At 38.9% G+C, this 144,179-nt stretch overlaps 1 protein-coding gene across 1 annotated transcript; it reads left to right on the top strand.

Annotated features, from left to right (window-relative positions):
- Positions 1-54,199: 54,199 nt before the first annotated feature.
- Positions 54,200-117,047, top strand: LOC122746120 (40S ribosomal protein S17-like). The gene is made up of 2 exons (XM_043991600.1): positions 54,200-54,492; positions 116,927-117,047. Exons 1-2 carry the CDS (start codon positions 54,200-54,202, stop codon positions 117,045-117,047), a joined length of 414 nt encoding a protein of 137 aa, XP_043847535.1.
- The last annotated feature ends 27,132 nt before the right edge of the window (positions 117,048-144,179 follow it).

Here is a 144,179-nt window from a genome sequence, read left to right as displayed (position 1 = left end):
CTATGGATGAGCATTTCATAAGGAATTTGCCCAAGATCACATTAGAGCAAACTTTAGAGGTGATATAGTTTAACCCCTGTGCTTTCTTCATGTAAGGCAGGAAGGGAAAGCACTTTGCCCAATGTCACACTAATAGTTAATTAGCCAAATCAAGATTTGATCACAGGATTCAATGTGGCTCCCTACTTTGCCTTTATCACAGTATGTTTCTTATCATTGTTGTATGCATACAGGTTGAATCCCTAGTTGTTTTTTTTTAAGATTTAGATAAGAATTCACTATATGTTAGGCAGGGGCAGCCAGATGGTGCAGTGTATAGACTTCCAGCCCTGAAGGCTGGAAGACCTGAGTTCAAATCCAGCCTCAGATGCTTACTAGATGTGTGAACCTGGGCAAGTCACTTAACCCTCTTTGCCCCAGTTTCCTCATCTGTAAAGTGAGCTGGAAAAGGAAATGACCAATTACTCCAGTATCTTTGCCAATAAAACCACAAATGGTGTCATTAAGAGTTGGACATGACCAATTGACAAAACATACATAAAAATAAATAAATACACATACACATACACACAATATATACACAATTGTATGTACATACATACACATACACACATATAAATGTATGTGTTAGGCACTGTGCTAAGCCCTGGGGTCACATAAAAAGGTAAAACAACCCCTGCCCTCAAGGATTTGACATTCTGATGCAGTCTTCCTAAGCAAGTTGTATCCATCCTTCAAGGTCTAGTTCAAACCCTACCTCATTTACAACACAATACACAAGCCCTTGCTTATATCATATATCCGGTTCTTGTTATCTGGGGCATGACATGATTCCTTAGTTACATAACATCAAAGCCAGCACATAAAACTTGAGGGCAGTGAAGGGATGGAACAAGTATTTGTTAAGTACATGCTATGTGTCAGGTGCCATGCTAAATCCCCTACAAATATTATTTCATTTCCTCCCAACAACAATATCATTGAATCAGACCTGGCTCTCCTAGGCAAGCCTATTACATCTTACCCCTTAGGCTTCTGTGATACCCTGAAAGGTTTATGAGTTTGTGGTCATCTTTTTACTATAAGCTAGAGCCCCCATCAGCTACATCCCTCCTCCCATTTTAAGAGGCAAGTAATTAGCACCTCAGTTCTATGTGTTTTTTGTTTGTTTGTTTTACAAAGGGATGTTTGCTTCAGAAACATAGGAAGAAAGAAACAGCACTCACCTACCCCCTATAATTAAGGGTCAAACTTTTCCCCATGTCATTTTGTTTTCTGGGGACTTAGCTCAGTTCCTACACAGCATTGGTTCCACCAATGTCCAGATAGAACAAGACTACCAGATGAGCTTCATCTCAGCTACTTCTTGACTAGGTTCCCAAAAATCAATTCCAAGGGTCATGGCTTGCTTCTCATCATATTGATTCTGAGCTAGCTGCAAAACCTAATATCTAGAACAAGGGGATGCCAAGGAACCCTCTAGACCTTTATGACCCCTAAGATCATTGCTTCCATTTCCTTCACAGTTCATTGAACTCCAAGAATGCTGAAGCAAAGACAGGCCAAGGCTGAAACTGATTGGTCTTTTTGAATGACTTCTGTCAATCAAAGAGCCTCATCTTCATCATGATGCTAGATAACCAGAACTAGTAATAGAATGTCTACATGTGCTCCAGTCACTCCAAGGCATATCAGCATAACATCTCAGGTAGTCTGGACACATACCATACCTCTTCCCACTTACTATTATATATATAAATATATATATATATACACACACACACATATACATATACACACATGCATATATATGTATGTATGTATACACATATACATATGTATGTATGTGTGTATGTGTATATATATATATATATATATATATATATATACACATTGTTTTCCCCAAAAGAATGTAAGCTCCTTTGGGGCAGGGACTATTTTAAAAATTTGTATATCCAGGACATAGCACAACACATGGCATAGAACAGGTGCTTAATAAGTGTTTGATTGATTAATAGATAATACTGTAAACTTCCAACCCCAGATGCAGTGCTCTTTGAAGCAGCTAGGTGGTACAATGCTGGTAGATAGGTGACAGAATGTTGAGCTAAGACCTGAGTTCAAGTCCTGCCTTAGAAACTTCTTATCTGTGTGACCCTGGGCATATCACTTAACCTCCCTTTGCCTCAGTTTCCTCATCTATAAAATGGGGGTGAAAATAGTATCTGCATCCAAGGGTTATTGTGAGGATCAAATGAGATTTTAATAATTGTAAAAAGCTTAGTACAGTGCCTGACACATAGTAAGCACAATATAAATGTTTGTTGTTGTTGTTAGACTGCAACCATACTGCAAAGACTAGAACCTTGGTCTCCTGAGTTCTGACTTAGCTCTATGTCCTTATCTTTGTCAGGGGAAGGAATCTGAGTTAGATGGGAAGGAAGGGATGATAAATACTATGGAGCACTGTTTTTTTGTTTTTAAACTCTGACTTGATATATAGACTTTCTGTTCCTTTCACAGTTGAAACAGTCATCTAGGGATTGAGCCATATCAGGCTGGCACTGTGTCATGGAGAGAGCTTGGTGTTTCTAACCCTTCCCATGGGGGATCTTGTTTTATGAACAAAATGTTTCATTTAAAAAAGTGAGATGTTTTCAGAGCAGTGGGGGAAGGACGTTAAGGAAGATGATGACATCGAAATCTAGAATGTCAGACTCAGTAGCATTGGAATCCATTAAAGCCCTCCAGGCAAGCTCTGCTCAGCCTTGAAGGAAGTTTGACACAGGCAGCCTAGTTATTTCTGTGTGAGTCACCTCAGTCCCACATAACCCACAGTCTCCCCCCCGCCCTCGCCCCCAACCTGAGTGCTCTGAATCTAGCTTCAGCCCCATTTAGGGCCAGAGTTATGAGTCCGTCTCTGGGGAAGAAGAGACTAAAAACGGGCCTGTCCTGGAATTGAGTTGAATTTTAATTTTTTTTTGGGAGGGGAATGGGAAATCATCCCTAAACTCCTATCCACTCATAGAATGAGAAGGGAATACACATGTGAATGAGGAGGAAAACCAAGAAATCAGATAAGGAAAGAAAGTGGGAGTAAAAGAGAGAGGAAGTAAATTTAAGAAGAAAGAAGAAAAGCAGGAAGTTTTATCAGCAAAAATGTTTAGGTGTTTTTTTTTTTTTTTTAGTTTTAGGGTATTTTTGATTTTTTAAAGGGAGTGCGGTAAAGCAAAACTGGACCTGCTACTTCCCTATAAGCAAAGTCTTTTCACTGGCATAGGTTGGCTATTAAATGGAAGGGAAATTAGATGAATTCTGTTTGGCTCCAGAACACAAATTAAGAATCAATGGGTAGAAGGGTTTGCCTTCTCCAAACTACCTTGTATGTAATTACTTTGTATATATGTGTATCTCTTCATTCTATTTTATCTTGTATATACTTAAATACATACTTGTGTCTTCTATTGGAATATTGTTGTTGTCGTCCATCCTTCATTTTCAAAGAGGACCAATGACGCATGGGATGATGTCTTGATTCGTGACTAAACTGGATTTAAGTGAGGCAGAATTGCACAAAGTCCTCACCTTTACTTTCTCTTCCAGTGTCACTGAACAAAAGTTAAGAGGATTGGTGATGGCCCTGGATATAGCAGATGCCCTTGATGTCTTCCATAGCTGACCAAGGTCTAAGCACTTCACAATACCTGTGGCCTTCATGGCCATTGGAACAAATTGTTCTCATGTGTCCATTCCATGCTGGGGAGGTTGAGGGGGGGTACTCTTCACATGATTGGTGTAAAAACAAAACAAAACAAAAAACAACAATAAAACTGTTGTGATGTAAGCTCCATGTGAAAGGGTTGTTTCATTCTTTGTATTTGTATCTGGCATAAAGTAGGTTCTTTACAAATACTTGTTTGATTGAAGTTGTTGAGAGTCAGATTCTGTTTCAGTGTGAGGAAAGTCTTAGCAGAGTTTGTACCAATGGAATGGAATTTCTTAATAGATAATGGATTTTCTCTTTCCTAAAGGACTTCGAGAAGAATCTGCATAAAGAATTGTCAGAGGGTATTGTGGTGGACTTTTTCTTTCTCGTCAAAAATGTATTGAACCAAATGGCTCCTGAGACTGTAATTCTGTGTAGTGGAAAGAAGACTAGATTGGGAGTAAGGAGCTTTAAAAAAAAAGTAGTTTTTTTTTTCTAATTACATGTAAAGATAGTTTTCAACATTCATTTCTGTAAGATTTTGAATTCCAAATTTTTCTCCCTCCCTTTCTTCCCTTCCTCCTCCTGAAGCCAGCAAGCAATCTGACATAGGTTATACATTACTATCATGTTAAACAGATTTCTGATTTAGTCATGTTGTGAGAGAAGAATCAGAAGAAAAGGAAAAAAAAACAAGAAGAAACAAAACAACAACAACAACAAAAGTGAAAATAGCATACTTCAACCTGCATTCAGACTCCATAGTTCTTTTTCTGGATGTGGAGAGCATTTTCCATCATGAATCTTTTGGCATTGTCCTGGATCACTGTATTGCTGAGAAGAGGTAAGACTATCATAGTTCATCATCACACAATATTGTTAATACTGTCTACAATATTCTCCTGGCTCTGCTCATTTGACTCAGTATCAATTCATGTAACTCTTTCCAGGTTTTTCTGAAATGCATATGCTTATCATTTCTTATAGCACAATAGTGTTCCATTACATTCACATACCATAACTTGTTCAGCTATTCTCCAATTGATAGACATCCCCTCAGTTTCCAATTCTTTGTCACCACAAAAAGAGCAGCTATAAATATTTTTGGACATGTGGGGCCTTTCCCCTTATTTATGATCTCTTTGGGATATGGACCTAGTAGTGGTATTACTGGGTCAAAGGGTTTCCTAGTACATAGCTCAGATTACATCACTCTTTTACCCTATCACCCACTACTACTCCAAAAGCCTTCAGTGGTTCCCAATGCTTCTTTTAAAATAAGTCCAAATAAAATAAAAATAAACACATAAGTACATAAAAGAATACAAATGTATGTATATAGTATACAAATACACAACACATACACATATATCTCTATCTATCTCTCTATCATCTATATGTCTATGGAATTCTCAAATGAGGTGAAACTTTTGTTTCTAATTAAAAATTTTTTAAAAACATTTTTTCATGGCAATGAGGGTTAAATGACTTGTTCAGGGTCACACAGCTAGTAAGTGTCAAGTGTCTGAGGTTGGATTTGAACTCAAGTCCTCCTAAATCCAGGGCCGGTGCTTTACCCACTGCACCACCTGCTGCCCAGAACTTTTGTTTCTAGATTCTTATTTACTCTCTACTCCAACTGAACGAACCACTTAATAACAACCTCATAACACTTATTGTACTATATACATCTTGTCTCTGTCTTTCCCTGCCCAGATCCTTCCAACCTGAAGAAAGCCATCTTGGATATTCTCTTTTCCACAAACCTTTCTTCATCCTCACAGACTGAAGTGATCCCTTTTATGAAAACACGAGTGTAACATAAGACTGTTTATATATCTTAGATGCATTTGTCATAATCTGATTTCTATTAAACTTTAATAATTAAAGTCATCTGTACATGACTCCTTTACCTATTAGGCTGAAAGCTCCTGAAGGCCGAGGAAGTGTGTTTTTTTTTTCCTTAAAGTTCCCCCACCAAAAATTTTATTACCAAATTAGATTGCATATAGCTTAATAAATGTTTGTGGAATGGATGAATGTTAAATGAATGAATGAATTGACATAATAAAAGCAGCACATCTTCAATTGCTAAATTCAATGAAAGGAAATGATCACTTATTAAACATGATATATGCTAAGGGCATAACAAGAAAAAGTTTTTTCTCCTTTATAAAGCTTGTTTATGGATAACAAATTTTCAATTACACAAATTATGATAAAGTAATTTTGAGAAGTACTGAATACTATGGACATTGATGAGATCACTAAATGAGTCTGTTTCAAGAGAAGAGAAAGGGTCCCAGGAAAGAAGCTTCAAAGATACCCACACCAAACTGACTTGACCAAGCAACCCCCTCCCCTCAAATCCTCTGTTCCTTTTTTTCTTGTCTGTGGACAAGAAAACATCCATCTTTCATGGATGCTAGAGATCTAGATGGGATCCTTTGCTATTGTGCAGGGTTTTCAAACTTCTTTGGAGAAAAGCTCTGTCTAAATTCCAGTAGCTCCACAAAATACTTTCTGATTCGAAACACTTAATTTCAAAAAGATCATGATGTAAGTTTGAAATGGTGGAGTATGTAGGTAGCTAAGTCTTGGTTCCATTCCCAGAAATTTCTCGGATAGGTAGGTACAACACAATTTTGATGAATGTACAGTAGAGTGGCAGGGCTTTTTTCTTTCCTTCCTTGATTCTGCAGACCTCATTAATGCAAACAGCATATTAATTGATTCTATTTTCAGCCACTGAGCAAGAACCTGAAGGTTGGACTTGTTTTTCCCCCAAAGTGACTTTCTTTACCAATTCATTCTCAGATCCTTCTTGCCAGCCCTCTGTTTATTCTTCATGGCAGAATGAAAGCAGCTGATGATAAATGACTGAAGACAAAGAAGGAGGGTCCCCAGAGCTTTGTGGTAGTAGTAGGGAGGGGGTGGAAAGGGAGTGAGGAAAAGAGGGAGGAGCAAACAAAGGACTTGCAAGTTGGGATGACTTAAATTAGGGGTTGGTGACAAAGGAGAAGTTGAATAGCCCCACAAATGATCAAAATACAGCTTTCAAAAATATAAGGAGAGAGAGGAAGTCCTCTGTTAATTCACAATTGCCACAGGAATTGATGTAGCTCTTCTCCTTGGGTTTAATTTATGTTCCATGAGCCCTATTACAGGAGATTTTTCAAATTCATAATAGTACAGGGCTCATTATGTTTTTTTTTTAAAAAGCAACTAGAGAATTATGGAAAATGGGAGTCTGAATAATTCCCATTGCCCTAATGAAGATTAAAAAAAATAATAACAGCCTCAGCCTCCCCTCCGCCAGTACTTGGCCTGAAACCTCAATTCAAGTCAACAAACATGTATCAAGTGCCTACAATGTTCAAGGCATTGGAAAGGACTGACATAGTACATTGGAAAGATCACTAGGACCTAGGTTCATATCCTACTTCTGAAATCTACTGCTTTTAAACCTGTGTGGGCTCCAGCGCCTTCATGGGCTAAATGAGTGGATTGTGTACTCTGAGGTACATGCCTACTTATTCTAGATAGCTAAACTTAGATATCATCTGGTCTTATTTCATCTTCTTTCAGATGAAGACATTGGAGCCTGCAGGTATTAAGTAACTTCCCCAAGGTCAAGAAGTAGCAACTAGTATAGTTTTAGAGATGGAAAGGAAATTGGAGATAATTGTATGACACTCCTAGCTGAATCTTGAATTGCATCTACAATATCCTTAACAAACACATTCATCTTTTATTTGAAGACTTCTGGCTATAGGAAATTTGCTATTTCTAGAGGCAGAATATGCCATTTTTTCGTGAGAATGTAGTATTCTAATATGTTACATTACCACTTCTTTTTCATTCATTCAAGGCCACAGTGATGCACACAAAGTGTCTAATCTACAACCTAGATTTGGAGAGAGAGGTTTTCAAAGGGTTCAGAGGAGAGATAGATAGGATCCCTGCCCACAGACTAAACTTCTTTATGTGAAGCTAATCCAGTATGGATTAGAAACTATCAAGAATGGAATTCTGAAGATACAAATGTAAAAACAAAACCAAACAAAGCCAAAAACACTAATGAGAAGGCAAAAATAGAGTTGTCCAAAAAGACTGATGTAGATGCAAAGAAAGATCACTAACCAACTTAGATTTTTTTTAAGCTATGTATAGTAGACAGAACCATAGGGAGATAAAAGAGAATGAAGACAACCATGTGTCCTGGTCTTATGGGAACAGTGTCAGGAAAACTAAACCTCAGAATGCTCTGAGGCTGGCAAGGAATCTAAGGGCATCAAAAAGGCATGTTTTAAAGATCAGTATTAGGGAAAAGAGAAGACCAAAAAGTGATGGCAATTATGCTCCATGCAGATGGAACTGTGGTACCTGACAACAAAGAAGACAGAATTGCTCACATTGTTATTTTCCTCTTGTTTTTTCTTCCAACCTTTTCACATGGACAAAAAGGGTAATGCCAGTTGATTTTGGTGTGATTGAGTGATATTAAATAAAGAGAAATTAAGAAAGAGCTCAGGGAAGCTTAGGTGGCGTACTGGATGGATCATTGGGCTTGGAAATAGGAAGAGTCATCCTCCTGAGCTTAAATCTGACCTCAGGCACTTACTAGCTATGTCACCTTGGGCAAATTGCTTAACACTGTTTGCTTGTATTCCTCATTTTTAAAATGACCTGGAGAAGGAAATGACAAAGCACTCCAGTATTGTGGCCAAGAAAACCCCAAAATGGGGTCATGAGGATTCAACAATAAGAAGGAGCTCAGCTATCTTTGATAAATTTATGTCTCATGGTCCAGATGAATTATATCTTTGAATATTGAAAGATTTGGCAGATATGATTGCTGAGCCATGGTCAATAATATCTGAATGATTAATTCAATTCAATAAACATGTCTTAAGTGCCTTCTATGTGCCAGACATTATGCTAAGTGCTGGGGATACAAATAAGACAAATAGTACCTGTTCTCAAGAAGTTTATAGTCTAATGGAAAAGGACAACACACAAGGGGAAACTGGACAGCTGTGTGTGTGTGTGTGTGTGTGTGTGTGTGTATGAGTGAAATGGGTATATGTTGTTCTGTGGAGTTGGAGCCAAAGGAAGCAGCTAATGGAAAAATGGGGTAACTAAGAAGAATGTGCAATCTATAAAGTAAGGCTTTGGGTGGAGTTTAGTGCTCCTCCCTTCAGCCCTCCAATTGAAGGGGAAAAGATTGTGGAGAATGGAAGACAAACTGAAAGACCTCAGAAGGGTAATGTTTATTTATCTATCTCTATATCTATACATATGCACATGTATCTATACATATGCATATCTTTCTATCTATAATATATCTCTATCTATCTATCTATCTATCTATCATCTATCACCTATCAACTAGAGGCTATTTATCTTGTCTTTAATTCCTGGCAGAATTATAGAATGTATTCTTAAAGAAATGATTAATGAATATCCAGCAAAAGAAGCAGTGACCATAAAGAATCAATGTGATCTCATAAAGGACATATCATATTAGGCTAGTCCCTTTCCCCTTTCTTTTCTGATGGAGTTACTCAATGAGTAGATTTTAGCAGAGCATTGGATAAACAGTCATGCTATTTTTGTGGAAAAGATGGCGGGGTGGCCTCTAAAATGGAAGAATTAAGTGGATTTGACCCTGGCCGAATGACTTAGACTCAGAAGTATCATTAATAGTTGAATGTTTGTTTGGTAGGATCCTTCTAGTAGAATTATCCAGGGCTCTATGTTCTGCCCTATGTGGTTTAACATTTTTATCAGGAAATTGGATAAATGCCTAGATAGCATATTCATCAAATTTTTCAAAGATACAAAGCTGAGAGGGTTAGTTAAAATACTAGATGATAGAATCAGAATCCAAAAATCTTGTGACATGTTAGAGAATTGAGCTGGATTTAATAAGTTGATATTGAATAATTATAAATGTAAAATCTTATACTTGGGTTCAAAATGTTGGCTTTGCAAATTCTAGATGGGAAGGCGTGATAGTAGTTGTGTGTTTTTTTTTAATCTTGTATTTTGGTGGATTGCAAACATGAGTAACTGGTGTGATGTAATACACAACAGAGCTAATATGATCTTGGGCTGCATTAAAAGAGACATTAATTCCAGGAATAAAGAGGTGGTCACCCTACTGTATTTTTCTCTAGTCAGATCATATGTAAAGTATTATATTCAGCTGCAAGTGACAAGGTTTGGGAAGGACATTAATTATATGGAAAGAAATGAAAGCAATTGTGATTATTAAGGGCCTTGAGTTCATGCATTATTAGGAACTATTGGAGGAACAGGTGATATTTAGTTAGAGAAGAGAAAAGTTGGGGGTACATGATAGCTATATGTAAGTATTTGAAGACTAACATTTGGCAGGAGTAGACATGTTATTTTTAGTTCAGGAAGGAAATCCTAGAAGAAATGTATTGAATTTATTTTTTAGTTTTTGTTATTTTTTGGTAAGGCAATTGGGGTTAAGTGACTTGCCCAGGGTCACACAGCTAGCAAGTCCCAAGTGTTTGAGGCTAGATTTGAACTCAGGTCTTCCTGAATCCAAGGCTGGTTCTTTATCCACTGTGCCACCTAGCTACCCCCAAAATGTATTGAATTTAGAAAGTGATTTAGCTTTAATTGCAGGAAAAAAATTCCCAACAATTAAAGCTATTCATTAGTGAAACAGACTGTCTCAAGTGATAGATATTAAGTTCTCCCTCTTTGGATGTTTTGTTATTAGTCCTTCATTTTCAAAGAGGACCAGTGACATCATGGGGCAATGTTTTGACTTGTGCAAATTGGATTTAAGTAATGTAGAGTTGTACAAGCTTCTTTCCCTCCCCCCTCCCCAAGACAGCAAGCAATCTGATATAGGTTATATATGTACAATCACATTAAACATATTTCTGCATTAGTGATGTTGTGAAAGAAGAATCAGAACACAAAGGGAAAACCTCAAAAAAGAAAAAAAAACAAACAAGTAGAAATAGTATGGTTCAATCTTCATTCAGATCCTACAGTTCTTTTTTTCTGGATATGGAGAACATTGTCTATCATGAGTTCTTTGGAATTGTCTTAGATCATTGCACTGCTGAGAAGAGGCAAGCCTATCACAGTTGATCATCATACAATGTTGCTGTTACTGTGTACAAGGTTCTCCTGGTTCTGCTCACTTCACTAAGCATCAGTCCACTTAAGTCTTTCCAGGTTTTTTCTGAAATCTGCTTGCTCATCATTTCTTATAGCACAATAGTATTCCATTATATTCATATACCACAACTTGTTCAGCCATTCTCCTATTGATGGGTATTCCCTCAATTTTCAATTCTTTCCCACCACAAAGATTTTTGTATATGTGAATCCTTTTCCCTTTTCTATGATCTCTTTGGGATACAAACCTAGTAGTGGTATTACTAGGTCAAAGGGTATGCACAGTCCCATAGCCCTTTGGGGATAGTTCCAAATTGCTCTCCAGAATGGTTGGATCAGTTCACAGAGAGGTAGATGCTTTAAACGGAGGTTGAACAACCACTTCATGTGTGTGTTGTAGTAGGGATGCTTTTGGAGAGAATGGATTAGCCTAGATGGCCCTAGAGGTCCCTTTGTGAGGAAACATGGTATAGTGAGAAGAGTAATGGGCACAGTCAGAAAACATTAGCTCTACTCCCATCTCTGTCACTAACAGTTTGTGTGCCTTAAACATGTTTCTTGATCCTTCAGATCTTCAATTACCCAGCCTGTGAAATCAAATAATTTTATTATATGCTAAGATTCCTTCTTGTTTATGGTCTAACATTATATCTTCTAATGTTCATTCCATTGCTAACTTTCCATATTATGGATATTCACATTCTATTTTCCAAGGTTTCTTCTATATAATATTTCATATCGTACACTCTAGCACTCTATTTTCTAAGGATCATTCCAACTCTTACCTTCCATGTTGTAAGATCTAATCCACTTCTAATAATCTGTATAGATGCTGCCAAAGTGGGCACTTGTTCTGTGATTGTGAAATGTAAGCCTATACAGTTTAAGTGCTGGAAGGAAGGGTGATAAGCCCTAGGTAAGTGAGACATCTTGATGGTGCCAGGTCAGAGAAGGAAGGAGTTTTTCTATCCTCACAATTATGCTGAAAGTTTGTCCTAGTGCTCATACACACTTATTCATAGACAAAGTGTGCACCTGCCTCATACTATTTGAAGAGCCATATGAAGGGCCCAGAATATAGTCCTCCTGTCAATAAATATATTTCTCACCTTCAACAATGATGGACATGTCTATTTTAAAGCCACTTTCTTGGCTAGCATTGCTAAAGGCCTCACATACAATGTTCTTGGGAAGAAACTACCATACTAATCTTTATTAGTCATTAATACTAGTAGGCTAGAGTGTTCTACTAAGGTATATTACCTAAGTAAATTTCTACCAGGTCAGAGTATAATAGAGAATAGGATAACATAATAAGTCTGGAACAACTTTAGTCCAGCCCCTTAATTTTATAGAAACTGAGGCTCTAGTAGGCAAAGTGAGATTTTGACTCCTTACACACAACTCAACAATTCCAATCAAAGGCCAACTGTAATCTATTATTTCTTTAAAATGCCTCTCCAATTATTTCTTTAAAATACCTCTCATTCTTATGTCTTCCTTTTCACCCCCATGGTTGCTACCCTAGTTCAAATTCACTAACTCTTCCTTAGACTGTTATGTTAGTCTACATGCTAGTTGCCAGTTTCCATGCTCTTGTCTTATCTAGTCTATCTCAATGTTGCCAGAGAAGTTTTCTTACTCTGATTATGCCACTTTCCTGCTAGAAAATCTTCCATGTCTCACTATTTCTTATCAATAAAGCCTCACCTCCTTAGTTTGGCAAGGGAAGACCTTTCCCATCTAAGTTCTAACCCGCTGCTACTTCCCCAGACTCTACTTCATGTTCAAGATTCTTACAAACAACTACTTGTCATTTATCAAACATGCCTTAAAATCTCCTTTCTAGCCATGCTTCAAGGTCAAGCTCAAGTAACACCTATTTTATCATTTAAGGACCTCCAACTGACTCCAACCTTCCTTTCTAGCCTTGTTTCATACTCCTTCCACATATATGTATATATAATATATTGGAATATGTGTTCGTATCTACATCTGTCCCTCTATCATCTATCTATCATCCATCCATCCATCTATCTATCTATTTATCCATCCATCTATCTATCTATCTATCTATCTATCTATCTATCTATCTATCTATCTATCATCTATCTATCTATCTATCTATCTATCTATCTATCTATCTATCTATCATCATTATCATCTATCTTCCAGCCAAACTGGTGCCTTTCTTCTTCCATCATTGCCTGTTCTCTTCCATCATTAGTCCTTTGCTCATATCATCCTCCATAACTGATGGATACCTCTCCCTGCTCTTCCTCCCTTAACATCTCTGTCTATTGAAATCCTTCTTTTATTTCCAGGCTCAACTCAAGTGTCATCTCTTCCATGAAGTCTCTCCTGACCTCCAAGATGAATGTGATTTCTACTTTTTAAAAGTCTTGCTAGCAGTTTGTTCCCATCTCTGCTTTACACTTATTCTGTACTCCATTGTATCATAGCTATTTGTGAACATTCTCTTCTCCTTATTAGATTGCTAGCTCTTCAATAGCAGGCCTGTATTGGATTTATATTTGTTTCCTCGGCTTAGTGCACTTATTAAATATTTGCCCAGTGAAGGAATGAATGACACCTTAAGGCAGAAGTGATTGCTCCCTCCATTGAATTCATATAGCATTGTGTTTCATAACATATAAGGCACTTAACTCAGGCTGCCTTGAACTATATTTGTGTGCATGCCCTCTCCCTTGTGCTATTCCATAAAGTCTTTGGATTCAGGGGAAAAAGACTTATATATACATCTTTATATATACTACAGCACCTAGAGTGGGTTACAAATAACAGAAACTCAATATATCACAGACTAATAGGATTTAGGTCCAGACCACAGAAGTCATCTAATCTAACCCCCCCTCATTTTGCAAATGAGAAAACTGAATCTCAGAGAAGTTGTGTTTCCTAAAATCACATCATTGACAAAGATCTCTCCTTTCTCTAATTTCAATAAATAATGGAAGCAAAACTCAATTTCATTTTTTGGACACCAGATCCAATATTTTTTTTTCCCTCCACTGGAACAACATATATTTACTGAATGAATGATTTTGTTGAGCGGTTCATCTAAAGTGGGTCATAGCAAGTTAGTGGCAGAGCTGTGGCTACAATTTGGGTCTCCCGACTCCCAGTCCAGTCCAGTACTTTTTGCTTTTTCTTTTCTCAAACACAAAATGGCTTATCTGTACAAAGAAAGCACCTGAGAATTTTGCCCTTTAAAGGGCCAGAGAGATTATGCCCTGGTCAGGGGTGTCCTTTGACCAATTTGAGTCCACATTCCTGAATTTAGCTGTGATTCAGAATTTAGGATACAAAGGACCTTATCCCCACAGTGGTACTCACAGCAGCATGTCTTTGGGAAGCTTAGTTTTGGGCTGCTGAGTGGCCAATGAGCTGTGATCTCTCACCAGCTATTAAGCCTGCAATTACCGGTTATTTAGAAATTGACTAAATCTAGAAGTGGTTATTCAGAAAGAATTGTTCAGCCGGGTTCCAGGTTTAGTCAGCAGGAACGACAAAAAGGGGTAAGGTTTTAAGGGAGTGGGGTGGAACAGGAAGACAGATCTGAAAGGAAAATGAAAAGGATTCATTGGAAGAGACTGTGAATCTGAGAGTCTGCTAACTCCTGGGGTGTGAACAGTGCTAACGCTCAGGAAGAGAAGGAGAAAGTTGTAGAGACAGATTCGGGTTTGGTATAAGTTTAAAAAAAAAAAAAAACTTTCTAAGAATTTGAGACATCTAAAAGTAGAATGGACTGCCTCTGGAGAAGAGATGCTGACAATAGTATTCAGGATCTGGTGGTCTCTGAAGTCTTTCCAAGCTCTGGGGATCCTGTGTGTACTGGTAACTATAAAAGACCCACCCCCTGGGGACCTACCCTTTCCTTGGCTGGCAATGCTTGTTTGGAGAGGAACTGGCTCTGTTCATTCCACTTCTGTGGCTAGGAGGAGGGTTTTTTGGTTGTTGTTGGGAAGTTAGAGATAAGGAAAAGATAGAGACCAGTAGCCCCAGGTGAAAACAAAACAAAACAAAACAAAAAAATGAGCTGGCTCATTAAAGAGATCATCCTAAGAAAGAGCTAGTACCTGGAGGGGAAACATTTAGCAATGGTCAATTGTGGCAAAGGAGAAAGGAAGGAGTTGAACAAACTAAACTAGTACTGTGAATTTGGGGTTAGGAAGAGAGAAAAAGCATCTATTAAGTATATACTATGTGCCAGGTGAATTTCCAAATATGTACACATACACATACATGCACACACATATGTATACACACGCACACATGCACATATGTGTATGTGTATATATATATACATACACATTGTATATAATCTCAGTTGGTCTTCATAGCAACCATGAAAGACAGCTACAATGAATAATAATTCATTTTATAAATAATGACTTTATAGTTGAGGAAACTGAGGCAAACAGAGGTCAGGGGACTTGCCTAGGGTCACAACAATGGTGAAGTGTGTGATACCAGATTTAACGGCAGGTCTTCCTGACTCCAGGCCCAGTACTCTATCCACAAAGCCACCTAGCTAGGGTTGAGAGGGGGTGGGATGGGGGTGGGGTGCTGGAGGGGAGCAACAGAAGGGGAAGGGGGGGATATTAAGTTTTTATGGATTTAGATACGAGTCTTTTCTATTTCCCTTCTGTATTAATTAAATTATGCCATGGGTTGAAGACTTTTGAACCTGAATGCTTATAGGAGGAGCTGGGGGCTCCTTTTGAGGGAGGGCAAAATTCTGAAATTCTCACTTTTCACCTGAGTGGAGGGACATGAGCTGGGTGCTGTTGGGATATTTATTCGCGCCAGAAGGTTTTTTGTCAAAAAGATAAAGTGTGATTCTGTGAAAGAACCTGTCAGAGAAGGAGATTGTCCTGGTCTCTGTTCCCTCTGCTCACCTGCTGTACTGCTATGAAAGGAGAGTTAGTTACAAACTCTTGTGATCTTTGGGGAGGAGTAGGGAGAAATCTGGCTTATTTCTATTTCTGAACTACAGCTAGTTCACCTTGACTCAGTTTACAGGTATTTTTCTTCATAGCTGGAGTGGAGCTCTCAGGAAAATGCAGAATCATGGCTCATCTGTCTAGGGCTAGAAGGGACCTCAGAGGCATCTAGTCCAACCTCCTAATTTTACACATAAGGAAACTGAGGCCCTGGGAGTTTAAATGATTTGCCCAAGACCATACGTGTAGTAAATATCAGAGGGAGAATTTGAACCCAGGTTCTCTGACCCCAAAGCCAGTATGTTTGCCACTGTACCAGGGGGAATTATAGAACCTTAGAGCTAAAAGATCCCCTGAGGATACTAAGTCATTATTCTATAGAACCTTGTGACTTATAAGGTAATTTCCTTGCAACCTTAGAAGAGATTGTTTGTGTTTACGAATTTGCATTTTATCCCCATTTTACAGATAAGGAAACTGACTTTCAGAGAAATTAAGGGATTTGACTATCATAGCCTAGATCTCAGGCAGTTAATGCTCTTTAATATGCTGTTTTTTTCTAGACCTTTACTACAAAGAACAATCAATCAATCAATTGACAAGAACTATGGACTATGCTAGAGGCTAGGGATACTAAGATAAAAAACAGTCCCTTTAGGGGCACCTAGGTGGCACAGTAGATAAAGCACTGGCCCTGGATTCAGGAGTACCTGAGTTCAAATCCGGTCTCAGACACTTGACACTTACTAGCTGTGTGACCCTGGGCAAGTCACTTAACCCCCATTGCCCGGCAAAAAATAACAACAAAAAAAGTCCCTTTAGGGGCAGCTAGGTGGCGCAGTGGATACAGCACCAGCCCTGGATTCAAGAGGACCTGAGTTCAAATCCAGGCTCAGACACTTAACACTTAATAGCTGTGTGACCCTGGGCAAGTCACTTAACCCCAATTGCCTCACCAAGGAAAAAAAAAAACCCAAAAAACAAAACAGTTCCTTCCCTCAGTGAACTTAGATTCATTTAGGAGAGAGACATGCACATATATGGGAGGCACATGTCTTAGTGAGACAGTGTGGTACAATGGAAAAAAGACTTAATTCTCAGACACAGTTTCAAATCCTACCTCTGATAACTTAAAATTTACATGACCTTGGGAAGTTACCTAGCTTCTCTGGGCCTCATTTTTCTCATCTGTAAAATGAGAGGGTTGGACTAGATGGCCTCTCTGATGAAAATAATATCCTTTCATCCCCTCCCCTAATCCCCAACATGTTAGGGTCCATGTTTCCCCCTTCCACCCATGAAAGTTATTCGTTTTCCCTATTAAACAATGAACCTGTCTCAGGGACATGATTGGCTCCTGCCATCTTGAACACTCCTTCCTACTCATCTAAAGGCACAAGAAGTCCCACCCACATGGATTTTTGGCCTCTCAGACTAGGTGGGAGTTTAGGGACCATAGTAGTAGCCAGAACCTGCCCTATTGACTAGACATGTTTCTATAAGGAGCCATGGATGGCCATTGTTATCAAGGCTAGTAAAGGCTATGATATCCTTTGCTGATACCCTTTCTATGCTATAGTTAAGTAAACTCCTTTTGTTAACAGTTCAATGACCTCCTAGTGTCTCATTTGATCCCAACATTGATCCTGAACCAACAGGAAGCAGGATTCAGGCCTTCCTCTGACAAGCTTTGAGGTCCCTTTCAATTCCAGAGCAGTGATTCAATCTATAATCCTGAATTGGCAACTACAAAACAGATACAAGGTGACCTGGAAGAGAAGGCATTAGCAGCTAGAGTGACAAAGAAAGGGCTCATGTAGAAGGTGGTACTTGAGCTAAATCTGGAAGGAAACCAGGGATTCTGAGAAGTAGGGGTTGAGAGAATATATTTCAACCACAGGGGACAGATGTTGCAGACATACAGAGATAAGAAGATGGAGCGACTTGTGTAAGCAATAGCAAGGACAATTTGATTGTATTGTAGAGTGAGTCAATAGTAAATAAATATTTATTAGGCACCCACTATATGTGTATGTTTGTATATATGTATGTATGCATGCAGGAGCAGGGGACAGCTAGAGAAGATACCTGATGGTCAGTGGCACATGATGGAAAAGTCAGAGAAGTCCCAAAATGGTACAGCCTGTTGAGAAATGAGATGTTCAGAGCTGAGTTCCTTCCTTAAATAGAGACACTGGAGCTCATGGTTCCACCCTTCAATCAGAGAGACTGAAGGTGGAGATAAGATGGAGTACCAATGCCAAAGGGATATTGCAGAGTGATGTGATTTTCCTGACAATGAGCTTTCTGGGCCATGGTGGACAAGTCAGAGTAAATGGAAGGATATAATGTATTAGAGGGTTTGAAATGAAGACAGGATGTGAAGAACCTTGAATGCCAAAGAGATGAACCTATATTTAATTCTGGAGGTAATAGGGAGCCATTGGAGTTTATTGAGGTGGAGGTTGACATGATTACAACTTTGCTTTAGAAAAATCACTTTGATGACAATATGGAGGATGGATGGGGTTGGGAATGGACCACACATTGAAAAGCAATAATGATAGCTCATGTTGACATATCAATTTAAGGTTTACAAAACTTTTCCTTACAATAACCCTTTGGAACACTCCTAAACTAGCTCAGCCCCCAGCTTTCAAGACTACCTTTCCACCGCCATCCCAGAGATCCTCTCACCCTCACAGTGACAATTCTTCTACTCTTGTGGCTCCCTGTTCTAAATGGCAAGTTCCTCCATGGACCTCCATTTGAAGAAGTATTAACATCATGTGGTACTTCATATTTTCATTACATTTATTATCTACTTCCCCCCAACCTTTCTGGTTCCCAGCAATCTGTTGTCTTCTCCAATTAGAATGTCAACTTCCTAACACTCTTTTTGCTCATTATTTGTATTCCTAGTCCTTAGCAAAGTGCCTGCCTAGTACACAGTAAGCACTTAATAAATGCTTTGTCCAATCTAATTTCAATTAGTACAGATTTTGTGATCTCCAGATAACAGAGGAAAACATTGAGATTTATCTCTCTGATTTATAAATAATGATGTATAAATAATAAATAATAAAGTTAGGTAACTTCCTCGTTGTCCCACATTTAGCAAATATTAAACTTAAGTCTTCTGACACTGAATCTATTTTTTTTTCAACAACTCTTTTAAGGTAGTTTTACAAAGGATTCTTACTCTGTAGCTCTCTAGTCTCTTTCTTCTTTCATTCCCAGGATTTGAGCTGGAGAACTTGTCTTCAAACAGGAAAGCTCAGAGATGATTAGTATAGATTGTTTGAAGCCCCATGGTCTCAGGACCCAATCCCACGAAGGCAATCCAATGACTGGATTCACAGGAAGGAGTAAAGACAGAACTTAATCTGAGAGAGTCACGGACTCAGCTTTTGTTTTTCTATCTGGACTAGAGAGAGACTTGGTGCCTCTGACAGTACATCCTGTTCTCTTTGTTCTCTCAGGCTGCTCTCAGGCAATGCATGCTTCCAGCAGCCATCTGCTCTGTCCCACCAGGCAGCAGGGTAGCAAGCTCCCTTGTGACAAGAAAGAAAGAGTTGAAGTCACAAAATTACTTATGGATGTAGATTCCTCTGGTAACACCCTCTGGACCTTGACTTAAGGCTTCAGTTCTAGAAAGGAAACTGATGGGAAAGGACTGCCTTCTCTCTCCATCAGGAATTGGGGCCCACTGCTTCACTGGAGATCATAAACTTTCCTTTTCCTATTCCTTTTACATATGGAAGTAATCCACAATGTGATAATTTAAGGAAATATTTTATTCTTTCCATATTGTCTGAAGTTTCACTAATCACAAATTCATTTGGGCTACTGCCCTTGCTCAATCAATAATCATTTGTTCATTTATTCATTCATCCATTCATTCATTCATTCATCCATTCATTCACTCATTCATTCATTCGTCTGTCTATTTATTCTCTGGATTAGCCAATGAAAATAGAGATAGACTATCTTATATGAAGAACAGCAGGACAGCCAGTATCACTGAGACATAGACTAAGTGGGGTGGAGGAAGGTCTAAGAAGACTAGAAAGGTAAGAAGGAAGGAGGTTATAAAGGACTTTGAATTCCAAATAGATAATTTCATATTTGATCTTAGAGGTGATAGGGAGCCACTGGAGTTTACTGAATAAGGGCTTGGACAACATGGTCAGACTTTCAATTTAGAAAGATCAGTTTGGCAACTAAATGGGGAATAGACTGGAGTAGGGGAGAGATTTGAGGAAGAAAGACCAGCCAGAAGACTATTGCATCCATTCCAAACACATCTAAAAGTGGGATTCTTGATTTTCTTCTGTCAGAAGTCTAAGGGAATCTTTGAGTCTCTCCCTCTCTCTCTCCCTCCCCCCCCTCACACACACACACACACACACACACACACACACACACACACACAATTTTTTTTTTTTCATTTTCTCAAACACTTTGGCTTTAACACTTAAGTTCTGGAGCTGACAGTATCATTGTCAACAGCTGCTGTTCAGTTAAAAGACCTTCAGTGAAGTGCTAGAATATCCTAGGAAATTACTCCCCATGCCCTCTCAAACTTTTCCTGAAACTCATAGGGAGACAGTACATTACAAGTGATTGGGTTATTTAAGGGAGACTTTTAGCATTGCTTTTCTTCTGAGTTCTTAGCAGGAAATCTGGGCCTGAGAATTTCCTGTTGCTCTCAGCTCCTCTTTTAAAAGTGTAAAGTTATAATTAAAAGAAGGATGGACTTGGAAACAAGTAACAGAATCTCATAGTTTGAAGAGACCTCAGAGAAAATCTAGTCAAAGATGTGTTGAACAGAATTTGGTCCATAACACTCACTCAGGCTCTGCATGAAGAGCTCTCATCATGGGGAATCCATAGCTGGGGCAGTCTATTCCATTTGTAGATACTTCTAAATGTTGGACAGTGGTTCCTGCCATTGAATTCACATTTGCCAACCAATGATCATAGTTTTGCTTTCTTTTTCCAAACAAAACAAGTTAAACCCTTTGCCACATAGTGCTTCAGATACTTGAAGACAACTATCATGAGCTCCCAGTTCCCATTTTTCTCCAAGTTATACATTATATTTTCTAGTCATCCAGCTTTGAATCTTGCTACAGTTTCTCAATATCCTTCTTGAAATTTTGAACCCCAAATTAAACAGGCCTCAGTTTGAAGCCTGGCTTAGATACTTATTAATTGTATGTTGATGGGCAAGGCGTCGATTATAGAATATTAATCATGAAATGTTAGACTTGGAAGAGACATTAGAGGTCATCTAATCCAACTGCTTCATTTTATTTTTTTTAATCTTTTATGTATTTATTTATTTTGGGTGAGGCAATCGGGGTTAAGTGACTTGCCCAGGGTCACACAGCTAGTGTTAAGTGTCTGAGGCTGGATTTGAACTCAGGTCCTTCTGAATCCCAGGCCGGTGCTCTATCTACTGTGCCACCTAGCTTTCTCTAACTGTCTCATTTTATAGGGACACCCCATAAACTGAAGCCATCAGAAGGGATTTGATTTGACTTAGTTCACTAAGATAGTAAGTAGTAGAGCAGATAGTCTATCATAAATCTTCTTACTTCAGAATCAATGTTCTTTTCATTATAACATGTTGCTTCTCTTTGAGTCTGTTTCCTCATATAAAAAATTGAGATTATATAATGCTTACTTTGACTACCTCTCTATCTTCTCACTGTTGTTGGGAAGAATTTTCTTTTGAAGATCCTATGTAGAGTTGTTAGCATTGTTAAATTTCAAACTTTGTAGTCAGGATGTACCTGCAGTGAAAAGATTGAGTAGCTTGTCAGATGATTCTTATTATAATTTCGGAGATTCTGCAGAAACAAAGGTATGGTGAAGGGTACAACAAATATAGAGTTGGCCTGTAATGGCAGGCAGTTAGGTGCAATGTGATGTTAGGTGGTGCAGTAGATAAAACACCAGGCCTAAATTTAGGAAGACATGAGTTCGAATCTGACATTAAACACTTATCAGCTGTGTTACCCTGGGCAAGTCACTTAACCCTGTTTTCCTCAGTTTCCTCATCTGTAAAATGAGCTGGAGAAGGAAATAGCAAACCAGTAACTTTGCCAAGAAAACCTAAATGGGGTCACAGAGATTCAGACATGACTGAAAAATTACTGAACAACAAGTGATAGCAGGTCCGAGTGCCCATTTGTTGATTGATACTATGAGATCATGATAGAGTTGTAAAGGACAGAGTCCATAAATGCCATCTAGTCCAAGGTCTTCATTTTGTAGGTAAGGGAATTGAAGTATAGAAGAGTTAAGCAATTTGTGCAAGGTGGTAAATAGCATTGCTGGGATTTGAACCCAGACTGATATGACTCCAAACCCAATACTCTTTTCACCACACCATTGTGCCTTTCATGGATACAGACCAGTTAAGGCAAGATTAAAATGGTGCCAATGGAGTTGTTAGAGGGAAAGTCTAAGGCCAAACAAGGCAGGATGATAATAATAAAGGTAATAATAGAATTGCCTACATGTAAATTGTACCTTGTAGTGCTTTGTCTGCTTATGAGGGGCATGTGGATGGGAATCATTTTAAAGTTCTTTTGTTACAACACAGATATTCCAATTATATTCACTTTCCTGACTGGCCTCCCCAAATGGGTAGCACCTGGACAGAAGAGTCCATCAAACATCAAACAGTAGACTATCCTCTGCTTTTTCCTTTGACTTCTAGCTTCCTTGACTTTCTTCAAGTCCCAGCTAAAATCTTTCTTTCTCCAGGAAAACTTCCCCTCTCCCTCTTAATTCTAGGGCCTTTCCATTGTTGATTTATCCAGTTTTTCCTGTAAAGTGTGTTTATACATAGCTTTCATGTTGTTTCCCTTATTAGACTCTGAGCTCCTTGAATGCATGTACTATCTTTTTATCTTTCTTTATATCCTCAGTGACTTTATAGGCACAGTAGCCTACCACATATTAGGCATCTAAAAGAAATGCTTATTGACTAACTGACCTACAAATTTTGAAGGTGAAACAATGAAATGTTCTGCCTTTTTTTTTTTTTTTTGCGGGGCAATGAGGGTTAAGTGACTTGCCCAGGGTCACATAGCTAGTAAGTGTCAAGTATCTGAGACCAGATTTGAACTCTGGTCTTCCTGAATCCCGGGCCAGTGCTTTATCCACTGTGCCACTTAGCTGCCCCTGAAACAGTGAAATGTTCTAAAAGAAAATGGTGTGACAATCATTGCTACCATATAGACATTACTTTGTGAGACATTCTACATTACCCTATTTAATTACTGGAGATTATAGAGACACAGAGGGCCAAGAGTGCACCCAGGTATAGAGATTCAGGCCTAAGGAAATGTTGCTGTGTTTCTGTTTATCCATGCAGGTTCAATAATGATAATTACTGAATGCTTACTCAATAAATATTCTGCAATTTTGTTATAGATACATGACTACAACTGTCTATGTTCAGCATTAATTTTATTAGAGGCAGGAAGACCATTGTAGAATATTGTTGTCCATTGGTGTGGCAGCAAGACTGAAAAGAATAGAGTTTCTTCCTCAAGATGGGCTGGGTCAAGGAGTAAATGTAATGTGTAGTCTATGTTACATGGCATTGATGCTTCTGCTTTTACTATGTATTTATCTAATTGAATCAGGCTGATAGATTTATATAGCATGCTGCTTGAAGGGAAGAGGTAGAGTAAGTACATGGGGGCCAATTCAGAAAGTGAATCACACTCGAATAAAACATACATAGCATATCATAGCATAACCTGTTGTTATTATTGTTCAGTCATTTCAGTCATGTCTGACTTTTTGTGACTCTGTGAACCCCTGTCCATGTTATTTGTGTGTTTTTTGGGTGTGTGTGGGGGGAGATACTGGAGTGATTTGCCATTTTTCTAACTGCAAACACAGGTTGTGACTTGCCAAAGTTCACATAGCTAAGAAGTTTCTAAGACTGGATTTGAACTCACATCTTCCTGACTCTAAGCCCAGTGCTCTACTACACCACCTAACTGCCCCAGCATAACATGATGTGGCATGGATATATGATGTGACATGACAATATGATATGGAATGGTATGACATATCACATCACATGGTATAACATAGAATAAGGGAAGAAAGGGAAGGCATGATGGTATGTATAGTAGATAGAGCCTTGAAACAGCCTTGAAACCAAGAAGACCTTGGTTCAAGTCCCAACTCAGGTTGTGTGACTCTGGATAAATCACTTGACTTCTCAGTGCTCCAGGCAAATGAAGGACAAATAACAACCCCAATATCTCTCAGGGATTTTTATGTCACTGAGATGTGACTCCTTTATTCCAATATCAAGCTATTTATTGTCTGATTACCCCTTCCCCATCTTCCGTGGAGCCCTAAGAAGGACAAGTACTAGTTGGTACTTTGAGAACCCCAGCATATAATGATTTCTCTCACCTCTGAACTATGATAGCATTTATTTCTAGACCTCAGTAGAAGAAAATCCAGCACTGTTATCTTATCTGGTTGATTTAAGACTAAGAAGCCTAGGGTTCAAAGCCTCACTTTCAAGTCGTATTTTGGAGCTGGAAGTGATATCATCTGGTCCAACCTCCTTATTTCATGTAGTAGGAAATGGAGGTGCAAAAAACTGACTAGTTCAAGAATGCAGTTAGTGATTGGCAGAGTTGGCTCTTTCCACTACATTCCTTCTTCTAGGAAAAATGGGAGAGAGTAATCGGGCTGTGAAAGGGGCTGTGAAAGAGCTTAATTTTTTCAAATGGAATCACTTCTATGGCTGGCCTTGATGGATCAGTACCTAAACCACAACCAGGGGACATTGCTGAGTCAGTGGTGTTGGGGGGTCTCTGCCAGTTCAAACCTTTGATAATTATTAATTGCTTTACATGAAATCTGGGGAGAGGTAGGTTTTCCTTGTCAGGAACCAGTCTTACAGGGAGCTTTTCCTCCACCCCCTTGGGGCCCACAAGTTATAGACAGGTTTGAGGAAGCAGCAGCTGTCTGCCTGTCAGGTAGGTGACAATAAATGGGGGATATATCTTGAAGGCAAGACAGGCCAGTCTGGCTAGTACTGCTGCTTCTCAGCAATCTTTGGGAGCTCAGGGTAGCAGCTTCTCTCTATTCTATACCCACTGCTGCTGCCCTATCTGCCCATTATGTTTTAGGCCAATTCTACCAAGTATTTTGAGCAGGAGAGAATGGGTCTTTGAAATGGAACAGGATCCCTAAGCTGAAGTCTGAGTCACAATCTCTCTTTGATCTTGGGTGTAGTTAATAAAAGGTAGGGCATATTTTCCCCTTGAAAGTTATAAATGATTACTGGGGATTGGGGGAAGGAGAAAAAAGAGGATTAATGAGCCTATCTAGTTCCATAGAATCATATATTAAAATTGGAAGAGTCATAAGAAGCCACTGACTTTACCGCCCCTCCCCCCATTTTACAGTTGAGGAAACTGAGCAAGGTTGTGACTTATCCAGAGTCACACAGCTATAAATGTTTGAGGCAGGACTCCAGCTCAGGTTTTCTTGATTCCAGGTGCAGTTTTCTACCCACTGGGCTACCAAGTTACCTCTAAGTCTATATCCTAAGTATATATAACTTGGTAGGACTGAGTTTGGAAAATATCATGCAACACAGAGCTGGACTGCACTTAGAAGTGATTTAATAATAATATTCAGAGTTTCCAAAGAACTCTCATCAAATCTTGTGAGTGAAGGAGGAAATACTTCCTTCAATGCTTTAGTCATCCGTGCCATCCATGGCTTTTCAATCCATTCCTTTCATGGATTCAGAATACAACCCCTTTGAGCTGCTGGACCCCCTCCCCCAATTCATCAGGTGATGAGTCTTTGTGTAAGGATGATGATGATGATGACAACAATGACGACGACTCATTCTATGTAGTACTTTAAGATATCTAAAGGGACTGACTTCCTCTTAGCAGTCCCAGATGAGAAATGCAGTGCAAGAATGATTATTCCCACTGCACAGATGAGGAAACCGAGATTCCGAGAGGGGGATTCCCCAAGGTTGTGCATCTCCCAGTTCAGTGCTCCTTCCTTTGAATGATGCTGCCTCTTTTAGGCTAGAACTATAAAGGCCTTTGTATAATTAGAATCTGAGCTGAAATTTTCTCCACCAAGTGATCTCTCAGCGATTACTGCCAATGCCCCTCCTCCTTCTGCCCCTGAAACAGCAGGGATTCTTTAACTCCACTGGGAAATGTTCAGCCTTCAAAGAGCTTGCAAAATTTAAAAAAATTACAAAAAATCCAGCTTGGAGTGACTGCCAGTCAGCTCCTTCAAAGGCAGGTAAAAATTGTTCTTAGGAGGAGAATATCTCTTAGGCAGGTGACAACTAATTGTTTATTGCCATGCAGTGATACCTTACATATTTATATTTATGTCTACATGTATACATGGGTGAATACATAATATATGTTTGTATTATATTAGATATACCTACATATATATACAAGAACATAAGTTTTTACATATGTATATGTGTACATATATGTATATATGTGTGGTGGTATAGTTAATAGAAAGTCTGCTTCAGAATTAGGAAGACATTATGCTCTTCTAAGTGCTGTGTCTGACACATACTGGCTATGTGACCTTGGACAAGTCATATTACCTCTTAGTGCCCCCAGACAACTCTACAGCTATAATTTATAGAGTACTTGTAAATTTTGATTGCTAAGAAGTAATTTTGTCATTGAGAATTCCCTCTTTGGAAGGAGCACTCCAAAGAACTCTTTGAAGGCTATACCTTCAAAAATATATGTATATAGGATATACACACATATATAAACATACATATACATACAACGCATATACAAACACACAAGATTATGTAAACATTAACACATACCATGCATGCATGTCTATTCAAACATGCATATACACACCAGTAATTAAACATGTAAAATATATGCAAACAGGTGGGGAAGTAGATAGAGTGCTGGACCAGGAGTGTAAGAGACCAGAATTCAAATCCTGCCTCAGCAATTTACTAGATGTGTGACCCTATACAAGACATTTAACCTATCTCAGCCTTAGTCTCCCCATCTGTAAAAGGGGATAATAATAGCCCCTATATCACAGGGCTATTGTGATGATCAAACAAGGCATTGAATACATAAAGCACTTTGCAAAATTTAAAATGTTATATAAATTTAGATATAGATATGATTATGCTACATATATTTATAGATATTTACAATATAAAACATGGATGTACAATACACATGTAAAACATGCATATATGTGAATACGGATATATGCAAATTCATATAATGCACACATACATATTCATGCTGTGTATTAGGGGAAAGAAATAGAGATATGGAGCTAAAGAAGCACACCTAATAGGTGCTGAAGGAGATTTTACCCCAAGACATACGGTTAGGAACACAGCATTGCTGCTTTGGAGTTTGCAGCTCTAAAGTAAGGTAAAGAATCCTAGTGTTGGATTCAGGTTTGAGGGAAGGAAGGAAACATCCATGTATGTATGTATTTGTTTGTTCATCTACTTATTTATCTATTTTTATTCATCCATCCATCAATTCATTCATTTATTTATCATCTATTTATTCATCCATCCATTTATTAATTAATTCAATTATTTGTTTATTTGTTGTTGTGGTGGTGGTTGGTTTTTTGTGGGGCAATGAGGGTTAAGTGACTTGCCCAGGGTCACACAGCTAGTAAGTGTCAAGTGCCTGAGGCTGGATTTGAACTCAGGTCCTCCTGAATCCAGGGTCGGTGCTTTATCCACTGCACCATCTAACTGACCCTGGGAAACATACATTTATTAACCTTTAATGTGGTCCAGGCACACCTCTGTCCTCAAGGAGCTTATATTCTAATGTGTGGGTGGAGGGGGGGCAGAAATGACACACAATAGGAAGCTGAAAAAGGGGTGGACAGGAAGGCATCTGTTACTAGGTAAAGATTTTGAAATCCAGATGCCAGGACTAGGTCTGGAAGGGGAATGAAAGCCAGCTTAGGCTCCTCCTCAAAATGGAGCCTCCAGGATGAACCCACCTGTTGGGAATTCAGAGATAAAAAACCAAAACAAAGTCTCTTTTCCCAATCTAAAAGGCATTTAGGAAGAACCTACTATTACTAGGCATTGGTGATATGAAAATAAAAATGAAATAAGCCCTGTTCTCATTGTGTTTCTATTCTATTTGGGAAAGAAAATGATAAATTAATAAACATACATATATTTATATGTTTCACACATGTATAAATATGACTAATTATACACCCATACATACATATGCACATATAAACATATATACATACATACAGCAGAAAAAAATGAGCAGGGGGATATTAACAAGTGGAGAAGGTCAGGTTTGGATTCCTACAGGTGTTTTGGTTTTTTGTTTTTTGGGGTTTTTTGCTGAGGCAATTGGGGTTAAGTGACTTGCCCAAGGTCACACAGCTAGTAAGTGTCAAGTGTCTGAGGCCAGATCTGAACTCAGGTCCTCCTGACTACAGGGCCGGTGCTCTATCCACTGCGCCATCTAGCTGTCCCCTTCCTACAGTTGTTTTTTGAGTTGATCCTTGAAGAATGCCAGCAATTCTGTGAGGTGGAGGTAAAGGGAGAATACACTCCAGGCATGGGGACCATCATTATCTAAGAAAGCATCTGTTTTGAGATGGGGTTATCACTTCATTTTAATTCAACTAACCTTTATTAATTACAAATAGTTGACATTATTTTTATTTATTAGGCAGCTACTATGTACAAGATATTATAGTAGGTGCTAGAGAAAGAAAGATAAAATGAAAGCAGTCTTTTGCCTCAAAGAGCCAGGACTCTACTAATAGGAAACAACGTGCATACAGTGATAAGCAAATACAAGATATAGACAAAGTAAATACAAAATGATTTTGGTGGGCAGAGAGAGTGTGCTAATGACTGTGATGGGGGTCAGGAAAGACCTCGTGTAAGAGCTGGCATTTAAATGAAAGCTCCCTTTGAAGGGAGTGAGGAATTACAAGGTTTGTGAGATCATTCCAGTTATGGAGTATAGCCTGGTGGGAGATGGAATGTCATATATTTACAGGAAAGAGCAATGAGGCCATATTGTGTATAGTGTGTGAGGGGGAATGATGTGAAATCTATCTGTAAAGATAGTTTGGAGCCAGATTTTCAAAGATATTACATTCTAAACACAGTCATCTGTATTTCATTTTAGAAACAATAAGGAGGCAGTAAAATATAGTGGACGGGAGAGAGACATGGTTAGATCTCTGCTTTAATAATATGAATTTTATAGTTTCAGAAAGAGCAACCAGGAGACCATTGCAATAATCCAAGTAAGAGGTAATGAGGACCTGAGCTAGGTTGGTGGTTCTGAGAGTGGAGACAAGAATATGAGGGATGGTGTAGAGGTAGAATTGTCAAGACTTGGAAACTTAATATGAAAAATGAGGAAGATGAATGACTTTAAGGATGTGAACTTGGGTTACTGGAAGGATGGTCTTGCCCTTAACAAAAATAAAGAAGGAAGGAAGGAAGAGGAATAGGTTTAGTCAAAAAGAGAATGAGCTCTGTTTGGGGCATACTGAATTTGAGATGATTCCAGGGCATCTAGCTGTTCAGCAGCTAGTTATTTGGTGATGTGAAGCTCTGGTGATGGACAGACTGGATATGTTTATTTGGGAGTCATGTACATAAAAACAATGAGTGAGTTCATAGGATGGAAGGAGAAAAGAGAGAGAGACAGAGACAGAAAGACAAAGAGAGAGTATTGAAAGAGGAGAGGGCACAGAATAAAGCCCTGGGGTACATCCATGTATGGGGGTAGGATGCAGATGATATTCAGCAAAAGAGCCTGAGAAAAAGAGTAGGATATTTAAGAGGAGACTCATTGTTCAATTAAGTGCCCAGATTCCTTCCTAGCGCAATGATAATGAGAACTGGCAGACAATGGAGGCAGAGTGTTCACCTCCTTGGGTCTCCTTTTTCTTCTCTTGTCAAATGTAGATAATAACTCCTACCCTATGCACCTCATAGGGCTGTTGTTTAGAGTAAATGAATCAAAGGAGATAATGGATGTTGAAAGTACCCAGTAAGCTATAAAGTAAATCTTAAGTCTTATTATGGTGTGTATGAGAAGGTCTGTGCGGTGCCAAAGCAACATGATTTGAGAGGCACCAAGATGGCCCACTGCCCAGAAATACCTCACTCATATGTCTGTCACCACTGCCTAGAATTACCACCATTATTGTCACAATGCTGGTACCAGGGAATGGCATTGCACTTTGGAGTATTTTCCCTACCTTCCTCTGCATCTGAATTGTTTGTCCTTCATCTTCTTCCTATTCCTTCAGACTGAGTCAGATAAATTCATCCCTGCTGATGCGTTAGTGCTTCCATGTTATCCTTCCTCATTTGTGAAGGGGTATGAATTAAGGCATAGATGAAGGTAGGATTGTGTGGCAGGAAGATCTGTGACATGGGACTAGAGAGAGCACATTTCTAATCCCAGGCTTTCTATCAACTAGTTGTGTGAACTTGGAGAGCGGGTTTACCTCTTAAAGTATCAGTTTCATCCCCTTTAAAATTAAGGTGTTAGTAGATTATTTCTAGATAGGTAGGTTGTACAGTGGATAGAGTGCCAGGCCTGGATGGAAGACCTGAGTTCAAATTCAGCCTCAGCCACTTACTAGCTTTGTGACTCTGAGCATGTCACTCAAACCTGTTTGCCTCAGTTTCCTCATCTATAAAATGACCTGGAGAAGGAAATAGAAAACTACTCTAGTATCTTTGCCAAGTTAATTCCAGATGGAGTCACAAAAAGTTGGATATGACTGAAACAACTGACCAACACAAAGATTATTTATAAAGCCTAACTTGGGCAAACTGAAGTTGACATGACCTCTGTGGTATCAAGGGAGCTAGGGATCCCAGGGAGAAAGTGGGGGGAGAGATAAAGTTTTGTGGACAAGAGAGAGAGAAATAATAAGATCTGTGCTTTAATTATATGAATTTGATAGTTGCAGAAAGATTAATAAGGAAGCCATTGTAGTTATCCAGGTGAGAGGTGATAAGGACCCCAGCTAGGCTGGTGATTCTGTGAGTGGAGAAAAGGATCTGAGGGATGATGTGGAGGCAGAATTAACAAGACTGAAATTCCCTGTTCTGAAATTCTTTCTAGTTCTCTAACTCTATGATCTTCCTCTCCTTTTGTACATTTACTACCAACACTGCCCCATCAATACAGTCATTGAGGCTCAGAGAATTTAAGTGAATTGTCCATGGTCACCCAGCTAGTAAGTGTCAGAAGCAGGATTCCAACCAGCCCTTCCTTATTTATTGTTTTATCTCTAGAGTGCTATAAACAATCTATTATCTGGGCTACCTGACTGACATTAGTCTTTCTCTTTTCCAATCCATCCTGCACAGTAAGTGTCTGATAAATGTTCTCTTTCTGTCTCTCTCTTTGTCTCTCTCTGTCTCTGTCTAACTCTGTCTAGGTGTCTCTCTGTGTGTCTTTCTCTGTCTCTGTCTCACAGTAGTAATACTACATGAAGGCCATGTAATTTGATAGGTATGAGTCTACTCCAAAGACAGAGATGATATCTCCTCAACAACTCAGGAGATATGTCTTATAAAGTTGTGTGAGGCTAGAGGGGCTGAGTGTCTTATCCATGGTAACATGGCCAGCCCGTTTCAGAGGGAGATGGGTTTTCTGACTCCAAGTCCAACACGATCTGCAGCATCCCATGCTGAAATAGTAATAATGGTGATGACGAGAGGGAGGAGGAGGAAGATGATCACAACTTATATTTCTATAGCACTTTAAGGCTTTCAGAGTGCTTTACATACATTTCCTCGTTTGTGCTCTTAATCTTTTGTAACTACCCTTGTAGCTGGTGGACTATTCATCTGCTGTGTCTGACTCTTGATACATGAGCAGCCCTCCTCCTTTTTTGGTCCTACATGCCCTTGAAGGTGCCTTTTCTACTCCTCTGTGCACATAGATCATCATTAGTAATAATGCTGCAGCCTGTTTATATCCACTGGGTAACTTTCCATTAGCCACCGGGTCACCTGCAATTGTGATTTTTCTGAGACTGTGGTGCTCCATATGGCAAGCCTTAAAGTGTTACCTATATGTGGGATGTGATTATTATTCCTACCTTAAATGCTCCCTCTGATACTATGCTGGGTTTTAGAAACCTTTCCCTATGGCTGACAGGGCAATTGCTCATAGCCAGAGAATGCTAGTCCTGACGAGGAAGCCAAGAGCACATATTGTATTTTTATAGAAACAAAGATTTGGAGCCGGAAGTGAACTTAGAAGTCACAGCGTCCAACTAGGAGGAAAAGGAGAACTGGAGAGGTCGATGATTTGCCCATGGGTCATCTGGGTAGCAAGTAGCAGAATGAAGATTTGAACCTAGAGCACATGACTCCGCATCCAACCGTACTGCTCTTGGGCATCGGGGCTGGTAGGGAAGGGAGAGGCAAGGGGATCAAGGTTATAGATGAATAGTTCCAGAGGGGCAGGAAGGAACACCAGCAGGTTATCTGCCTTGCTTCTGGGGAAGTTGGCCAAGAACCAGGATAATCAGAGCCAAGAAGAGTCAGCAAGAAAACAATCCAGCAAGTCAAGAGGTCTGAATCAGAAGAAAAACTGAGAGTGGGAGGAGCTCACAAAACTCATTCATAGAATCTTGGGATTTTGGAGGATCATAGATGGAAAGCTGGGAGGGACCCCAATAGCCATCTAGTTCAAGCCCTCTCATTTCATGGGAGAGGCCTTGGGACATTTGCCCATAAATACTCTACTAACCCCCCAATTTTATAGAGGAGGAAACTTTCCTAAGGTCACATGGTTAGGGTCATTGTTGGAGGTCAATTCATAAGGAAAATGTAAGCTCCTTGAAAGCAGGGATTATTTTATTTTTATCTTTTTTGCTCCAGTGCCTAGAACAATATCTTGCAACATTTGGAAAGGGACAGAGGCAGAAGGAGACAGTTTTAAAAATTTCTTCTGTGTAGAGAACTCCTGGCGAGAGAAATCTTGGGGACAGGACATATCTATATTTACATCTAGAGCATCTATACCTATGCCTATACCTATATCTTAATCTTTCTATACATATCTATGTCATCTATAGCTATATAATCTATACCTATCCTTATATCTGATTCTATTTTGATTGCTTTTTCTCTATCTCTGTCTCTATCTGTATCCATATCTATGCATGCATACATATAGACATATATGTGTATATAAACATATATACACATATATTTATAACTCTTTTGATAAAATTGGTTCCTTTGTAACCTTATGCACTTAAAAACAATATTCTGAGAACTCCACAGGCTTCACCAGACTGCTAAGGGGGTCAATAGTGAAAGAAATAAAAAAAATTGAGAACCCCTGTCTTAGAAAGTGCCTAGGGCACTGAGAACTTAAGTGATTTTCCCAAAGTTACATGGCCCTACATGTCAGGGGCAAGATTTGAATCCAGGTTTTCTTGCCAATGAGGTCAGCTCTCTAGCAATGAATTACTTTGTCCTGCACACAGTAGATACTTAATACATATTTGTGAAATTGAATTTATTCTAGTTTGACCCATGCTAGCAGAAGCAGCCTGGCTAAAACAAGCTGCTTCTTGCTTCTTGTTCTTCTCTAAGTCACTGTGAAGAGGCTGCAGGCCTCCATTACCGAGTGCCAAAGCAAGTGGATGAAACTAGGACAAATGGAGCCTCCATTGATCAATCCTCAGTTTGAAGAGGTTCCCACATCCCATCCCCCAAAAGGACAGGGAGGGAGCTCTAGCCTCATTCTAGAAGAAAGAACCTTTTTCATAATGGAGGCTTCCACTTGCTTCCGGTTTGCCCTAAATCAAAATCTGATGGACAGTTGTACTACACAAATCTTGTTTATTTAAACATTTGCTTTTGTGATTGCTCTGGGAGAATTTATTTCTCCTGATTGAGTTTGTCTTTGTTCTTATGCCAAGGCTGTCCTCAGTCTGCCACTTTCAGTCCCAGGCACCTGAATTCATGCTTTTTCTGCCTTGGGCAGACTTTTTCAAATTGAATCCAGAAATCACTGTGTTCAAAACTTTCTTCTGTCCCTCTGACTCTGCATATTTCTCTCTCACCAGATCACAGAATTACTACTTTGACATGTATTAACTCACTTGCTCTTCAAAATAACCCTGTATTATTGCCAACTTCTTTTACAGGTAAGGAGACTGAGGGTCAGTGAGGTAAAACAATTTTCCCATGGTCATGTAACTAATAAATGGCTGGGCTGTTACTTAGGATTACACATATGAAATGCCTTCCTATGTATAATAGATTCTTTTTTTGTTTTTTTTTGTTTGTTTGTTTGTTTTTTGCAGGGCAATGAGGGTTAAGTGACTTGCCCAGGGTCACACAGCTAGTAAGTGTCAAGTGTCTGAGGCCAGATTTGAACTCAGGTACTCCTGAATCCAGGGCCTGCACTTTACCACTGCGCCATCTAGCTGCCCCCTGTAATAGATTCTTAACAATTTTTATGTCATGAATATACTTGGCAGTCAGGTAAAGCCTCAGAATAATGTTTTTAAATGCTTAAAATACATAGGATTACGAAGGAATGTAATTATATTAAGATAAAATGTGTTTTTTCCCATTCAAGTTCTTGGACTCCCATAAATCTATCCAAATGCTATGCCAGGGTTTAGCAAACTACTTCCTGAGGGCCAAATCTGGCCTGTTTTTGTATGGCTCGTGAGCTAAAATGTTTTAAAAAAGTGATTTTTACATTTTTAAATTCAATAAAACTTTAAGTAAAAATGTAAAAAAAAAACCATTATCTAATGGGCAGTAAAAAAAAAAAAATCCAAGGGATGGAGTATAGTTTGCCTACCCCTGATCTTTACAGCTGTGGAATAATAGATTTTATGCCAATTTGGAGAGTATTTGGTAACTTGAAGGGAGATTTCGAATTATATACTAGGATATATCTTTATACTGTGCAAATCAAATCAACACCACTTTTCCTAGAAAGAACACCAATCAATTAACCTCTGGTTCCATTGATCATTCCTGTGACTTCTCAGACCCCCCTCTATGCAGTGGTAATGCTGATAAAAGGCTTAACAACTATATCCAGTAAAAGCAACACATAGTTTTTAGTTTAATTTGCATTATGAACATTTTCTCCCTTCACTCTTTTAAGTCTAGACAATTAACAAAACAATCAATCAAGCCTGGATTTGTAGCATTTATGAATTTCTGAAGTGTAAATGCTCACAGACCATGCAATGGATAGAATCCTGGGCCTTGAGTGAGGAAGACTCATCTTACTGAGTCCAGATTCTATCTGAGATTTAGCTGTGGGACCCTGGTCAAGTCACTTAAGTTTGTTTGCCTTGGTTTCCTCATCTGTCAAAAGAACTCAAGAAGGAAATGGTAAACTACTACAGGGTCTTTGCCAAGAATACCCCAAATGGGTTGATGAAAAGTTGATTGTGACTGAACAACAACAACAAATCTTTGGGCCCCTGCCTCCATGTGCTATCTTTCCTTATTAAAATATAAGCTATTTGAGGAACTATCTTGATTTTTGTATTTGTATCACCAACATTTTTAATTGTCTAGCCCATTGTAAATACTTGAAAAAAAAAAGCTTTGTTATTCATACATTAGTTTATTAATTTTTTAAAAATATTTTTATTATTTTTTTAACAGGGCAATGAGGGTTAAGTGACTTGACCAGGGTCACACAACTAGTAAGTATCGTGTCTAAGGCAGGATTTGACCTCAGGTCCTCCTGAATCCAGGGCCAGTGCTTTATCCACTGCGCCACCTATCTGTCCCCTCAATATTTTTTAATCCATTACTTAGACAAAGAGATATATATGTGTATAAAATTTTCAGATGGATGAAGTTAGGATGGATGGTTATTATAAAAGACAACAGAAACAAGATCCAGAATAGGCCAGAACAATGGAATCTTCATACAAACATATATACATATGCACACATATTATGTGTACATGATATACATGTGTGTGAAATATCTGTAGGGTGAAAAGAAACATGGTAAATCAATATTTCCTCTGAGCAAAATCTGGAGCTTTCGTGGATGAACTATAGATTGAAGATGCATCTACTTTGTGTACATACTATGACAGCCATGAAGATAATGACTTTTAAGGATGCATTAAAAGCCACATAACACATTTGGAATATTTTGTTCCGCAAGAAATACTGACAAGATGGTGAAAATCCATACGAGGGAAACTAAAATGGTGTGGTGAATGGAGGTCATACCATATGAGAATTAATTGAAGAAATTGGGGTTGCTTAGCTGGACAAGAAAAGACTAAAGGTGCATATGATAGCTCTCTTCAGATATTTGAAGATCTGCAATGTGAAAAAGGGATGAGACTTTTCTTCTTACCTCCAGACAGCATTCTTAGAAGATTAGGTGAGAAAAGTTAAGAAAATTCCAATTTAATGTAAGAAAAATAAATTTCTAAAAATTAATGTTATCTCATGGTGGGGTGATCTGCCTCCGAAGATAGATTCCGTAACACTGATGGTTTTCAAACCAAGGCTTATTGATGCTGATTTTAGTAATATTATTGAAGAGGTAACATTGTAGAAATGGGATTGGGTGACCCATATGGTGTCTGATGACCCTTTTAACTATAAGATTTGGTGTTTTTGTGATCCTCTGGCAACACTAGCTGTGTGGCCCCAAGCAAGTCACTTAACCTCTAATTTGCCTTGGTTTTTTCATTTGTACAATGGGCATATTAATAGCATCTACCTTGTAGAGTTGTTGTGAGTATCAAATGAGATAATAATGGTGAATTCCTTAGTACAGTGCCTGGCACATATTAAGTGCTATATAAATGTTGGCTATTATTATTATTATTATTGTTATTACAGTTGTTGTTATTGTTGTAACATACCCATCAGATAATGTCCCTCCTTTACACAGTGATCTCTGTGTAGCTACCATATCCCTCTTTGTATTTTGAAAAACCAAAACCCAACTAAAATGCCAGTGACTCAATGAAATGTTCCCTGATATTGCCTGTTCAATAACAACCTTCATAATTCACATAGCACCATATTTTGCATCTTTCTAATGCACTCGCCCTGTGCTATTGTGTATCGCAGCTATGCACATTTCATCCTAGTGTATTATAATAAGGCTTTCCCAATCTTCCTTAATGCCACTGCCTTCATTCTGTTGAGTATCTCCAATTCATCCCTTCTTTCTATAGACCTAATATGAACATAATGGTTTGTACGTCTCCACCATTAGGCTGTGAGCTCCTTGAGAATGGAAACTGTCTTTTGCCTTTCTTTGTATGTCTGGCGCTTAGTACTGTGATAAAATAATGGGACTTGGCAGACACCCAGGAGCCCCACCTGAAGACTGATTTGGAATTGATTGAATTGGGTGAAACTGAGAGACTGAGAACCTAGTGAAGGATGATTAAATTGGGACCAAACGTGGCCAACCCTGAGTAGAGTGTTCTCAGAGGCTGTGGACTGTGACATCAACAGGAGACCACTCTCTACCAATAAGCTTGAAGCACTGTGTAAGGACCGCCTCTGCTCCAGACTTATAAAATGCTTTCACATTCAGTTTGAGAAGAGAGTCCATGGTTGAAGCAGGCTTGTGGCAGAGGACTTGAGGAAGAACCTGACCAGGCTGGAACTCTAGGCTAGATAGGCCTTTTCTTAACTTTCTGAACTCCACGTGAATACCTGATATGCTTTAATAAATCCTTAAGGCTCGAAGACCGGTGCTAAAGCTTCGAATTTAAGGCAACCACACATTTAGATTTTAAACATCACAGTACAGTGCTTGGTACATGGTAGGTTTTTGATAAATGTTTGTGGACTGTCTGACTATAAATTCCATGGGAAATTGGACATTTTCTTACCTACAATGTCTATTTCCCCTGGGCTTTAGCACAGTGCTCTGTGCTATAGGAAGGGCTTGCTAAATTTCAAATGAATGAATGCATGACTTGCATGAATGAGAGGCCTTGGGAATCCTGTCCCTCCTTTTCCTTATTGTTATAATACATATTCTCTTCTGGCAGAAGATGACAATCTCCTCGCAGCTTCCATCTCCATGGCAGGCTCCTGTTTCTTAGTTTCACATTCTTTGGCAGGGCTGCCATTTGGGTAATAAGATGCTGGGAGATTATTGGGTCACTTGATAATTGTTCGCATCTCATGGCTGAAAGAAGTAAGTTTCTGTCTGTTCCTTGTCAGGTGGGTCATTTGGCAGGATAACATTTGTCTGAAGGATGGAGAGTGGGGAGGGCTCCTAATGGTGAGTGCGACTTCTATGGGATCTTGTCACATTGTTCCTAAATGCAATGGGGACTCACTGTGATTAAGTTCCCACTGTGACACATGCTTTTCTACGGAATGGTATGGGCTGGTTCTCCCCCTGGGACCAAAGTCAGATTGAAAATTTACTTCCCTTAAGAGCCATCAAACAAATCAGATGTATGTTTCTAAGCTATATTTGGGAACTAGTCATTCCCATAAGAATTATCAACAGAGGGGTAGCTGGGTGGCACAGTGGATAAAGCATTGGCCCTGGAGTCAGGAGGATCTGAGTTCAAATCTGGATTTGGACACTGGATTAGCTGTGTGACCTTAGGCAAGTCACTTAGCCCTGATTGCTCCACAAAAAAAAAAAAAAATACAATGATCCAAGACAATCTCAAAGGACTATTGTTGAAATATAGTATTTACCTCCAAAGAAAGAACTGATATTGGTGGAGCACAGACTGAAGCATGCTATTTTTCACTGTCTTTCTTTTTTCTTTTTATTCAAGTTTTCTTATACAGAATGACTGATATTTTAATGTTTTACATAATCATACATGTATAACCCATATCTGATTGCTTACCACCTCAGGGAGGGGGGAGAAGAGGGAGGAAGAGAGGGATAAAAATTGGAACTCAAAACTATAAATAAAAATGTTTATTATTTAAAAAAAGAATAATTAAGTTAGGAAGGTACCAGATGGCATTATTTCTGCACTACCACCACTACAACCACTACCATCACCACCACCTTGTAACATACCAGGCAAACTCCTCCTTGTCTTGCCTCCATTTCACCCCCTCAGACTCCCCATCCGTGTTCCATGGTAGTTACCTCTGGCATGGAGGCTAGTTTCTAGGGGCCTCTCACAACTGGCCTGATATCCCAGATTTTCCCTTCCAAAGTCAGCTCACTTTGTCTTAATTACTTATTGCCCAATTTTCACATCAAGAATTGCAAAACATCTGAAAAGCATTTGACAAAAAATTGTCAGAATTCCTAATTTTGGCTCAACAACTGGACTCTGCTACTAGCAAGATACTCAAAATACTTCTTAAATTTTGTCCACTCATGATGTCTTTTCACCCAATAAATTTTTATGTAACTCCAGGCATATAGGTATATAACCAAGCTTCTTTTTTTTTTTTGAGGGGCAATTGGGGTTAAGTGACTTGCTCAGGGTCACACAGCTAGTAAGTGTTAAGTGTCTGAGGCCGGATTTGAACTCAGGTACTCCTGACTCCAGGGCCGGTGCTCTATCCACTGCGCCATCTAGCTGCCCCTATAACAAAGCTTCTTAACCTTTTACTGTTGCCAAATGTTTTGTGAACCCCACATTCAGTTACGTAACCCCATATGGGGTTGTGACCCATAATTTAAAAAGCTAGGTTTTAGAACAAGTGACTTTTCTTTTGGAATGCTAGCTTCTTCATCTATAAAATAATAAGGTAGGTGTTGATGATCTTCAAGGTATTTTCCCATTCTGATATTCTATGCTACAGTTGGGGAAATGATGTTTCAAGTTGATATTGGATAAAGTGACCATTGAAGTTCTTTCCTTCTCTGGAATCCTGATATTCTGTGGTTTCATATTCTCTGTTTTATCACTAATTTGCCGTGTAATTTTTGAGGAATTCATAAAGTCACAGGATTTAGAGCTGGAAGGTTCCTTAGTGATCATCTAGTTTCTCACTTTATAGATAAGAAAAATGAGCCCTATGGAGGGTAACTGGTTTATCAAAGGTACAAAACTGATAAGTAGCAGAATCAGTATTTGAGTCCAGGTTTTCTGAACTGAACCCCAACCAGTAGACTTTGAAGTGTGCTGGGTTATCTGCCCTAGCCCCTCTGGACCTCTGCTTTTCCCTCCTTAAAATGGGAAAGAAGAAGGAGGAGGAGAAAAGGAAAAGGAGAAGGAGAAGGAGAAGGGAAAAAGGAGGAGAAGAAGGAGAAGGAGAAGGAGAAAAAGAAGGAGAAGATGACAAAGATGACAACAATGACAATGATGCCAACGATAATGAAGACTACTTCCCAGACTCACTGTGATCCTTATGTAGTATTCATTCTCATATAAGCTATTTACCACACATTCTCAGGGCTTGCATTTCTCCATGGTTACACTATGGTTTATATTTTTACAAGTCCTCATGAGATAGTTAAGTAAATAAGATGTTACAAAGCTCTTGATTTCAGTTAAAGCAGGAGAAGAAGGCCAATTCTCAGAAAATGACTGAGGCAGGTGTATATCTCCCTGATAGGTAGATAATATGGGGCAGGCAAGCCAACCCTGCTGAAGCAGAAAGGCGCCCTGAAAGAAAGACAGAAGGCAGCATGTGTCAGACAAGTCAATTGACCTCTATCATGACTACAACCCTCTGCTCAGATCCCATTAGAGATATCCCAGAACCCTGAAGATGCTTGAGGACGAGTAATGCTCTCCAGATCACTGACCCTACTTCCAGCTCATCGGTAAGTCCAATTCTGCAGCCATCAATGAGGAGAACAATTCCATTAGAGGAGTGCACTTTTCTCATCACCACCACTGGCTGAGAGGCAGCACTCCCTCACCCTGCTCTCATCCCTGCTTCCAACTCAGCTCTTGAAGACATCATCCCCAGAAGCAACTACCCCTGGAAATGTAGCATCACTACTTCTCCTACTCCTTGTGCTGCAATCACAGCTATTGAAGGCTCAGGAAAAAAAAAGAAATGGAAAAATGTTCTTGCCATCAGAGTCTCTGTTACTGTCAAATTTTTCAACATCAGAAACTAATATAATTTAATCAGTGGAAATGACATTAAAGGGATCATCTAGGTGGCACAGTGGATAAAGCAGTGGCCTTGGATTCAGGAGGACCCGAGTTCAAATCCAGATCCAGACACTAGACACTTACTAGCTGTGTGATCCTGGGCAAGTCACTTAACCCTCATTGCCCTGAAAAAAGAAAGAAACAACATCAAAGGAAATAAGTTGCCATCTGCTTTGCTGTTAGACACCAAGGACCATGAGATCCTTCTATTTGACTTACTGCTTTTTTTTTTTTTTGGTGAGGCAATTGGGGTTAAGTGACTTGCCCAGGGTTACACAGCTAATAAGTGTTAAGTGTCTGAGGCCCCATTTGAACTCAGGCCCTCCTGACTCCAGGGCCCATACTCTATCCACTGTGCCACCTAGCTACCCCCTGACTTACTGCTCAAACTGCTTTTATATGTCATCTCCTTGTATCAGAACATAACCTCATTGAGAGCAGGGTCTATCTTGCATTTTTATTTGAATCTTGACCCTTAGCACAGAGCTTTTTTGAATATAACAAGTATTTATTAAATGCTTTTGAAAATTCATTCATTCATAATAATACCTCACATTTATTTAATCACAAGATTTCCAAAATCTTTCCTCAAAATAAGCTGTGTGCAATTAGTGTAGGTATTTCTACTTCTATTGTACAGATGAGAAAACTGAAGTGTCCATGGACACATGGCTAGTTGATATTTAAGACAGGAGCCCAAATATCCTGGATGCAAGGTCAGGATTCTTTCCTCTAAACTGTACGGCCTCTTTCAGTGCTTCTGAGGACCCCAGGTATGTGAACATTGTTCTTTCCTATCCCTGATCACAAAAAAACCTGTTATCCTATTTATGCTCTTGTGGAGAAAGCTGAAACAGGCAGGGAGCCAGGATCTTATTACAAAGATCCTTGGGTCTTTAAAGGATTAGAATAGGTGGCTGCCTATATCTTATGATATGAAGGGGGCAATACAAGGTCTTGCATGCTTACAAATATGCTTCCTGTTGGTTTTCCTACCCCTACCCTCCCTTCCTGTTGTCGGAATCATTTCTTTGAATTACACAACAGAAGTTGGGCCATTGTTTCAAAAGAACCTGGGGAAAATATATAATTTCCCATTTTACACAGATTACTGAGTGACAGGTAAAGACAGAAAGAGACAGAGAGAAAGAGGGAGACACAGGGAGAGACAGAGAGGAGTGACAGAAAGACAGAGAAACAGAGACACACAGAGAAAGAGACACACACACAAACAAAGGGGGAGAGAGAGAACGAGGGAGAGAATTCTGAAAGATTGGGGTGGATCACTTAAAAGGGAGGACAAACCTGGGGTGATAAGTTGCCCTAGATGAGTAAGGATCCATCAAAAAGAGGTGTAGCTGAAAATGATGTATGAATGTTAGAAGGTGGGATGCATTGTGTATGTGTAAGTTGTCCTCTATGCGACCTTGTTTAAACTTGCTTTGCCTTTTGTTTTTAATATTCAGAAGAAAAGGGGGCCTGGCCTCTTTAAGAAGCCAGATTGAAAAAATGCAGGAACTGTTCACTCAAAGGGAGCAGCTCAGAGTGAATTAGGAGAGAGCTCTGAACTCAAGTTCTATTCTGTGTGTTCATTCTTTGTCAGGTATATTATGTCCCAACCTCTCAGTGTTGTTCTAAGTAACCTTAAGTTGCAAAGAGGATGCTGATTTCCTTTGATAGAGGAAGTTTGCACATATAAGTGTTCCCTATATAGATGAAGTCATAGTCCCTATAGAATAATATCTGCTGAGCATTTCTATGTCTCTTGGTAATCCTTGCCTGAAGAAAATCTACCCTTGGGGGCTCAGGGACCACTGTTCACCTGGTGGCAGTTGCCTGAAGTGCTAGCAGGAGTTAATTAGCTTTTCTAGTGCTTTTATCATGAGCACTAATGATACAGATTGCTTGGAAGTGACCTTAGACAATGATGATAATGAGAATAATAATAAGAGCTCACATACATATAGGGCCTCACCTGTTTAAAACCTCCCTTACACTCATTATTTCACTCAATCTTGGCAAAACCTTTCCAAAGGATGGTTTGAATATTATTGTCTCCATTTATGCAAAATGATGAAACTGAGACTCCAGGGCTTGCTGAAGTTCACATATATAGTTAGGAAAATCCGGATTTAATGCTCTTGCCACTGTATCATGCTGCTAAGATTTTAGAGATCATTTAGTCAGTCAGCTGGTTTAGTAGAAAGAGAGGGTATGGAGTCAAAAAGATCTGAATTAAAATATGACCTCAGATATTTACTAGCTGTGTGACCCTGGGTAAGTCACTTAACTTCTGCCTGACTTAGTTTCATTGGCTGGAAGATGGAGATAATAGCATCTATCTCCCAGTGTTGTCATTTAGGATCAGATAAGGGAATATTTGTAAGGCACTTTGCACAATGCCTGGCTTGTAGAAGATACTTAATAAATGTTTGTGTCCTTCCTTAGTCCAATAATTTCATTTTAACGGATGAGCATTAACTAAAGCCTCTAGAGGCAGACTGACGTCCCCACGGTCACATAACCTCTTTGGGGTTGGTGCTGTCTGGGCATTGAAGCCATATTGTATCTTAAGTACAGAGCCACTACCTGCCTCTTCAGTTTCTATTTCCTTCCACATTGGTATGGTCCAAGAAGCAGTGCCCTGATCTAACTTCCCTCAATTGTTATAAATTTCCTGAGTTTGACCTTCTTCTTACCACACATGAAGAGAGATTAATAAGAATGGGATTTTAATAGGAAGACTTGGCACTTCTTTTCTAATAATATAGTGAGATCTCATTAGCAGCTTCTTCATTAACAAGCCTTGCCACACATCACACCCTCATTTTACCAAGGATCTCGAGTTCCTCATTTGCAGCTGGCTCTGTCATTACTACTTTCTGGCACCCATGGTGGACTTGTCCTCTTTGGAAAAAGGGAGGGCCTGTAGAATGAAGGAGAGAGCAGGGGATGTGAAGAAGGACAACTTGTATTTACATGGTGTTATACTGCTGAATAATAATAATAAACACAATGATAACTAAAATTTACACAGAGCTTTTTGGTTTATAAAGTACTTTATATGCTATCTCTTTTGTTGTTTACAATAACCCTGTGAGGTAAGTGATGCTATTACTCCCATTTTACAGACGAGAGAACTGAAACTGAAAGACTTTAGATTCTTTGCCCACATTTGTACAACTAGTAAGTATCTGAAGTAGTATGTGAAATCAGTTCTTCCTGAATCCAAGTTCAGCAGGATTTCTGGGATACCATCTAGCTGTTTCATTCGTATATGGCACCTGCAGGGTTTACAAAGTGCTAGTCTCACAATAACTCTGTGATATAGATAGTCAGGTATTATTATCTCAGTTTATCCATGAGAGACCTGATACTCAGGTTAGAAGCCAAAGTCACACCAACAGTCTATGTTGGGACTAGGATTTGAACCCATTTCCTGATCTCACGTCTGTTGCCCTTTCCACCACATACAGTGATTCACTAACAGCAGCTGTGAAGTGGATACCTCAAGTATTATTGTTCTTATTATTTACAGATAAGGAAACTGAAGTTTAGAGACATGTGGTAATTTGCTCATTCATCATCATAGAGCTCCTAAGGATGGGAGCTAAACCTCCAACTTACATCTTGGAGTGTAGGGTGTGTTCAGGGAAGACTAGCACTTCTGGTGTTAGGCTGCCAAGCCCTTTTCAGGGTTGTTTTCCACCTTTGGTGTCTACCTGATCCACCTAACTCTCACCTGAGGTTCCAAGAAGCTGCAGCACGCACAGCAGCCACACTCCAATGAACCATTTCAGCAGACAGGCTAAACCAGGTTGATGGTAACTGAGGGTTCTCAAACCCATTGGTGAGTTAGAGGGATATCTACCGCAAGCATATAAAGACTTTCGCCCCCCAGTGGAATGGATAGATGAGAAGAATTTGTTCCAGTGGCCTTAAAGACAACTGAAGCAGACACTGTGGAGCACTTAGAGCCTGGTCAGACACCGAAGATGCCAGGGTCATCCGCTGCATCTCAAGCCATCGCCAGTCATCTTGACTCTGTCCTGCCACTGGACGGTGGTGATCCTGGAAGCTGACTACTTCATCCAACCCTGCCTTATTGAAATGCAATTTATGCCTAATTAAAAGATATTGCCCATACCATCTTACCATTTTTACCTATTTTAAAGTCCTGTGGCTTACCGGTGTGATGTTTAAAATCTAAATTGTGGTTGCCTTAAATTAGAAGCTTTAGCACCAGTCCTTGGGCATTAAACATTTATTAAAGCATACAGATATTCCCATGGAGTTCAGAAAGTTAAGAAAAAAGCCTATTTAGCCTAGAGTTCCAGCCTGGTCTGGTTCTTCCTCAAGCCCTCTGCCACAAGCCTGCTTCAATCATGAACTCTCTCCAGCAAACTGATTGTGGAAGCTTTTTATAGGTCTGGAACAGAGGGGTCCTTACACACTGCTTCAAGCTGATTGGTTGGCATCATCCAAATCCATTGGTTCTCAAGGTGTTCTCAAGGTGTGATTACAATCCAGTTAACTCGAAGTAGGCTAATCAGCAGTTAATCACTCTCACTTGATTCAATCAGTCTAGATTAATCTCCAGGTGGGTCTTTGAGTATCTGCTAAATCTCATTATCTCATCACATCCCCCCCTTTGTTTCTTCTAGGAACAGGTGTTCCTTGATGAAACAGTAAAAAAAAAAAAAAGCTTTGCCAGTAATCAAATCAAACAATGAAAGTTCTTAAAAATGTGAATTGAGAAGACAAGAATTTTTAAAAATCTTCATTTCATCACCAGTGGCACAGACAAAACTGATGCTAGAGAACTCCACATTTTCTACCATAAAGAACATTATGATAGCATTAGAAAAATTAATGACAATTCAGAAACCCCTGCCACTTTGACATGCACAGAATTGGAGAACCAGTTGAAACAATGTGTCATTGGCAAGTGATGAAACAGCAGGTGCAGATACATTGGGAGTTGTAGTCAAAACCCTGCACACAGGCAGCTCAGGGCATAGGGCCGTCTTCTCACTGGAAGTAGCAGTGGGATACAGCAGCCCCCTGCGGGTCTGAGCAGCCTCACATGGACTAATTGTGTCTGACTTGTAGTAGAGCCTTCTGAACTCAGATTGGTCTCATTAGCCACAATCGGATACAATGTAACTTGATTCTAACATCGTAATGTTATTTTGGTCCTCTTTTAGAATGGAGGACAACAGCCACCAACCTTGTCTTCTGACCTCAATGCCGGAGCTCTTCCTAGCCTCTTCTAATTGGAACAGGCTACCTAAAGCATTACAATTTTAATCTAAGATGGGGAGCAGAGTAGGAACGTGAATGTGGATTGGTCCCTGACAATGAGGAAATTAAGGATAGGATGTCAGTGTATATGTTCAGACATGGGGACACACATGTTGTGTTCAGGAGGCAGGATAAGCAGACAGGAGAGGAGAGTTCATGTTTGAAAGTAACAAGAGGCCAGTTCTAGGTTTTGGAATGGGATTATGAGAGTTTGCCCATATGAAGAAGGAAGAGGCATCTTAATGCAATGGAAGGAGATTAGGTTTGGAGGCAGAGACCCTGAACTTAAATTCCATCTCCCTGTGTCCCCGTAGACAGAACACTTATCTTCTCTGCACCTCACTTGTCTCATCTGTACAATGGGGAGATGGGACTAGATAAAGCTCTAAATCTATGCTAAATCACACTGAGTAGAGAAAACAGAGACAGAATAGTCAGCAAGGATGAATTCAAGAGAGAGAGCAAACAAAATCTGCTCTGGGCAGACCACAGGTGGACTATTAGTATCCATTCTTAACCTCCCATTTTAGGAAGGACAGTGAGAGAAGTGTCCACAGGAGTATCATTAGGATGTTGAAGGAGTTGGATACATCACAGAATACAAGATCCCATTAGCCCCATTGTTTGTGGGTCATATAAATTGTAGAACAAAAAGCCAGCTTAAAAATTACCCTCCGACAACTCATCTCCCATGCATACACACACACGCACACACACACACCCCAACACTGTACACAATTCCACAAAAGATATAACAGGCATAACCTTGTTTAATGGTTTTCTTATTATGAATGTTAAGGGAATAGGAATAGTCTTTAAATCTATGATTCATTGGCATACAGAGTTCCCAAGTGAAGAAACTCCCGTTATTCATTCAAGTCAGGACTTGTTTTTTCTAGGAAAAAAAGTCGAATCAAAACAAAAATATCTTAAAGAGATGCCTGGGTCATTTGCCCAAGGTCACAAAGCCAATATGTGTCAGAAGTGGGACTTGAACCCAGGTCTTCCTGACATCAAGATCAGATGTCTCTCTCCTAGATCACACTGTCTCTACTAATATTTAGTGAAACATAAAGGAGAACATGCTTACCAAATGTGTTTGCTGCCTTCTGCAGGAGATCCAATACTAAGTTCAAACTGAGCAAGAGAGATTCTCTATAGATGATGAAATCCTCAAATGCTTCTGTTGGCAAATGACCCACATGTTGTGCTGATTGTATCAAGACCCAGAACATTGCAGAGCCTCCTAAATGAGGCCCTAAGAGTTTGGCTTAAGTCTCCATACAGGAAAAAAAAAGTGGATAAAAGAATACCTATTACTCAGCTGTGTGAAATGCAGGTATTCGAATAACCTACAAAGGGCACCCAATAGTATCTTGGTCTGACACTGAAAAGCAAACACCCCCCCCCACCCTGCTGAAAAATAACTGAGTTTGATCCAGACAGGAGGGAGAGAGAATGGGCTTGGATTGCCTTTGGGAAGTTGTTGTTTTCTTTAAATAGCATCAATGTTCTCTCCAAAATAAGGTGCATCTTAAAAAAATCTTACAGTAATGTTATAGTACTGTAAACCATGAAACACTGGCATGGGGACAGCTAGGTGGTGCAGTGTATAAAGCCCCAGCCCTAGATTCAGGAGGACCTGAGTTCAAATCTGACCTCAGACTCCTGACACTTACCAGCTGTGTGACCTTGGGCAAGTCACTTAACCCTCATTGCCCTGCAAACAAACAAACAAACAAACAAACAAACAACAACAATAAAAACACTGACTTGTTTGAAGAATTGAAATTGAACATGAGTTGAGCATCACTCAAAGGATGGAAACTCAAACTGAAGCTCATCCAGAAGGCAGCACAGAGGCATATAAAGCATATTAGGAGGGTGTGATATATTATAAACAAGGAATTATGAAGGGGTGTTGGAATATTTGAACACGTGCACAAAGGTCTGTTTGCCCAACAGTAGGGAATTGAACCAGGTAACCCCCTTGAGAACCATTCAGATCAAAAGATCTATAATTCAATGAATCTTTCCATCCAATGAAACCAGTGAAATCTGCCAAAGATAGGCCTAAGAACTTAGTGCAGCTTCCACTGAACAGTGTACTCCAAGAGATGGGTGAGAATTATAGATCTGACAATTATTAACTTGGTCACCTCAGTCAGGTCCCTTTACCTCTTGGAGTCCCAGGTTACTTACTTATAAAATGAAAATAACATACTTTTACTATGTTGTAGGATTATTGTAATTAAAGAAATATATAAACCTTAAAATAATGAATGTGTTGGTAAATGTTTACCAACTGACTTGCCAAAAATAATTTCACACTTTTAAGTTTATCCTTTATCATTAACATTTTTTCCATCACTTCTTAAGTCTAGACAATAAGTAAAACAATAACTCAAACACTGATTTGTACTTTCTGAGGTGTAAGTGTTACCACTTTCTGAGGTGTAAGTGCTCATGCTGAAATTTTAACAAATTGGCTCTTGTAAGCTGGTTTGAGCTGGCTCCAGTACACTCCTGGCTAAAGTGCTGTAGAAATGTGTGATTGTTATTTTTTAAATTGAAATAAACAAGCACTTATTCAGTGCTTCCTATGTGCCATGGACAATGTTAAATGTTGGGGTTAGGAAGACAAAAATAAGACAATTGTTATCTTTGAGGAGCTCAGGAAAATAACATCTATGCAGATTAGTAAAAGTGAAATTAGATAAAGCAAAGATAAAATAAGTTCAGGGTAACCTGAGAAAACATAAAGGGCCTCATGTAGGAGGTGCCACTGGAGATGAAATTTAAGAGAGGTAGGGATTCCAAGAGGATGTAATGAGGAGGTAGAGCAATCTTGGCATGGGAGATAACTTGTGTAAAGGTGGGAGATGAAGTGTCATTTATAGAGAAGAGAAAGTAGGCCAAATTGGCTGTAATATAGAGTGTGAGAAGGAGGAAAATGTGAAACCATCTGGAAAGATAGGTTGGAACCAAGTTAGAAAGGACTTTAAATGTCATACAGGAGACTATATTTTATTCCAGAAACAATAGAGAATCACTAAAGCTTCTTGAGAAGGGGAGTGATATGATCACACCTGCCCCTTAGGAATATGAATTTGGCAGCTCTATGGTGTATGGATTGGGGAATGGAGAAATGTTAGGCAAGGAGAGCTATTATAAAACTATTTTGATTGTGCAGGTAAGAGGGAATGAAGGCCCAGACAAGGGTGTTGGCCATGTGAGTGGAGAGAAGGGAATGGATGGGAGAGATGATGATGAAGTGGCAGAATAAACACATGAATTGGCAACTGATTGGGCTAGGGGAGTGAGAGAGGGTGAAGAGTCAAGGATAACTTGGAGGTTGTGAAACTGTAAAGAATTAATTGTTATTTGAGGTTTTTATGCCTCGGCCGCACTGGCCTGGGGCTCCGCAAACCGCATGATGCTCCACCCAATGGTTGTAGCCATTGCCAGGGTTTTGACACCTCACGTCATCACCACTCGCCAATGCCTACATGGGCCTGGCAAAATTATAATGATTGGAAGCAGGGGCAGCTAGATGGCGCAGTGGATAGAGCACTGGGCCTGGATTTGGGAGTACCTGAGTTCAAATCTGGCCTCAGACACTTAACATGTACTAGCTGCATGACCCTGGGCAAGTCACTTAACCCCAATTGCCCCTCAAAAAAAACAAAACAAAAAACAAAACAAAACAAAATAATGATTGGAAGCCTAGTGAGGGCAGTCATGTGACTGTCAGAGCGGCCATCCCATTGGCTGGGGCTGTGTGGGTTGTTTCTAGGTTTGGGGGAGGAGAATTGGGCATTCTAGGTGGAAGCTGGAAAGCGACCAGGCATTCTGCTGTGTATTTTCAGCTGATTCCTGGGTGGTGGTATTTTTCAGGTATTATAATTTCCCTTCCCCCATTTTGTTTTCTTTCCCTTGATCATACTGATCCTGTTTGTGTTTTTTTTTTTAGTTCATTCTTGTTAAAATAAATCTTGTTCTGTTTTGAGGGAGACTGCCAGTCTCCTTCCTTTCCCCAGTATTGTGGCAAGACTGCACTCCCCAATTAAAAATTGGTACCCACAAAACTCAGTGAGTAGAAGAATCTTAGGAAGTTAGGAAGAGAAGAAGGCCTTAGGGGGAAGTTGGAAAAGTAATTTGGAACGTAAGGACTCAGAGTCAGAGGTAAGATATAAAATCATGGAATGGGGAGAGAGAGAGACAGAGACAGAGACAGACAGAGACAGAGGGAAACAAAGAGAGACAGAGACCAAGAGAAAACATTAAGTGCTTACAATGAGCCAGGTGCTATGCTAACCCCTATCTACCCAAGGTATCTAGAGGCAGAATCAATAAACTCAGCAAGAAGGAGCATTTATAACTAATAGTAACCTTATAAATCATGTACTCCAATGTCCTCACTTCTACCTTGAGTTGGAACCTTGGGAGACATTCAGAGAAAGAATACAGCATGTGTGTGTGTGTGTGTGTGTGTGTGTGTGTGTGTGTGTGTGTGTGTGTTGGGCAAGGCTGCCCCTAGGACTTTGAGAGTAATAGTTTACCACTACACACATCACTTTACAATTATAAAGGACTTTAACTCATTTAAAAGTGTCATGATCCCCCTTTATTGATGTGTAAACTAAATATCAGAGAGGATGTGACTGGCCCAAGGTCACATAGCTGGTTGATGACAAACCTGGAACTCAGACTTAGCTCTTGTGAAGCTGGTATTGTTTCAATTACACAAAGATGATTCCTATGGGATGTTATTGTAGAGTTTCCATCTGCTCTAAAATCCTTTCTTCCCACCTGATTTTATTTTACAGAAGAAGAAGCAAGTCAACAAAGATTAAATAACTTCCTCAGGGACACAGAGACAATTAGTAGCAGACCAGAAACTGGCTCATAGTCATAGAACCCTAACATCATGGAATGAAAGATCTAGAACTTAAAAAATTGAATGTTAAGAGTTAGAGGAACTAAGATGAATCCCGGAATAAAGAGAATTCCATTTTCTGAAGCATTTTCAGAGGTAGATTTTATTGTTATAATTTTTTACAAAGGAAGCTAAATATGTTTTAAAACCAGTCACATCAAAGGGAAAAAGGTGAATTTGAATCAAGCCCAATTCAGTTTAACTGATAGTTATTAAATACCTACTATGTACAAAAGCTCAGCAACTCTTCCTTACATGCCTTAAAACTTTTCCATTTATTCACATATGAAAACTGCTTCCCATCCTGTGAATATTTCTACATTAGTCTTCTCTAGTTGATGAAAACCCACTCTTAAGTGTCAGTTTATTGGAAAGAACTTGGAATTTGGCTTCAGGAAATTAGACAAGTTCCACAGACTCTGCCAATAACTTGCTTTGGCACCCCAAAGCAAGTCACTCCATCTTTCCAAGTCTCAGTATCCTTATCTGCAAAATGAGAGGGTTGGATTATATAATTTCTAAATTTTCTGATTCTCTGAACCAACAATCAGGAAACCAGGGTCCTGATACCTATTACCATGGCCTTGAAATGTCCCCTTTCTGCCCAGAATTTCCTCTTCTGTAAAATAAGTTAAACGACTGCTCAACTCTCCTACTTCTCAGGCCTGGTATGACCCCATATATGGTAAAGTCCTTTGTCACTGTGACCTACTATGTGAATGTCAGCTGTGACTTATTCCATCTGGCTTGTTTTCTGGAAGAAAATTTTTTTTCCCTTTGCCAAAGACTGTTTTTTACTTTGCTGGCGAAAACTCAGCCTCCCAGGAGAGAGCAGATCCCCATTTCAGTGTTTTCTGATGTCCATTGGAAAGCTTAAAAATACACATACATAGGTCTCCATTTTCCTAAGCAGGCTGTGCTCAAATTGGAAAGCAAAGCATTGAAGCAAACTCTTCTGAGAATTGTGAGTGACTATTATGTCCCACTGATGCAACAAATCTATATATAGAACTGCCTTCCAGGTAGCAGTCCTCTCTTTCACAACTTACAGCACTTACCTGATTCCAGATGGAGAGGGGGCAGGACTGAGAGTGAGGAATTCTCCTTCAATTGGATCCTGTTCATTTAAGTCCAATTCTCTCAAAGACTGCTGGATTTAGAGTTAGAAGGGCTTGTTTCAAAAATTATCTCTGCTACTTGTTGTCTATGTGATTTTGGGAAACCCACTTTACTATTCTGGACCCACAGTTTTCTCATCTGTAAAAGGTTGTAGTTGGGCATGATGATTCTTGAAGTCTCTTTGCCCTCAAAATCTATGCTCCTATGATTCATTCAATTCAATTCACTTCCTCTAAGTCAATCAACTTAAATGAGCAAACTTATTAAACATCTATTGTGGAAGGTGGTGGTAGAGATTCAAAGTTTAGGTAATATATAATAACTTCCCACCTGTAGTTTATAGCTTGGTTAGGAGAAATGATGGAAATACATCAATAAATTCACTTCAAGATCGAAAGAATATAACAGTTTAGTTCATGTCTTCACCAATGAAAATCAGTTTGCTCCTTGACAGTAATGAGACTAGAACAGAAAAGGAACAAAAAGTCCATCTAATTCAGTAACCCCCCTCCCCTCATTCTATGGGTGAGAAAATGGAGGCACAGGGAGAGAAATTAAGTGACTTTTCCAGGTCACACAGAAGGTAAGTGTCAAAGTGGTATTTGATCACAGGCCTTTATGAGTTTAGGTCTGGCATGACTCCACTATACCACACTGCCTCTTAGTGTACCTTAGTTGCTATGCAAAAAAAGGTTCACCATCTTTTTGTCCACCTTTTTTGGTGATAAGCTTATTCTCACTTAGCTAAGCTGATCCTCAGATGACAGTTATGTGGTCTGGGCATCAACTTGTCAATGAGGCCTTTCCATTTTTGTAGAAAATTGTACAGTTATCATTATATTGCCATAATCTTGCAGACTTCAGGCCACCTGAATGAGGCATAGGAGGACGATTTTGCTTCAATGAACAGATAAATAGAATATAACAGGCCACAAGTCAATGTATTAGAGTCATTAGATCAGAGTTCTGTGTTGGATATGATAGGTAGAAGGCATCGGGGGGAGCAGGGAAGACTCTTTAGGGGATGCAGCATTTCAGCATGGCTTTAAAGGATAGGTATGTAGGTTTTAAACAGGTGGACATAGGGAGGGCCTTCTTTGCATTGAAATGACATGAACACAGGCATAAAAGCAAAATGTATACGCAAAGGAGAGTGAATAATCCAGGTTGAGGTCTGGAATAAAGCTCCATTCTCACAGTTGGAAAAATTCCCTCTCTTTGGGCCAGATTCCTGTTTCACAAAATGAGGGTGTTTTATGACATAGTCTCTTTGGTCAACTCTACCATATTTGACTCTTCCAAGAAGGATTCTGGGAGGGAGAAAGCAAACTGATTACTGAGGAACTTCAGAGGACTTTAGGAATAAAGAGTAATGTTATTGAATTAGGGTTTGTATCAGTAGAAGAAGCAGCTTCCTGAGTTGGGTGATGAGATAGTTGCCAACAAAGAGCCCAATTATCACCTTTGTCGACCTGCTGTGGAGATAGGGCATTGCCCTATTCAGGATGCATTAATTTGGGGGTGAGGTTTTATACCAGATTAGAAGGCATAAAGACAGCTTAATATAGTGGATAGGACATAGGCTGGCAGCCCAAATACTTGGTTTGTATGCTTAACTCTATCACTTGTGTGATCTTGGACAAACATCACTTTACCTCTGAATCCATTTCCTTATAAAATAAATGTTGGGTTTGGGCTTAACTATTTCTAAGTCCTTTCCAGATCTAATATATTCTAGTTTTAAATCTTAAGAAACAGTGACACAATAATATAATGATAACAATAAACCATGTTGTCCCTTCACCCCCAGCAGCCAACATGGGTCGTGTTCGGACCAAGACCGTGAAGAAAGCAGAGCGGGTCATCATCGAAAAGTACTACACCCGCCTGGGCAACGACTTCCACACCAACAAGCGCATGTGCGAGAAGATTGCCATCATCCCCAGCAAGAAGCTCTGCAACAGGATTGCCGGATATGTTACTCATCTGATGAAGCGAATCCAGAGAGGCCCTGGGAAAGGGATCTCCATCAAGTTGCAGGAAGAAAAAAGAGAAAGGAGGGATAACTATGTCCCTGAGGTCTCTGCTTTGGATCAGGAGACTAATCTTACGCATTTTATCTTCACAACAACCCTAGAAGGTAGGTGTTGTTGTTGTTGCTATTATCATCTTCCACTTTACACATGAAGAAACTAAAGCAGACAGAGGTTTAGTGACTTTTCCAAGGATACACAGAACCATATCTGGTACTGGATTTGAACTCAGGTCTTCTTGTTTCCAGTTCCTCAACTCTATCCATTTTGCTACTTAGCTGATATAATGTTTTAGGATATTCACTACATAACTTTTTCTTTATAAAAATGCAGTGAGACAAACATTGCAAGGATTGTTGTTCCCATTTTGTAGCTGAAAATAATTGAAATACGAATTGATTTGCCCATTCATACAGCTAAGGAAAATTCAATCCAGAGCATAAGCCTGGGTACCCTAGCTTGAATTCACTGTTCTTTCCAATATAGGGTATTATTCCAGTATTCTGCTTTCAAAAATGAAAGATGACAGGAGGGCAGGTTGTGATAATAACAAGGAAGGAGAGTACCCAAGGACAGACCAGAGGAGGCATAATGAAAACCATGGTGGTCTTGGCATTAAGACAGATCTGAGTCCAAATCCTGCCTCAGGGACAGGATCTGATGCTGTTTGACCAGGGGCAAATCCATCCTCTATGCCTCAGTTTCTCATCTATAAAATGGGGTGGTAATACCTGTGATATTTATCCTTCAGTGATGTCAAGAGATAAGGTGAAATAAGATGTGTAAAGCTCATGAAAACCAGTTACTATTTTTGAAAGGTGATAATTGCCTTTTAGAAATAATGGTTGACTTGGCATCAGGCATCCCAGCCTCAAATCCTACCTCAGACACACACTGGTTACATGAAAAGGATGTAGTGCATAGATTATTGTGTTGAATTTGGCATTAGGAAATTCTGAGTTCAAATCTAGTCTCAGACACTAGCTGTGTGACCCTGGGCAAGTCACTTCTATGTCTGCCTCAGTTTCCTCATCTGTAAATAAGGATATTAATAGCACCTAACTACCAGAGTAGTTGTAAGAATCAAATGATATGGAATGAGCTTTTCAAGTGTTAAAGAACAGTATGAATGCTAGCTTATTCTTGTTATTAAAATAGGAATAATAATAATACCTTCTTACCTACTTTATAGGGATGTTGTAAGGAAAGGACTTTTCAGAATTTAAGATTCTATAAAATGTGATCTTTTATTTTAGAGCAGAAAAATGGCACAGAATAGAAGTGGGAGAATGTCAATGACAGATTGCTTTGACTTTCCAGGGTAACCCAGTTAGTAATAAATATGGCCCAAGCTCTGCATCACTATGCTGGGATTTGCTTTTCCCATGCTTTGACAGAAATTGACCAAGATGGTCTCTAAAAGTGTCTCTCACCAGGGAGTGAGGCTGATAACGTTGCACAACTCTGCCTCACTTAATTCCAGTTCATGCATGAGTCAAGACATTACTCCATGATATCATTGTTCCTCTCTTAAAATTAAGGAAAAACAAAAACAAATGCAGCATGATATAATGTATAGAAATATGACCTTGGGGCCAGGAAAACTTGGGCTAAAGTCCAGTCTCTGATACCTACTGGATATGTGACCTTAGAATAGTGGCTTAACCTCTGAGGACTAATGATGCTCTAAGATTATAGAAAGTATCTACTTTTTATAGTAGAGAAAGTAGTACTAAATAGTAGTAGTAAGTAGTGGTAATAGTAGTAGCAGGAAGAAGTAGTAGTGGTGGTAGTAGTAGTAGTATAACAGCAGCAGCAGTAGTAGTAGTAGTAGTAGTAGTAGTAGTAGTAGTAGTAAAGAGTAATATTAATAGTAGGGAGGGAACTCCCTCGGCAGGGATGTCTTTCCATCAATGAAATCACAAGTACAGTCCCCATCCTATTTTATTCATATGCATATATTTGTTTTCTCCCCTGATAGACTGCAAACTCCTTAAGGATACAACAGTTTCATTTCTGTCTTTTTTTGTGTGTGACTCTCTCCTTAAGGATACAACAGTTTCATTTCTGTCTTTTTTTGTGTGTGACTCTCCTGGACAAGTCACTTAACTTGTTTGCCTCAATTTCCTTATTTGTAAAATTAGCTTGAGAAAGAAATGGTAAACCACTCCAGTATCTTTGCCAAGAAAACTCCAAACAGGAACACAGATTCAGATATGACTGAAAAATGACAGAACAACAAGATATGTGATATAGATAAAAATTACTTGTAATGGACTATATAAATATCTATGATTACTTTATTAGTAAAGTTTGTCCATATTCCCACACCTAACAATGGCTCTTAACATTTTCATAATCTCTGTCCTCCTCTCAACATATTTCTGGGTTTTTGCAAAGCCTTTAATCAATCAGAATTCACAGTCTGATATTAAGTGCACTGATGTCTCCTGGGAGTATCGTCCAATGGTCACAAGTCTCATGTCAACATGAGCTTCTTACAAGGATCAATTCACCCGCCATATTCAAACTGAGGCAGGAATGTCACTTTTTCCTTCATGTCTTGAAGATCACCCTCTGATGTTTACCTTTCTTTTAAGAAAAAGCTAGCTGAAAAAGGCCCCTTTGATTTCAAAAGTCTTGCCTTGAAGTTACATAGAATCCCCTAGAAGACTGGGTGCAAAGTGAAGTTTTGAAATTCCTAGTATCTCATGAGACCAGCAGTCAAACAATTCAGGGATCCAAGCAGGTCAGTCATCAGCTAGAAGAGATTCTGAGGACAAGGGAATGAACACGAAATCAGCCTGATGAGAATCATTTGGTGGCTCATTAGAGGATTGGGTGTGGAGTAGGATTTGGTTCGGTGGTTCATTTTGTATCACAGAAGCTTAGAATTCATCTAATTCAACCACTACTTGAAAGTGAATCCCATTTATTTGAAAAAATATTGAAGTTCCTACTATACATTCAAGGTTCTGTGATAAGATCTAGGGATATAAAAATGAAAAAAAATTCTACCTTCAAGGAGTTTATAATTTATAGGGGCATGGGGATACAATATGTACACATATATGACTATTGCTTTGAGACCATTGCTTCTTGTTCTTCTAACTTAGAGATTCTGTGATTCTATGAACTCACTAGATCCTAAAATAGCCTTTATTACCTTTGATTATTGCACTGAAGAGTTCATTAAACAAATTCAATTCAATTCAATATACCTTTCTTAATGCAGCCTAAGATTGCAAGAGCTTTTGTTACTGTCATACCACGCAGATAATTCATATTGAACTTCTGCTTTGCTAAAATGCCCGTCTCTTTTAAAAAAATTCCAGTTAATCCACAATCCTGCAGCAGAGAGCAAAGCATTCAACATAGCTTAAGTAGGAAGATGCAAGTTTGGGTAGGCTTGGTGGAACAAGATAACATTATGTTCAATAAATTCCAGACACCAACTCAATAGTGTCTTGTGCAAAGCAAGGGCAAGTGTTTTCATTCATAAATTCCCATATGGTTCAGAGTTGGCGAAGGAAAATGATGTCTGTGTGTGTGTGTGTGTGTGTTTGTGAGAGAGAGAGAGAGAGAGAGAGAGAGTTCATGCTTCCTTTATTTCCACCTGACTCGGTTGGTACAGGGACCAACAAAGTTTCAAAACAATAATATTGGCCTTTTAGTTGGCATCTTGTGCTTAAGACTGAATACTCTTTATAACAGTGTACCATCCTGTATCACTGAAGTATTTGTCTTATATTTTTGTTAGGGGCATACTTTCACCATGAAACATCATTTTTCTCAGTCTATTGACTCAGAATCATGGGAGAAACACTTGACTTAGAGCCAGAAGACCTAGCATCAAGTCCTGTCTCTAACACTTCCTTCTTGTTTTTGTTTTTGTTTTTTTTTTTTGTTTGGTTTTGTGGGGCAATGAGGGTTAAGTGACTTGCCCAGGGTCACACAGCCAGTGTCAAGTGTCTGAGGCTGGATTTGAACTCAGGTCCTCCTGAATCCAAGGCCAGTGCTTTATCCACTGCGCCACCTAGCTGCCCCTCTAATGCTTCCTTCTTGTGATTGTAGACAACTGACTTCATCTCTCTAAACCTCAATTTCTTCATCTTTAAAGTGGGTATTTTTATACACATACACACACATTGTGTAATGTGAAAATTAGAGTGCTACCAACATGCTGAGAAAGATATTACAGGGAAGCTCCACCAAGAAAAGAACACATGTGACTTAGCATCTGGAAATGACCCTTTCTGGGGTTTCAAAGATCAGATCAGTGTCAGGAAGTCATGTCTGCCTACTGTTAGTCATGTCAGTCAGTGCTACTAACCAATTAGCTTGGAGCTGTGTGTGAGGACGGCCTTGTTTCCTGTTTCACAGGAGGCTTCTGGGAGAAGCTGCAGAGGAGCAAGGTCTTTTCAGGTCTAGACTTCAGCTTGGTGGCAGGGATAGGCAGAATAGGGAGAGTATACAAATCTCATACTTTATCCACGTGTTTCTCTTTACTAACCCCTAATATACTTAAATAAATACTTAATGCCCAAAGATTGGTGCAATACATTTTCTTTTTTTCTTTTCTGGGGGTGAGGCAATTGGGATTAAGTGACTTGTCCAGGGTCACACAGCTAGTAAGTGTCAAGTGTCTGAGGCCGGATTTAAACTCAGGTCCTCCTGAACCCAGGGCTGGTGCTTACATTTTCTAATTTAAGGTGACCACTCATTAGATTTTAGACATCACAGCTAGAATTTTAGACCTTAAAGTTGTTATATAATATAACTTAATAATGGTAAATATATTATTTGCATATAAATCATGTGTATAGTGAATGTATTAGAGCAGTTAGGTGGCACAATGGATAGAGTGCTTTGTCTGGAGTTAGGAATATTCACCTTCCTGAATTAAAATCTGGCCTCATATATTTACTAGCTGTGTGACTCTGGGCAAGTCACTTCATCCTGTTTACCTCAGTTCTTCATATGTAAAATGAACTGGTAAAGGAAATGGCAAACCACTCCAGTATCTTTGCCAAGAAAATCTCACATGGGATCATAAAGTATTGGACACAACTGAAAAATGACTCAACAACATATATGTATGTATATGTGTGTGTATATGTGTGTATGTGCCCACATGTGTGTTTAAACAGTTTCACAAAGTTTTGTGGAAGGAATTTTGTAAACCAACACATAAATGGAACTCACAACATATATTATAAACATGGCAGACTGAAATATTTCTAAAGCTATATCACACAGTCAGGAATTGCCACTAGATCTCTGGCCTTGGAGCTGAACATACCTGGAATAACTACCAGCATGGTATGGTGCAATAGCACTGTCTTTTATTCTGAACCAATTAATTTCCAGGGACTTTGGAACAGGCAATTGAAAATGGCCTATTTGCCAGAACTGTGGCTATTTTGGTTGGAGTCATTTGTGAGACAGCACATATGTATCTTGGCAGCAGTCAGTATAACCCTTAGAATCCCCAGAGAGATAATCCATTTCTGGTTGTGACTTTAACCCTCTCTTTACTGTGAAAGTTTCTTTAAAAAACTCTTTAGAATCAGAACAGGAATCATGCCATTCTCTACATTAATTCCTTCAGAACCTAGTATAGTACTAGGCACAAAATAGGAGTTTACTGAATATTATTGATTAATTGATTGATTGCTTTACACTGGTATGCCTAAGAGTATTTTCTATAGGGATATTTTTGCAGGAACTGACCCATCAGAAAATCCAGTTCACACAGTGTTCAGAGTCTGAACACATGCACAATGTTGAGCTATAAACACATGTATGTATATATCTATGTACATAATCTAGGTAGATATTCATCTATGTATGTATATATACATACATAGACACATATATATTTACATGTGTATGTATGTGTATCCTATTCTTTCTTCACGTTACTGGTACTTTTATAGGAGGAGGTATGTTTTGTGTTCCATGTTCTTAAGATAGTGACGTTCCCATGGAGGGGCCCCTAGACTATATATCTGCACTATGCTAAAGGAAATAATGACATGGTTCTGGATGCACTGACAGAGAATATCGATGAACATCTTCCCAAACATCTTTTGAGTATCTAGAGATCAAAGATACCTAAATAGTGTAATCCCTTCAAATGTCCCATGATTCTTATGGTCATAACCATAACCAAAGAGGTTTATATATTCTCAAAGACCTAAAAGATTTTGAAATCCAATGTAATTTAGGTTTGGTGGGAAAAGGATCAGAAGAAAACTTGAATTGCAAGAGAAAAAGACTTGTGAAGATGATTTGGAGAGCTTTGGAATTATGAATATGGTCAGAGATTGGATTTATATAAGGAGGATATGGAAAGACTTGAGGAGAGAGAGAAGAAAAAGGTCTTGAAATGAAGAAGAGAGGGAAATGTTAATGTTAAAGAATACATGGTTTAGCAGGATGTGTGAATTGACCCTAAAATATATTTTAAGTATATTTTAAGCTCACCCACAGTGATTTCATAGTATATTAGAAAGAATACTAGGCCTGAACAAAGCTTTCCAAATCACAGTATGTTCGGGTACTTAATGATACTCAGTTAAAATGAAAGGTAGACCCCATGCTGGATTCTTATAATAGCTTCCTATTGGTCTCAGAACCAACATGAATGGGTGAAGGATTTCATTTCATTAAAAAGGAAATCATTCACCCCACTAAAAATAATCTCTTCCTTCTTAGATTTTTTTTTTGTCTGATGCTGTCATTTGTTTCCAGCACACACAGCTTTTATTTCTTTTTATCTTTAGTATTTAACATAGTGACTGGTGCATAGTAAGCACTTAATGTTTTTTGACTGACTGACTATATTCAACTTACATGTTTACCTGTCTGATCATTTCTAATGGATTCCTTGAGCCATAGACTGTGTTGTTGGCTCTTTGTTCCATTTTTCTTCTTCATGTCCTCAGTGCCTATCGTATTCTCCTTCACATAGGAGGGCCTTGGGAAAAGTTCATTGAATTTAATTTGTTGAATTAACTTTTTTAGAGATAGGCAAAGGTAGAAAGGGTTGTCCTAGTACCGAGTGAATTCAGAGAATCTCGAAGTTATAAGGCACATCTGGTCCAATGTGCACCTGAACAGGAATTCTCACTACAACATCGATCATTGAACAAGTATTTGTGAAGTGTTCACTGTGTACTTAGCATTGTATTAAGATATAGGGATGCAAAAAAGGGGGGGATCACCCTTGCCTCCAGGACTGCTCACATTCTATAGAAAAGACAACATGTAGAATGGAAAGAATATGGATGGAATGATTAGGCATGTGCCCCAACTAGACATGTATAAAATCTCCATGGAATAAATAGAAGATAAGCTTGGGAGGGGTGGGGGTGGCACTAGCAGCTGGGGAGACAAAGAAAAGCCTCTTTCAGAAGGTGGTATTTAGTCAATTCTTGAAGGAAGCTAGAAAAACTGAAGATAAGAAGGGAGAACATCCCAGCCTTGGCAGGGGGGGTGGGGGGGCACTGATACAGCAAAAACACAAAGAAGTGAGGTGGAATATCATATCTAAGGAACAACAAGAAAGCTAGTTGACTGGATCATAGAAAGTGTGAAGGGGAATGACGTCTAAGAAGAGTAGGAACATATGATGAGGCAGGTTGAGAAAAATTTTAACTGCCAATGGAGGATTTTTTGTTTGATCTTAGAGGTAATAAGGAACCACTAGATTTTCTTGAGTAAGAGATTGGTATCAACAAGTTGTCCCCTTGAAAACCTTCAGTGAAACAGAATCCAGTACTACATAGCACAACACATTCCACTGGGATTATTTAAACTGTCAGGATGATTTTCTTTATTGACATCAAGCCAAATCTATAGAGCTACACTACAATCTACTACTCTGAATTCCATTTTTTGAACCAAGCAGAAATATCTAATCTCTTCAACATGAGGACTCATCAAATACTTGAAGAAAGTTATCTACATCTCTCATTATATCTTCACTTCTCTAAGCTAAATGTCCTCATATGGCATACTTCAGTACTCATATGGCATACTCATGTGGCATATGGTACACTCACTATCCTGGTTACCCTCTGAATTTTCCCAGTTTGTCAATGTCCTTTCTAAAATGAAACACTCAAAACTCAACAGAATACTCCAAGTTGGGTCTGACCAAAGCAGAGTGTAGCAGAATTAACACTTCCTGTGTTTGATCAGTTTGGGATAAATAGAGTTTGAAATTTACACTTTTAATTCATTTAGAAATTTCCAGTAAGAAGTTGATGATATGGAATTAAAGCTTAGCAGGGAGATCAAGGCTGGAAATATAAATCTAGACATAAGCCTAAAGATGATAATTAAACCTATGAAAACAGACAAGGTCAGGAGACATAGGATAGGGCTTTGGAGCACACCTGTAGTTAAGGGGCCCATTAGGAATGATCCAGCAGCGAAAGAAACTTGTCTCAAAGCTGTCTTCTATTCCAAAATAAAGTTGATTCATTTAACTGGAATTTACATTTATCTTTATTAAATCATTTTCTTACATTTTCCTATCCTCTTTGCTTGTCAATGTCTTTTTTAATTTCTTTGCTATTCAACGTGCTAGCTATCCCTCCCAACTTTTCTTCATTTGAAAATTTGATAAGCATGCCATCTGCAATTTCTTCTATGTCTTCTGAAACATGTTAAACAACACAAATAAGGACAGATTTTTGGCATTTTCTTCTAAGCATCTCTCTCCAAGTTGACCTCAAACTATTAATTTCTACACTTTTTTATCCAGCCACTAAATCATCTCTGAATCCACTTGCCATGGATCTCATCTGCAGTAATATCCCATCTTGCAGTTTGCCAATGCCTTCTGAATAGTAGGTATACTTAAATTTGCAGCATTCCTATGATCTTCCACTCTAAAAATCCTCTAAAAAAATAAAGGAATTTAGGTTAATCTGTCATAGTGTCTTCTTTATTAAGCTCCCAGTGACTAACTGCTTCCCTCTTTAAATTCTTACAAATTGTTTTTTAAGTAATACATTCGAAAATACTGTCAAAAAGTAAGTAAACTTACTGCTTTGTGTTTTGAAGACTTTACTCCCTTTCTAGGTTTAAAAATCAGGATGACTATGTGCCTGGCACTCTATATTCCTGAAACTCTCCTCCTATTCTGCAGAATAGTTCAAAAAACAACTTCCTCTTTACTTTTTCATCACAGTAATTTGGGTTTTTATCATCTGGAACTCATTCATTTTCCCATAACTCTTGGGTTGGCATCCCTCTAAAATTTTAGGCCATGGCAGTAGTGTACTGCTAAAAGTTGAACAATTGGCTCTGCCAAAAAGGTACACATGATACACTTTCTTCATTATTAGCATTTCCCCATCACTTTTTAAAATATAGACAATGAACAGAATCATAAATCAAGCTCTGATTGATAGCATTTGCCAATTTATTAATTATAAATGCTCACACTGAAAATTTAATGAGAAATTACCATTAGTTAGTAGGAGTTGGCCCCAATATAGCCCTAGGCCATGGGAACCTAATTATGCTTGTTTGAAATCATCTATCCCTAAAGTGACAATTCATGGCTTTCCTTTCTTCTGTGACAATTTTTTTTTGGGGGGGAGCAGGGCAATAAGAGTTAAGTGACTTGCCCAGGGTCACACAGCTAGTAAGTGTCTAGTGTCTGAAGCCAAATTTGAACTCAGGTCCTCCTGAATCCAAGGCCAGTGCTTTATCCACTGCGCCACCTAGCTGCCTCTGTTCTGTGACAAATTCTAAGCCAGAGTAGTTATTTCCTTCCAAGGCTCTTGATTTCTTCTTCAACAAGAACAATTGGAGATCAAATGTCCATTCACATTCACATTTGCACACGGTATCCTACATTACCCTTAAATCTCCATCCTACCCTTGGTACTCTCTTCTCAAAACTGGTGAGCTGGAGATTAGAACATTTGATTCAGATAAGTTGGACAATATGAAATCTGAATCATAACCTATCATTCCTACCTTTTCTGTGTTCATCTCTCTCTCTCTCTCTCTCTCTCTCTCTCTCTCTCTCTCTCTCTCTCTCTCTCTCTCTCTCTCTGTCCCTCTGTCTCTGTCTGTCTGTCTTCCTGTCTCTGCATGTGTGTATACTCTTAGAATTAGTCACCAGCATCCCAGTTTCCCTAAACCTCTCATAACCATGAATATACAAAAATGTCTAGTCATCTCTGTACTTCTCTTGATAGTAAATGATTCTCTCACTTCCTAGTGGATATTTCCTTTGCTGTCTTTCCACAAACTCCCTTTTCCTGCCCAAGGGTCCCAAATACAGTAATACTAGCAAAGCAGATGACTCAAGGTATCAAACTAGAAGCAGAGGACATCGCACTGGCCAACTCATGGTCCTTTTGACTTGGTTTTGGTTCTTAGATACCTCCTAATTCTCAGAGTCACATACTTCTCCTCTCCCTACTGCTGTAGTCTATTTGTCCAACTAAACAAGGATGTTGATGACCCGTCAGTTTATGGGAGATAGAATTCCTGGAGAGGTGGTCTTTGAACTCCCTGTTCAGCAATACACTTCAATATATCCCTCAGCAGGGTATCCCCAATCACCATTACAGAATCACAGACTCTAAAGCTAGAAGGGACTTCTAAGGTTTCTAAAATACAATACTCAGAACTGAACATAATACAAGGCTGAACACAACACAGGAAATTGGACTGAATTACATTTTGGAAATTGTGCAGCATTTCTGATGACCCAAAGCTGCTCCCTGTCCATGGTTTTAACATCAATATTTTTTTTCTAGTAATGTAATATGACTGTGAGTCATAAAAACCCATGATCTAAGAAATATTAAAAATATAGGTGATCCAAAGGGTAATTGAAAGATCCATGGTGGATGTAAGCAAACTGGATCATATTAGCAACGATGACTTGCATGCAAGGAGTAGCACAAAGACATTAATAAGGATATACAGTGTGTCCCCAAAATCTAAGTACAGTTTTAAGCTTTAATAACTTCAGAAATATAAATCTTACCATCTTGCAAGAAACAACACTTTAAACTTTAGTAATTTATATTTTGTCTAATAAATTGATCTTTTGAATTTTGATAATAATTTTTTGTTTTATAATATGAGCATTGAATGTGTGACATTTTCTGAATGACACCTTTTTGGACAAGTGGATTAGTTGAGGAAATCCTCTTGTTCAATCACCTCAGTAACCTGGCATATCTCCATTTAAAATTTTCTTCTTTTCTTTTCTTTCTTTTTTTTTTGTGTGGAGCAATGAGGGTTAAGTGACTTGCCCAGGGTCACACAGCTAGTAAGTGTCAAGTATCTGGAGCTGAATTTGAACTCAGGTTTTTCTGAATCCAAGGCCAGTGCTTTATCCACTGCATCACCTAACTGCCCTAAACTTTATTTTTCTCATGGGGTCACATAAAACCTAGAATATATATATATATATATATATATATATATATATATGTGTGTGTGTGTGTGTGTGTGTGTGTGTGTGTGTGTGTGTGTGTATTCAATTCTTTGGATAATCTTAGGACTGGAATCATAATAATTTCATTCACTGAGCAGCAGCTAATGAACAGTCAATGGCTAAAATGATATATAGGACCAAATAGTGGTTATATTGAATTTGAACAAGAAACACTGATGCTTTAAAATTTTCAATAATTATACTTTCAAATACTATTTTAGAAATTTTGTATCACTTATACATCTGAATTTATTAAAGCTTAAACCTTTGCTGAATACTTTTAGTATAGCCTCCATATGAGCTGAAAAGGTAGATCAATCATATAACCAGAATGAAAAAAAAAAAACAGGACAGCCAGGGTTCTGTCACTGCCTGACAGAAATTGGGCAACTAGTTGATGCAGTGGATATGGTGCTGGGCCTGCAATCAGGTAGACTCATCTTCCTGAGTTCAAATCTGGTCTCATATAGTTACTAGCTGTATGACCCTGAGAAAGTCACTTAACCTTTTTGCCTCAGTTTCCTCATCTGTAAAAAATTGGAGAAGACAAGGGCAAACCACTCCAGTATCTCTTCCAAGAAAACCCCAAATGGGGTTATGAAGAATCAGACAGGACTAAAAATGACTAAACAATAACATACAGAAAATATTAAAATACTTAGAAGTAGACTTCTAGTATGTTCAGTAGATGATCTATGAATAATTTACAGAAGGGCATGAATAAGAAGGTTATAAGTGTTGAAAGATTATACCTTGCATAGGTTCATTCCTATGCCACAAATGACCATATTGATTCCATTCCATTTACTTCAATAAGCTTTTAGTAACCACCTACTGTTTTCCAGGCTTAGTGACAGGTGTTAGAGATAAGGAGCAAAATTATAGTCTCTGCTCTTAAGAAGCTTACATCATATTGGTGGGAAACCATGTGCACATATGTAAGCAAATACAAAATTTATTCAGTTCCAGGACATAAATCTAATATGAAAGGTGGTTTATAATTAATAGGATGGAGGCTCCAGAGGCTATAATGGAAGTTCAGAGTTAGTGGACCAGTGATATCAAATGAACAAAGCTGGCATCAGTGGGTATGAGAGAATATGGAGTAGTAGCCAGGAATGAGAATTTTAGTCTAGGTAGCCTATAATTCAGAATCTTAGGCATTCTCAAAAGAGCCTTATGGTAGTAGTTCGTCCTGCCCTTAGGTATGGCAAAGGTGGTGTTGATCTGAATATTAGTCCCTAATGAAGAGGGAGACATAGGTGGGGATGCTGGTAGCAGAGGGAAGTTGTTTAGTTCCTAGTCTTGGATCCCTGGGTCCTGGTTGTTGATAGAAGAAGGTTTGAGATATTCACCCTCCACCAAGTTGTCCTATGGATTCCCTGAAGTATCATTTCAACAAAAGGTCCCGTTCACAGCTCATAGTCTTTATTCTATATTCTGTCTTTTGCGACCTTTCCATCTCAAAGATTTTATTCTATTGATGCTCTAGCTTCTAAGAGGTAATGTGGCAGAGGGCGTAATGAGTTGGCTTCAGAATCAGGTTGACTTGGATTCAAGTGTTCTGACACATACTGACTCTGAGGGTCTAAGAAAGTCATTTAACCTCTCCCTGTCCAAAGTTACTTGCTAATTCTCTGAGGTGCAGGACAGTTGCAGGTTTTAACTCATAGAGGGAGTTTGCTTGCTGGGAGTTCCTATATTAACATCCTTCCCTGGTTGCCACCCTCGTGTGTGTGTGTGTGTGTGTGTGTGTGTGTGTGTTTGTGTGTTTTGTATCCCCCATTGGATGTAAACTGCTTGAGGCCAGGGACTATTTCATTTTTCTATTTGTATCTCTAATACTTAGTACAGAGCTTGGTAAATAGAAAATACTTAATAAATGTTTGTTTCATCACATCCATCATTTTTTCAAGTCATAGCCCTGACTTAAAAAACAAAACAAAACAAAACAAAAACCCTCTAAGATTTGTAGGTTTAGGAAGTTGCTCCTGGGAGTCCTCAGTACAATGAGTTAGGTTAGCAAGGAGAAGGGGATTTCTGTTTGGTGTTTAGTAGCAAACAATCCATGGTTCAGGGAGGGCTGGGGTCCGCCATGCAAGCTCCTGCTTCTATATGTGATATTTGAAGGGTATTCTATGATAGGAAGTATTGGAGAGTACTTTCTAGAGTACTGAACTCTGGGGAAACCAGGTTTCAAATCACAGCTTGAATTCTTCCTGGTTATGTGATGTTGACCAGTTACTTATTTCTCTGAGCCTCAGTTTTCTATCTATAAAATGTCAGCACCACTCATGCTACCCATAACACAGGATTCTTGTTAGTGAAACACCTTGGAAACCTCCAAAAAAAGCACTTGATAAATGCAGGCAACTTCTTTCATCCTCAAGAAGGGCCCCTGCCATGTCCAATATATGGCTCTATTTCTTTTCTTTCTCCTTATTGCCTCTTCCTCCTCCTTTCCCTAGTATTCCAAAACCTTGGGCAGAGGAATTCCCAGCAGAGGCCCCTGGAGACGTATAGCAGGCTCAGATTCTTGGTAAACAAACCACAGGAGGCAGTGGTGTCAGGAAGAACTAAGCAGCCGGGCTGAGGGTGGGGGTTGGGGTGGGGAAGGATGAGTATACGGGGCTGTAGCCAAGAAGAAGCTGCTCTCAACAGTATGAACATGACTCAACACTGCAAGCAACATGCTGGAAACTTTACAATCTGTCCTTCACACACATTCACAGAAAATAGCTCTTCAGTTTTCCTTCCTCCTTTCCCTGCAAAACTAAACAGGGCACCAAGATTGTCTTTGGTTTCTGGTCCTGCCTTTCACAAGTCTCTTTCATCTGAAGATTTCTTCTACTCATTTTTTTTTGTACATCCAGTAGCCTGTGATAAATAGAAGTTTAGTTTCTAGATCCAGGGGAATGGGAGCCACTCTGTCCTCTCCTCTAATGAAACATCTTCAGGATTGTTAGGTTCAGTTCTTGGAACTGTAGTATAAGGACATAAATGAACTATTCAGCTTAAGTAGATTGGAGAACATGTCATTTTATACCAAGTTGAAGGATCTGGGGATGACAGAGATGAAAAGATTCAGGAACAACATGATACCTGCCTTTTGATCACTTTCCAGTCATCTCCAGACCATGTTGATTTCAGTCTGGTCATCCCATCTAATACCCCTTTGACCAAAACTCAAGCTTTGCCTCTAGGATGCTGAGAAATGGGGAGGGAATATCCAGTTTGGCAGGAATATGAAGTGTGTAAATGGTTGTAATGTATAATAATCCTGGAAAGATTATATGGAGCCCAAGTATGAAGGGCATTAGATACCAAAGAGAGGAGCTTGTATTTTTTTATAGAGGCAATAGAGAGTCACTGGACCTTATGGAATAAGTAAATGAGTGGAAATGAGTTTATTAAATACTCTGTGTGCCTGGCACTGATCTATGCACTGGTTATGCAAATATAAAAATGGGCCAATTCCTGTGTTTCAGGAGCTTACATTCTAAATGGAGAAACAACAAATAAGGGAGTAGAGGCCTAAGAGGAGATTTACTTTGGGGGTTCATAGAAATCGTAAATCAATTTTTGAAGCAATAAATTGACTCATCCTTTATAGGAGCAATGGTAATATTGTTTTTAATCATTATGCCCAGACCTGGAAGTAGAAGTCTCAGGGTTATTGATGAAATGGGGTGCATAACTACTTGTGTGGTGATGGTGTAGATGTCAATACAGCCAAAGTTAAACTAGATAGAGTGGGTTATGTCAGTTTGCATTCATTCATCAATCAAATCAGCTCAGCCCCAAGGTAGAAATTATATGCTCAATGATGACAAGCTATGCAATTGAAAATGTACACTATCTAGTTGATAATGCAGGTCTAGACATCAGGCTGAAGACCCATAGACTTCTGACAAATATATATATATATTTGTGAGGCAGTTGGGGTTAAGTGACTAGCCCAGGGTCAGACAGCTAGTAAGTGTCAAGTGTCTGAAACTGGATTTGAACTCAGGTCCTCCTGAATCAAGGGCTGGTGCTTTATCCACTGTGCCACCTAGATGCCCCAAGTAATATATTTTTCAAATGAGCTCCTTTATACTCAGATTTCAACATACATCTCAGTGGGCACCTCATAGAGTTTGTCAAATAGTATGTTTATTTGGACAGAGAATATAGTAAGATAATTAATTGTACTTGTAGTAAAAAAGGAAATGGAGGATGGGCTGGATTACTTTTGGAAAATTGCAAAACATGTTTTAAGTATTCTATAATAACAAAAGGCCAACTTTTCAATACAAACATTTTGTTGGTGTTTCTACACTCCACCAAGACTTGGAGAACTGTTATCTCTGAAGAATAAAAGATGAGCATCACAAAGAGAACAATGGAGAGTACGTGGTAGGGCAACATATAATTTTTTTTTGGTGAGGCAATTGGGGTTAAGTGACTTGCCCAGGGTCACACAGCTAGTAAGTGTTAAGTGTCTGAGGCCGGATTTGAACTCAGGCACTCCTGAATCCAGGGCCAGTGCTCCATCCAATGTGCCATCTAGCTGCCCCAGGGCAACATATAATTTATATATAACTCTAAAGAAGAACACAAGTAAAGGATGTCATCAAAAAGGAAGACAGAAAGTGAAGACAGACTGGTTGCATATTGAAATTGAAGGATGACAAGTAGATGGCCAGAGAACTCCACAGGTATCCTGACAATGCTAAAAGAAAGCAAGGAAGATCTCCAGCACTTTGGGTGGATCACCTGGGATAAATTTTGGGGAGAACATAGACTGAGGGTCATTGAGTGTGGATAGATATGGCTGGTTAATGATCATCAGTCAAAGAAACTCCCAAAGTAAAGAGGTCTCAGATTAATTTTAGGATGTGAGAGAATACATTGGTTTTCCCTATTAGAATGTAAGCTTATTACTAGCTGTGTGACCCTGGGCAAGTCACTTAACCCCAATTGCCTCACTAAAATAATTAAATAAAAAAGAATGTAAGTTTATTAAGGGTAGGGGTCATTTATATTTTTTATATTGTATCCATAGCAACTAATACAATGGCTAGAAAATGGTGAAATTAAATTATACTGGTGGAGAAAATAACTTAGTGTAAGAATATTTATAGGAATTTTACATTTTCTAGCTATCATCCTCTTTCAAGTATCATCCTTTCAGTGTCTGAAGGATGGCTTTCACTAATTGAGTCTCTCAACAAATTTTATGTAAATTTATTTTCTTGGCTGTTATTTTTGCTCCCCCCCCATTACCCCACACATGACTCTTGCTACAGTTGCTTCTTTTTGTTTAATGAAGTTATACTGCTTACAATGATACATCATAAGATTTTACAAAGGAGTTTCTCTCCCAAACCAGAATTGCCTTTGGCCACCATATCTCTCTTGGTAAGAAATTATGCTTCCTGACTAATGTAGTTTCTAGGCATTTCTTGGTTTCCAGGTTATAGTAATTTATATACATCATTGTAATACTGTCATTATCTATTTTTTCATAATTTTTCATTGATCTAAGAAGTTCATTATCTGACATTATAGAATGACTGATTTGGAAATTCCTTCCATTTTAATAACTAGTCATTTTCTTAGTGAAAAAATATAATCCGTTTTGTGATGCCATTTGGTGCTTGCCATGCCTAGCATCTCCTAACTTTTTTTGGGGGGGAGGGGCAGGTCAATGAGGGTTAAGTAACTTGCCCAGGGTCGCACAGCTGTTAAGTGTCAAATGTCTGAGGCTGGATTTGAACTCAGGTCCTCCTGAATCCAGGACCATTGCTTAATCCACTGTACCACCTAGCTGCTCTGCATCTCCTAACTTTTTTTTGAAGACAGGAGATAAATAGGCATGAGGCTTCAACATAGTTCATAAGCATTTGAGTTCTCCTTTTTCTAATTCCTGAGCCATATTTTCCAGCATATATTTCACCATCTCTTGCTATGACCACTTTTTCATTCAAGTCACCAAGTATTAAGGTATCTATTGATTTAACTTAGAGGATCTTATCAAGACCATCATTAAATTTCTGTCTCCTCATCCACTGGAACACAAGTTGATAAATACATGTTATCATTATGTTTTACTCCATTTTTCACCATTATCATTTTAATTTAAGAAGAGTAAGTGCCCCATTGATATGGCTTTTTTGTGCTTCTGAATAATTTGTTTTCTCAGTTCTTGACTTAATCAGAGAGACATTCACACCTCATAAAGGGATCAGAACACAGACCACAACTTTTTGCAGTTAGTTTAACACCTTTTAAATAGCTTGCAATTAAGTATTGGATCTTCTGTGACTATATCAACTAAAGTAGGGAAAGGAAGATGAGCCCCCTTCCCTTATGCCAGGCATATGTCCTTTCAGAACTCAAAGTCCATTTATCTTAGTTTTTTTTGTTTGTTTCTTTTTCTTTTTCTTTTTTTTTTTGTGGAGCAATGAGGGTTAAGTGACTTGCCCAGGGTCACACAGCTAATAAGTGTCAAGTGTCTGAATCCAGATTTGAACTCAGGTCCTCCTGAATCCAGGGCCAGTGCTTTATCCGCTGTGTCACCTAGCTGCCCCCTGTCTTAGCTTTTGATGCAAACCTAAGTAAAGAGGCTTCACTGTTGTGATGAAGCATCACAGGAAGTCCTTAGGTTTGCATCAGCTTTCTTGGTGAATATAACACCAGGCTGAACCATTCTGAGCTTTCAATACATTAAAACCCATCTTCCTTTTTTTCAGCTAAACTGCTGAAACCTCACATCACCATACCCCAGATTGGTTGTATATATTTAGCTGATACTTTTATTTGATGTATATCCATTTATATGTATACATTTATACATGTATATAAATATACATTTATCACATTCAATTTCATTTATTAAATTTGGCCCAATGCTCTAGCCTCTCAAGAGCTTTTTGGATCCCAAACCCATCATTCATTGTGACACCCATTCCTTACATCCTTGTACCATCTTCAAATTTGATGAGCTTTCCAACAAACAGTACCTTTTATGCAAGTTACAGATAAAATATGTTAAATCACACATAACCAAGGATGGATTTCTGAAATACTCCACCAAAGAGTTCTTTTCATGTGGAACTCAATCGATTAATGATTAATTTTTAGTAGAGTCATCCACTCATTTCTGAATCTAATTATTTTCACTCATTTTTCCCATAGAAATACTATGAGAGATTTTGTCAAAGGATCTTCTAAATAAAAGCTAAATTATATAGTGTAACTTGCAAGAAGGAAAATGAGGTGAATCTAACATGACAATACAGTAAAGACACTGGCTCTAGCATTAGACAACTCCAGTTCAAATCCTGGTTCTGACATTCATAACACTCTGATTTTATTCAAGCCACTTAACCTTTGGAGACTGGGTTTTGGTCTTCCAATCTACAAAATGTGGTCCTCTTCAAGAATGAAGGATGAACAACAATAACAAAATGTGGTAGGTGAACCAGGCAACATTCTAGCTCAAAAGCCAAGATTTTGCTTTGAAGGAAGCCAAGCAATGATCACTGCTTCTTTTTCTAGATGTTCACTAACAATGTCTTTAATAATATGTTATGGAGTTTTTCTGGGAATCTAAGTTAAGCTCACTAGTCTATGGTTTGCAAATGTATTCTTTCTGCTTCTTATGAAAATCAATAAATTTGAGCACTTTTTCCCAATTCTTTAGCACCAGGCCCATTCTACATAATGATTTAAAGACCAATAAATAACCCTTAATTAAGTACCTACTTTATGCCAAGCACTGTACTAAGTGCTGGGGATACAAAAAGAAGCAAAATACAGTGCCTGTCCTCAAAGAGCTCATAATATAATGGATCACTTGCAATTGTTTGTTCAGTTGTTTCAGTATTGTCTGATTTTTCATGACCCCATTTGGGTTTTGTTGTTATTGTTGTGTTTTGGCAGTGGTTTGAGTGGTTTGCCATTTCATTCTCCAGCTCATCTTGCTGATGAAGAAACTGAAGCAAACAGGGTTAAGTGACTTGCTCAGGGTCACATAGCTAGTAAATATTTGAGGCCAGATTTGAACTCAGGAAGATAAGACTTCTGGAGGTCAGGCCCAGTATCCTATCTACTGTGTCACCTACCTGCTTAGCATTCACAACATCTAGGTCTTTCAGAACCCTGGAATGTTGTTCATCTGTACTTTGGAACTTGAATTAGGTCAAAATACCTGTCTCCATACCTTTCAATTAATTAATCAATAAGTATTTTTGGAGGACCCATAATGTGTTACACATTTTTCTATGTGCTGAGAATACAAATACAATTAATGAAACAATCCTTATTCTTGAGAAATTTACATTTAAATGGGAGCCAAAATAGGCATATTAGGTGTACATATACATATATACATGTATGTGTGTGCATGTGGATGTGTATATCAGCTAGGTGTCGCAGAGGACAGAGTACTGGGCCTACAGCCAGAAAGTCTCATCTTTCTGAGTTCAAATCGCTAGCTGTGCGACCCTGGGAAAGTAATTTAACCCTGTTTGCTTCAGTTTCCTCATCTATAAAATGAGCTGGAGAAGGAAATGGCAAACCACTCTAGTATCTTTGCCAAAAACCCTCAAAATGGGTCACTAAGAGTCAGATACTACTGAAGCAACTGAAAAACTTGAAAAACAATAGATGTGTATATGTATGTATATGAATACGTATGTCTATATGCACGTATATATGTATGTATACTTATTTGTAGCTTGAGAGGAAGAATACTCTAAGCTTTTTTTGTCTAGTTCCATGTTTAATTTGGGCATCAACTCCCTATTAGCCATTTTTGTTCTGTCCTTTCCTGTCTGAGGCATCCCCTGAAGCTGTGACCTCTACTGTTATTCTCTGCCTCTTTTGCTGCTACTTTGGGGAAATATTACTGATCTTTGAAAGTAAGATTACCCAATCCAATATGTCTTGGGGCTAGTAAACACATTTCTAACTCTTATTAATCAGCCTCAGCCTTGAATCACAGATATACAAAATTGGACTCAGACTGCTGTAAGACTTCACTCACTCACTATTCTCAATAGAAAGTCCCAGTTCTTATTTCTAGTTAAGCTGGGTTAACTGACTTCCGTCCATCTCTTACCAGCACTAATTTCTTTGAAGTTGAGGCAAACAGTTTTACCTCTTTTTACTTATCTTTCCAACTCCCATGACTAATGCCAAGTCATGCAAATTGCCTTGAAGCCCTGATCTAACTCAAGCAATCACTACAAACTCTGGAAAGGGATATGCAAAATCTGATTGGTTCTACTGACATTCCTTCTGTCAGGACAAAGTCTTTGTACCCTTTATTCATCTTCTGATTATGTTCTTGAGGTATTCTAATTCCTCTTGAGCTTATTCTCTCTATAGAATTTGAGTCTAAATGATCCTCCTGCTTTTTATGAATACTTTGCAATCTGCTCATCAAAAATCAGGGTTGGCAGACAAAGAGGTAGGTAGACAGAAATATTAAGGTAAAGACAGTGAGACACAGAAAGAGAGAGAGAGAGCAAGAGACAGATCATTAGAACTGCTGTTCCAAAAGAGAAGAAGGATGACTTTAGCCTAGGTACCTTCTATTTACCTATCTACCTATCTGTTTGCCAAGATAGAAAAAAAAATTGTCATGGTCTGGGTAACCAGGCAGAAGTCGTAGTGGAAAGAGCTCTGCATTTGGAATCTCAGACTACCTGGCTTTGAATCCTAGCTCTGCTAATTACTACTTTTATGAGATTTCACAAGGTGCTTCCTCTCTCTAAGTCTCAATTATTTCTTTCTTTGTAGAATAAGGGAGTTCTCTGACATGATCTCTGAGCATCCTTATAACTTTATATCTTATAATCCTAAAGAGTGACAACAGACTATTTTATCTAGCCACTGACCTGGAGGGGAGAGAGAAGAGGCACATTGCATGAATCTCCCTTATCCTTTTCACCACTTTTGGTCAAGGGGAAGAGTTCAGCAAAAATTGCCCTTACTGGTGTCTCTAAATGCTGCTTTTCAGCTGCCCCTGAGAGTTGAAGGCAAGGCTCTACCTTCCATACTCTGCCAGATAATAAGACTATGAAATCTTGGGGATTGTGCCCCTTAATGAAAGACTAGTATAGACTCAAAACTCTCTTTTCCTGTTATCACAAGAAAGCTCCTCTTTGATTTAGTTACTTGGCCCTGTATTCAGATACATTATTATAATGGAGGATGTCACTTAGAAGCCTCGATTATCTTTAGGATAATTTTAATCTGTCTACACAATGAAATGGTTAAGTATGCTAGATTCTAAAAAGAATTCTGGCGGGAAAAAATGTCCTTGTCTGATCTTGAGGTATGAAATCATCCCAGGCCACTTTCCAGCAATATCATATGTGTCTAGACATCCAGAAACCTTGAGAGTGTTGATTCAATAGTAATAGTACAGATTCCTAAGCACTTTATAGCATTAAGAACTTTAACGTTCTTTCCTCACCAAAAAATAAAATAAAACAAAATATTGTGAAGCAGATAGAGGAAGTATTATCATTTGCATTTTATAGATGATAAAACTCAGGCTCAGTAATATGGAATGACTTCGTTTTTTTGTTTTGTGTTTGTTTGTTTGCGGGGCAATTGGGGTTAGGTGACTTGCTCAGGGTCACAAAGCTAGTAAGTGTTAAGTGTCTGAGGGCAGATTTGAACTCAGGTCCTCCTGAATCCAGGGCCGGTGCTCTATACACTGCGCCACCTAGCTGCCCCTAGAATGACTTGTTGATGGATACACAGTGACAGAACCCAAGTTTGAATCCAGGGCAGTTTAATCCATGCTTAGCACTCTTTTTATTATAATCTGCTGCCTTCTAAGACATAAGCACAGGGAATGTTCTTGGGAACATATATGGTATAAATCTAGGACTTTTGATTTTGTTGGTATGAGAATTCCCTCCACTTATAAAGATCATAACATCCAACTAGATGTTAAAAAAGAAATCCTTAAAACCATTTTGTGTTGTCTCCTTTGGCAGTCTGGTGAAGCCTATGGGTCTTTTTTCAGAATAACACTTTGGCCTTCTCACCTTGGAAGATCCCTCTTCCTTTGCCATCCCTTTCTCTAATTAATAAGTTCTTTCCAGAAATGCTATTTTGAGGAAAGATTGAGGGAGGCGAAGCAGTGTTCACTCTATTCTTTAACTTATTGGACATTAGTGACTCTCCAGACTTCTCTACCATCCCCTCTCTCAACTCCCTCTAAAGTACTATTCTCTCATTAAAATGTAACCTCTTTCTTTTTGCTTGTTTTTATATTCTCAGTGATTATCCCAGTGCCTGGCACACTTAATAAATGCTTAATGACCTGACTTCTTGCATACATTTTTAATTGTAAAAAATGCTCAATTTTATTTAAAGATTAGTGAAAATAAAGTCCCAGCCCCATGTATGTTCTATTAAGACAAACAAAAGTTAAGTGAGTTTCCCATCATGACACAGTTAGTAAGTGTCTGAGACCAGATTTGAACTCAGGTTTTCCTGATCCCTAGCCCAGTGCTCTATCCATTGAGATATCTAGCTGCCTCCTTCACACAGGATTAACCCTTAAAATTGACTTCGAGAACAGGCTAGTATCACAACTATAAACAAAAGTGTGGGTGAATAGGAAAATTTTAGGGAAATTCAGTTTATCTCAGCAGAAAAACCTACCTATACTGAAAATCTTACAATAATTTAAAATTCTCTCTGTATTCTCCATCACTTTGACTTCAGGAAACGATATCCATAAGCTTAAAGGTAAATCATGGATGTCCTCCTGTAACACCACGACAGGCTAGTGCTTTAGGTATTTTGGAGAGATCAGCTGGCTTGGGATAAACAAAATTTAGCTAGGGAACGCATAGATATCCTGAAACCATGGGACCTTTCTTGTCCCTAGAAGAAGTTCTTAAGCAAACTCAGAATGTGTGAAACCGGGGCTGTGGAGCTCTGGGGGAGGCAGCTAAAGCCATTCAATCAGATTCAAAGGACTCTCCACCCCCATCCAGCAAATATGTCACTAGATTTGGGAAATATAGACACAGCTAGAATCCAGGGAATTCAAAATAACAGGGATTTGAAAGCAGAAAGGGTACAAAGCTTGTAAGATGATTGTGTGGAATTACCATTGTATGATTACCCCTTTCCTACCCTCCCTACCTCCACCCGCCTTTTCAAGCACCACTTAAGGGGCTCCAAAGCTTTCTGTTTTGCCCTTTGAATGTTCCCCTATCAGAAAACTGGGGCATACCAGAGATAAGCTGCTTATTCTTGCTTTCAGATTTTAATGATAATGTTCAGATCTGCTATCACTTCTGACAGATAGTCCCTGCCCTGTGAATCATGGTATCAGAGAATGTTAGTTGGAAAGAATGGTAGAGGTCATTTAATGCCTCACAATACCTTTTCTTTTTTACACAGTTTATCCATCTGTAAAATGGAGAAAAATGATGTGCACTAACTAATTTATAAGGTTATTATGAGGAAAGCATTTCATAATCCTTAAAACATAATATAGAAATGAGATTTGTTATTATTTCTATCTCAGACTCTTGGCACAGACCCCATGTGGTGGCTGGCAGCCTCCCACTGGGTCATGTTATGTTGCTCTTTGTCTCATTTAGTCAAATGAATATATTATTACATTAACATGTCTGTGAAAAGAAGCAAAGATCTAGGATCATAGATTTAAAGCAGGGAGGGACCTTGAAGCCTGCCTAGTTAAATTCCTTTTTCAAAGGTTGGAGGGAAAGGTATCAGGAAGTAGGAAAAGGAAGAAATAAATGCTCACTAAAAATAAATAAATCTCTAAATAAATAGATAAACAAACAGACAAATAAATAAATTACTAGCTAGATAGATAGATGTGTAGGGGCCAAATTTAATATGGGGAGTGTTAATTGGATGGCTCGCCATAATATTGGGGTTCAGAAAATAATGAGGGACCTCTAGGTCCAAAGTTTCTTCCCTTCCACACTGCCCTTTTAGTTATTTCTCCCAGGCCAATAAGAAAGGAGATTAACAGCCTCTTTTTCACAAACAAATCAGGTTTTATTAATAGGAATAAAATATATAACAAAGGTGAAATTAATAAAGCCAGTGACAAGGGAATGGGGAAGAGAAAAATGGATAAACTCCCTGGCTCTAGCAAAGACTGACTCAATCCCCAAACTTGCTTCCAGATCAGCTAATTTGAAGAGCTGGTCTCATTTCTATTAACTCACCACCTGGGGTCCATAGTTTCTATGGGAGTCAGCTGTGCAGCCCCTCTTCGGTCTGCTCTCAGAAGCTCACCAACAGGAAAGAGAGAGCTCCTCTCAGTGAGCGTTCTCTTTTCTACCTTTTCTCTCCCTCCCCCAAAAGGGAGATCCTTTGAGTTGTAAGGCTGACATTTCTCTCCCTGGTGATGTCAGTAGTATATGTCACTCAGGGCAGGCCAGGTGTGGCCTATATCTAATCATCCCAATTAGGTACTTGGTCAGTTTCTCAAACAATACTCAATCAATTCGGTGGGACTCCTGGGTGGCTGCCAAATTCCATTATTTTATCAGAGATGCTAGATAGAAAGAGGAATAGATAAATCAATCAATCAATAAATAAAATGAAAATTTAAAAATATCTTGGCTCTACCATTTAACTACCTGTGTGACTTTGGTTAAGTCCCTCAACCTTTCTTATCCTCATTTTCTTCAACTATAAAATGGGAGGATTAGACTAGATCAGGACATTTTAAACTTTTTCCACTCATGACCCCCTTTCATCTGAGAAATTTTTGTATGACTCCAGGTGTATAAAATAGGTATACATAACCTTTTACTGTTGCCAAACTTTTTGCAACACACACATTTAGTTATATTGACCCCATATGGGGTTGTGACCCACAGTTTAAGAAGCTTTGGATTTAAGGGTTCCCTTTCATGTATAAATCTGTGGCTAAAAATCGTGATAGCAAATGAAGTACAGAGGTTATTCATACTATTTTATATGGTATTTTATTTTGTCTTTAAGATTTGTATGTTTAGAAAATTATAATTTTGTTTTTTTAAATGTTGCTTGAATAAAAAAAAATTATTTTAACAGGTTATTATGAGAAGAGCCTGTTTATGGCACAGGAGTGGGCTTGTGCAAGTGTACTAAGGCACAAAGCAACAAGATGAGATAAGTCCATCCTCTCTCTAGCAGGAACTAAGCAGTATATTTCATTTTCAGTTCTCTGGAATCAGGGTTTGTTTTTGCATTGATCAGAGTCTTTCAAAGTGGTTTTTCTCAATAATGTTGGTATTGTTGAATAAATTTTCTTCTTAGTTCTGCTCACTTTATTTGCTTGAGTTCACAGCTTGGAGATCACACAAGTTTTTTTTTTCAGAAAATGCCCATTTCTCTATTTCTTATGGTGTAGCAATTGTCCCTTACATTCATATACTATAATTTGTTTAGCAATTCTCCAATAGGTGGGCATACTTTTAGTTTCCAATTTTTTGCTACTCTGAAAAGAGCTTCTTTAAACATTTTTACACATATCATATGATTCCTTTTCTTCTGTCTTATCTCTTTGGAATATATTCCTAGTAATGATATTTCTGGATCAATGGAGTATGAACAGTTTATGGAATTTTCAGGTATAATTCCAAATTGCTTTCCAGGATGACTGAACTAATTCACAGATCCGCCAATAATGTATCATTGTACCTATGTTCTTGTAGTTCCCTCCAGCATTTGTAATTTTCCTCTTTAACAATCTTCTAAAAATCTTTAGCAAATCTTTAGCAATCTGATAGGTGTGAGAGTTGCTTTAATTTGCATTTCTGTATTAGTGATTTAGAGTATTTTAAAAAATATAATTGCTGGTAGTTTGGATTTCTTTTTTGCAAACTGCCTGTTCATATCCTTTTACCACTTACTTATCTATTGGGAAATGGCTCTATTCTCATAAGTTAGAATCTATTCGGGGGCAGCTAGGTGGCACAGTGGATAGAGAACCATCCCTGGATTCAGGAGGACCTGAGTTCAAATCCGGCCTCAGACACTTGACACTTGCTAGCTTTGTGACCCTGGGCAAGTCACTTAACCCTCATTGCCCCATAAAAAAAGTTTGAATCAGTTCCTTATATATCTTGGATATGGACTCTTTATCAGAGACACATGCTACAAAGATTTTTTTCCCTTTTCATACCCTATTTCCTTTCTAGTTTAAACTGCACTAGTTTTGTTTGTCCAATAACTTTTAAATTTTATGTAATCAAAATCTTCCATTTTATACTATGTAATGCTCTTTATTCCTTGTTTTGTCATGAACTCTTACCTCTTCCATAATTATTTTCTTCCCTGGCCTTCTAATTTGATTATGATATCATCTTTTTATTTGTCTAAGTCATGTATCCATTTGGAGTTAATCTTAGTTTATGATGTGAGAAACAGGTCTAGAGCCAAGGCTACTTTTTAAACCTTTTCTCATATTACTTTTTTCTCTCTCTTCTTCCTGAAAATTTTCTGTTTCATTTCTCATACTTTCCCCTATACTTTCTTTTTTGGAGGGCAGGGCAATGAGGGTTAAGTGGCTTGCCCAAGGTCACACAGCTAGTAAGTATCAAGTGTCTGAGGCAGGATTTGAACTCAGGCCCTCCTGAATCCAGGAACAGTGCTTTATCCACTACACTACCTAGATGCCCTCCCCTATGCCTTTAATAACATTTCCTGCCCCTCCTCCTTCTCTCCTTCTTGAGTTATCCTTATAATTTAAGACTCAATATCTGAAAGCCTTCTTTGAATATTCAGGTAGTTGTAATCTCTGCTCTCAGCCCTCATTCTGTTATACATCTTTCGATGACATATTGAGGATTGGGACTAGATAACAATACAATTACTTTATATTATGATATATTTTTTGTCTATGTCGATGTCATATTCCACTGTGTGACCATAAAATCTTCAAGATATCTATAGTTTGACATAATGGATAGATAGCTAGATTTGGAGACAAGAAATGACTTTGAAAACCACGAAAAATCGACTAGCTAGATGAACTTAGATAAGTAATTTTAATCTCTCTGATGCTCAGTTTTCTTATCTGTAAATAGGGGATAACAATAGAACCTACTGCATAAGGTTGTGATGAGATTCAAATGAGATAATGTATTTAAAGTGTTTTGTAAACTTTCAAGTGCAACTATCATTTAAAGAATAGGACTGAGTTTTATCTGAACCTCACATTGCCCCAAGTGCCTGCTATGTTGCTCTGTATATGGTATGTCTCAATAAATATTTTATGAATCAAAAACTGAATAAATTGTAAGAGGCAGAACTATCATTTCTTTTTCTCCTTTCAACACCCAGAATATGAAATCATAAGAAAATTAAATTCAGCTCTTGGCAATGGATTAGACACAAAATCTGTAATTGCTATTAAAGCTTGTGTTTAGTTGGGGGATTTCTTTACAGGAAAATAGAAGCATTATAGGTAATCTACTGATGTATTTAGTTCCTGTCTTGCAAGGAAAATGGCTTCCCTGACATCCAGGAAGCCTCCTTTGGGAAACTTGCCTGGTTTGGAGACTCTTTTCTATTGATTCTTTGTCAACAATTGGAATAACCCCCACATGGAGGTCACAGGAAAATTTGAGTGTGGAACCTAATTTTAGGTGTAGGAGGGTATCAGCTAAAGGAAACTACATATATAGTAACCTGCATATATGAATGTCAAGCAGCTAAGAGAGGGGGCTGATATCCACATTTCAAGGGTATCCTTCAAACTAACAGCCTTTCCTGCCAGCCCTTCCCTTGCCTTCTCCAAAACATATCCAGGAAGGTAATGCAACAAGCCCTGTATTATAATGATAAGAGCTTAAATTTATTTAGCATTTATACTTTAGAAAAGCTTTATTATTTTTGTTTTATCTCTTTATTCCTCACAATGGGTCTTATGGCAGAGGCTGAGCAGGGATTGTAATATTGATTTTAGAGATGGGAAAATTAAGAAAGAATCAGAAAACATGTTTTGTGTAAGGTTACAGGGAATTATTGGCAACCAAGCTGAAACACCATCTTATATTTTCTGATTCTAAGTTCTGTTTTCTGGTGAGAAGAACAAAAAATCCAAGAGGCATAGTTTCTGGATAATTAAAAATCAATTTATGGGGGGAAGAGCCAAGATGGTGGAGGAAAGGCAGTAACCTACCAGAACTCCCTACATGATCATGCCCCAAACCTCCAAATAAAGTCATAAGACAATTCCTGGAGCAGTAGAACCCACAGCAGGGCAGGGTGAAATTATTTTTCCACCAAAGACAGCTTAAAAGGTTGGCAGAAGAGGGCTGCTGCACTGGGGTGGTAGTGGAGCACAGCCCCACAGTCGTGGAAAAACAAATAGAGCCCCAGGCAAGTTGTGCCAGAGAAAGAGACTTCCAGAGCATCTGAATTGGCTACAGTGGTAGCTTCTTCTCACATTCAGGTCATGATCTGGGGAGAGAGTCATGTGGTTGGTCAGGGGGAGATTAGAGGTGGCTCTGCTGGGTCTAAGGCAGAGCCCAGTTGTCTTGCCCAAGCTAGGAATCAGGAAGCAGTCTTGAGTGGTGGTGCAGGTGGGGGAAAGACACAGGCTCACCCAAAGCTTGCAACCACAGTGAAACAGAATTTTGTTTCCAGGTTAAAGAGAAAGCAAGCCTGGGGCTATTTACAGACAAGAGCACAGGCCAGGTGACTGGAGAACCTGCCTTTCCTTAAATTGTACCACTTGGGTCCCCCAGAAGCTTGGGGCAGTGCATACTGGAAGCAGTGCTCCACTTTAAGAAGGAGTTAAAATCAAGAAATAGGCTAGCAAAATGAGCGAACAGAAAAAGATGCAGATCACAGAAAGTTTCTTTGGTGACAAGGAAGATGAAAATACACCCTCAGAAAAATATAACAAAATCAAAGCTCCTAGATCCAAAGCTTCCGAGAAAAATATTAATTGGTCTGAGGCCATAGAAGTGCTAAAAAGGACTTTGAAAATTAAGTAAGAGACGTAAAGGTAAAAATGAGAGTGATGCAAGAAAGTCATGAAAAAAAAGTCAAAACCTTGAAAATCCAAATGGAAAAGCTATCTGAAGAAAATAATTCCTTAAGAATTAGGATTGAACAAATGGAAGCTTATCACTTTATGAGAAACCAAGAAACAATAAAGCAAATGCAAATGAAGAAAAAATAGAGGGCAATATGAAATATCTCCTTGGAAAAACAGCTGACCTGGAAAATAGATCCAGGAGAGATACTTTGAAAGTTATTGGACTACTGGAAAGCCATGATCAAAAAAAGAGCTCAGATATCATCTTCCAAGAAATTGTCAGGGAAAATTGCCCTGATATTCCAGAAGCAGAATGTAAAATAGATATTGAAAGTATCCACTGATCACCTTCTGAAAGAGATACCCAAATGAAAACTTCCAGGAACGGTATAGCCAAATTCCAGAGCTCCCAGGTCAAGGAGAAACTATTGCAAGTAGCCAGAAAGAAACAATTCAAGTGCTGTGGAGTCACAGTCAGGATAATACAAGATCTAGAAGCTTCTACATTAAAGGATCAGAGGGCATGGAATATAATATTTTGAAGGGAAAAGGAATTGGGATTACAACAAAAATCCTACCCAGCAAAACTGTGTATAATCTTTCAGGGAAAAATGGGAATTCAATGAAATAGAGGACTTTCATGCATTCTTGATGAAAAAAACCTGGTTGAATAGAAAATTTCACTTTAAAATGCAAGACCTAAGAGAATCATAAAAAGGTAAACAGGAAAAAGAAATCATGAGGGATATTAAAAGGTTAAACTGTTTGCATTCCTACATGGGAAGATTATACTTCTAACGCATAAGAACTTTCTCAGTATTACAGTAGCCGAAAGGAATATATTTAGACAGAGGGCACAGGTGTGAATTGAATATGAAGAGATGATATCTGTAAAGCATTTATTGTTTGTTTATCTTTTTTGTGGGCAGTCAGGGTGGTGTAGAAAATTATTATTAGCTATATCTAATTTGGAAAAATTATATAATTGGACTTATGAAAAATTATAAGTTTATGAAAAATGAGAAGTTTAGAAAAACTATAATTGGAATGTAAGTCCCTTCGTGGTCGCCATTCAAATGTAAAAATATTTTATTAACTAGGGCTAATTTGGGGGGATTAATTTGATTGGGGTACTAATTCTGGGACTGTTGACTACTTGGCAATCTGACTGCTGTTAATTTAATATGGGCCATTTATAAAGTTCCACCACACTGTTCTACTCCCAAATTGATAAGCAAAATATTAAGAAGCCTCTTAGCCAACTAATCAAAGCAGAGTTTATTTATGAGATACTATTGAAAATTAAGAAAACAGGGAAATAAAATGTACAACCTGACTGCATTGCAGCACTTCTCTTTCTACTGCTTCTCTTTGGAACTTCTTTAATACAATAAGGGCCTTAGCCGCCGCTTGCCTTAGGGAACTCAGGTACTTTATTCTAACTCTGAGCCCCTTTCACTTTGTAAATCCCCCTGCTTCTAACTTTCCTCTTCTTACTGCCACCACTGGACCCCTGTGTTTCTCTCTCACCGACCTTCTGTCTGTCTGCTCCATCAGTCTGCCCTCTGCCGCCTTTGCTGCCCCTCTAATCTTGTCTGCCTCTCTTAATCTTGTCCACCAGCCTTTCTCCTTGCTCCTAGTCCTGCATTACTATTCGTCTCGTCCCCCTGCTCAGCTTGGCTGAACCTCTTCTCAGCCTCTCTCGTCCATCCTTGTCCCTTGCTGTCTAACTCCCAGGTCTATATCTACCTTTTCTTCTCTCCACTCAGATCTCGGGGCTTCCTGCACCCCCACAGACCAAACTAATCTGCCAGCCAGGGCTGCAGCTGGTTGTGGTGGGGGTGCTGCACTCGAGTTTCATGTGCCCCAGCACAGGCTGCAGCACAGGCCATGACAGAGCCCAGCATCTCTCAGATACCTCTGCTCAGGGCAGAGGGAGCTGGGGGCTTCTTCCCCCCAGCTGTCTGGCCCAGCATTTTGCACAGCCCACGGGGCTTTCTGGCTCAGCTGAAGCAGAGGGGGAGGGGCACCAGCCCCTCCCACACAGAGGAGACCCTGAGGGCCTAAGGCTTTCCAATCTCAGCCCAAAGGTAGGGTCCCCAAATCAAAATAAATTTCCATAGTGGGTTGGCATGCCTAGGGTTGAACAGCTTGTGAGTGGCTTGTGTCTGAGGCCAGATTTGGGCTCAGGTCCTCTTGTTTCCAGGGCAGGTGCTTTGTCCACTGTTTCACCTAGCTGCCCCATGATGACATTTTTAAAATAAAATTAAAGGGCGAGAGGATTGCACTGGGCAAAAGAGAAAGGGAGAGGTGGAATGGGGTAAAGTATCTCACATATAAGAAGCAAGAAAAAGCTTATGGAATGGAGGGGAAGATGAGGGAGGAGTGGGGTAGTGAATGAGCCTTATTCTCATCAGAATTGGCTCAAAGAGGGAATAATATACACACTCAAGTGAGTATAATGATATATCTTGCCCTGTGGGGAAGTGAGAGGTGAAGGGGATAAGGGGGGAGGGATAAAGGAAGGCAGGGCAGAATGGAGGAGCAGGCAGGCAAAAGCAAAACACTTTTGAAAGGGATAGGGTAAAAGAAGATAGAAAATAGAGTAAATATCATGAGGAGTTAATAGCATGGGGAGAAACACTGTTAGCATTAGTACCTGGGGGGGGAAAATTGAAGCAGAAGCATTGAGCAATGTAAGATGAGGATGAAGATGAGGATGAGGATGACAATGACAATAATCATGATGGTACTTACTTTGCTGGGTTATTGTGAAGAAAATTCTTTGTCAGGTACAAGGTACTATATAAATGTTAGCTATTATTGGTGTTGCAATAATCAACCTCATGGGTGTTTTATAAGGAAATCTCCCTTTAAAGTACTATGTAAATGTAGTTTACTATAAAAAACAATGAGCAGGATGCTATCAGAAAAACCTCGAAAGACTTACATGAGCTGATGCAAAGTGAAATATACTGCATACAAAATAACAACAGTATTGTAAGATTATCTATTGTAAATGTCTTGGTTATTTTCAGCAGTGCAATCATCCAAGATAAATCTGAACGACTTACAAAAAATGCGATGCACCTACAGCGAAAGAACTGATGCTACCTGAATACAGATGGAAGTATATTTTGTTCTTGTTGTTAGTTCTTTTTTCTGAAGTATTTTTTGTCTGCTGTGTTTTGAGTAACTGCACATGTATAACATATGAATTGCTTGAGTTGTTATGGGGGGAATAGGGAGGAAGAATGAACATTTGGAGCATAAAGTTTTAAAAATTGATGTTACAATTTGTTTTTACATGTAAAGTATGTCAAAATTCTAAGAAAAAAGAAAGAGAAGGAAGGAAAGAGAGAAAGAAAGAAAGAAAGAAAGAAAGAAAGAAAGAAAGAAAGAAAGAAAGAAAGAAAGAAAGAAAGAAAGAAAGAAGGAAAGAAGGAAAAGAGAAAGGAAGGAAGAAAGAAAGAAGGAAAAAAGGAAAGAAAAAACAGTCAATTCATTAATTAGGCTAGCAGATAATCAATAACTTGAGGTCAGTGGTTCTCTTGGAAACCAAAGATCCTCATGAAGGCCACTGAATGTTTCAATACCCTTAGAAAAGGGGGTATTGCTGAGAGTGAAAATCAATTGTTATTGGTTAACAATTAAGAATGAATATTATAATGAGAGGTGAAATTACTCTGAGGGGCTTGGAGAACAAGACTTTGATCAGGTCAGCACCTTGGACAAAGACACTCATCTCTGCCCAGACTACTTAAGTTGAACACAATTCAGAGAATTTACCTAAATTAGATTCTCTTTACCCTTTAAACAGAAAGAAATAAGCCTTCCCAGTTGGGTGGAGTCCCACCCAAGACTGAGAATGTCTCATTGTGAGTGCTTTCCTTCATAAAGACTGGGCTTTGAATGAGGAAATAAAAAGAGGGAAAACAAACTACTAATAACCAACCTACTAATAATTGATTATGATTATTATTATTAGAAATTATTAGAAAGAGAATATTTTTGTCCTATACATAAAACTGGTTATTAATATAATAAGAAAATAACCATTTTTCTCACCGGGTTGCTTTATGCTACTTTAATTCAATTCATAGAATCATTGATGGAGAGCTAAAAGACAATTTAGAGACCATCCAACCTAATCCACTCATTTTACAGATAAAGAAATTGAGGAATAGATAGTTTAAATTATTTGTACAGGGTCACTCTTAGAGAAGATGTGTGAAGTGAGATAGGAAGGAAGGAAGGAAGGAAGGAAGGAAGGAAGGAAGGAAGGAAGGAAGGAAGGAAGGAAGGAAGGAAGGAAGGAAGGAAGGAAGGAAGGAAGGAAGGAAGGAATCATTTATTAAGTGCTCACTATGTGCAGAATGAGGTGCTAAGTGGTAGGGATAAAAAAGAGAAAAGACAGGCAATGACTGCTCTCAAGGAACTTGCATCCTCATGGTGGAGGTAACATATATAGAAGGTTACAGCTGCAAATAAGATGGAATGGTCTCATAGTCCTTGGGGTGCAGCTGCTTCTCTTCTTAAATGTTATTTCTCCATATAAAATATCAGTTTCTTATGTTGAAGCATTTGACCAGTGCCAAGGACGTTGGTGGCAAGAGCTGCCTTTTCTGGGTCTTAAGGAACTGTGGCTACATCACTAGGAGAAGTACTCACTGGGATTCATCCTTAGAGGTATTGCTTCCAAGTGGGAAGGCTTGGATGCTGGACTGAAAACATTTGTATTCTCAGGGCTATCATTATGTCTCATGGTTTGTCTTGATCAGATCTTCCTTACCCCAAGTCCAGTGTCCTATCTACTATGTCTGCCTTTCATCCACTATTTGGGCCTTCAAACAGTCTGTCTGTCCTTGTCCTCCTCTTGGGTTTACTTCCCTGTGTAGGCAAGTGTATCACTCCCAGGAGAATATAAGCTCCTTCAAGGCAGAACCTGTTTTACATTTTTGTCCCTGTATTCCTAAAACTTAGCACAGTGTCTTGTGCATTTTATACATATATATAAAATATATAAATTTATACATATATATATATATATACATATAAAATGCACAAGACACTGTGCTAAGCAATATATATATATATATATATATATATATATATATATATATATATATATATATATATATTTGCTGAATTGTTGTTGAAGGATGGAGGCATGGCACAAAACATAATCTATTAGCCTGGAGAATATTGGAAATAGGGAATTAGAGAGCACACAGCCTCAGGCAGCTAAAAGTCATTGAGGCCTCCTGAAGGATAGCCTGGGGCAAAGTTGTGAATTATACAAAATTTGTCTTCAGGACCTTTTCAGACTAATTTAATTTAACCCAAGCCAATAAACCTGTTTTTGATACAATATATGCCTATGGCTGATGAAAATGCAAATGGCTCACATGTACTTTTGACCTTTCTGGAGGTTTTAGGGTTAATTATAAAAGGCTCTTACAACAACCCTATTTTGTACAAATAATATTATTGTGCCCATTTTGCAGATGAGGAAAAGGAGGCTCAAAAAGTTGAATTAACTTGCTCAGGGTCACCCTGAGACAGATGTCAGAGCAAGTATTTGATACAGTTTCTTTTTTATAAAAATTACATTTAAAATTTTATTCTTAATTTATGAAATAATACCAGCATTTCCATAGCATAGAATTAAAAAAAGATGTTTGCACACAGAATTACAAATCTATTATGTACAACTTGCTATCCTTTTAAATATATAATAAAGTTATCGTGCATCTTTCTTTTTTCCCCTTTTTTCTCCCTTCCCCCACCCCTTGCAGTTGGCTACTATTAGACCCAAATATATATTTATATGACATGGTGTTTCTTGATTCCCAGAAAGATGAAGACAAAATCTTTGGTCTCAGGGATTGTGTAGTAGGGGAAATCAAATATGAATGATTGAATGAATGAAGAATTTATTAAGTAGTTACTGTATATTTATTAAGCGTCGTACTAAGTGCTGAGGATACAAATAGAAAATTAAAAGAGTTCTACTCTCAATGCATTCATATTCTGACTAGGGAGAAAACATAGATAGAAAGTTGCAGCTGAAAGTCAGATAGAAAGGTCCCATAGTCCTCAGGGTGCAGCTGCTCCTCTTTTTAAATGTTATTTCCACTAACAAAATGACATGAGTTTCTAATGTTGAACCATTTCACCAGTGCCAAGGACTTTGGTAATATGAACTTTCTTTTCTAGGTCTTGAAAAGATGTGGTCATGTCTTTAGCAGGAGCAGTTGCCAGGGTACATCTCCATAGGCATTACTTTTTTTTTTTTTTTTTTTTTTTTTTTTTTTTTTTTTGCAGGCAATGGGGGTTAAGTGACTTGCCCAGGGTCACACAGCTAGTAAGTGTCAAGTGTCTCAGGCCGGATTTGAACTCAGGTACTCCTGAAGTCAGGGCCGGTGCTTTAACCACTGCGCCATCTAGCTGCCCCCATAGGCATTACTTTTGAGGAGGGTAGCTGAGGGCCACTGGGGTCAAATTAGGGTTAAGTTCCATGTCTGTTGGGTTTGACATCCTGGACTTTCTCTAACAGAGTCTGAGGGGAGATGATGGTCAAAGTGTTGGTGATGGTCTTGACCGGCACATACTACCCCCCTTCTCCTCAGTGTACCCTGTTGCCTCAGCTAGGCTGGCTCACCTTATCCCATGATATGTGAATAAAAATAGCTATAATACAAAATAGAATATAAGTACACAGGAGAGGTACATAGTACAATGGGTGTCAACAACCCATCTTATCTCTATGAGAGCCAGTGGGATCCTGGACTTCCCCAGAGGAAATTGTCAGGGAGATTATGGAAGCCTGACTATCTGAAGACAAGCTCAGGGCAGGGATGGAGTTGTTTAAAAATGTAACTTTCCACAGTTTGGATTACATGTGCAATATAAATATGAAGGGCCATTAAGTTTGAAGAATGATGAGAGGTTAGGGTGAGCCAATTGAAATTTCCATCATTTTAATATTTCAGTACAGCATTTCATATCTTTTTCATAGCTAGAGATCAATATTGAATCGAGGCCAGTGTCTATTGTCAACAAATCCTTTGAGCTCAGTTTGGTAGGAGGGGAGGTAGCCTGAGAGTTTGCAGGTAATCACTGTCTGGTGGCCAAGGGCTATGCAGCCTCCTGGATTAGAGCACTTAACCTTTTTGGTGCCTCAAACCCCTTTGGCAATTGGATGATGCCCATGGAACCCCTTTTAGGATATTAATGTCTTTAAATGCATAATATTGAATACACAGAAAATGAATATTTAAATACAGTTATCAAACTAGTTTTTTTTTTAAATTGATGGGCCCCAGGTTAAAAAACTCTGGTTCTTGTAGATACTTTGGGCACAGTCTTAAAAAAAGTAGAGCTCTTGGCCTTTGTCTTGAAAATAATACTATCTAGTGATAAAATTCTATGCCATATGCCTTTGCTGATTAATCATTAGTTAAATTTATTAAGTGACAATCTTTATTTGGAGGCTTTCAAAAGTAGAGCATGTGGCAAAAGGGGATGCTAATAAGATGCTAAGGGGCAGCTAGGTGGCACATTGGATAGAGTACTGGCCCTGGATTCGGGAAGACCTGAGTTCAAATCCAGCCTCAGACACTTGACACTTACTAGCTGTGTGACCCTGGCCGAGTCATTTAATCCCAATTGCCTCATCAAAACAAAAGGGGGGGGCAGCTAGGTGGCACAGTGGATAGAGCACCGGCCCTGGATTCAGGAGGACCTGAGTTCAAATCCAGGCTCAGACACTTAACACTTACTAGCTGTGTGACCCTGGGCAAGTCACTTAACCCCAATTGCCCCGCCAAAAAAAAAAAAAGATGCTAATAGTACCTTAAGTACAACCTGGGATTCCCATTAATTAGTTGCATACACCTCCACTCTCCAAAAGCCACATGATTTGTCATAAAAATACCATGAGGTCCTATGAGGGACAACTTGAATCTGAAGGGACTAAGGAGGTAGCATTTAAATTATTCTTTAAAGTAAGGCTAAGCAATTACAACTATTATCTTATTCGATCCTCACAGCAACCCTGAGAAGTAGATGTTATTATCCTCATTTTATAGATTAGGAAACTGAGGTAAACAGAGGTTAAATGACTTGTCTGGGGTCAGACAACTATTAAGTGTCTGAGGCTGAATGAAACAAGGCTTTAAAGGTTGATTGAAATTAATTTGTGTGGACCCTACAGTTTTAGGCTAAGGTGTCTGAAGTCTGATGTTCCAAACTTTCTTTTCTTTCCTGAGGCCTCCAATAATACCATTTCAGGGGGAGCTAGATGGTACAGTGATAGAACACTGAGCCTGGAGTCAGGAAGACATGAGTTCAAATCCAGTCTCTGACTTGCTGTGTGACCCTGGGCAAGTCATTTAATCCTAATTGTCTCAAACATACTGCGCCATTTCCAGTCATCCTGATGTATATTTTGCTACTGGACCCAGAAGGCTCTGGAGGAGAGAGTGAGGTTGATGACTTTGCACTGCCCTCCCTCACCTCCTGAAGTCATAGTACTATTTGAGAATCAAGACAAACAACAACAACAATAATAATATTCTTCCCCTATTCTCCAGATGAGGATTTACCTCATATTTCACCTGAAATTGAGGCCTCCTTAGCTCATATCATTTAATCATCCTGCTCAACTATCCATTCCATCACTCTTGTCTAAGATGAAGTAGTATCCTCTTTGCTTGTGGAGTCTAATCCATCAAATGCAACCCTGATCCAGTTCCCTGCCATATTCCCTAGCAGATTGCTACCACTGTTATCCATTCTTCCTCTTGAATCTTCAAGCTCTCTTAAATGACTCATTCCTTCACTGCTTCATACATACACACCCTATCTCCCTATCATTAAAAAAGCCTCACTGGACTATAGCAAACAGTTTGGCTATTATCCCATATCTCTCCTCCCTTTCTTAACTAAACTCCTTGAGAAAGCCATCTACATCAATGTATCTACATTCTGTTCTCTTGCTCTCTTCTAAATACGTCAATATGGGGGGGCACTTAGGTAGTGCTGTGGATAGAGCACCAGCCCTGGATTCAGGAGGACCTGAGTTCAAATCCGGTCTCAGACACAATACTTACTAGCTGTGTGACCCTGGCCAAGTCACTTAACCCTCATTGCCCTACAAAAAAATATACTTCAATATGCTTTCTAATCTTGTCATTTAGCTGAAACTGTTCTCTCCAAAATTATCAATGATCTCTTAATCACAAAGCTGATTGGCCTTTTCTCAATTTCCATCTGTCTTGATCTTTCTGTAGCCTTTGACATCATTGATTGCCTTCTCCTCCTTGATACTTTCTCCTCTGTAGGTTTTTATGACATAGTTTTCTCCTGGTTCTCTTGATATCTGTCTAGCCACTTCATCACTTTTGCAGGATTTCATCCATTCCATGTTCACTAACCATGACCTATTTTCTTTTCTTTTCTTCTTGATTTATCATGCTTGATCTCATCTGTTCCTATGGACCTAAGAATTCATATGATTCAAAGAACTATATATCCAGCCCCAATATGTCTCCTGATCTCCAATCTCATATCACTAATTGCTTTTTTTGCATATCTTGAACTGTATATACTATAAGCATCTCAAAACTCAACATGTCTAAAACAGAATTCATTATTTTTTCTCTTCTCCTCATCCGAACTCTCCTGTTACTTTCAAGAGCACTATCATTCTTCCAGTCACCTAGGGTGACAACTTCCTCATCATTCTTGCTCTTCATTATCACTCACCTTACCTATCTAATAAGTTCCTAAAATTTCATTTAGGTCCTCTACCCTCTACCATCCTAGTTCAGGCCAGTACTTTTCATCTGAACAATTGCAATAGCCTGATGCTAGTCTCTGCTCATTCCAGTCCATCCTCCATTCATCTAACAAAATGATTTTCCTAAAGCAGGAGTCTGATAATGTCACCTCCATCATCAGGTAAGTCCATTACCTCATCATTATCTCTAAGATAAAATATAAAAGCTTCTGGTTTGCCTTTGACTCCCTATCCAACCAGTACCCTTCCTACCTTTTCAGCCTTTTTACACTTTACTCCTCTCCACACACTCTATGATCCAGCTGTACTGGCCTACCCACTCTTCTTCACACACAGTACTCCATCTCCCATTTCTGTGCATTTGCACTGGTTGTATCACATTCCTGAAGTACTACTCCACCTCATTTCCACTTCTTATTTTTCCTCATTTTCTTCAAGATTCAGCTCCAATACCACTGTGTAAATGAGGTTTTCCTTAGCACCTCTATTTGCTAGTGTCTTACTGTCTGAGATTACCTCCCATCTACTCAGTGTGTGAATACACACATACACATACATATACAGATGATATGCATGTGTATGTGTATATGTATCATAGCTTTTATATGCCACATTATTTACATGCTGTTTCCCCACTTAAAGGTGAACTCCTTGAGATCAGTGATAATTTCTGCCTTTATTAATATCCCCAATACTTTCATAGTACATAGTGTTTGGCACATGGAAAGTACTTACTAAATGTTGCTTGGCTGACTAACTTCCCCCATTTTTGACACTATGCTTCTCTTAATGATGCCTGAGGTTAAGGAAGGATGTTTTGGGACCATTTGAGAGGTTATGTGTTTTTTTTTTTTTGTTTTTTTTTATTCACAGACACTTCCCTACCTCCCTTCACATAACATCCTGTAGTTGGTTCTGATTTGCTGATATGAGGAAAGCAGCAAACACATTATCACTGACCCAAGAAATATTTCCTGTTAAATACCAACCCCATGGTCTTTGAACTGTCTGGAATATAGCAAGTCAGTAGGGAATCTGTGTAGACTGCATTTCTCTAAGTCAAAGAAACCACATTTTGTTTTTCCATACAAAAGTCAATATCAAGTCTTTATCAGGAGCTGAATCAGACCTCCCCCTCTAATGTCTTAATCAATAAATTGACTTCACCCTTCGAACTTCCCCATTGCCCTAGGCTATGATGGTATGAGAGATGCCTTTGTGAGTCTCACAAACAAATCAAGGGTATCTCAAAATATGAAATCCAATATAGCCAAGGGCTCCATGGGCCCACACCTTCTGGCCCTCAATGTCTCCTAGCCTGAGGTTGCAGCTCATCCTCAGACAGGTTGATCCCTCATCTCCTGGCAGAGGAATGGGGTCATCCAGGCCCTGGAGCTTCCCAGAAAGCTGACAAATCTTTAAGATTTTCTGTAACATTCTTGACCTCTCCCATCAACATTATTTGGTGTTGCTCCCAAGTAGTACTAATCAAGGGACAAAGACCTTTATTTCATGATCCAGGTATGGAAGATAATTTAACCAAAGAAGTATTTGTTTTGGATGGTGTCAAAGGAACTGGGTTTGAATCCTGGTTCTTCTATTTGCTACTTCTGTGACCTTGGACAACTTCACCTCTCAGAAACTCAGTTTTTTCATTAGACACCTTAGATAATTTAGGGTTTTTTTTTTTTTTTTGGAATGAAATGGTAAGACTAATGTCTTACCATATATTTGGTTAGAGCAAAAGTGGGTGAGCTAAGACCTAATCACTTAGAAAAGTGGTGATATTTAAGAGAATGCTTTATGAAACTCACTCTCCAGGAAATCCTTCCTTCCTTCCTTCCTTCCTTCCTTCCTTCCTTCCTTCCTTCCTTCCTTCCTTCCTTCCTTCCTTCCTTCCTTCCTTCCTTCCCTACTTCCTGCTTTCCTTCCTCCCTCCCTCCATTCGTCCATTCATCTGTTTATCCATCCATCCATCCATCTATCCAGTTTTGTCTTCAATGAACACCTGAACAGGATTTATCAATAATGGAAGGTTAGCATTGTATTAAATGATTCTACCAAAGGTAATCTAGAAAGTATATCTAAGAATTATGAAGTCCTGGGCAGAAAACTGAAGACTTTAGAAGCATTAGTGATATTTTTGTCATGACTGCCAAGTAAAGGTAGATACTTCCAAAGGGAAAGATTGATTTAGGAAGCAAATGGTTGATTAAAATCTTCAGTGCCTCAGATACAACAGGCAATAGGTATATGTCAAATCAAATTTAGAGAGATAATTTGGGAAAGTGTAATTCATATTTATGGGCAGGACTTAAGATGTAGGCATTTTGACAGGGATGGGATATATCTAATGAGAGCTAGTTAAATATTCATCTGCACACACATATATGTAAATATATGTATGCATGTTTATAAACATGTATGTTTGTTTAGGCATAAATATATATCTATAATATGGTATGCATACATTTGTATATCTCTATTTTAAATGCGTGTATAAAAGGTGAGAGAGTTCCAAATCTGATAGAGTTGGAAACTAAAAATGGAGGAGAGATAAATTGTTCATATTTATCCACTAAGCATGCTTTCTTTTTCTTTCTTTCTTTTTTTTTTTTGATGGGGCAATGAGTGTTAAGTGACTTGCCCAGGGTCACACAGCTAGTAAGTATCAAATGTCTGAGGCTGGATTTGAATTCAGGTACTCCTGAATCCAATACCAGTGCTTTATCCACTGTGCCACCTAACTGCTCCCAGCATGCTTTATTTTAAAAAGCAACAGATATAATAGGAAGAAAATGATCAAATGAGAGGATTGGCAATCTACAGCTTATAATAACAAAGACAAATGGCAACAATAAAACTATTGATTTCAGATATGTATACATAAATACATAGAACATATATCTAGTCCATAAGATACTAGAAATCTTGATTCAGGTTTGTAAATTTGACTACATAATGTAGATATCATTGATACTTTGTAGAATGTTAACCATGACGGAAATATAGCTATAGATGGATTTATGTTATTTAAAGTTTAATAGATTGGATGTATAAGAGAGATGTTGATATAAAACTTACTTTCAAGAAATTATGATCAGAATATTCTGTCTTAGAATTGAAAGAAGCACAAGGTCAATCAGTCACTAAGCATTTATTAAACACTTACTGTGTGCCAGGCACTTTACTAATGCCAGGGACACAAAAAGGAAGCAAAAGACAATCCCTGCTCTAAAGGAGCTCATAAGGAAGACGATAAACAAATCTATACAAACAAGCTATACACAGGAAAAAATATTAACAGAGGGAAGACACTAGAATTATGAGGGATTGGTAAGGACTTCCTATAAAAGATGGGATTTTAGTAGGTACTTAAAGGAAGCCCAGATAATCAGGAGGCAGAGATGAGGAGAAAGAATATTCCAGACATGGGAGATAACTAGAGAAAGTGTCTGAAGATGAAAGGTGGAGTGTCTTTTTTATGGAACAGCAAGTAGGCCACTGTCACTAAACCAGAGAGCATGTGTTAAGGAAAAGGGTGTAAAGAGACTGGAAATGTAGGAGGTTATTAGGTTATGAAAGGGATTTATATGCCAAACAGAAGGTTATGATTATTTTATATGTAATCAACTAAGTTTAATTTATATTAATTATTGATATTTTACCATCGCATATTATTATAGCTATAATTTATTATTATGTTAATTTATATTTATATCATATTATTATAGATTATATATAATTATATTAATTTATATTATAATTTATTACTATATTAATTTATAGTTAATTTATCTTTAAAATGTATATTTAATCCTAGAGGTGATAGGGAACCACCGGAGTTCTTTTAGTTTGGAGGTGGAATAGTCAGACCTTGGCTTTAGGAAAATCATTTTGGTGGCTGAATAGAGGATGCATTAGAACAGGGATAGATTAGCGGCAGGCAGACCTTCCAGCAGGCTCTTGCAGTAGTCCAGGCATGTGGTATCAAGTTATTGCACCAGAGGGATGTCAATGTAAGGTGACAACATAGGGAGTATATGAGGATGTTGGAAGGGTGAAATCAAGAGACCTTTGAAACAGATTATATATGGCAGTGGGAAAGATAGAAATCCAGGATGATAACCAGGTTGTGAACCTAGGGGAGTGGGAGGATGGTGTTTCTTTAACAGTTATGTGAAAGTTGAAGGGGAGGAGGATGGTTTGGGGAGGTGGGGGGTGGGGTGGAGAAAATGAGCTCAGTTTTAGACATGCTTAGTTTAAGATGTCTCCTGGATATAAAATTGACAAAAGGCAGTTGAAGATGTGAGACTGGAGGTCAGCAAGAGAGATTAGGGCAGAATTGGTAGACTTAAGAATCTATCAGTATAGAGATGATAATTAAATCCATGAGAGCTGATGTGATCACCAAGTGAAAGTAGCATAGAGAGAAGAGAAGAGGTCAGGGATTGTTTGCTTTTGTCTTTGTATCCTTTGAACCCATCACAGGGCCTGACACTAGTAAGTGCTTAATAAATGATAATTGATTGGTTTATTGATTAGTTCTCCAGATGAAAATGGGGAATTTTGGAAAATGAAGAGTTTAATAGGACAGATGATTGAGATAGGCATCTCCTCTGCAACATGGAGTCTTAGAATATTACTTCAGACAGGGAGGTTAAGGATTCCCAGGATTATGAAAACAGTATATGAGAGAGTCAGAACTTAAACCCAAGAGTTCCTGACTTTGGTTTTCTATATATTATATTAAGCCACAGTTTTGTGGAGATTTTGTAGGGATATTTAGAGAGGATTCTTATTCAGCTACAGGTTGGACCAATGAGCCCCTGAGTTCTCTTCCAATACTAATCTAACATCCACTCTGGGTACATTCTCTCAATTAGTCCACTAGGACTAGTGGGTTGTACCCAGAGAGAGAGGTTGCACCCTGAGAGTTCTATCACCAGATGATCCCAAAGGTGTAGAATTTCTAACACTGTCTCTCAAGTGGTCCCATCAGTGGGTTCCCTGTAAAACTGATAAACCAGCCAACTCCAATTTTTTGCCCTTTATCCACCCAGTGGGTCACAGAAATCTTCCTCACTCAAAAGCAACTCAGGAAGGAAGGAAAGAGAAGGGAGAGAGAGAGAGAGAGAGAGAGAGAGAGAGAGAGAGAGAGAGAGAGAGAGAGAGAGAGAGAGAGAGACAGAGACAGAGAGAGAGAGAGACAGAGAGAGAGAGAGAGAGAGAGAGAGACAGAGAGAGAGACAGAGAGAGAGACAGAGAGAGAGACAGAGAGACAGAGACAGAGACAGAGACAGAGACAGAGACAGAGAATTCACAAATTTTTACTTGGCATTCAGCTCCTTAGCAGTTGTATCTGCATTATCAATACTTCTGGCTCCCCAATCAACCAGAAAACTTTTTCATCATCATACACAAGCTAAGGACATCATAGCTGAAAGCAGTATCTGAAGTTCCATATATTAGATTAACAATAGGCAGGGATTTTTCTCCATGTTCTCTACTAAGAAGGATGAATCTGGACACACTTTAAGGACTTGTCCAGTCATCCCTTTGCACTAAGTATATATGGTTCTTGAATCTTTATTTTAGAATTTCTCCAGACCAAAGGATATTTAACTACATTTCCTTTAATGTCACTCCCAAATCTAAAATATTAATATTTTATTATTATTAATATTATGTTTTAGTGTTAGATATTCTAAGGTTCCTTTCAGTATCAATATTTAATAGTCTTCATTCTGACATTCCATACTATAAGGTTATTTCCAGGGCTAACCTTTCATGCTTCTAATTTTAATAACTCCCATTTATATTCTACTTTGTTGTCTATAAGGCACTTTTATCACAATGACTACATAAGGTAGGTATGCCAGAATTATTGTTTCTGTTTTGCAGGTGAGAGAGGTTGCCAAAGGTCACATAACTATTAGCTGTCAGAGACAGGATTCATACCAAATCTTGATTGACTCCATGTCCCAAGTGCTTTTGACTAAATCAAGCTGCCTATTTCTATTTTCCCACAATTGACCTAGGCAGCCAGGATTAGACCTAAGTTCTAACACCCCTTCTAGCTCTATTATTCTGTTATAAAATTTTTGTTTTTAGGTTCCTTTCATTCTGAAAAGTGCATTTTCCATGTTTTTTGGTCTCTCCTAAATAAAAAAAAAATGAGTGCATGCTAGGGTCTGTTTACCATGTTTCTCAGAATATTATACCCTTTTCAATTCTACCTTGTTCATATTCTCCTCTCCCTTGCTCTCCAACACAAGAAGGTTATTTTCTGCTTGTTTCCCTGCTGTGTATCACAAGGAAAGTAAAATAAGCATTGTTGCCCCTTTTAAGTAGGCAATATTGATTGGAGAGGAATTCTTGGGTTTGTCTCGACAGTGTCTGACATGGCATTGAATGACCTAGTCAGTCAAAGTCTGCCTAAACAGATAAGTCTCCTCTGCTGACACATAGCTTGAGTTGCTCTTCTGAGCAAAGGCAGCAGTCAGGGCATTTTCAAAAGTGCCCATCAAAGCTAGCAAACAATCACTCATGTGGAAATTGTCCTGGCAGCTCTTTTGGGCTGGAATCCAGGCAGAGCGAGAAACTATTAATGGGCAGGGTCTCTCAATGCAGCACTAACTTGTTTGGGGGAAATCATCCCCAGCAATTGCATTGCTTCTTCTGTTCTTGGGAGAAAGTTCTGGTGTGACTTTTGACAGGATCTGTTATAAGGAAAGATTTCATCTAACCACAAAACACTATAGGCTAAACGTGCTATGTCATCACCAAAATTGTTATAGGGAACAAGATGATGATTCTATGGTGGTATAAGAGAAAAAATCTTGGAATTCAAGTCAAAGACCTGGTTTCAAATCCTGAGTTCTCTCCAGAAAACCTCTTCCTTTTCCTAGATGTGCAATCCCTGAGTAAGTTGCCTAATTCATTGGGGCTAAGTTTCCTAATCTACCAAATGAGGGAGTTGATTTTGATGACCTCTATGGTTCCTTATAGTTCTAAATCTGAGGTCCCATGACCTGTAAAATGAAGATAACATTTGACCTGTTTATACTTCAAAGAATTGTTGCTATATAAAAGCCTCATGTTATCTTAATCGAATAATAACAAATTATCATTTTATCAGGGGGGAATCTCCATTAATATAGATTGCAGTCCCTCTTAGTAGATGATCTTTTATGGTTTCTATGGCCAAAAGTATTGAATACATGCAGAGTTATTTTCTGTGGATGATGCTTCTCAGATTACAGAGACATAGATAGCCAATCAATGGTTCCCTATTCAATGTCTTGTAAGCTTGGTTGGACTTTTCAGAATGTATACTCCACTAGCATGGCTCTCATGAACTTTGAGTCACCTCCCCAACATAATGACTCATCAGAAGACCATGTCATTAAAAGAAGACTGGCCTATAAATGTATGAACTCAATGTTGTCAAACAAAAATGTTTACATTGCAAAAGAGCCTGCGAGTTAACATGAGGATATGGCTAATCTATGAGCACCCAAGTGTTGGCTGTGGGTAGGAATGTTAGTACTTGGCTAAACAAAATGTTACTCATGACTACATTTGCCTAAGTCACAAAACAGAATTTCCATAAAAATGTTGGTATTTAGGATGTACCCAAGACTTTTCTTCAGCTACCATGACCACTATAGTTGTCATAGGAACAGAAATCTAGAGCTAAGAGACCATCTAAACCAACCCTCTCACTTTGTGGATGAAGAAACTAGGCCCAAGAAAGAATAAATGATTTGTCCAAAGCTTAACAGGTTGTATAAGTCTCAAAAATGGTACTTGACCCAAGGACTTCTGACTCTCAGCTAGTGTTATTTCCATTCTTTCATATAGTGAGTTAGTATCAATTATACCAAATGATTTTTTAAAAAATTAATTAACCTCTCCTTCTGTACAAAGCATTGTGATAATTATTGGGGCTACAGATAGAAAAGAGAGTTAATGATCTTAAGAAGTTCACATGTAGAAAGTTTCAACTGCAAGTCAGATGGAAAGACCCTATGGTCTTTAGAATAGAGTGGCAAAGCAGATGGTAAGCATATTTAATGTCATTTCAAGTCATAAAATCCGATCAGTTTCTGATGCTTAACCACTTGTCAGGACCAAGGACAAGGACTACCTCTATTGGGTCTTCAGTAGCTATGGCAATAATGCCTGCAGAAATTGTTTACAGGCAAGCATCACCATAGAGGTTGTTTCTGGAAATGCTGATTCTGAGGGCTGGGTTAGAAACAGAACTGGGGGGGGGGGGCGGAACTACCACTCTCATGGCCTTTGGGATCAACTTACCCATAGGAGGCAGCTGGCCAGCAGTTTGGCATTGGTGGTTGAAAGGGAGGCATTCTCTACAGGGATTGCTCCACTCAATAATGGCTGTGGGGCATTTATTAAGCACCTACTATGTGTCATGCACTGTGTTAGGATGAGAATACAAAGAAATGAATGAAATGGATATTGCCCTCCAGGAGGTTATATTTTATAGAGAGATACATTTTTTTCTTGTCCATTTTCACCCATAATCTTCCATAGAGGATATACTCAATGTGTTGAAAGGTTTCCATTATTTTTGCCTATATTATAGGGGTGTTAGTTCAGCACTCCAAATATCCATCTGATATTCCTCAAATTTACATGAGAGGCAGTATGGTTAAAGCCCTCATCCTGAAGTCACAAAAGTCTAGTTTCAAATCCTCATTTAGGCAATTAATAAATGTGAATGTAGGCAAATTATGGACCTCAATTTGCTCATTCACAAAATGAGAATGCAGGTTGTTGTGAGGATCAAACAAAATTTATAGGGACTATATAAGTTTGTAACAAAAAAATTCTGGAAACCTTAAATTGCTTTATGAATGCCAGCTATCATTATTGCTACTTCACCAGATCACCTGCTTTTTTGATCATAGACAACAAAAACTGTATCAGCAGCAGAAATATGGTGTAAAGGAAAGAACACTGGAAGTGGGTTGAATCTTGGCTCCACTATTTAATATATATTGTCTTTTACAAGTCAGTTCTTTGCTCAGACTTTTAGTTTCTGTATACTCATATCTACGGATCCTGGCCCATGCATGGGGTGATAGCCTGGGAAAGAACCAAGGGTTTGTGGGATTAGATGTGATGGTGAGGCCCAAAAATGGGGATAGGAGTCATAAGACATAGGGAAAGATGAAATTATAATAAAAAACCTACCCATGTCTCCCTATATTAACTTGATCTAACTATACCCACTATCTATTGCCCTACATCTCTCCTCCCTTTCTCCTCTCTGCTCCCCTCCTGTCATCTCATTTCCCCTCCCCTCCTTTCCCCTCCTCTCCTCTCCCCTCCTCTTCTCTTCTTTCCTCTCCTCTCTTCTCTTCTCCTTTCTTATCACTTTCTGTCCTTTCCTCTCCTCATCCAGTCTCATTCTCATCTTTTCTACAAGTTCGCTGAATATGTACCCTTATGCATGCTTCCTCACCATATATGTTCTTTTTTTTTTTTTTTGGTGAGGCAATTGGGGTTAAGTGACTTGCCCAGGGTCACACAGCTAGTAAGTGTTAAGTGTCTGAGGCCGGATTTGAACTCAGGTACTCCTGAATCCAGGGGTGGTGCCCTATCCACTGCACCATCTAGCTTCCCCTACCATATATGTTCTATGTATGTCGTACCCCTTACTTCCCAGCCACTAGCTTTGTGGTAATTTTTAATAGATTTTAAAATCTATTAATGGGATATTATATCCCATGTGAATCTGGGTGGCTCTTTTATTGTCACTTTATTTATTATTTATTCTGCTTCATTAATTGCATTGTCTTTGATCTAATAGCTCATCTGATTGGCTGACACAAATAAACAAATCAGTAGAGCCTCAGAAGCTATGGTTTTGATCAAGTGCTGACTCACAGAGTGTGGTCAACCAGGAGTAGCTTTGCTGGGAACAAAGAATGATGAGAACCTTTTCAAATGCCAAAAGAAGGAGATTGCATGCCATTGAATGGCTTTTAATCACATGAAGTGTTTGTTTAGTTCAAACCAATTCACAGAATCACAAATATGATTAGTGGTAAGACCTAAGAGGCAGTTAGATCAACCTTTACCTAAAATGAGAATATCCTCTAAAATATCACCAAGAAATCTTCTATTTCTCTTCAAATTCAACTCATAGTTTCTAGTTCTACCCTTTAAAGCCATGCAAAAAGAATCAACTCTTTTTCCGTCTCATAATCCTTCAACTACTTGAAGGCAACTCTTATGTCTCCTCTAGCCCCTTCTGCCCTTATCCACATAAACATATCTACTTCCATAATGTTCATCTGCCATGAATTCCAATTTTTTACCCTTCCTCTTTACTCTAATTATAATATCCCCAAAAGTCTCAATGCATTAAGCTTTGACAGATTGAAACTATGCTGACTTATGAAAAATCCTGTATCCTATAATTCAACTCAATTCAATTTAATAAATATTTACTGAGCAATTACTTTGTATTAGACATTATGAGGAAAATAAGAAATGTCCCTGCCTTCAAGAAGCTTGTAATTTAGAAGGGGAGACAAGATCTAAACATAGACTTTGCATGTACCCCAAGGCTCCATTCCTGGGGCTTGCCTCTTTCCCTCTATATGCCTGCCACTTGGCGATCCCATCACCTCCCATGGGTTCAATTATCATCTCTATGTTAAAGAAGTAGCAAAGGATCAGCAATGGTTTGCTAGTGTCTAGTGGGAAGAGAAATCATTGTGATTTGTAGTCATTAGAGAAAGCTTAAGGAGGGTTCATTGAGATCAACTAGTACAACTCTTTCACTTTTACATGTTTGGAATCCGAAGGACATAGAGGCAAAGTGAAATATTTAAGGTCACATATGGCTAGGAATTGTCAGAGTCAGGATTCAAACTCATGTCACTTGACTCCAAGTTTTGGAAAAGATCATTTCTGCCACATCATTCAATTAAGTTCCAGCTCCTGCTGTCTACTACTCTCTCTCTCTCTCTCTCTCTCTCTCTCTCTCTCTCTCTCTCTCTAGTGTATATAAACTGTCCCTTCCACCATACTCCATTACTCTCCATCCAGCAGGGTCCTAATTTGTTAAATTGGGACAACTATCCTTGCCCTCCTCATTGAGCTACTATGAGTCTCAAATGAGATAGTAGTTGTAAAATAAATTTTAAGTGTAACACATATGAATATAAGTGGGTTCTTCTTTGCCTGAAAGTTGTAGGACTTACTAGCTGCACAGAATTTGAATAAGCAGAGGGGAGGGAGAAGGGCATTTCAGGTTCATCCATCAATCACATGTCACCAGAGCTGTTCAAAATTTAATGACGACTTTCAGAGCAGCATGGTACAAATGAGGACTTTTGGACTGGAACAGGGAAAAGGCAGGGATAAATGACTCTTCCTCCTATTAGACGTAAAAATCATGTGTAACTTTGGGATTGTATGGGCATGAGCCATTTATTCCATTTTTTCCCTTTTTCAATAGGACCTGCTGAGTTTTTAACACATCCCTTTTTCAATCACTTACATTTCAGCAGGTCATAAAGGAGAAAAACAAGAGCATTAAGGCAGTACATGGATCCAATTCTCAATCTTTATAAAGTGGTGGTGGGAAAACAGGAATCAACAACCAAGAATACATCATACTGAACTTGAAATATTTCTCTCCTTGATTTCTCTTATACCCAAGACATCCAGTTTCTTTACCACATTATTATTAATGCAGATGAAAGGGTGGAGTAATTCTTATGGACTGGACTGGTATGAACAAGTGGTGCAAACTTAGGGCTAGGTGAGACCAGCTCCCTCAGATTTGTATGTATTCCCCCTGTAGCAGGGAGGGAGGCAGGCTATAAACCAGGAAATGTCTTAACTCTCATTGGTGTTATTTCATGGTCAGAACCAATGTGCCTCTGGGTATTCAGAAATTTGCTAATTCTTTCCAGCAGGTTGCAATGTCAGATTTCCTCTGCATCATTTAATAACTTCAATTCCTTCAAAGTCCATCTTTTAATATGTGGCTGTGACACCTTCCCCCTCTATTGACCCTATCCAACCAAAAGCACCCATTTCCTACTCTTTGAGAAATTAGGATCCTGCTTATCTCTTTCCTTCCCCAGTGCTAGGGGGGAAAGTGCCTCATGTTGTAGGAATACATCTCACTAAATCTTTTGGGGGCCAGAAAAGGCACCAGTTTTCTTTCTTAATTGTCTATTCAATTTCCCACTATTCATCCTCCCATAAGGCAGGCAGACTATGGCACACAATTTACCTGGAAACTTTTCCAAGCATAGAGAATTTATTGGGAAAACTGGTGGATGAGGAACAAAGCTGGCTGTTGCACAAGCAGGGATCCATGATATACAAGTCAGAGGGTTAAAGGAATGAAGAATAATGTCCCTGCTCCAATCTCTATTCTACAAAGATAAAAACAAAACCATTCTCTTGAGTCTTCTAGCATACCCATCTACCCACTATTCTCTCTCCTTCCCTTCATTATTAAATTTGTTTTTTTAAAACAACTACAACTCCAGCCTGCCCTACTCCTTGCAATGATTCTCTCTCTCTCTCCCTCCCTCTCTCCTTCTCTTTCTCTCTTTCTCCCTCCTCTCCTCCTCCCTCCCTTCTTCCCTGCTCCCCCATCTGTCTTCCTCACCTCTGTCATCTCTTTTTTCTCTCATATCTCTCTCCCTTTCATGTCTCTCTTCATCTCATCTCTCTCCCTCATAATCTCTCATATATCTCTCATATCTCTTTCCCTCCTCTTTCTCTCTTCCTCATCTCTATCTCTCTCATATATTTCCCTTAACCTCATCTGCCTTCCTGCCCCCCAAAACCCACTATCCCTTTAAATGTCTTTATTTTTTATTTCTATTTGTATCCCCAGAACTCAGTACAGTGTCTAGCACATAGTAAATACTTAACATTAGAAAGAACAGACCCAGAAATTGTCATGATTTTACTTTGAAATAAACATTTTAATTTTATTATATTTTCTTCATGGATAAAAAAATGCATTGTACCAATTGATACAGCTTGGTCCTTTGAGGTATTTTAAAATTTGGGTCCTCCTTTAATAATGTGCTTATTGACTTGACTTAATGACCTGTAATATTTTACCTGGAGGCATTCCTGGGCTCCTTCAAGATGCAGCTCAAGACTTCAGGAGGCCTTATCTTACTCTATGCCATCCCTCAAACTCCACTCCTGCCTTTTATCTAAAATTACATTTATCCTATATGTAGTTGGTTATTTGCATGTTATCTCCTCCATTAGAATATGAGCTCTTCAGGGGCGGCTAGGTGGCGCAGTGGATAAAGCACCAGCCCTGGATTCAGGAATTCCTGAGTTCAAATCCAGCCTCAGACACTTGACACTTACTAGCTGTGTGACCCTGGGCAAGTCACTTAACCCCATTGCCCCGTAAAAAAAAAATGAATATGAGCTCTTCAAGGGAGGGCAAGGTACATTTTCTCTGTTTCTTTATATTTCTAGTACCTAGTGCAGTGCCTAGGTGAATAACCAGGGGAGTCTGTGGTCTTCCTCTTCTAGCCCTTTCCCCCCTCACATTAGACACATAGGTTTAAGGCTTAGCCACACCCAGTTATAGTCAGAACTGACTTCAGGAACTTTTCTGCAAGCTTGCTGAAGTGGCTTGGTTTTAATCCCAATTTTGTCATTCTAAGGGTTTCTGTATTCTGGGACCTACAGGAGTTAGAATAGATCTTCCTAGTTCCTTATTAGGTAATTTTAGAGAATTCCTTTTATCATTGTTCATTTTCCATGAACACATCTCCTCACCAGTTAAATGACAGGTGCCATATCTGACCTTTGTTTGAAAACCCTATATAAAATCTAGACCTCTTCCTTTGTGTCTTCAAATGGAACACACAATCCATTCCACATCCGAGCCACCATCTTGCACTCTGCTCTGTGAGACAGTAGGGAGTCCATATGCATTACTATATCTACTGGAACTCCTGTTTCTTTTTGATGCACTTAATTGTGTGGGTTTCATTATAAAGTATCTTGAACCCATCCTAGTATTGCTGCCTGTCATTCACCTCAACTTCACTCCAAATTTGTACAACATTAGTAAAATGTAAGAACTCCATAAAAGTTTTTGACTGGCTGACAACTGAGTACCTTCCAAGACTTATCAAATGAATGACAATTACCAATTCTAATGGCTCATATGATCATAAATGATATCAGTAGTGATCTGGAAAACATTGACAAAGTATATAAGTATTGGGGAAGAAATTGAAGCCTATCAGGGCATAGGTGGTGCATTTATAATTGCTTACTAATGAAGTCAAGGAATGAAGATAAGTATAGCTGCTTAAGAAGCTGATATTTGAGAATGTTATTTGGATTTCTGGAACATGTCTTAAAATATAAGAGTGATCGACTACTGTCAGGAATGCCAAAGATCAGTAAGAACGCATTCATCTAGTGTCCTAAAAATCTAATCTAAAGGATTTTAAAGTGAAAGGATAGGAGAGTGAGAAAACTGCCTGTAACACCAAACTAGATACTACAGAGAAGAACTACAATGTAAGAAGAAAAATTGAAGTTGAGACAACCAGAAGTCTCTAGGAGATACAATCCAAGAAAGGAATCCATATTTAAAACCTTTGGTTCAAAATTTATATTAAAATGCATCACTGATACTTGATAGGATGAGATCCATCATCTGAATATAATTGTGGATGGGTGAACCATATTCAGAATAAATAGGTTAGATAAAAGGGGTAGCATTGTATAAAAAGAAGGTATATACATTTAGGAAATCCAGGAATTAGAAAAGCATGGTGGTAAGACTTTGGGTGAAGATTAACAAAGTTAGAAGCAAGTAAGTTTGTCATTAGAGCATGCTACAGAGCAGCTGGCCAGAAAGAGAAACTAGATGAGGAGTCTACAAAACAGATCATAAGTTTGGCTCAGAACCATGAATTGTATGGTAGTTATGGGAGTCTTCAATTATCCCTACATCTGCTGGATCTCTCTCTTCCAAATGCAGAAAAGCTAATATATTCCTTAACTTACATTAATGATAATTCATCCTTTCAACATGTAAAGGAACCAAGGGGAATTTTATTTTGCATCTGATTTTCACAAACAAGGAAGAACTTTTACTGGAGTGAAAGTGATGAAAACATTGAGAATAAGAGATGGTTCCCTCTTAGAGTTTATGATAGAGATAGAGAGGAAAGCTAGCCATAGTCTGATGTGTAATATATTCCAGGAAAGCTGATTCCAAAGATTTGAGAGGAAGTAGAGGAGCTCATAGATTGTAATTCTTCAGGAGGAAGTTTTAGAGGGGATAGCTTCTGAGGACTGATCCAGCTCTGAGATTCTTTGATTCATTGATTCTGTGACCCTCCCCTAGTGGTAAAGACTCTGGGACATACAGATTTATTTTATGTAACAAAATTCCTCATTCTACAGAGGATTAATGACTATTTCTGACATCTGGAAGGTCCAGGGCCAGCTTACCTGAGGGTACACTATGGCTCATTATCTAGGTGCTGGATGATAATTAAGATGGAACATTATTACCTAATGACTTCTTCACAGATTGTAGGTATGTGACCAGACACATATGCTGAGGGGTCCAATGTCAATTTTCAGTATTAGCACTGCTGAGCTCTAGGTCATCTTGGGTACAGCCTTAGCTATTTTAGCATCTTTCTCCTCTCTGCCTTGTTTACATATGCCCTTTAAAGTTAGTTCCCTTGAAAGTTCTCTTGGTATAGTTTGCATTTTAGCTCCATGTCTTCCCAAAGAGAGGAGAATGGTTTTGGAGATTCTCTGAGGTCACAGAGTCATAGCGATAAATCCTTAGAGCAGAAATGAACCTTGGAGATCACCTAGACTGAGCTTTTCATTAGTTATGGGAAGAAATTGAAGAACAGAGAGAGGTGGTAACCATGTCCAAGGTCACACAGAAATCAAGGTGTAGAAGTGAGTCTAGAATACAAGGTTTTGTTCAATCTCCTATTCCCATTACCCATAATACTCTTCCCAAAATGCTACCCTAATTATGAGGACTAGCATAAAATGAGATGATGACAAAGGCTGGAATAAATGTCTATCAGAAGATTTGGGATTCAATTGTGCTACTTTCCCAGTGATTTGGAAAATTGGTTGGAAACAAATTTTGTCTGTCCTTTGAAGTGGCAGCCTGGATTTGCAGTATTAATTCTACCAACTACCTTGAAGACCTTTGATAAGTTAATTCACATTTATTTTTAAATAATAGTCATAATCAGTTAGATTAGATTACAAAATTAAAGAATGCTCTTTCCATTTTCAACATTCTATCTTCTATTTTTCAATTATGCCCTAAGGTCCTTAATATATTGTGATTCCATAATTCCATTGGTAGAATGGGAATACTTGGAACCTGTCATCTATAATGCACAAGGGCAAATGTATGGGGAAAAAAATCCCAGAATGACTTCCCAGGACAGTGTACCAATCTCTGTCCAGATATCTTTTGTCCTGGTTAACTTTCTGTCTGGTGCTCATTCCCAACCTCCTAATTATGTTATGTCAACAAATAGATCTCTCTCCTAAATTCTAGTCTCACATTAATCAGTTAGTCAACAAGGATTTCCTAGGTGCTTACTATGTGGCAATCATTATGCTAAGCTCTGAGGAAAGGCTAAATTATGGCATCTGCATTCTAATGGAAGAGAGAACATGCATGTGTGTGTATAGATGTATATTTAATTATAAATGCACACATTATATATCTATATATATATTTATAAATCATCATTGAAGCTAACATTTACATAGGACTTACTATATGTACTATGACGTACAAAAGGGAGTCTCAGAGGGAAAACACTAGCAATGAGAAGGAGGAGAGAAGAGGAGAATAGGAAAGGCCTCTTAAAAAGGTGGGAATTGAGCTTAATCTTGAATGAGGCCAGAAGACCAAGAGACAGAGATGAAGAGGGACTGTATTCCCGGCATAGAGTTTTGTTGTTGTTCAATTGTTCAGTTTGCAACTCCATGGACAATAGCACATCAGACCCTTCTATACTCCACTGTCTCTCAAAGTCTGTCCAAACTCATGTCTGTTTTCTCCATGACACTGTCTATCCATCTCAAGCCCTATCATCCACTTTTCCTTTTGCCTTCAATCTTTCCCATTATCAAGGTCTTTTCCAATGAGCCTTCTCATGTGGCCAATGTATTTAAGCTTCAGCTTCAGTATTAAATTAATTTCTTTAAATATTGACTGATTTAATATCCCTGCTATCCAAGAGACTCTCAAAAGTCTTCTCCAGAACTAGAATTCAAAACAGCTGATTCTTTGTCACTCAGTTTTACTTTTGATCCAACCCTCACATTCCTACATTGCATAGGGGAGAGCTGGTAAAAAGGCAGAGATTAAAAATGGAAAGACCTGTGTGAGAAATAGCAAGGAGGGAAATATAGCTGAATAGTAGGGTAAATAAAGAGAAGTTAAGTATGAGAAGACTAGAGAGGTACATAAGGGCCAGGTTCTGAAAAGTTTAAAGGACAAAGTGAGGATTTGACATTTGATCTTACTTAACATCAGGATGACATGACCAGACCACATTTTAGTAAAATCACTTTGGCAACTAAGTGGGAGATTTACTGGAATATGAAGAGATGAAGTGGAAAGAACAATGTGCAAACTATTGCAATAATACAGGTATGATGTGATAAAGGGTGAGTGGAAATGAGGTTGTGAGCCTGGGTAACTGGAAGATGGTGATGTCCTTGACAGTAATAGGGAAGTTGGGAAGAATACAGAGTTTTGGGGTGAAATAATGATTTTTTTTACTCATGAGAAGTTTGGGATATCTATGGGACATCCAGGTTGAAATGCCAAACTTGAGATCCCAAATGCAAAAGACAGTTTAAGTTATAAGGACATTCATTCCAGGCATGGGGACAGTGCATAAAATGACACTGGGATGAAAAAAAGTGGTGTCACATGTGGGGAGAAATAGGGAGATCAGTTTAGCTGGACTGTGGAATGAGTACAAGGAGTAATAGTAATAATATCCAGAAAGGCAGTGTGAAGTCAGGTGGTAAAGGGTTTTACATGCCAAAAGTATTCAAGGTAAGAGACAATAGAAAGATGGTGGAGCTTCTTGAATAGCAGAATGATGTATTCAAACCTGGATTTTGTTGTTGTCCAGTTGTGTCTGATTCTTCATGCTCCCTATTCTTGGCAGAAATACTAGAGTGGTTTGCCATTTCTTTCTCTGGATCATTTTACAGAGGAGGAACTAAGGCAAACAGGATTATATGACTTACCCAGGGTCACACCGATAGTAAGTGGCTGAGGCCAGATTTGAACTCAGGAATATGAGACTTTCTGACTCCAGTCCGCTGCACCACCTAGATGCCTGCTAAACCTGTTTAGGCCCTCTTTAAATAGGATGAACTTTTTTGGCCAGTCTGTTCTAGAGTAATGAAGGATTGATCCTCAGATCCTGCAACAAACCCTGGCTTTTCTCTGAGAGTCTCTCACACCATCCTGTGCCCACCAGGAGAGGTAGGACATTCATTTCTTGGAAACACCATCCTAAAGATGGGTGTGGAGGACCTGGTGCCAGCAGCTCTCCTCTTGCTGCCAGCCTTGAAGGGCATTATCCCTATTTCAAATCTATTATTCATCATAGGAATTTTCTGTCCTCTTCTCCCCATATGCCGTTCACTTTTTCGATTTCTCTCAATGCAAGGCACTGAGAAGGACAAGCTGTGCCAAGCCTCCTGTTGTCTTCTTCCCCCCAGCAGTGCCTTAACTCAACTACTATTCATCTAACTGGGCCTCAAATCCATTAATAATAATGATAACAGATAACATTTATAGCACTTACAATGTGCTAAGAGCTTTACAATTATTATCTCATTTGGTCCTCACAAGAACTCTGGAAGATAGGTACTATTACTATCCCCATTCTGTAGATAAGGAAACTGAGGCAAATAGAGGTTAAATAACGTGCCCAAGGTCACACAGCTAGTAAGTTTCAGGCTGGATTTGAACTTAGGACTTTCTGACTATAAGTCCCATTCTGTATACATTGCACCACCTAGCTGGCTCCCTATTATGGCTGAATTCAAATGTTACCTCAAACACCTACCAGCTATATGTCCCTGGACAAATCATTTAGCTTTTCTGGGCCTCAATGTCCTTATGTGCAAAAAAAGGGATAATAATACCTATCGTACGTATCTAATAAAGATGTTCAGAGGATCAAATGAGATAACATAAACTTGTCTTGCTTGGCTGCAGAGAGCATTAGAGGTAGATATTACAAAAGGGAAAAATTCAACTCAATATAGGAAGTATTCCTAACAATCAGAATAATCTGAACATAACATGGGCTGCCTCAGGAAGTAGCGAGTTTCCATCACTGAAGCTGTTCAAACAGAGGCTAAAGAATGATTTGTCAGAGATGATTAGCAATGCTGCTAAGGCGATTACAGTTCAGACACAGTGTGGGCTAGATGCTCATTGATGTCCCTTCCTACTCTGATAGTATATGATCCTGTGATTCTAAAATTATAGGTCAGAGAATTCTTTTAAAAATAGGAATTAAGGATTGACAGATAAAGAAATGATAATGGGGATGACTCAAGCTATCAAAAGCCAATCAAGTTAAAAGAGTAAAGATAGGCTTGGATGTTCAGGGAGTCCATCAATAAAAATTTATTAAGCATCTGTTATGTCATAGGTTGGGGTATCTGGGTGGTGCAGTGGATAGAATGCCTGGAGTCAGGAAGACATCTTCACAAGTCTTAATTTGGCCTAAGACACTTACTACCTGTGTGAACCTGAGCAAGTCACTTAAACCGGTTTACCTTAGTTTGTTTAATCCGTAAAATGAGCTGGAAAAGGAAATAGCAAAGAACTGCACTATTTTTGTCAAGAAAACCCCAAATGGGTTCCCAAAGAGCTGGACACAATTGAAAACAACTGGTAATGTGCTAAGTACTGGTATTGGTATTTTACGGTTTTACAGGAAGTCGTGGACTCTACCCTCTACTTTGACTTTTGGCTAAAGCAAGATGGGGCCTTACCCTGAAGAGAATAAATGAGTCCTGATGCTTACAAAGTTTTCTTGTTATGTTTTCCTTTCCCCCAGATGGCTCCCCTACTGTGGGAAAAGGAGAAATATGAACCAAGAGAGATGTACATCAAGAAACTCTCTGACTTCCAACAAGCTCGGCTGACTGAACTGATTTTGCATCATTTAACAAGTTGTCCTGATCATCCAAAGGTTTGTAGTAATGTGATTTAAAGCTCTGGCAAAGGTCGTGAGATTGCCAGAAAAAATCAAAAGGAGAGATGTCCATTAATTCCCACCAAGGGAAAGGATGATCCACAATGTTAAAATTTTGGAAGAGTTTCTCCCTTAACAAAACTGCTTTCTAGGACAAAGGAATTTAAAGCTAAAGGAGATCTAAAGGGTATCATTGAATCCAAAGATTTCATTTTACAACTGTGGAAACTGAGTCCCAATGAGATGAAACAACTTGCTGTATGTGTTATAGGGAAGAAGTAGTCAGGATTCCAGCTTGGGGCATGTGAATATAATCCTAGTGACTTTCATTTTCACTGTGCTGCCTTCCATGAAATACTCACAGTCTGTGGCACTCCCACTCTTTCCCTCAGCCCCTTTCTCCCTGTTTTTGGTTTCCATCCATAATAAGTAGTCACCCACATGAAAAGATTTGACCATTTTTAGGAAATCTCTTAGAGGCAGCTATTAGGTTCAGAGGATAGAGTGCTGACCATGGAGTCAGGAAGACCTGCATCCTGCCTCAAATACTTACTAGCTGTATATACTGGGCAAGCATAGTAACTTCTCATGGCCTCAGTTTCCTTATATGTGAAATGAGGAAAGTTGGACTTGATGAAACCCCAAGACCCTCCCAGTTCTAAATCTATGATGTTATGATCCTCTTCTGCTGAGAAATGATTATTTCACCACCTGCCACAGTGCCTGAAATTCCATTCTCTCAGCTTCCTTTCTTTATATTAAGATTCATTCCATTCCAGGTTTATTTCAAACCTGATGTTCTTTAAAAATGCAAGTGTTCTCCATTAATGACCTGAGAGACAGCATCGATGATGGAGAACACTGTTATCATGGGAAGGGGAGGGGGCAGGGAAGGAGGGGAGTAGTATTGAAAGCAGGGTAAAGGTGTGGGGGGTGTGAGTATACAGAATTTAATTGTGCAAAATGGAATGAAATGAATGAAAATCAAATGAAAAGGAATGGAATATAATGAGTTGAAACAGAATAAAATGGACCATAGGTATAGGGCTGGTACATTCATTTTAAAGTTGAGGAAATGGAGGCTCCTGGAGATGGAGTGACTTGCTATTAGGGAAGGGGAAAAAGAAAAAAAGGGTGAAGGGAAGGGAAGTGAAGAGGAAAGGGAAGGGAAAAGAAGGGGAGAGAGAGGAAGGGAAAGAAAGGGGAGGAAAAAGAAGGGAAAGAAAGGGAGAAATGTTAAAGAAATGGAATTATGTAAGGTGAAAAAGAAAGCATTGGCAGCATAGTATGGTGGATAGAACACTGGATTTGAATACCAAAAGGCCTTTCCAAATCTAGTTCTGAAACTTATTACTTTAGTGACATAGGGTAATTAATTTAAGAGCTCGGGACCTGTTTGTTGTTTCTCTCTCTCTCTTTCTATATCATCTATGTCATCTATACCTACATCTGCATCTATATCTTTATCTATACCTATACCTGTACCTATACCTATTTCTATCTATCTCTTTCTCTATCTGTACCTATACCTGTACCTATATGTATACCTATACCTATCTATATCTATATATCTATATCTTTATCTACATATTTCCCCTAAAAAATCTCAGAGTTCCAAATCTGGAGGTGACTTGTGAATTCATCCAATCCAAGCTTTGTCTAACCCCACCCTCTACAACAGCCCTGACAAGGAGTTATTCAGTCTCCTCTTGAATGGGAAACTTAGTCCATTGATTGGGAATTTACTACTGCTAAAGGTAATTCTGAGAAAATTCCCTAAATATTCCATGGTCAGCTACTAGTGTCCTGAATTAGGTAGGGAAAACCTAAATACTGTTATATCAGTGTTGATTTTTGCTTCAAGCCCAAATCTAGAGCTATAATAAGTCCATAATTGACTGGCTAGATTGTTCAACTGACATAAATGAAAAAAAAAAAACCTTTCTTCTAGGAGGTTTGAGAGTCAGACTCTACCCTTCCTACCCCATCCCACGTGGCAATCAGACAGACTTTGACAGGCATCTGATTGTCACAGAGATCCCCCTTCCTTCATGCCCCCCTCCCAGCTAGCCCCTTGCCTTGTCACCTTCTTTCTATTTTCATAATCCCCCTTTTGTCACTCCTTCTCATTAGTTCACTGGGGCCATGTGCGGCTACAGAGAGGGCTCTTAATTGGCACACCTCTGTGGACCCAAACGTGCTAATTAAGTGATCACCCTGACTTTACAAGGACCCTCTGGAATAGGTGAAGAGGAAAGATTTCTTTATCTTATTAATTGTTTTTAAATTGTATCTTTGATGTACTCCTAGAAAGAGCCAACAGGTTGAAGTGGGGTGGAGGTGGGGAGTGGTCCAGGCCTGGCTCTTTGGAGTAAAAATAGAAGGGAGTCTCCAGGGAAGGAGGTATGTTTCTTACTACTTCTCCTGCCTTTATTTCTCCCCTTGATGAACTCTCCAATCCAACCATGGTCATTGTCTCCTAAGATGTCTTCCTTTTTCTCACTTTCAACCCTCATAATATCATTGATTCTCCTTAAGAATGAAGGACCGGGGCAGCTAGGTGGCATAGTGGATAGAGCACTGGCCCTGGAGTCAGGAGTACCTGAGTTCAAATCTGGCCTCAGACACTTGACATAGACTAGCTGTGTAACCCTGGGCAAGTCACCAATTGCCTCACCAAAAACCAAAAAAAATTTAACAAAAAACCCCACAAAACAAAACAATGAAGGACCACCAAGATGGGGGAGGGGTGGAGCCAAGATGGTGGAGGAAAGACATTAAATGCACAGAGCTCCTGATATAATTACCCCCAAAACAACAATAAAAGAACTCTTGGAGCAGAAAAACACACAAAAATATGGGCTGATATTATTTTCCATCCATAGACAGATTAAAGAGGGCCGTGCTGAGCTACCAGTAAAGTCCAACCCTGCGATTGGGCTGACAGAGACCCCAGGCATGCCGCACCAGAGGAACTTAATCCCTGAGCCTCCAAAACAGCTGTAGTACCAGTGTCTCTTAGAACTAAGCTTGCAGTCAGGTGAGAGGGATGAATGGCTATGGGGGGGGTGTTGGAATACAGGGGTATCTGTGGGACCTAGGGAGGAATTCGGCTATCCCACCCCAGCGGGGAACCAGGAAGAGATCCTGAGAGGTAGGAGAGAGGTTCAGGCTCATCAAAGCTAAGAACCACACCACAGAAAACTTTGCTGGTTGGTTGTTTAGTAAGTAGGCTTGAGGTTATCTTCAGACCAGAGAACAGGCCAGGCAAGAGAAAAACCTGCCCTCTCTCAAACCAAAACACCTGGGACTCTCTGAATCTGGGGACAGTAGTGTAGCCTAGAAGCAGGGCCCCCCAGTGGGAAGTTAAAAGTCAAGTAAAACACAGCAAGATGAGCAAGCAAAGAAAGTTTAGAATTATAGAAAGTTTCTTCAGTGACAAGGAAGATCAAGGTGCACCCTCAGAAGAAGATAACAACCTTAGGGCCCCTACATCCAAAGCTTCCAAAAAAAAACAGGAACTGTTCTCAGGCCATGGAAGCTCTCAAAAGGGACTTTGAAGAGAAATTAGGAAAGATAGAAGGAAGAATGAAAGACCACTAGGGGCAGCTATTTAGGAGGACTTGAGTTCAAATCTGTCCTCAGACACTTGACACTTACTAGCTGTGTGACTTTGGGCAAGTCACTTATCCCTCATTGCCCCTTCAAGCCTTAACTCCTATGGCATCTGCTATTTTTGCCTTTAGATTACTAATCAATTTTCATAATATAATTGTAGGGTATGTGTATTTCATGTGTAGGTTATGAATATATCCAAATGGATTTGTCTAAATGTGGTTTTTGAAGGGAGGCATAAATAGATATCTTTCTAATATTACCCACCCCTCTCCAAGGGACATTTCCATTCTTGCCTGGAAGGAAGATGGAAAAGGGAACATGAAGCTGGCCAATGTGCTTTCCTCATAAATAGAGGTTACTGGGCTAGAATTACATACATATTTCCCTTTCTAAATATTGCTTATCTAGAGCAAATTTTTTTTCTTAGTTTCAAGCTGCTTTCCTGGTATCTATGTCTAAAAAGAGAAAAAAGCAGTTCAAGTTTATATCTGAAAACTTGGTTATTTCCCATCAGATTCTAGTTGCACAAAAAATCTATTACAAATAGTGAAGACTAAGCAAACTTATTTATTCAAGATAACAAACAGAAATCAGGGAAGTTATACCAGACAATACATAGAGTAAATGAAGTCTTCTACTGGGATCAAGATATCTCAGAGAGAGAGAGAGAGAGAGAGAGAGAGAGAGAGAGAAAGAAAGAGAGAGAAACCCTGAACAAGGAGAAATTCCTCAAGTTTCTAAGGAGGCATGTACATCAAGTACATCTACACATCTACATCAGTGTTGTCAAATTGAATTAGTAAAGAATTCTTTAAGCTTCATATTGACTTCATAAACCACAAATTAACATTATTTAAGTTGTTTTGTATTTTTGTTTATTTTGTTAAATATTCCCCCAATTACATTTTGATCTGGTTTGGCGGGAATTAGCTGGGCTGGCCACATGAGGACCATGGACCACAAGTTTGACATCCGTGCTTTATATGTTTGTTGTTTCCCAAAATCTCTCTCTGGCTCTCTGGCTCTCTGGCTCTGTATCTCTCCATCTCTCTTTTTCTCTGCTTCCCCCCATGCCACCCCAGGTTTCTGCCCACCCCCCAAAAAACACTTCAGTACACCATGGGTGTTTTCTCTTGAAGCAGGAAGCCAGAGGAATGTCTATCTTCTCTTAGGCTTTCATGCCAACCCTGTCCCTCACTCAAGCAGATAGCATCAAATCAGCATCTTCTCCACCAAGTAGTAAAGCCTTTGTAAATAACAAAGACTTGAACCCAGGATTATATCATCACCACCACCACCACCACCATCATTGTAATCATATTTCAATGTTTTGGATCTGTGTTTCATGTCTGAGGTTTTGGCCATCTTGAGAGGTCTATAATGCTATCCCTTTTTTTCGGCATCTGCATCCCATTCCAACCCTCACGGGGGTTCAGGTCAAATTCCCAGGGATGGGAGAACTTACCTTGTGACATTAATGCACCTATGAATTATCCCAAGGTACAAGAATTCCCACTGAAGCCTCTTTACATACCTTAGTAGATATGTTCTAAATAGTCATATCAACAACAAAAACAAAATTACCTCCTTGTGTCCAAACTTCTGGTGATGAACCTCTCTGTACTTAGCAAGGCAGGTTCTCAGAAAACTTGAGAAGAGCCTATTTCTGGGCATGTAGTCAAAGCATGCTGGCATGAGGTATAATTAGACATTGTCTGTACCATACATTTGGCACTTAGCCAACATAATATTATATTGTTGGTTACAGAATCACAGAATTTCAGATTTGGAAAGGAACTTGGAGATTATCCAGTCCAACCTGTATCGAAGTGTACGAATATATGAATCAAAAAGCATTTATTAAGTGCTTATTATGTTCCAGCCACTGTATGAAACTCTAGGGACACAAACAGAGGCAAAAATATGTTCCTTGCCTTCAAAAAATTGTATTATAATGGGGACAACAATATGCAAATAACTGTGTACATACCAGGTAAATGCAATGTATGTGAAAGGTAATTTCAGAGGGAAGGCACTGGCAGAAGGTGATGTAAATAAAAGTGGGATTGGGGTGGGTATGCGAAAGCCTCCAGAAGTATTTGGCATTTGAGCTACATCTCGAAGGAAGCCAGGAAGACAGAAGGGAGGAGGAAGAACATTCTAGCAATGGAGAACAGCCAGTAAAAGGCACAGAATCAGGAGATGGAATGTCCTTTGTGAGGAACAGCAAGAGGCTAGTGTAACTAGATAGTAGAGTAGATAGAAGGGAGCAAAATATAAAATGACTGGGAAGATAGAAAGGACCCAGACTATGAAGAGCTTCACAAGCCAAACAGAGAATTTTATATGTGATCCTGGAGATGAGACCAATAAAATTCATTGTGTTTGTGTGCATGCATGTGTGTGTGTGTGTGTGTGTTTGTGTGTTTTGGAGGAGATAAAATAGACCTATGCCTTAGAAAAGCTGGATAGGTGGCACAGTGGATAGAGCACGTGGTCTGGTGTCATGAAGACCAGAGTTTAAATCTGGCTTCAGGCACTTACTAGCTATGTGACCCTGGGCAAGTCACTTAACCCCGATTGCTTCAGTTTCTTCATCTGTAAAATGAGGTGGAAAAGGAAATGGCAAACCACTCCAGTATTTTTGCCAAGAAAACCCCAAATGGGTTCATGAAGAATCTGACATGATTGAAACAACCGAACAACAACAATGCCTTAGTAAAAATCATTATGGCAGTTGAGTGGAAAATGAACAAATTGAAGAGATGAGGTGATAAGGATTTGCTTCAGGGTGAAAGCTGCATGAGTTAAGAGATGGGGATATGTGCAGGAGAGGTTAGGAAGACGGTAACAAGAAGAGTGCATAATAGATTGTTTATGTGGGGTGAGAGTGTAGAGTCAATAAACTCAGGTAAACGAGTAGATTTGATGCTTTTTACAGCAACAAGACAGTTGTAAAGAAAGAAAAGTTTGTGGGGAAAGATAATGACATACTTTTGGACATGTTGAATTTGAGATGCCTATGGAACATTCATTTTGAGATGTTGGTGATATTAGACTGGAACTTAGGAGAAACATTAGGGCAAGAAATATAGATCTTGGAGTTATGTATATAAAGATGATAATTGAACCCATATGAGCAGATTACATAACCAAGTGAGATGCTATATAGTAGAGGACCAAGAATAGAATGTTGGGTTACATCTACAGTGAATGGATGGATATATGAGGTATTCAAGGAGGACTAGCACCTCTGATGTGAGGGCTTGCTCATCTACTTTTAGTGTCTACCTGGCACTCAACTCTCACCTGTGGCTCCAAGACACTGTAGTACGCACAGTGGCCACACTGAAGAAAGCATTGTAGAGTGCTTAGAACTTGGCTAGATATCAAATACACCATGGTCATCCACTGCATCCTAGGCCATCACCAGTCATCTTGATTTCTCTCTTGCCACTGGACTTTAATGACTCTGGAAGAATGAGGCTGATGACTTTTTGCAATTCTACTTCACTTAAATCCAATTCATGCAAGAGTCTAGACATCACCCTGTGATGTCATTGGTCCTCTTCAAAAATGAAGGACAGGGGGGCGGCTAGGTGGTGTAGTGGATAAAGCACCGGCCCTGGATTCAGGAGTTCCTGAGTTCAAATCCGGCCTCAGACACTTGACACTTACTGGCTGTGTGACCCTGGGCAAGTCACTTAACCCCCATTGCCCCACAAAAAAAACAAAACAAACAAAAAAAATGAAGGACAAAGAACAACAGTTAATAAGTGTGACTTGGATGAAGGACCTCTAAAAGAGTGCAAGGAATAGGCAGACTAGTAAGGAGGGAACTAAGAGGAAACAGTATCATGAAAAAACTTGAGCACCCTTTCTGAACTTTGTATCTCCCTTATATTGAACTAAAAAGAATTATTTTTTTTCTTGTAACTATCCTGTTAGTTTGTTAAATAAATTATTATTTTCTCATTTTTATGGATGAGAAAACACGTTCAGAAAAATTCAAGGAATATTCAAAATCACCCAGCTACTTGCCTGGACTCAAAAATACTTTTGCTTTGTTCCCTACACACAGAGCTACCTCTGATCACAGTGTATACAGATAACTGACCCCACTGACCTACCTGTAAAGTTTCCTAGAGTTCCTAGCCCAATGGCCTTTGCCAGGTACCTCAATGTGCCTACCTTGAAGATTTAGGTGAAGGATTCAAAGTCGGAGCATAAAAGTCAACTCTCATTGTGTTCCATGGCTCTCTTCCATTACCTATTTCCTCTACATTGTGTTTTGTAGCTAGTAAGTGTTAAAACCAAGACTAAAACCCATCTCTTCTTTCTTCATATCTAGCACTCTTTCCACCACAGTCCTCTGTCTCAGTGGAGAGTCTCCTAGAATGCCAGACTTAATCTTATCCCATCCTGACACAAACATTCACCTGAAGGCAACATAACTTTAGGCTTGGAGAGTGTCTGTCTATAATTTTTCATGACAAGGAAATCTTCCTTCTTTAAATACAAAACAAAGCAAAACATAGTAACACAAATAGAAGAGAACCAGACAAATGTGCACAAACACATATATAAATAGGTTTGGGACAACTGGGGCTTTACGCCCAGGATACCCAATTTAAAGAGTTCTGATAACACTTAGCAGTCCCTCAGGAGCGCATGCACGCATGCGCTCGCGCGCGCGCACACACACACGCGCACACAATGCGAAACTTAATACCTAGTTATCAAGAATAGTTAAAACTGGAAGCTACCAGATGGTGGATTGGAATGAGTTACTTCCCTGCCTTGCCTTTTTTTCCACCCAATGACCTTCCCAGTGTCCTGAAGTCTTTTTCCCTGATAGGACAGTGTCTCCTTCCCTCACCTCAAGTGAACATTAAAACTGTTCCTTTCCTTAGGTTCAAAAATGGCTCTGTACACAAGTCCTAGTATAATGATGAGCTCTGAATTAAATCCTCTGCTTTTCTCCCCTCCCCAGTGGAAAGTCTGTGCTGCCATTCTAAGAACCCTGGCCGCATACTTAATAGGCTACCCTACAAGGTAACAGCTAGTTGCTCTATAAATCCAAGTGGCCTTGGGACAGGAAGACTGTTTGGAAGCAAAATTGAAGCTTACTCATGTCATCTCACTCTATCGATAGTAAGTGCATTAACATTATCTTGGGTTTGTCAGTGCCCAATTAATTTACCTAGTGGCTGTCCCAATAGAGATCGAGGAATTGTTCAAAGCAATGAGGCATATCTATTCCTATTCCTGGGGACAGTGTTACTTCCAAATAATCAATATTAATGTAGTGGAGGAAATGTGGTAAGGATAAAAACCGAATGCGTTTTTTAAAAGATTGGCCACCTAACAGATTTTTCAGTTGTAGTTGAACACTGGGATGACTCCATAGAAGGTCGATTGGGATCTGAATGATCAAGATGAAGGAGACAGCCCAAGGCAATGTCTGTGTCTCTAAAAGTGTGTGTGTGTGTGTGTGTGTGTGTGTGTGTGTATGTAGATTCCAAATTGGGGCGTCAACCCATAAAACTCCCAACCCAAACCAGTATAGAATGCAAAAAGCATAGAAGTATCCTCAAAAACAAGAAGTGTGTTGCAGGGGTCAGTGACTCCAGGCTGAGGGCAAGGGGAGGGATGGACTACAGAGTAGGCAAATCCAAATAGATGTTACAGAACTAATCGGGTATATACTGTCTTGTTGGGGTGTTCATCCAGAAGGGCCTACTGAGATTTTTCAAATCTATGGACTACTACCTACCTGCTTCTGCTGATTCATATAGCAATGATGGGTGCTTGCTTGAAAAAAAATCTGGAAAGGATACACACATAGTCTCTGAGGAGATCTCAGAGAAAATCAAGTTTGACTTCTATCTTAACAGGGCATACTCTCAAATATCCGGACTTATAGTCATCTAGCCACAAGACAAGTCAACTAGCATTTAAAAGTATCTACTAAGTGCCAGACATGATTTTGAGCACTGGGGATAACACAGAAATAGTTCCTGCTCTTAAGGAGCTCACAGTTTAGTCGGGAGACATCAATACAAAGAACTATATACAAACAAAATACAGAAAGGATAAATTTAAGTTAATCTCAGAGGGAAGATTCTAAGGTTAAAGAGGACTTGGAATGGGATTTTAGATGGGACCTGAAAGAAGTCAGGGAATCCAGGAGATAGAGATAAGAAGGAGAATTCCATACATAAGGGACAGCCAATGAAACTTCTCAGAGTAAGAAAATGGAGTGTCTTGTATGAGGAAGAGCAAGGAGGCAAGTATCACCGGATATTAGACTTCATGGAGGGGAGTCAGGTATAAGAAGAGTGAAAAGCTGAGAAGAGGCCTAGTTATGAAGGACTTTTATTACTGTAAAGTTGCTATCTAGCTATAATGTCTAAGAATCTAATGAGTGGTTGCCAATAAATTAGAAGCTTTAGCAAGAGTTTAGACTTTTAAATATTTATTAAAGAGCATTAGGATCTAGTTATTAGAGAGAAAGGTAAAAATCCAACTATTTCTAAGAAACACTTTAGGAAAATTAATATAACAGAATGGATTGGACTGGGGAGAGACTCGAGTCCGAGAGATCAAGCAGAAGCATCTTGTAATAGTCTGGGCATTAAATGATGAGGGCATAAACCAGGGAGGTGACAATATCAGAGGAGAGAAAGGGGTATATATAAGAAATATTACAAAGGTTGAATCAACCTGAAAACTTCCAAGAATAAGGAGCTCAATACCTATACGAAGGACATTCCAATTTTGGACAGCTCTGATTATTACAAAGTTGTTTTACATTGAACCAAAAATCTGTCTTTCAGCAACTTCCACAATTCTGACCTCTAGATTCAAATCTAACAATCTTACTTTGTCCTTTAAAGGATTTCCCCTTTAAATACTTGAATAAAATAATAAATAGTTATTTTCACCAGGAAGTCTTATATGCTTCAGGCTAAACATCAATTAAATAACCAATAAAAATTAATTAAACACCTTCTATGTTCTAGGCTCCATGTTAGGTATTATGTAGATAGGACCTTATGGGAGGGAAGGCTGCAGGACCAAGTGAGGAAGGGAGGAAGAAAGTTTACTTTCTTCTAGATGAAGGCACTACCACAAGATAGGCAGGGAGGCTGTTCTCCATACATCAAGGATGGCCACTGTCTGGCATAGGCAAATATGAGACAACTCCCTCAAGTAGCTTATATTCTACTACAACATGTACATATATTAGTAGATGTAAAATATATGCAAAATAAATTCAAGCTAATTGGGGAGAATAGCACTAGAAGCTGGGCAGGGGGGGGGTGATCAGGTAGGGAGTCATATAGCAGGTGACACCTGAGATGACTTCTGAAACAATCCCATTTTATTTAATTAATCTTTTAAAAAGAAGAAATACATATACACGCATATATGTATATGTACATATACATGTATATATACACATATACACATGTATGTATATTTATAAATACACACATTTTATATATATACATATATACACACACACACACATATATATATATATATATATATATATATATATATATAACATAGTCTCTGGTTTCCTACAATACTCATTGTCATTCTTAACTGGGATCCAGCTTATTCATTTCTTTTCCATAATCTGAATTTTATAGACTAAGTGCCAAAGGTATAGTAACCAGAACTAAATAGTATTTGAGACATGCTCTGACCAAGATAGAGGATAACAGGATTTTCAGCGGTCTCATTTTGAACTCTCTGCCTATATTAGGATCATGGGCAGGAAAGATTTAGGGTCACAAATAGTATTTTCATCAATTTCCTCAACTGAGGATTGCAACTTTGAAAGAAAACAGTTCCTGGACATTTCAACACCATGCTGCCTGCACTGTAACTATCCTACTCTTCCACTCAACAAAACCCTTCCTCTGCCTTTAGGATCCTGGACTCTGAGGAATGGGCTTTCCATTTTTCACATTGCTTCCTAGATATTTCCAAAACATGCTGCCTTTGACCCTTGTCCTCAGTTTCCAAATCTAAGTCCAATTTATGTGTTGCCTTCCCTGTAAGAATACAAGTTTCTTGAAGTTAGCAACTTTCTTGCTTGTTTTTATATCTCCAGTGCTTAGAAGTGAACAGCTGCCTTTGTATATGATGTGAAAGAATGACACTTGGTTTTTTGTAGCAGAACATAACACATCAGAATGATGGGTTCTTGGCTCAGGACAGGGTGTGACTCAGGAGGACTGAGAGGAGGCTGCTCCCTGGAAGGCCTATTCATCATTTCAAGAGGCCTTCAGAATGAATTTTTAAAAAAAAAACAAAAAGAGGAAGAAAAGAGCCCAGGTCCAGCTGTAAAACTGGACAAAACAGGAATGATCAGTTCTGTGCAAAAATCTTTAGTAACTTCCTGTTGCCTATTATGTAATGTTTTCACCCCTTGTCCTGGCCTTCAAGGCCCTTAACAACTTGGTATCACCTGATATTTTCAGCTTCATCATTAGAGCCAAACTTCTCCCAAAACGCACATAGTGCTTTCCCATTCCTCAGCCTTTGCTTATAGTGTTCCTTGTTCCTTTAATTCCTTATTGCACTCTCTTTTAAAGCGCAACTCAAGTGAACCTACTCCAGAAGTCTTTTATTATCACTCAAGTTGTAATGATTTCCTTATGACACTACATGACATTTTTTTTTTTTTTGCATACTGGTAGTGCACCTACCAGGTAACATTGTGTACCATGGTTATCTGCATATACATTTTATATGTAGACTAGATTGTAAGCTCCATGAGGTCTGTACCTTATGTATACTTTGTCTCCTCGTTCCCAACATAAGGTTCTGAATTGTTCAATTCATTTCAGATCTTACCCAATCAGAAATAGGCCTACTAAATATGAAGAAAAGATCTTCTAAATTTAGAGTTGAGTGAGACCAAAATTCCAGGCCTAGATAGTTCTCAGGAGTAAACTCTAGTCCCTTGGATTGATTACCAATACTACATAAATCTTTGTAACTTTCCCTTTTGATCTGTCATAATTCCTTGTCTCTTTCCCTTAATGGATTTAAATTCAAGAAAAATTTTCAGTGTCTACTATGTGTGAAGCACAGTTCTAGGTACATGGGATGTAACAATGAGTATAGACTGAGATTTAGAGCAGGAAGAATCCTTAGAGGTCACTGAAGCTAACTTTTTCTTTTTTATAAATGAGCAAACTGGAGCCCATAGGGGTTAAGGGGCTTTTTCAGAGTCTTGCAGTTAGTAAATCTTCAATGGAGGCTTCATACCCAGGTCTTACTTAAGTGAAAGTCTGTCAAACTAGCCTCTAGATTCAATGATTCTGGTATATTAGGCTGGCCTTGTGTCTGAATGCCAAGAGAAGGAAAATTCACTAAAGAGAAGCTTGTCAGTGGCATGTTATGACCACGAGGGGTCAAACTAATGGTGTTGAGGAAGGGAAGTCAGTCTTCAAGGTACAGGGGAGAAAGTGGATTAGTCATGTATAAGGGCAAACCATAGGGGAGAAAGGTGATGAAAGATAGAGTGAATTACCTCGAAGTTCCCTTGCATATTTAATCTATAGTTCTGAGGCCAAATAGTTACTTGTTATAATAATAAAAGGATTTAGGGCTAGACAGGATGATTTAGGTCAACATACTCTCCACAGATAAGGAAATTGAATGTGAGTCTGGAAGCAAATTACCTAGTGCCACACAGGAAATAAATAATAGAGTAAAAGTCCTAATATTTGTCAGTGCCATTTGAACCATTTGACTTTCATCACAAAAACTTTCTTTTCAAGATTTTTTGTAATTGTAACCTGCAGAAGGAGTCACTAGGTTGAATCTCTATGGGGTTGCTTCCTGAGATGGTGCAACAAGGGTTGGGCTGGAAGAAGGGCTAGTGGTCTAGGGGTGAAGGTGCTGCCTCTCCTGGGGCTCCTGAGATTACCTGTCCATCTGTGCTAATTTGTTAGAGCTAGTGTAGAAAGTGGCAAGGAAGGTAGGACTTTTGCCACAGTGAATACTCCCTTCAATATTGGCTATTGGGTCTGGAATGGAAGTAGGATTGGTGGTCTTAGGGGCGATGCTTTTCCCAAGGCTTTTGGGTCTAGGATAGATGATTACATCTATTGTGGTATAAAGTAGGTGTTGGGTGGTTGCCTGACACATACTGCTTCCTGTTTCTTTCTCAGGATGCTATGCACTGTGAGTTAAGTGATTGACAGTTAACATAGTATTAGTAGTCGCAAGAGGAGGAAAAGGAAGAGGAGAAGAATGAGGAAGAGAAGTAATAGTAGACCTACAAGGTGTCCCAAACATCTTATTGCAATTTTAATCTATTAAAAATTAAAACTTCACTAAGATTTTTGGGATATTGTAAACCATTTTCATATCTTACATTATTTGATATTCTCAACAATCCTATGAAGTTATTACTTCATGCTTTATTGATCCTATTTTAAAGAAGAGACTTAGTCCAAGAGTGAATTGTACATGATCAGATTGGTAGTACAAGTCAAAGACAAGATTCAAATTCAAGTCCCACATGATGCCAAGTTTGTGATTCTTTGCACTATCTCAACTAAGACACCAAAAAAAGTTACTACCAAGTTCACAGTTTTGCCTCTTACCAGACCCTGAGGCCTGGGTTCTCTTCCTGGATATCACCTTGGACAAATCAAACATACCTCTCCATACCTGTTTCTCTGTAAGTGTAGAGAGATTAATAGTGTTAATACTAACCCTGAACACCTTAAAACTTATTTGCCTAAGATTCTCCGTATTGATGGAGATTGATTACTCAATACGCCATGCTTCTGTAAATGGCAGAGAACCTTAGAGTAGAGATCTTGGTATTCTGGGCTTCAATTTCTAGAGAGAAGATATACAGCCCCATATTTTCTTCAAGTCTCTGAAAGGAAAGAAAGACACTGGGGAGAAGTCAATATGTAAAAGAGCTGGCACCTGGATCGTGTCCCTGTCTCCAACTTGTTACACCAGACAATTTGGAGAATTTTTCCTTGGTTGAGTTCTTGGTTGAGTTGAGATATCTTACTCCTAGTGGGAAAGCTCAGGTAATCTGCATTATCTGGAGTATTCTCATCTGTATAACTTCTCAGATTTCTCTTTGCTACAAGCTTGAATGAATGGACTTATTTGGTATGTTCTCTGTGTGTCTACATCATTGAATTGGCATTTAGTGGGAGGGGAGTCAAGACTTGGATATTGTATCTTGGGGTACTCTCTCCCAGTAAGAGATAGTGATCAGAAATTCAGCTCTAACTTAACTACTACTTCCTTTAGACTACCAATATTTACGATGGTAGATAGATATAATTCTAGTCTGGTACCCTTTCACTGAAGAGAGGAGAATGGTCAATCTTTGTCCTCCTGAAAAAATAAGATCCTTTGGGAAAAGGTGGGTGAAGGACACTAAATTCATAGCTTCCTGTGGAGTCATGTCAAGGAAAACCCATGTGGACATATATGACCTACATGGCTAACATATAGCACAAACACATACACAGGAATCTCTCCTTTGTTCCCTTAAACATAGAGTCTTAGTAAGAATGAATTAAATTTAAAGGCAGTCTGTTGTAAGTGAAAGAGCACTGTATTATAAATCACAAAACCTGCATTCAGATTCTGAAATTGGCACATAAGCCATGAGAGCTTGAATAAATTACTTCATCTCTCTGAGGGTCAAGCTACAGATTTGTCAAATGGAGATTTAAGTCTGTCTGAATATGTTATGCCTCAAAAGGCTATCGTAAGTCGACTTCTATGTAAACAAAAGAGATACATATTATTTTCTATCTTATTAATAATGATATTATCTTTGGTCCAGACATAATTTCATCAATACAGGGAACTCTCAGTATGGAAATTCCCCTGTCAATGAAGATCAGCAACTTGCCTATTATTTATTGTTGTTGTTTATAACATTTATTAAGCATTCATTTCATGCAAGGCATTGTGTTAAGTACTAGGAATGCAAATATAAGCAAAAAGAAAGACAGTCCTTACCCTTAAAGAGCTTTTATTCTATTGGAGGGAGAGACGGGAAGTATCCACTGTGAGAGTATGATGGTGAAAGTCTGGATTGAAGCCTGGTGAAAGATGAGAAGATGATTCTCCTGGATGTCTTTTTTTTTCTTCTGTGTAACAAACATTTTATTTTATTTTTTCAGTTACATGTAAAGGGAGTTTTCAACATTCATTTTCATAAGATTTAGAGGTCCAATTTTTTCTCCCTCCCTCCCTTTCCTCTCCCCTCCACAAGACAGCAACCAATCTGATATAGGTTATATATTTACAATCCACAAGTGTTCTTTTTTTTTTTTTAGTCTGTGTTCAATCAATATCAGTTCTTTCTCTTGAAGTGGATAGTATGCTTCATCATTAGCCATTTGGGTTGGTCTTGGATCATTGCATTGCTAAGAGTAGTCAAGTGATTCACAATTGCTCATAGAACAATACTGCTGTTGCATGCACAACATTCTTCTAGTTCTGCTCACTTCACTATACATCAGTTCATATGAGTTTTTCCAGGTTTTTCTAAAATCATCCTGCTTGTCATTTCTTATAGCACAGTAATATTCCATTACAATCATATACCACCACTTGTTCAGTCATTCCCCAATTGATCGACATGCTTTTGATTTCCAATTCTTAGCCACCACAAAGAGTTGCTATAAATATTTTTGTATAATTTTTCCCTTTTCTCTTTTTCACAATTACTATTGTTTACTCTTTCCCTCCATCCTATTCCCTTCCCAGTGATATTTACTCTATTATCTATCTTCTTTCACCCTATCCCTCCTCAAAAGGAATTTGTTTCAGACTGCCCCCTCCCCCAGTCTGCCCTCCCTTCTTTTGCCCCTCCCTCCTTATCTCCTTCCTCTCCTATTTTCCTGCATAGTTAGATAGATTACTCGACCCAATTGAGTGTGTATGTTATTCTGTCCTTTAGCCACCTCTGAAGAGATCAAGGTCTTTGAGCCTATTCTGACGAGTGTTAGGCTCATTTACTGCCCTGTTCCTCCCCCATCTCTTCCCCCACTCCATAAGCCCTTTCCTGTTTCTTTCATGTGGGATTTCACCAATGCTACCTCTGCCCTTCCCCCTCCCCCAGTGCATTCCTCTCACCCCTCAATTTTGCCCTAAAGATGTCATCATCATGGGGCAGCTAGGTGACACAGTGCACAAAACATCCACCCTGGACCCAGGAGGACCTGAGCCCAAATCTGGCCTCAGACACAAGACACTTACCCACTGTATGACTCCAGGCATGTCACCCACCTCCAACCACCCCACCAAAAGAGATAAACAAAAAAAATAAATACTTTGCAGATATAATCAATTCCCACTTGTGCCATCTGTATAAATTTATTTCTATCATCTGCCCTAATACTGAGAAAGTTCTTATGAGTTAGAAGTATCATCTTCCCATGTAGGAATGTAAACAGTTTAGCCTTTTAATATCCCTCTTAATTTCTTTTTCCTGTTTACCTTTTTATGGTTCTCCAGGGTCTTGTATTTGAAAGTTAAATTTGCCATTCAGTTCAGGTCTTTTCATCATGAATACCTGAAAGTAATCTTTTTCATTAAAATACCATTTTTTCCTCTTAAAGATTATGATCAGTTTTGCTGGGTAAGTGATTCTTGGTTGTAATCCCAATTCCTTTGTCCTCTGGAATATCATATTCCATGCCCTCTGGTCCTTTAATGTAGAAGCTGCTAGATCTTGTGTTATCCTGACTGGGGCTCTACAGTACTTGAATTCTTTCCTTTTGGTAATATTTTCTCCTTGACCTGAGAGCTATGGAATTTGGCTCTAATATTCCTAGGAGTTTTCCTTTTGGGATCTCTTTCAGGAGGTGATCGGGAGATTCATTTAATTTCTATCTTACCTTCTGCTTCTAGAATATCAGGGCAATTTTCCTGACAATTTCTTGGAAGATGATGTCTAAGCTCTTTCCTTGATCATGGTTTTCAGGTAGACCAATAATTTTCAAATTATCTCTCCTGTACATATTTTCCAGGTCAGCAGTTTTTCCAAGAAGATATTTAACATTGCCCTCTATTTTTTATTCATTTGGATTTGCTTTATTGTGTCTTGGCTTCTCATAAAGTCACTAGCTTCAATTTGTTCAATCCTAATTCTTAGGCAATTATTTTCCTCAGAGAGCTTTTCCATTTGGCTTTTTAAGCTGTTGACTTTTTTCTCATGTCTTTCCTGTATCATCCTCGTTTCTCTTTTCATTTTTTCCTCTACCTCTCTGACTTTAACTTCAAAGATCTTTTTGAGCACCTATATGGCCTGAGACCAATTCATATTTTTCTTGGAAGCTTTGGATGTAGGAATCCTGAAGTTGCTATCCTCTTCTGAAGGTGTACCTCAATCTTCCTTGTCACTAAAGAAACTTTCTATGGTCCTTACCTTTCTCTGTCTGCTATTCTTGCCTTTCTTTTACTTGACTTTTAGCTCCTTAAAGGGGGGTACTGTTTTCAGACTGCACTGTTCCAAGCTTCAGGGGGTCCCAAGTGGTGTGATTTAAAAAGGGGCAGGTTCTTCACTCACCTGGCCTCTTCCCTGGTCCATAGATAACCGCAGGCCAACTTGCTAATCACCCAGACAGCAAAACTTTGGGTGCTGTGGTTATTAGGTTCTACAAGCATGTGTTCTTCCCCCACCTGGTCCACTGCTACTCAAGCCTACCTCCTGGTTCCCGGCAGTGGTGAAAAACCCAAGTTCTGCTTCAGCACCAACAGAGACCCTTGCAATCTCTCCCCTGCCAATCACTCAGCCCTCTAACCTGCCCGTGAGCTTAGTTCCAGATGACACTGGCACTGCAGTTGAGTCAGAGGTTCTGGGGGTCTCCTCCCCAGGCTTGGTCTGCCTGAGACTGGATCAGTGTCAGTGTGACTGTGGGTTTGGGCTCCATTGCTGTCTCAGCACAGCAGCCCCCTCCTTTCGACCTTCTAAGATGTCCTTGGTTAGAAAATGAACTCAGCACATTACTCTGTGGGTTTTGCTGCTCCAGGAATTGTCCTATGGAATTATTTGGAGGTTTTTTTGAGTGATTATGTCATGAGTTCTAGAGCTTACTGCCTTTCCTCCTCCATCTTGGCTATGCATATTTATTGTTTTAGAAAATTCCCTGGCATGCTATAAAGTTAAGTGATTGCTCATAGTCACACAGTTATTATTATTATTATTATTATTATTATTATCATCATCATCATCACCATCAATGTAATTATTAGTTTAATTATTTTTAATGAACAATTTTATAAACATATATATATAATTGTTCATTTAATATATACATATATATACTAAAGAGACACTAAAGCTATATAGCAATACTAACAATAATACCTTCAGAGTGGTTTGATTCTGTCAATGTGCTTATTTCTTCCATTAACACAGGTTGCAAAACACCTGCAATATTTGTAGAGAGTCTCTCAGACTTTCCTGAGGCTGAACCTGAAACAAATCATCACCTGGTAACAAAATTGTTGATTAGATTCTTTGAATTTAACCAGGCTAGCCTCCAATGACAGATGCATGTTCCACCATATTCTCCATCTAAAAACTTTAGCTTGACATAGACTTTAAGAGCCTCAGGGTCACCTCCACACTGCAATGAATATTCTCAGGAGGACTGTTATCTAATAATAACTACAACAGCAATACTATTGCTACTTACATTAATAATAAAAATAACAACTACAATAATAAGTATTTAACTTTTCCCTTACTGTGTTTCTGTCATTTTCTTATTTATAGCAGTTCTTAATTCATCCAGGAATTTTAAAACATGATAGGTATATTTTAATATAATTTGTTTCTTTTTCAATCCTTTGTATTTTTATCTTTGAAAATCTTATTCTGATGAAGGTTCCATAGACTCCCAAAGGAGTCCATTACATACACAAAAAGATTAAGAACCCCTAGTCCATGGCTACCATATTCTTAGCCTCCAAGTCCACACAGATCTTTCTATATCATCATTGCTGCCATTCTTCCTTTCCTTATCTCAAATTTAATGAAGTAACTTGATGGTTCAGAAAATGCTCACTGACAGTTCTGTCAGATACCCAAGGATTCATAGGATTAGAGACATTAAGGTCAAGGTGAGGTTTTAGATGCTGTGTTTGAATATAGTTCTATAGCATTAACCTTCTCTTCCTTCCTAGCTCCCATGTGACTGAGTGTAGAAGCTGTGCTCTAGACTGGGACTTTGGAGAAGAAAAGTCCCAATAAATGGGTGAATGGGGCTGTGGCTAGTGTGGAGGTAGTAAGACCTAGCAATGGAAAGTCCATGAACTAGCTTCCATAATTAGAACTATGAGAATGGTGGGAGAACTTTAAAATTAGAAAAACAGAAGGCAGAGGACCTGAATAAAAATTCCAGATTCTCTTCTCTGAACTTCAATTTCCTCATTTCTAAAAAGAGGTTAGACTGGATCACCTCTATAGTCTCTTCCAGTTCTTTATCTATTTTCCTCTGAATGAGATTTATTGTAATATGTGTTTTATACATAGTCCTGTAATTCTTTCAATGAACCTTCCCAGTGTTCTGTTGTGGTCAGCATGCTTATTCTTAGGAACTTAGTAGTAGCACCGCAGGCAAGCCAGGGATTTCTCCAGTATAAGGCCTGTATACCAAGTCCAAGTCAGAATTATTATATGTTTCTATGTTTTTTCTTTCCATATTATCCTTCTCCACCCCAACCTAAAGTAACCTGAGTCACCTGGAAAGGCAGGCAGCAGGAGGACCGTCCCATAATTGTTGGAGAAGCTGACCTGTATTTCTCATGTCAATGAACTGCAGGAGATAACTGGCTCTTGGATGAGAGGCACTTTGTCATTTGCCTGTCACATCTCCTTTTTTGTTGTTAACACTCTCCCCTCAAATGCTCGACATGCCTTCTGGTCCTATCAGAACAGGAAGACAGATGGGTTTGGCTTGCTTTTAATTTTAGGGGGAAAATGCCAATGGTGCAAAGTGACACCAAGATTAAAATGGTGCCTCTGACCTGAAAACTCCCGCAGGGATCTTGACTCAGACAGTGAGGCTGAATTAAATAAGACTAAAGAAAGGGAAGGGAATGAATGGGAGAAAGAGGGGGAGGGAAGAAAAGGAGAGGAAGGAAGAGGAAAGGAAGGGAAAGAAGGGGAGGGAAATGGAAGAGAGAGGAGGGAAGGGCAGAGAGGGGGAAGGAAGATAGGGGAAGGGAAGGGTGAGGAGAGGAGGGAAGGAGAGGGAGGAGAAAAAAAATCAGATAGACAACAGCTCTGTGGTGAAAATATCCTTTTTTTTACAGAAGTAAAGAAACTGAGGCTCATAGAGGGCCAAGGTCACAGAGCTAGCTAATAGTGGAGGTAGAAATATAGTTGAACCTGTGTCTCCTAATGACACAAAATCCAGTATTCTTCATTATGCTATTGGAGTTCAATTTGCTTCTTTTAATAGAGTGGGGGCAGGGACTGTGTTATTTTTCTGAAATCCCCCAAAGGGCTTGGGTAGAATTATGCAAATAAAATAATTAATTAATTAAGTAGCATTCATTCAATAAACTTTTAGAAATTCTCTTTGCTTAAGTGCTGAGTACTCCTTAGAAATCATGGACTTATATGTGATAAGTGTCTTAACTGTCACCCTGAAAAATCTCCTTGACTTTGGGCTAAACTATTCATGACAGTGTTCTGTGCTCTCATGCCTTCTCTGCATTCCCACTTCCTGAAGAGGCATAGCAGTATGTGACATGACACCATAGTGAAAATAAGAACAATTTAACAACAAAAGAAAAAGCCATCCTTGTGATAACAAGAAAATATCCAAAGGCAAACACCTGCCCCAACTTTGGCATTTAGAACAACTACTCACCTACTCTGGACCACCCCTCTCCCATTCCTTCACCCTCAAGGGAGAGAAGATTGGGGCATCCTTAAAATACATCTTGCTTCAGGCCTAGCCCTGGTCAATAAGGCAAACTCAGCAAAAGAAAGGTAAAAGTATTTTATCAATACACCGAGGCAGCAAGCAGTTGAATGGCATGAGCATGGATTTCAAACTTTTTCCACTGCTTTTAGGACAAGAAATGGACAGATTGGTGTGGTGTCATAAAGAGATTTGTGCCACCTCAGCTCTCCCCACCCCATGTCTAACAGCACATGCACAAACACAAGAATATTTCTGTATCTCTCTCTCCTGCAGGCTGACTGTATACGTGTTCAGCCTGGTCTTGGCCCCAGAGCAATCTGAGAAATTCAGCAAGGTTTAAAGAACATCTTGTCTGTAACTATAAAAATAATGCATCTCCAAGTTCTGGATAGCACCATTGTTCAGGCATGTTTCAATCCATGAAGTATAAATAGGGGTTTGCTATAATTACCCCTACAAGTGAACCTTTATCTTCACTTGAACACATACAATGATGGGGAAGTCACTATCAAGGGGCCTCATTGAACTTTGGACAGTTCTAGTTATTAGGAAGAAGTTCTTTGTATCCAGCAGAAGTATGCCTCTCTATACTTTTTGAATGACTGACTATCTCTTGAGTCCCCAGAGCTGAAAGAAAACCACTTTAGACAAAGTCAAACATAAGCTTGCCTTGTATTGACATCGCAGTTGCTGCCTTTCACTTCTTGTGGTTGAATGACAATAGTTTGTTTGAAATGAACCAGCCACATGCACAGAGTATTATTGACAACCTTTCCCCTTCATCTTCACCCTCAATATCTTAAAAGCTTGGTGATGAGAAGGCCAGAAGGGAAAGAATTTTTCTTAAAATGTTATTTAATCTGGCCTCCTTGTTGTCTGGAATGAAAAGACTCTAAAGGAGAAATTTTTGAGAAATGAAGGATGGTTCTTGGGATGTCAGAATACCTGAAAAATGTGATTGTTTGGAGCAATTTAGGAGGATTTCATAGCCTGGGCAACTTGTGGAATATCAACATAAAATATTTCCCTAATTTCTACCTACAGGGACAAAGTAGCAGGTGTGTCCTGACATCTTTCTAGAATAAAACATACTCACAAATATTCATACATAAAGAGACGCAGATGCATATTATACATGACACAAAACACACAAACATGCATACAGAAATCTATATGCATAAACACACACAAATACACATGCAAACTCTAAATACTGAAACATCAGTTCTAGGATGAACATTATTGGGGATATTGAGAAGCTGGAGCATGTCCAGAGAAAGAAACATGCTGGATTTGGAGTCAGAGGCCTTGCATTCAAATCCTAACTCTGCTGCTTATTTTTCTTTGTGCTTCATGCTCAAAGAGGACCAAAAGGACATCACAATGTCACAGGCAATGTACAGTGAGTCTTGCTATAGTTGATTGAGCTCAGAAGACTGCCACAGATTGGACACAAATAATCTACATGACCACGCGAGAGGGGAGTGTCTCTAAATTTGCACATCTCACATTTCTTTTTATCTATTGCAATTTTGCTTCACTCACAGAGTACAAAACCTTTTTTTTTTTAATTAATTTTTTTTTTTAGTGAGGCAATTGGGGTTAAGTGACTTGCCCAGGGTCACACAGCTAGTAAGTGTTAAATGTCTGAGACCGGATTTGAACTCAGGTACTCCTGACTCCAGGGCCAGTGCTCTATCCACTGCGCCACTTAGCTGCCCCAACTACAAAACCTTTGATGTGGGCATACAATGTTGGGTGGTCCTGTGCTAGTATCTCTCATGACTCACAGCTAATTTCAAAGTTCTTCAGAGAGACCTTGAGAGTGTCCTTGTATTTCTTCTTCTGACCTCCATGGGAAAACTTGTCTTGTGTGAGTTCCCCATACAATAGTATTCTAATAAAATGAAGTTTTGGTTTTGAGAATATATGGTCAGCCCATCAGAGCTTCACTCTCTGGGGTAGAGTTTGAATGTTTGGCAATTTAGGTCTAGAGAATACCTCAGGGTCCAGTACCTTAACCTGCTAGGTGGTCTTCACAATCTTCCTAATACAATTCAAATGGAAGCTATTCAATTTTCTGGCATTGTGCTGGTAGACTATTTAGGCATACAGTAATGAGGTCATCACAACATCTGTGTAGACTTCCAGTTTGGTAGGCAGTCTAATATGTCTTCTCTGCCCCAATTTCCTCTGGAGCCTTCCAAACACTGAGCTAGCTCTGGCAATATGTGTGTGTGTGTGTGTGTGTGTGTGTGTGTGTGTGTGTGAGAACCTTATCAACTATGTGGACATCCCTCATCCCTGGAATGTATACTGCAAAGGTAAATGAACCTACCCATAGTATTCAAAATTTCTCTATTTGCTAAAAGTGATAGTTCCAAGTCTGGATGGTGCAGTGATGGTTGGTAGAAAACCTCTATTTTCTTGGTGTTAATTGTCAAGCCAAAATTAGCACAAGTGGCATAGAATTGATCCATACTTTGTTGCAGAGGCTACATTGAATGCATAATCATCTGCAAACAAAAAGTAATGCACCAGCTCTGCTTTAGTCTTGGCTTGTAACCTTTTCAAGTTAAATAGTTTGCTGTCAGTGCAGTAGCTGACCTTGATGCTGCCTTCATCCTCCTTGAAGATATCTGACAACATGGCTGGAAACACCATGCTGAACAAGTATTTAAGCAAGCACAACACCCTGCTTTACTCCATTGGTGACTGGGAAAACACAAGAGCATTGTCTATTATCTGGAAGTTGGTGCAAGTATGTCATCATGAAACTGATATATAATACTGATGAATTTCTCCAGGAAACTAAATTTTGCTATAATCTTCTATGGATCCTCACAACTGACAGTACTGAAGTCCTTGAATAGATCAATGAAGGTTATGTACAGACCTCTGTTCTGCATTTCTCCTGGGGTTGTAGGGCAGAAAAGATGCTGTCAACTGTTCCTTCACCTTTTATGACGCCACAATGGTTCTGGGGTAGATAACTATGTTCCAAATGAAGGATCAGTTAATTAAGGAGGATTGCGGCAAGAATCTTGCCAGCAATGACTAAGAGAAAGGACCCCTCCCCCAGGTTGTCACAGGACAGCCTATTGCCTTTTCCTTTGTATATATCATCAATATGGACAATAGAGGCATCCTTAATTTCTCAGAGGCTAACCTTGCCATAGAATCCAGAAAATTTTTGTTAGCTTTTTTATGATCATGGGCCCCTTCTCTTGTAATCTCTTGTAGAATAGAAATAGCAAGAAGTGCTTTGCCACAGGAGAGAAGGCTAATGGCACTCAAAATCCTTTCTGCAGTTGGAAATTCAGCTAGAGAGGGATTGACTTCAAACTGAGGTATATGGTCAATGGTTTCAGTGCTTTGGAATTGTCCAGCCCATCTCTTCAGCATCATATCCTTATCACTGATCAGTGTGATTCCATCAACACTAAATAGCTGAGAAGTGCCATAGGTCTTTGGCCCATGAATATCTTTAAGGGCATTGTATAAAGGCTTTTAATTATTTCTATCAGTGTAAAACTGAACTTCATCTACCATCTGAGCAAAAAATCCTGTATCTTTCTAAGCTTCAGTTCTACTTTACTTTTTATGAAATTGTGTTACCTTCTTAGAGATGGACAAACTATCCCCATGGTAAACCCTGTGTAGTTCTCGTTTTTCATTTGGTAGCTTCTGAATTTCCTTGTCATATTAATCAAACCAATCCCAAAGTTTGCGAGTACTCTGGCCTAGATAAGTAAATGTTGTACTGTGCACCAAATCTCTGAAAGCTGCCCCCTCCTTTTCTGACCCACTGTTGCCAAAAGCGAATTGGTTCAGCTTTCCCTCCAAGTGAGCCACAAACTTTTCAGGCATAGAGAAATACTCTAATTTAATCATGTAGAGTCTTGTGATAGTAATCTTGCCTTGGGGCATCTGCTTTTGTTGCATGACATATATTGCCTTCATCACTTTTGCATCCCCTGTCTATTCTTCTTAAAATGACATAATCTATTAAATGCCAATGTTTGTTGCAAGGGTACATCCATGAAGTTTTATTGAAGTTATGTAAATGGAAGGCATCGTTGGTGCTGAGAAGGTCATGAGATGGACAAATCTTCATTAAGAAGTTACCTTTGTAGAACCAAGAATGATTAGGTCTATCTGCTCCCCCAGGGGAGTCAGGATGACTCTGGATATGGGAAATCAAAGGGCACTGCAAGCCTGGCAGAGAGAAGGAAAACAGACAGGGAAAGAGAGAAGGGAGTTTGATTAGTTGAATCTATTAATTAGGAAATGTTCTCAGAATTGAAGAATCACAGAATCTCAGTCTTGGAATGAATCTCAGCAAATGTTATCACATTGTTATCTTCTGAGATTATGTCTCCAATCCCAACTGAATTCCCTTTTATACTAGAATCTAGGAACCTGGATTTAGAGTTGAAAGGCATCTTAGAGGAAATTGACTCTAACTCCTTTATTTTTCAAACTGGGAGACCGAGGCATTAGAAAGTTAAATGCTGTAAGGGCCAAAGTTAATGTGAGGAGAGTTAATTGGATGGCTTGCCATAATATTGGAGTTCAGAAAATAATGAGGGACCTCTAGGTCCAAAATTTCCTCTCTTCCAAATTGCCTTTTTTAGTTATTTCTCCCAGGTGAATAAGAAAGGAGATTAACAGCTTCTTTTCCACAACCAAATCAGGTTTTATTAATGGGAATAAAATATACAATAAAGGCGAAGTTAATAAAGCCAGGGACAAAGGAATAGGGGAAGAGAAAAAATGGATAAGCTCCCTGGCTCTAGCAAAGACTGACTCAATTCCCAAACTTGCTTCCAGCTCAGCTAATTCAAAGAGCTGGCCTCGTTTCTATTAACTCACCACCTGGGGGTCTGTAGTTTCTATGGGAGTTACCTGTGCAGTCCCTCTCCAGTCCACTCTCAGAAGCTCACCAACAGGAAAGAGAGACTTCTTCTGAGTGAACATTTCCTTTTTTACTTTTTCTCTCCCTCCCCCAAAAGTGAGGTCCTTCAAGTTGCATGGCTGAGAGTGGTCCCCCTGCCAAAGTCATCAGTATATGTCACTCAGGGCAGGCCTTGTGTGGCCTATATCTAATCATTCCCAGTAGGTATTTAGTCAGTTTCTCTTTCCCACCCAATTAAAGCAATACTAAATAAATCATGTGGGACCCTTGGGCATCTGCCAAATTCCATTATTTTATCACAATACCCAGGGTCACACAGTACTATCTCTAAGGAATTCCCTCCTCAACATGTGTGAAAACTCCTCACCTAGTCCCTGCTTACAACATTTAATGGATAAGGAAGTCATCATCTCCCAATGCAATCTATTCTACTTTTAAACTTGAATAATTATTGGGAATTGTTTTTTCCTTTTGTTAAATTTAAATCTACTTCTCTGTAAAATCCCCATGCTATTCCTAGTTCTGACCTCTGGGGTCAAGCACAATAAGTCTAAGATATATTTCACATGATAGTATTTTGATTGAAGAGTATGATCAGGTCCCAAATGTTCTCTGCTCTCTTCTCCAGAATAAAACTCCACAGTGCTCTCTTACCCCATATATGTATATATGTGAGTATATACATACAATAAACATATATACATGTATACATGTACATGTGTGTAGATGCAGTTGTGTGTATATGTATGTATATATCTCAGAGAAAGAAAGAAAAGGAGACAAAGTTGGGGGAGTGAGTGGAAGAGAGAGAGAAACAGAGATAGGAGATAAAAGGAGAGACACAGAAACAGAAAAACATACACAGAAATAGAAAGATGTAGATACACAGAGAAAGAGAGAGAGAGAGAGAGAGAGAGAGAGAGAGAGAGAGAGAGAGAAAGAGAGAGAGAAAGAGAAAGAAAGAAAGAAAGAAAGAAAGAAAGAAAGAAAGAAAGAAAGAAAGAAAGAAAGAAAGAAAGAAGGAAGTTACCTTTGCTGTTGCTATTTCTGAGGCAGATTTCTGTGAAGTTGTCAGCTTCACTGTCTTCCAGAGTCATCAGAGCCCAGTGGCAAGACAAAAGTCAAGACAACCAGTGATATCTAAGGATGTAGTGGATAACCTTGGCACCTTTGATGTCTGACCAAGCTCTAAGGACTCCATACCACCTGTTTCTGCTGCCTTCATGGCTCATTGAAACAAAATTTCACATCTATCTGTTCTGCCAGGGAATTCTTCATGTGTTTGGAGTAGACCACCCCACCCCCCAATTTACCAGTGGATTTGAGGATCATTGGTTACCATCAACCTGGTTTAGCCTGTTTACCAAAATCATTTACTGAGTTGTGGCTGCTGTGCATGCTACAATTTCTTGACAACACAGGTGAGAAAAAAAGCTACAGGTAAGAGTTGGGTTGCAGATGGACAACAAAGGTAGAACACAGCCCTGAAACAGGCTCAGCAGTCCTCACACCAGAGGTTCTAGTCCTCCCTAAACACCGCATTCACCCTACTCTGCTGCTTACTATTTGGTTGATCATAGCCAAGGCAGTTAAATTCTTTGGGTGACAGTTTCCTCATTAGTTAAAATATGGAGTGGGACTAGATGACCTCTACAATCCCTTTGTGATATTTAAATTCTATATTGTGTGATCATGTTAAATTAGAAGCTTTAGCACCAGTCTTTGGGCATTAAACATTTATTAAAGCATACAGGTATTAACATGGAGTTCAGAAAGTTAAGAAAAGTCCTATCTCGCATAGAGTTCCAGCCTGGTTGGGTTCTTCCTCAAGTCCTCCTCCATGAGCCTGCTTTAATCAGGAACTCCCCAGCAAGCTGATTGTGGAAGCTTTTTATAGGTCTGGAACTGAGGCAGTCCTTACACACTGCTTCAAGCTGATTGGTTGGCATCATCCAAATCCATTGGTTTTGAAGGTGTTCTCAAGTTGAGTTCACAGTCTAGCTTCTGAGGACAATACCTTCTTAAGGGATAGCCAGGTGATTACAATCCAATTAACTTGGAGTAGGCTAATCAGCAGTCAATCACTCTCACTTGATTCAATCAGTCTAGATTAATCTCCAGGTGGGTCTTTGAGTATCTGTGAAATCCCCATTATTTCATCACACCTTCCAACTCTAAATCTCTGATCAATATGAAACAAAGTGGTGGGGGCACTCAAAACCAAGTTATCTATTGACAGTATGCTTGCAAACTATTATTGTTGGGACAGTGATTGAACTATAAGATGAATACTGAACTAGGAGTTCGTTTTAAGTATTAATTCAGATTTACTAATTGTATGACTATATGCAATTAATTTAACACATGAACCTCAGTCTCCTCACCTATAAAATGAGGACAATATATTTCATTCTCTTGAAGCATCATAAAAAAGGTAGAATTGGAAGAGACATTAGGGATCATATAGTTCAGTTTTGTCATTATATAAATAATAAAACTAAGATCATGGTGATTAAATAACTGGTCCAAAGTCATATGTGAGAATTTGGATTTGAACCCAGATCTGACTCCAAATTTAGAGCTGCTTCTACTATACAACAAGCCTTTGTGTGTATTCTCTATCTCATAGTGGTGAAAAAAACTGGTTTAGAAACCTTTATTTGCTATGGAAAGATGAGTTATTATTATTATTATTTAAATTGCAGCTGCTTCCTGGCTTCTCATAATGGGTAACTAAAACACAGTATAGATATAAAGACTAAAGGTACTCTGGCAGTATGTTTGAAACAGACTGTTATCTTTCTGTGAATTATAGGGCAGAATATTCGTCATCTCCATTGGCATTGGGCAATCAACCCCAAATACAATATAGACGTAGCCTGTTTGTGGTTAGCAAAAATAGAATGTTGCTTTCATATATCAAGAAAGGAATGACAGCTCTTACTCCCACATACTCCTCAGGTCATAGAGCAGAGAGAGGTAAGGAAGGGAAATATGGCCAACCTGCATCCTTCTCATATTCTCACTTTGGGATGTTATCAGATGATGGCAGATGTATAGCATTTGTCATGCCATCTATGCATGTGGTATTTTGAGAACTAGAAAGGTTGATTTGACCTCTAGCAGAGGGGCAAGTGAACTCAAGTATAAAAGTATCTGACTTTTGCCTGGCCAGAAGTCCATAGAAGGAGTCAAAAAGGTCTATAGTAAAGTAGGAGCAAGAATCTTCTCACCTGTCTTCCTTTTAATAGGAGACAGCTCTTTGTGAGTTGGAAGCTTCTGGGTCCCACCATGTTCATCTTTTTTTTCCAAACTCAACTTATTAAAAGACTTTGTGTTTGAGTTTGGCACAATTTTTTTTTTTGAGGGGGGAGTAATTTCTGAAGCTTTCTGGGAAAAATATTTGTATGCGAGTGTACAAAAAGGCACTTAGTATTTGCATCAAAAAAATTTCAAATCTCCCATATTCTGGCACTCTTTCTGCGATAATTTGGCATACTACTCAGCCAACCAAAGATTATTTTGTAAAATTACACACTAGTTTTTGAGCAAATATTTCCCTAAAGAATTTGATGTATCCTGAATTAAAGTCTTTGTCTGATGCTTCATCATGGGATAAAGTTGAACAGAGGTTCTCAA

This window comes from Dromiciops gliroides, chromosome 1, assembly GCF_019393635.1.
Source record: "Dromiciops gliroides isolate mDroGli1 chromosome 1, mDroGli1.pri, whole genome shotgun sequence".
NCBI classification, from domain to species: Eukaryota; Metazoa; Chordata; class Mammalia; order Microbiotheria; family Microbiotheriidae; genus Dromiciops; species Dromiciops gliroides.
The sequence above is the reverse complement of the archived record's forward strand: the minus strand, read 5'-3'. Positions and strand labels throughout refer to the sequence as shown.

What these genes read in the sequence shown, in the direction of transcription:
- LOC122746120 (XM_043991600.1), top strand. Translation starts at nt 54,200, where the DNA reads ATGGGTCGTGTTCGGACCAAGACCGTGAAGAAAGCAGAGCGGGTCATC. An exon ending in GATCAGGAGACTAATCTTAC is followed by an intron (nt 54,493 to 116,926) that starts GCATTTTATCTT and finishes TTCCATCCATAG; the next exon opens with ACAGATTAAAGAGGGCCGTG.